Below are 139,430 nucleotides of genomic sequence, written 5' to 3' on the forward strand. Positions count from 1 at the left end.
CCCAGCAGAAGCCTCTCCTCAGTGAAAGACACATGAAAGCCTGCATACAGTTTGCAATAAAAACGCATGAAGGGCTCCCAGACTATGAGAAATAAGTCCTTTTTGGATTTGGTTCTAAGCGATTATGTGTGGAGAAAACCAGGCACTGCTCATCACCTGCCCAACACAATCCCAACAGCGAGGCATGGTGGTGTCATGCTGTGGGGGTGAATTTCAGCTGCAGACACAGGACGACTGGTTGCAATTGAAGAAAAGATGAATGCGGACAAGTACAGAGATACTCTGGACGAAAACCTTTTCCAGAGTGCTCAGGACCTCAGACTGGGCTGAAGGTTCACCCTTCAACAAGACAATGAGTGGTGGCTTCAGAACAACTCTGGCTGTTCTTGAATGTTCTGACTTAAACCCAACTGAGCATTTGCATGTGAATCACTTGCTCTGCTCACCAGAGGCCCATCATGCTCTGTGCTTACTGCTGCGCTGAAAAGAACGGGGAAATGTTCAACAATGCTCCTGATCAGTTCTTGCACAATTAAAGTTCTGTGAAAAACTTCCTGATTTTTTTTTTTTTTTTAGCAACAATGGCCTCAACATGCTTTAGGCTTGAATTTAACGAGTGTCTTTTTATCTGTTTTTATATTAGTGCATGCACACCAGGCCACCGGAGAAAATCTGTAAATTAAAGCCTCAACTAATATTCAGCATGGAGGGTGTTGACAGCATATCTCTAAGTGCAGCGTGGCCCAATAAACTGTGTGGAGAAAGGATTGAGTTGTTCAGTGCTGTGATCGTGCTGTAAAACAACGAATAACTTGTTTCGAAATAAAATAAATATAAACACACAGGTGAGCCGCTGCTCGCAGGGACACATGTATCGATCTGCAGGAAGTGACGAGTCAAACAAACTATACACGAGCCCGTCCATACTGCCTCCCCATTGGCTGACACGACGACGGGTCGGCTACGTCAGCAGCAGCCCATTGGTCGAAGGGAGGCGGCAGCAAGTTTAGCTGTCAGGGCACGTCCTTACGTCATCGCCAGTGTAACGCATCCACATTGCCACACTGACAAACACGTTCGTGGTACTTGTGGCTTGCATGCTGCTGTCATGGACCGCATCAAAGAGGGCTGGTTTACTGAGCTGGGCTCCTTATGGCCGGGCCAGGCCATGAGCCTGCAGGTGGAGGAGGTCCTCTACGATAAGAAGTCCAAATTTCAAGATGTTATGGTCTTCAAGAGGTGAGTGGGTGCCTTTCGGACGCCGCTAGCTGTTAGCTTCCAGCAGTGTGAGCAGTTTGGGGCTCATCGGGTCGAAGATGAGTTTCCTCAGGTGGTCGGTACCTCATACCTGCGGCCAACAGGCAGGCTGGCCCCGTTAGCCAAAGAGCCGGAGCTGACAGGGGAACCAAAGCCACAATGGCAGTCTTTATTTGGTTCATTTCTAATTGGCAGTCTTAGCAAACGGTCTCCCATTCATCGTTAACATAGACATTTAATGTTAGTGCTGACGTCATTCTTTGTTCCACTTCCTCTTCAGATAAAAGGCATGGTATCATTCATCCATTCATTCATTCATTCATTCATCCATCCATCCATCCATCATCTGTGGACATATAGCGTCAGTTCAGCTGCACAGTGTGACTTAAGATGGCCCTGTCAGCAGACATGTGGCTCCTGGTCAAGTTGTGTGAACATTGTGTGAACACTTTTCAGGTGTCAGATCTTTCGAATGTTATTCTCATTCTTTGCTAATGTCACTTTTCAGTAAAACCTACGGGAACGTCCTGGTGCTGGATGGAGTGATCCAGTGTACAGAGAGAGATGAGTTTGCCTACCAGGAGATGATTGCTAACCTTCCCCTGTGCAGCCATCCTTGCCCCAAGAAGGTACTAACCGATTTGTTTTCTATGGGGGAAATTCATGAGGTGTCCATTTAGGCGTTCTGTGGAGGAGTTGGCTGTTCTGTCATTACAGTTAAATGGCGTGTTTCCCCATGCTGTAGGTGCTGATTATTGGTGGTGGAGATGGTGGTGTGCTAAGAGAAGTGGTGAAGAATCCGCTGGTTGAGTCTGTGGTTCTGTGTGAGATAGATGAGGTAAGAGCAGTAAGGCTACAAGAGCTTTTCTCCAAAGCCATTTCCAGCATAAAGTCCTCTTATGTCATTGCTGATTCTGTCTCCCATACAGGATGTCATAAATGTGTCCAAGAAGTTCCTCCCCGGGATGGCCAAAGGGTTTTTCAGTCCAAAGCTCACCCTCCATGTTGGAGATGGCTTTGAATTCATGAAGCAGAACCAGGATGCCTTTGATGTCATTATAACTGATTCCTCTGACCCAGTTGGTGAGTGCTGTTTGAGAAGTGTTGCAACAACAGCATTTGCCAACTGTTTGTAGAAAACAGTCCTATCCTTTTTGTTGCAGGACCGGCTGAGAGTTTGTTCAAGGAATCTTACTTTCAGCTGATGAATGCAGCGTTGCGAAAAGGAGGAATTCTTTGCTCCCAGGGTAACTTCACGTTTCAATACAGTTTTGTTGTTCAAAAGGTGGAAAAAGGTTAATGAATAATTTTTAGTCAGGCCCTCACAGCTGTGTTTCCAGATAACAAGCTACGCTTCATTGTAGGTCTACCAAAAGTACTGATATTATTTATGGCTTTTAGTCACATCTCTTGGGCATATCCTTGCCTTTCAAATATATCAAGTTGGAAGAATGGCAGACAGGAAATTAACATGACCATTCTTTGGCTTTTGTCTATTTCACAGGAGAGTGTCAGTGGCTTCATTTGGAATTGATAAAGGAGATGTGGACGTTCTGCAAGACCCTATTCCCAGTAGTGGACTACGCCTACAGCACCATCCCAACTTATCCCAGTGGCCAAATTGGATTCATGCTCTGTGGAAAAGATCCAGTAAGTGGGTTCATCATTCTATATTTGCCATTTATCAAGCACCCGGCTTATAAAAATGCCACTGAATTAATGAAAAACCATTCCCTTGAATGATATATTGCCTGCTGTTTGTCTGCAATTGGTTATGTTTATCAAATAACTGAAGTCTCCTTCCCCTGTTTCACCAGGAAACAAATTTCAAGGAACCAGTGAAAGCTCTGGGAAAAGAAGACATTGAAAATATGAAACTTAAATATTACAACCCTGAAATTCACAAAGCAGCTTTTGTTCTCCCCGAGTTTGCAAGAAAGGTATGTTGTGTTTGACGTGTGTGTGGTAAGAACTATTTCACAATTCAGCACTCTTGACAAATCCTACTTTCTTTGCCTTCAACAGGTACTCAGTGATGCATGACAAGCAACATCAGATCACCATGATCACCCTCCACCTAGCCCTCACACCACATATAAGTAAGGAACTTCATTCTACTGTTTGTCCACCGCTGAAACAGCCACCTGAAGAATGTCGATTTGGTGGTAACTTGTATTCAGTGGGTGGAAACGTGCTGATTTACACGGAAGAAGTGTTAGTTGGTTCTGTTCTTTCCAGTCTTAGATTCACTTCTTGTTAATTTATTTTCATTTTTACTCTGTAACTGTTAGTATTTTTGTGAAGAGTAACTTGACGGGCTGGGTTGAGTGGGAAGACCATTGTCATCAAACCTGACCTCACTCTGAAACATCGTACTGTTTATTGGATACACTGCACCCACAAAATATGCAATATGTTACATACCATATAGAGTATGTACATGTACTGTTTATTAGTTTGTGCTCATAGGAAAATACACAATTGCCATCTAACATTACTGTTAATCCAGAATACTAATGTGTCCTCTATACATATCCCTATAGTGCCTGAATTTGGTTGTTGTGTTTAAAGTATTTTTTCGGTTATTATCATAGTGTACCAGGCATATAGTGCTTTAGATGAAACTCACGTAACAAATTTGGAAAAATAGTTTTACAATATCATCAATTTAAAATGAATTAAATGTAATCGATGCTGAGCTCTGACCATTGATTGACATGTAGAACATGAAGATGGTGTTACAATGCAAACTAAGTGAAATGAAGAGCATTTGAGCTGCAATGCAAGAAATGTCTTAAGATGTGAATTCATAATGCAACTGTTACTTGCAGAATTGGGTATCAACCACTGATAGTGAGGTTGTGCATTTGTAAGCCTGTATGCTCAGTCTCATTCGACAGTACTGTTTTTTTCTCTCTCAATGGAAATCTAACATCTCAGTGTCGTTTATTTGTTTCTCAAATATGATCAGTTCTTATCGGTTACTTTTAAATCCTCAAAGAACCCTTGTTGAGAAACGTGTTATTACCCATGCAAAGAATTTCTGTTTTTATAAGAATTATGTACTGTAATAAATTGATAACATAAAATGGCAGTTTGATGTGTGTTCATTCATCTATGTGCCAGTTACTTTGCATGCAATGAAAACCAGATGGGCTGCAAGAAAAAAAAAAAAAGACAGTGGAAAGGACGGGAGTTGTCCATTAGTCCAAAAATCTCTCTTCCAGTTTTAAGCTAATCACCAGTCGCTGTCATTTTTCAACCACACACAAGTGATGTGATGGGTGTTTCAGAGGCCTTTCAGTGCAGAGCAGTTTACATGTTAAAAGCACAACTTTGCTCACTAAGCATTATAAGTGCAGTTGCAGCATATAGGCACAAGATGGCGACCTTTGATCTGTGAACGTGTGAGCCAGTTTCACTCATTGGGGATAAAGTCCCTTGGCTCTGTGAAATTGCTCAGATCATTTGCTATTCTGCACTGTGAAGCGAGTCTGTTGCCCTCAGTTGCATCAATTCTAGTTATTGTTGTGTAAGGTCACTGTCACTGGTTTCCTTGTAAATGCAACCAGCCTGCAACTATGCACCACATTGTCGCACTGGCTTTATAGTGTGCTGGGCTTTTGTTCACATTCTGAAATACAGGAAGTAAAATAAAAACGTACACTAAAACCACTGAAGGGGCATCTGCTTTTATCTGTTTTCACGATGCTAATTAAGATAGTGCTGCAGTGACGCGACTTTGAGCACAGTTTAGTGAACATGCCTCAGATTGTGCTTGGCTCAGTACACCTTTGGGACTTTTGTTGAGCCAGAGTTTGAGGCCACACTTGGAGTAGATCTACTGAAACTTCCAGTCACATCATACGGGAGCACGTACACACCAGCCGTCATGCTGAAAAATGTCACAGTTTGAAGTCTCGAGCTGGCAAGGCCATTGTTGTAGATTCTTCAAACACACACTGAATGGTCAATATATCCAATTCAGCAGTCAGATAATCTTTGGATTGGCTGCGGGCCTTCTTCAGCTTAGCAATGTATGAAGGAAACATCTCAAGAAATGTTTTGAAAGCAATACAAATCAATTTGAACACAGCTAAGGCGTACTGAAATATAAGTACTGTATGTTCTCTGCCAGTAGCACTAACTTAAGACGTCACAACAGCAAACCCAGTAAACTCTCTTAATTGTGCTGTTTCACTGGTATATGCTGGAGGTTGTGGTCACCTTCTCAAACACCGAAACCCATTTCCTCTCAGACAATAATATGTTTATGCTGCAATCAGCTCTCTTCGATGAATCTGGGAGAATGCAATTCATGCAATGCAGACTGGTATAATTGGGCTTTGCAGTAGTTTAGGTGAACATAACACAAATCTTTGTTAAATACTTTGAAGTCTTATTAAGCCATACACAAAGGCCAGAATATTAAGAAATATGCCAGATAATTTAGTCCTTATGTAAGATGGAAGCTTATTATCTTAAATAACCCATCGGACAAATGTATTTGTAAGTATTTGTTGTTGTATACTAACATTCCCATGTTAGTATAGATATCACATAAACACAGTCCAGGGAAAACCTCCAGAACATGTCGCCTGGGGAAGATTTGGCTTGGAAAATAGACATATTGTAATCTCTGTTACACTGAAAGTGGATTTGTGGCCACAAATAGTTTCTTACCAGATGAATCAAACTTGAATCAGCTTAGTCTGTAGTGTCAATTTAAAGCCTGCAGTATTTATATATATTACACTGTCACTGCCAGCGCTTTACTTTCAATCCGAGGGACCAAATCCGTTTCTGCCATTTGGCTGAATTGCTTGTGTCTGTGTAGACTAAAATTAACCCACCTTTTCTTCACAACTTTTAACTTTCCCATAGATTAGTGATGTTCATTTCCTGACGGATCATGGAGCGTGTCAGACTGCTCAATTGTACCCTGCAGGCGTCAGAGATGCGCATCGGAGCACTGAGGCAGGAATCGGATGTTGACATAAGCAGAGTGCTAAACACTGGGATGTGTTGGTGATCAATGATGAGTCAGCTTGTGCTCCGTTTGTGTTTCTTTCAGATCTTCAGTGCATCTACTCGGAGAAGGTTTATCCCGACTTAGGCTACATCTGGTAGGATCCCACAGCTGATGAGTTGGTCCATGTCAAAACCTGGTTTCAGCTCAGTGACGTCATCTGCTGCAGATGTCCCCTCTGTGAGTGAGTTGTGTTAGATGAAGGTAAACTGTTCTTGTGGATCCATTTGTTGTCTCCTGACCCCTCCACCTCCCCTCCCCTTCCACATTCACGTACAGCCGCCACCCCCATCCAAAATGCTCCCACACACACACCCTCCACCCTTCCATCATACACCCACCACCAACTACGTCAGCGGCAGCCACAGGGAGAGGCGTATAAGAGAGTGAGGGACTTTGGAGGGAGAGGAGGAGAAACATCAGTTGTTTCCAAATCTTGCAACCAGCAGCTGCCTCCAACTGAACTCCACTTTCTCCATCGCTCTCCTCTGGATCTCTGGCTGCTCTGAGCTGCTCAGACCTCTGCTCTAAAACCCACACACACATACACACACACACACACACAGACACACTCCTGTGACTGTAGCTCTGGTCAGTTACCTGCACTTCTGTCACAGCATGCAGCTCCTGGTGGTGTTAGCAGCTCTCATGGGGGTTCTGTTCAGTGTTAGAGCCGCCGCCGTGCTTCCTGTGGAGGACAGAAGCTCCATCCACGTGAACAGGGTAAGGAGATTACTATCGCTCATGGGAAGATTTCTCTCAGTTGCAGCTCTTGTTATTGAAAGACTTTTTGATGACCAATTTTAAAAAGACTCTTGAACTTATGATACAAATGACTTTGAAATCAAAAAAGCAGTGTGTGTGACAGTTGCAATTTCCATTTGAAAGAACTCCCTGCTGAAACATTACCTTGAGCTCTCCCGTAGGGCAGCTCACAGTAATTGAACTGTCACATTTTGCATGATTTTTAGCCTTCTTAATAATATGGTCTCCTCTTTTCTGTCTTTTTTTGGTCAGGAGCTGAACAAAGAGCGGAAGGAGCTGATCCTGAAGCTGGTGTCTGGCTTGTTGGACGGCGCTCTGGACAGCAACATGCTGCCGGGCGAAGCGGCACCTGTGGATCTTGAGGAGCCCCTGGAGTCTCATCTCGAGGAGAGGGCTGTCTACAACAGGCTATCCCTGCCTCAGCGCGACCGCAAAGCCCCCTGTAAAAACTTCTTCTGGAAAACTTTCACCTCCTGCTAACAGAGCCCAAAATCTCCTGGCTCTTCTAGCCTCTTGTCCTCCTTCCTCCCAGCTCCACATGAACTGTAGTTGATCTCAGCTGTAAATATCATTTACACCTGTCAGACATGCAGCATCAATGGACTTCACCGAGACAGTGTGTCTGTTTGAATATTAATTATTTATGTATCTATTTATGTATGTTACTGTTCACTTCAGGGTCAAAAATAAAGCATGAATATGATATTTGAGATGAAACCAACATTTATTTCTGCAGATTGCTTAAAAAAAAAAAAAAAAAAAAAAAGTCATATTTTTCACCTGGTGAAAGATGGCTGCATTTGCATTGCGTATATTTACTGCACTAAACTGGATGAAATATTGGATGGGTATCCATTATCACAGAACTATACTTCCGCATTTCTTCAAATCTAATCAAATCAGATTTATTTATACAGCGCCAAATCATAACAAACTTACATTAAGGCACTTTACATATAGAGCAGGTCTAGACCAAACTTTGTATAAGATTATTCAAAGAGACCCAACAGATCCCCCACGAGCAAGCAATGTTGCAAGCAAAACTGCAAAAATTGTAGACATTAGCAGCCCGCAGAGAACATGGAAACAAATTTCCACCACTTTACAGAAAGTCAATAATTTTTTAATACCACTCCTCTGAGATTGTGGCTTTAATGTACATGTCACTCAAGTTGCACTCGCTCAGGCAATCATTTAATATCCCAAGAAGAGGAGGAAAGAAACATTTAAATATGATGTCCACATTAAATTAAATTTAAATCCTAATAATAAATATATATCACAAAATATTTTAAGCAAACCTGTTATTGAAAATCTACAGTGTGAAAGAAGTTTTTAGGTTTGTTTTTTTTTTTTGGTCACTGTTTCTTATTAATCCCTGGTCACAGTGTGAGGGTGTGAGGTTGTTGAAATATCACTAAGATAACACAGAAAAGACATTAAAGGATTCCCCATATTCGGACCAAGCTGACTATTGCCAGCAGTTACAGGAGTCTGACCAGGTCTTAAGATATGTTTGAATTTGACCTCACCTTTGAGAAATCGTATATGAGAATCCTGCTCCGTGTTGAAATAATGACGTGACGCACAACCAGAGAGACGCAGTCTTTAGGTCTCATAGAAAACACCCTGCTACTGGCAACTCACTTCATCAGTCATGCTGCAATTATCAGAGGCTCTTGTAGCCTTCCTGGCTTTTATAGTCACTGTTATATCTGTGATCTTTAACCACTTAGTGAGGTGCAGGACTGAGAGCACCGGCCGAAATGGAATACTTTCCAGGCAGGTTTACGGTCCCCGTTAGTTGTTATGGACTTGTACCAAATTACATGCAGGTGAAACATATCACTGTGTGAGTCACTTCAAATATGTAGTGTGTTTCTTTTCTTCTTCTTTTTTTAAGACTTTGTTGAGTTAAAAAAAAACAAAAACATGCTACCTCTGTGATACAGGGCTCCTTAATAATGGGAACACATAGTTCACACTCATAAAAGCACTTTCATTATATTTAGATTTGTGCTGTGTAATAATAAAAAAACGTTTTGGCAGGTCTGTTTTATACACTAACTACCTCACTGGCAGTGTTGAAATAAAAATTGGTATGAGTCATGTGTTTGGTGAGAAAACTGGCACAGCTGAATTTAATTAATTGCTGAGCAAGTGAAATGTGTGAAATCTTAAATAAGCTCAAATAATCATATTAATTATGGAAATGGGAAGCTCAGAGCAGTCTCCGTGGACTCCTGGCAGGTGGGTTCGTGTGTCATTGTCTTCCTGAACTTGATGAATAGCTGCTAATGACACTTCGCAGGTGCTGAAAAGATGAGTGAACTTAAATTTGCAGGTTACTTGATGCCACACCATGATGGCATATTTTCCTTTTATTGCAGTTGTGTTTGTTGGAGGGAAATCTTATTTACTGAAAAAGATAATGCAAAATCCCGAAAAGCTTCATTTGACGATGAGGTGCAGTTCTAATGTAGGTTTCAACGCTATGTGATCACATGGTTCTGCCAATCGCTGGGAACTCTGCACTAACGACGCTGAATAAATAAAGGCTGCTATGGCTTCTTCATTACAACTCTTCTTGCGTTGTCTTTCATCCGTGAGATGAATAAACCCGTATTAAAATGATATATTTCCAGGTACGATATGTGGGAGAACATCTGGACTGTGCTGCGGCCGAATAAAAGAAACCACCATTTTGAAGCATGATAAAAAGGTAAGAAATATTTATATTTCTACAAATACACCATCTAATATCAATCAGCATCTCTGGGGTGGAGATAACACAAAACAATTTGATGTCTGAGAGGCACTGTCCACTCATGACTTTGTGCCTCTGGCCTCAAATAAGCACATGCAGGGGAACAACATCAAAGCCTACGCCTGCGAGCAAGGCATTTTATTGGCTTTCCTTTTGATCTGAAGGAGGAGGAAAGGTAGTGCTCAGGCCTAACTGTGTAATTCAAATTTAAATGTGACTTCATATGTGCCGGTGGTTAAAAATAACAACTTAAGGTTTTGTTGACGCAAAAACAAATTCTTCAAAGTGAACCCACTATGGTTTAAAAAATGTGTAGAAAAGTTGTGGATGGTGGTACATCAAGATATATGGTTACTTTGGATGATTTCCACTCAGTAACTATGTATGAGTGTCTTTAAGTATTCTGAGGAATGATTACTATTGATAAAAATTTGACAAAAAAATATTTTTTCCATGTGAACACTGTCACAAGTTAGACAGGAGCTACATAGAACTGTGCTGCTTTTCAGCATAGTGTGGACGATTTCTTGCCCAACAATTCTGTTTCAGGTTCATTCCTGCCATTTTGTCAGACCACCATGTTTTCAGTAACAGCAGGCAGCTGTTTTCAGTAAAGAAGGCTCTGAATCGTTTGCAGAGTACCTGCCCAACACTAAATATCAGACATATTCACCAACCAGCTGGCAAACAAGTGAATCAAGAGCTTACGCTGATCAAAATCGAAATCACCAGCGCAAATACTGGACCAACAATTCGACTGCAGTTTGATGGTCAAGTGTTTCCTTGTGTGTTTATAATAGCAACATCCATACAAAATAATAGCGATGGATTGATGCAGCATTTAAGATCACACAACAATTCCCTAATTCATATGTAACATCCATAAAGTGATTTCCAAGGTTGCGAGGTTTGCGTGTCCAAAACTCCCATTTTGACAGCTTACTTGCATCGTCATCCTGCCATCCAATTCACGATGGCATCTGTTCTAACAATTCATCCATTCTTGTTGCACTACTGCTAAGTATTACTGACGATTCCAGTTGTGTTAGGGAATAAGCACCGACAACCAAAGAGTAATAGCACAAAGGAATGGTTATTCCAAACTGCAACTAGATTTTTTTTTTTTTTTCAAGAAGAAGAAGAACCTGTGAAGAAAAAGAAGTTGAATTTGACTTCACATAACAATATACACAACCTGGAAAGGTTTAATGGGATACAGTCAGCCACCATTTCTTTGATATCCCACTAAATCTGAATGAATTCAGTCCTTTTGTTCTCATAGTTTTTAGAAAAAATCTGAGGGGACAGTGTATACTCTGCTATGCACAAATGAAGTCGGCCCTCAGGCTTCATGAAGAGAAATAGCAAAAGCGAAATCTCTGTTTAGGTAGTAAAAGAGGATAGTCAGGCTGTGAGAAAACATGGGTTGCAGAAATAAAACCAAAAACCAAAATTACTCAAAATAAATTAAACGGGGCCAGGGAGTTACTCAGCTAAATTCCTGGCTGGCTGGGCTTTAATGCTGGTTTTCCGCTCTGTATCCCTGGATTTCCTCTATTGTCCTGACAGACCCAGATAAAATGATGAAAAAATAACTACAGTAAGCAAAAGGCATGAAATTGCTACTGTTTTCTGTTTAGTTCATAGATCAAAGTAATTGGATACTTCAATTATATTTAGATTTTTATAGTAATGGATAACACCAAATAGATTATTTCTGAGGGCGAACTGGAAACTGCACAGGCTGTAGGATTATCTGTATTCTAAAAGTTTACTCCCATCTTATTTATATAACCTGCATGTTATATTTGATTATTTAACCTTTATTGTGAGCTCTTTCAGCCTCACGAGCACATGATCACTGTGTCCTTGTATTACATAGCTGTCAAAACGTATTCTCATCCTGCACTTGCGAAAATGAAACTTGTGAAAGTTGCTTAACATCAAAAGTTTCCTTAACCTTGTCCTGAATTCATCAAGGCAGGCCAAATTAGCACCTGGTGCTTGGCCGACGCTGTTAGGAAAGGTGCTAACAGGCAGATTTTGTGGCGTCTTTAAAGAAAACCTCATCCTGGAAAAAGGACTGGAATTATCTCTTGAAATGAGATGTTTTAAAGACGCAGGGCACAGCCGCTGACGTGTACCAGAGGAAACTGGAAATATTAAACAACATAATTGCATTCATCCAAGACAGGAAAGACACTTGTCATATACTTTCAGAAATTTTTGTTTTGATATATTAAACTGCTGATGTTCATGTTTCTTTTTTTTGAAAAGCTGACAGGGAAGTTCAGTGCGGTCCGTAGACGTAAGCATACAACGTGCTTTATGAACCCAGCGACTGCATGCCTGCAGCTGCTTTATTCATCTCCGTCAGCCTGGCTCAATTTGTTGAGTTGTGGCATTTGAGATGGGTTGTATCCAGAGCACTGAACTAATGCAGTATGGTTGACTAGCTGACCAGCATTTTGAAGTCGAAAAAATATATGAGTAACCATTTTGAAAATTGTTCTAAGGATAGAAATGCCAAGTCGGAATAATTAACCTGTCTCTCTGTGTGCACGACAGGTTTGCATTTCTCTGTTGAGAGATCATTAGTACCGTTTCAGAAGCGGCTCTCCTCTTTTCAGCTGCAAGTGTTACAATTTCAAGTCCTACTGTCATTGATTACTTCCTGCTCCCCTTTTCCTCCTCTTTTTGGTAAAAATGTGCAGGTGTTACGGATGAAATAAATTAAGCTTTTCAAAGGCATCATAAAGCTCTCCATCAACAGGATGCACTCTTTGACGACTGAATGATGCCAATCATAGACAGAGCAAAGCATTTTAGTACAGACAACACACAAGCTAAAGTGTCTCTAATGTATTTCTCCCAAAGAGTTCTCCTGTTTGAGGAGCACCAATGGGAACAGAGACATTGTTGTCCCCAGCAGGGCCTAATGATGCCTGATGGCTTATTCAGCCTCCTGGTGCCAGCGCTAAAAGCTCATCATTATAGGGCCCTCTGCTCTTTCATTGCTGAAGCCGTGGCTCAGAAAATGAGCTGTCACCAGCATGAGGAGGAAATACCGCACACTGGTCACTATAGTGACCCGGTTCATTCTGGATGCCGCTACTTAGAGAAGCTGGGCAGGTCTGTGGTGTGAAAGTAACACAGCTTTTAAAGGATTTAGTTAACAAAGACATTTGGGCACTCTGGATAAAAAAACACATTTTAAATCTGTTCTTGCAAAAGAATCATCTTATCAGTTTTCTATAAGAAGTCTTGAACTGGGGTTCATTAGTGTTCTCATAACAATCACCCCTTCAGTGCAATTAGGAGAGCAGAGATGAAAACTGGAAATGCCAGCCTCCATGTTAAAACGAAACTAAATGCATAACTTTGGTATTCTGACATGATCCCGTTGTGTTGTTGGTTTAATGTCTAATAGAAACATGTTGAGGAATAATGATGATGCTAACAATGATAACACTGCTTATGTTTTCATGAGCTGGGGATGTCATTAGTTGGGTATGGTCTTAAGCCAAAATATTATGTAGAGGGCGGCACGGTGGCGCGGTGAATAGCAGTGTTGCCTTGCAGCAAGAACTTTCATTGTTCGATTCCTGAGCCTGCAGTTTTTCTGTGCGGAGTTTTCATGCTCTCTGTGGGCTCCAGAGTGCTGAATGTAACGCCTCGATGTGTTGGACCTTTCACTGGCGATCTGTCCAGGGTGCACCCCCCACTCTCCCAAATCTCCGCTGGGATTGGTTCGCCACTTCGACCCTGACAGATAAGTGGTATAGATGATACATGGATTGATTTTGGTGTGTGCTTCAATTGAGTTCAACTATATTCTAAATGTGCAAAGTCCTTGATCTTGTTGAACCTGTCAGAAAGAAAGAGTACAAATGAGAAAAACGACAGACGACAGGCTCTTTTAAGAGAGATAGAAAGACAGGCAAAGAGACAGAGAGAGTTTTGCAGGACTGCATCTTATTCCTCTAACATTTTTTTTACAGTGTGCGCTCTTTATGTCTGAATTTACTATAAATCTTGAAAAGATATTACTGCAACATAAGCTATATATTTTAAACTGTAAATAGCTCCCTTTTTCCAGGCACATTCCCAGAATTACTAATCAAAACCCTCCCAAAAAAGAGACCCTTGGACATCTGGGGAGTTAGCAGTTAAAATCAGGGTTGTTTTGAAAACTAATCAGTAACTAATCAGACTCAGGTAAAATAATCCTCCTGATACTGTTAGATCCTTGACTGTTGATACTACTGACCATAAAATACTGCTGGACAAATTAGAAATCTGCGGTGAACCCTCAGGAACACTCTGCTCACAGCTACATACATTTTCTTTCAATCATCACTCATTAATACATGAAAATCAATTGAAGGCCCCCATTTTTGTACCTCCTCTGTTCACCCTTTGCATCCTTCCACTCAGAGTAACCTTTGTGAGCCCAAGGTGGCCAATCATGGTTATGTAATGACACGCAGATTTATTTAGCTCAAGCTGTGCTTATTTTATTCGGTTAGCTAAAACATTGGTTTCAGCTCCATACCTCACATTTCTTCCGAAAACAGTAAAGCTCTTCATAGAGAGTTGCCCGTTGCGCCTGTGAAAACTAGATAAAGTAAATTATTAAGTCTAAAGTCCAGGAGGACGGAGGACAGACAGGACAACAGCAGTATCAGTGACATGTGGCTTCCTCTGCAGCAATTTTTCACAGAGTGGGCTCTAGGAAGCTCAAAGTAGGAAACAGTCTGAAACACATCAGGGCACGAGTGTCTTTAGAACGTAAGTGTTAGCAATTTACATACAATCCACAGAAAGAGTAAAATGTGCAGGTAGGGAGGCTTCTCCCAGGTTCAGAGCTAACATGCCTGAGGTAAAGCCTCCCCTCCGAAAAAGAAAAATGTGTGCAAGTAATGTTAATGAATAACTAGACAGCTCGTCTTGTCATTTCTGTCACAGTCTTTGTTTTGTGCAATTATAGTCTAAGTGGCAAATGAATAGATTTACATGCTAACTAATCAACAGCAGCTAGTCAGCATATTTTGGCGTCTGCCATACACACATAACAGTTTCTGGAGGTGAATAATTTCATCCTTTACTGACTTAAAAGGGTGGTAAATAAGAATGATGCCCAGAGGTTACAACTCCTAAAATACAAAATGCACGCCAAATGTTTGTTTAAGCCGGCTGAGGTCACAACAGACATGCATGTGTGTGCATGATCAGCATGACGCACTCAGTGTGAGCTCCAAAAAAACACAAGAGGTGATGACGAAAGAGGAGGAACAGGGGAGACAGTTATTTTAGGTTTAGAATCTAACGTTAATGTTATTCTTTTATTTCTCTTATTGTTTTTTTTTTCTATCAGGAATGACAGAAATTACTGGGCTAATGAATCTTAAAACATCCTCCGCCCGGACAGAGACATGACAGGACATAGGCAGAGGAATAAAGAAAACAGTGGACACAGACGTGGAACAGAGACATAACAAGACATGGACAAGGGAAGAAAGACAAGAGGGACAGAAAGCGAAAGCAGTGGCACAGAAACATACAGCACTTGGATGGAAGGAGTCAGCAGCAAGACCGGAAGAGACAGATTAAGACAGCACTGGCACACAATGAGACAGCAGTGAGACAGAATGAGTCAGCAGCAGGACAGAAAAAGACAGCACTGGGACAGAATGAGACAGCAGTGAGACAGAATGAGTCAGCAGCGAGACAGAAAAAGACAGCACTGGGACAGAATGAGACAGCAGTGAGACAGAATGAGTCAGCAGCGAGACAGAAAAAGACAGCACTGGGACAGAATGAGACAGCAGTGAGACAGAATAAGACAGCAGTGGGACAGAATAGACAGCAGTGAGACAGAATGAGACAGCAGTGAGACAGAATAAGACAGCACTGGGACAGAATGAGACAGCAGTGAGACAGAATGAGTCAGCAGCGAGACAGAATAAGACAGCAGTGAGACAGAATAAGTCAGCAGTGGGACAGAATGAGACAGCAGTGAGACAGAATAAGACAGCAGTGAGACAGAATAAGTCAGCAGTGAGACAGAATAAGACAGCAGTGAGACAGAATGAGACAGCAGTGAGACAGAATGAGACAGCAGTGAGACAGAATAAGACAGCAGTGGGACAGAATAGACAGCAGTGAGACAGAATAAGACAGCAGTGGGACAGAATAGACAGCAGTGAGACAGAATAAGACAGCAGTGAGACAGAATGAGACAGCAGTGAGACAGAATAAGACAGCAGTGGGACAGAATAGACAGCAGTGAGACAGAATAAGACAGCAGTGGGACAGAATAGACAGCAGTGAGACAGAATAAGACAGCAGTGGGACAGAATAAGACAGCAGTGGGACAGAATAAGACAGCAGAAGCAGCAGCCACACAGAGCACCTGCTCTCTATTGATCCAGAGGTAAAGCCAGACCTAAGCGAAGAGGTCAGTTTTCTCCTTGTATGCCTGTGGTTTACACAGCTTTAGATAATTAGTGCCCCAAGGCAAGGCCCTGAGCGCCATCGTGTTATTACTCATGTTCTTTTCTTCTTAAGCCTCTTCCATCAAAATTCAATTGCTTTTCTCAGAGTTTAGAGAAAATCCACTCAAATGCTGTATCGAAACGACTTTTCTGTACATAATAAAAAGTTTTCGGGACATAAACGGTGAATCATGGTGAAAAAATTCCATTAATTCTGGATGAGAGGAGTTAAAAAAAAGGAAAAAAAAGAAACATTTGAGGCCTTTTCAGACTTCTGTATACTTTCAGCTACAGACCCGGTTCAAACTTTAAAATGTCGTCAGAGGTCTCATCTATCCCTGAATGTATTTATCTTTTGATATCTGTTACACTTTTGGATCACTGACTGTTCAGTTGAGTTTCAAGCTCAATTTCAATCATTTTTGGAGTGGATTTTAGTGAGTGTGTGACGGTGATGATATCATCGGCTAGTGTGGGAAACTTTTTTAATTTGACATTTTTAATTCACCCTTACAGTCGCATAGTTTGAGCTAGACACACACTAATTTTTCCACGGCAGTAGAGATTTTGGTTGTATTTCAGACAATGTGTCTACTCTAAGAGCAAGACAAACAGAATTTGATCTGGGAGCCTGTGAAGGACACGTCCACCACCCCATGTCTCTTATTTGGTCCAGTCCAATTTCTCAGGAGAAAAGCACGCCAAAAGAGATAGACTGCTTCAGGAACTTACTGTAGCAAGGACCGTCCAATCGTTTTTCTTATGAGTTAGAGTTGTTTTTTTTATTTTTTTAAATAGCCCCAGATTAAGGTTTCTGCCGAGCCAAAGATCCACTCGTTTTTTAGCTGTGTGCTTCTTTTCTTGGGCCGTTGTCATGGTAAGCTCAGGGGTCACCATGGCAACCCCTGAGCTTCAGGGGAGAGGCAGAGGTGGAGCAACGACTAAAAGACAGGCTCCTCTGATATCATATGCAGTTCATCAGCCACTAAACTGACATTTCTGTCAAAGCCCGGATCACACACGCAAACAGGCAGACAAACACAGACACACACACACACACACACACACACACATAGCCCCCTGTGGCACTCGGGAAATGTACTGGTTATTAATGGAGGTTGACACTGTCAACGCACGGTGTGTGGGTTACTGTGTATTCGGTATCTCAGTAATATCTGTCTCCATATTAGAATGATGTCCCAGCAGGAGACATAAAGTGATATGTCTCAATGTCCTCTGCATCCTATGCAGTTCATGACATGCATCACTTTTAAAGTTTATAGGCTAATCTTAGTTTAGAGGGCAATAACCATTACATCTTTATTGGAGTTCAACTAGAAGATTGTGTCTCTGCAGTGCCAACAGCAAAATGTTCCATGTCAATATTTCACACAAAACCATTGAATTTTTAAGTTAAGCAGCAAGGCAGAGGAGTAATGTGCAAGCTCAGGAGCTGAGGCATTGTGGTGTAGACAGGCGTAGAGATTTTATCTCTTGTGACAATGAAAAACAGGTAAAAATTAATTGTTTTGTGCTTCATTGACCAACTGAATGATTTTCTACACCGACAACTAATCTTATTTCATCTGCTCTGACTCCTTCTGTGTGAGTGTGTTGTTCGAGTAAATTATTGTTGTCTGCATGTGTCAAGTTTTTAAATCCTTCTGGTTTGGGCGGGGGTTGGCAGGGTCGGCCCGGTTGGCGATCTGCCTCCTGACATGGTGGTTGGGCTCGGGTTGTTCTGGGGTCTTACTAGGTCTGAAGTGCCCTGGACTACATCTGCAGCTTGGCCACTGTTTGGGCGGAAGAGGATGGGGGTGTTTTTCTCTTTTTTTTTTTTTCCCTTGACAGGGAGTGGCGGGCCAAGACCTGGACGGCTTCGGCTCGTCTCATTTGCAGGCAGGGGGCTGGGTGGGCTTGGGAGGGAGCTCCCTTTTTTTCGGGTGGAGCGGTGGCCTTGAGCTCAGCCTGCTCTGGGATGAGGGGGTGTAAGGAGAACAGGTTCTGGGGGTTGCTGGCTTGGTCCTGACCTGCCTGCTATCCCAGGCCGGGGGCGTGATGTTCCGGCCCCCCACATCAGCTCCAGTCCGCAACCAACAGCATCCAATGAAAAACCGTAGCATACACATACACACACTCGCATACATACACAAGGTACACAGCTGATACATAATCCCACACTCTTCCATCCATCCATCCATCTTCTACTGCTTTTTCGTTTCAGGGTCGTGGGGGGGTGCTGGAGCCAATTCCAGCTCGCTCTGGGCGAGGGTGGGGTCACCCTGGGCAGGTCAGCAGTCCATCACAGGGCCGATGCACAGAGACCTGCAACCAATGCTCTCACTGTCTCTGTTTTTATTGTTGTTGCTGTTGTTGTGATGTTTGTGTGTTTGCCCCCCCATCTTCCCTATCCTGCCTCTGTTCTCTCTTTCTATCCACTCCTGAGCTTCAGTCCGGTAGCTAATTCACAACAAGGCACCAGGAACATTCATACTGCCTGCCCCATCTGCTAAACAGGACTGTTTTTTGTTTTTGTTTTTAAATCCTTCAGCAGCCTCGCCTCAAGACAGACATCCTCTGGAGTCATAGTGGTTGAATAACTAAACTAAAACTATACTTTATATATTCAACAGCCTTATAGCATGCAACCCACAATGAAATAAGCTGATTGGATGTAAAACACAAACTGTGCATGCTGGAAAAAATTCTCAAGTCATATGCAGTGACATAAACTCTAGCTATGATTTTTGATTGCATAGTTCTGCTGTATTATAGTCACTAAACCTCCTTCAGAGAAAATGTGATCTGTCACGATAAAGCAGTGGGGGGTTACCGTCACAGATCATTAGTTTGGGATTCATGCCTAATGTCAGACTCATGATTGGGAGCCACTCTTGCTGATGTGTGATTCACAGAACAGAATTGCAAGGACAGAAGAACGCATCTCAAGATTGATATTGACCATCTTGTTTAAGCACTGCAGAGTCCTGTATGTCAGGGTCTATAATCACAAGAAACACATTCCCGTGATTAGCAGTCCTTGTTTGGCTCAGCCTTTGCACCTGTAATAGACTTGTTGCCGTAGAGCCAGATGAGGACCTCAAGTAATGTTATTTTCTCCCAGTAGTGCTACTTATGACTATTTTCACAGACAATTGGGCTCTTGTGGGATGGCAATACACCTGATTGCAGTTGCTCTAACAACACAAAATCCTTTTATGTCAAATGGTCTGGTTACCCCTCTCTCTCATACACACACACATGCACACATCGCAAGCCATGACGGCCTAAATGTCACCACAGCATTATGGGTGACAGTGATGGTTTAGGTTTATTAACGGTATGTGAAGTCCTCGCTGCTGCAGTCCTGAGTCGTGCCATTACTCATTTTGGAAATCTATGTTTAATGTTCGGGCTGACCGTCATTTTTCTCATGTCCACCAGACCTGAAAATGTTCAATCAATTATACAAGAAATAACCCTCCATTAATATCGCCGCAATTATTGAGTCGTGGCCTGTCAGCACTATTATTTAATTTCATATCAGTGATATTAGTTGATGATGAGTGGATGTATCTTTGGCAAGGCCCTAATGACCTGGTTGATGCATTGGGGGGGCCTCCCGGTCAGCAGCAGCCTGAGGAGGCACCAATCAGAAACAGACAGCAGTGTGTCTGATCTGCTTCGCTTTGCAACTTTTATCACTTACTGGACCTGCTGCTAAGGTCTTGGGGTGGACATAGGGCACATTCAGAGGCATTATAGGTTCCATGCCACAGTGGATCCAACGTCTTCTTAGCCCCATCTGATCGCAATGTTTTAGCTCAACATCAATCGTACTTAAAATTAGTGAATCATTTTCTCAACCACTGAAGTTACACTGGGTGTCCTGTGTTTTTGTCTATAGCCAAAATGCTTTATTGACCCTAAATTTTAATTCTGTTTTTTTTTTTTTGCAAGAGAGCTGTTGAAACATAATGAATAGAAATGCACAGCGGTGTTGATGCACCATAATGAGGGAATGGATTCAGGGGCAAGAGCAGCACCTGTGTGCCATCTTTCATCATTGTGTCGTCGCTGCAGCTTCACTGACTGCTTTACTGCCTTATGGCAGTCCATTTAATTGCTAAAGCTGGGGCCTGTTTGAATTAGCAAGGAAATTACCATATTTGTTATCTGTGAAAAAGAGCCATACCAGGCCAAATTGAAAGAGTAATGGGCCTGACGTCAGGAATGAATTCCAGCACGAGACAGCTCAACATCAAGTCATCAGCAGCCATTCTTGATCATTAGTTTCAGAGGATACGGGGAACTGGCATGGATAATGAATCATATATTGAACATGTGGCTCTGGCTCTGGTACAACAATAAACAGTTATTACAATTTTCCTGACATGCAACAACCTTTATCAATATATTTTTTTGCATTGAAAATTAATGGAAAATGTTTTAAGTGCTGTAAACATTCTTAAAAAGTAAAACTTTTCCATTTTATTTTCTTTTCAGCCACATTTGTTGAAAAGCATAATGTCAATTTTTTTTTCACCCCAATCAGTGAACAGATCAAATTACTCATAATATGAGTTTTTACAATTCTAACAAAAACAAAAACAACTGGACCATAAAATTTGTACATAAGAAAATTGGAATTAGTCTTTGGCAAGAATGCACTTCCAGGTGTGTATTTGTTGTAGGCTTGTCTACTGTATCCTCTGCACCCACGCACAATGAGCAAGAACAATAGCTGTGTTAATGAGAACATTAAACCAAGCCTGCTTCTCACTCTTAGAAAAAAGAAAAGTGTTCATATATATTGACGGCATTCAATCAATTCTCTTTCTTTGGTTTGTAGATGTCTGGCCTGGAGGCTCAAATCAACACAATTGTTTGGGGTTTGAAAACAGAATGAAGCAACATTGTGTAAAACCTCTTTACGCAATTCGGTGAAATGAATGTGGTTGTTACTGCAAGCAACATTTTTACCTTCTGCATTGAAAGTTGTTGGCTATCAGCCAAAAATAGTTGATATTTTGGCCTGTGCTGCTTTTGAAGCGGCTCTTTTTTAAGCAGGCATGATGCTGTGGGAGCTGAAACTCTTATCATTTCTGAATAACCGCAGTAGACGAGCATATTACAGTGGATTAACTCTACATTGTTCATCTGAGTTGTGCTCAAGCGACACATCCCCGCTTATTCAAGTCCTTAATTACAGTTTATAGCATGTGGGTAGTTGAGACTGCTGGGAATGCAGCTGGTGGAGAGGAGAGAGAGGAAGAGAGCCAGGATGAAGATGGCAGAGGGATGCCATAGTGCAAATATCCCAGCAAATCATTTGTTTCTGGCACAAAACGATCAGAGAGACACTGATTTGCAGACATTTGGGTTGACACACAACAAGCTGAAACATCTGCATATTGTGCATATTTTGAAGAAGAAAAGAAAAAAAAAAGACTTTGCCCCCTTTTGTTACATTTCCCAGAAACAAACAGTCACTGCGACTTGAATTGATCTCAAGTGGCCTGCTCATTTTTTTTTTTTTTTAATGACGGGCTGACTTCAGAGAAGGAAGCATTTCGTTGCTTTATGGGACAGCAAGCGGAAACAATTCTCTGAGGCCAGCGTCTGTCTTGCGCACATAGACTCACACATGGATTCAATATTTGATCATGCTGAAATCAAAACAGGAGTCTGTCCAATGTGTCCATGTTCAGTCATGGCGGATCTTGTGGCTCGTTGTTACCTGTCCTGCTGCCCCCTCCTGTGTTTTTTTTAGCTGACGGGGCACACCTGCCGGTGTCACCGGCGGTCAGTCCGCTGTATACACCATCCCTGCACTTCTCTTCACTGATCTCCTGCGTACATTCCTGTTATCACCTGTTTTTTTTTATCGTGTCTCCTCTCTGTTGATGTTCAGGTTATGAGGTGTGTCTCATTCCGCCTCGCTCTTTGCTCTTCTTGTGATCTTTGATCCGGGCTTGTTTGTTCAGCGTCGCTTTTTTTTTTTTTACCTAATCGTACCTAACCTAACCATTTTCTGCATCGGGGTCCTCTTTTGTGATTCGTGACATGTTCAGCTCTGTGAGAGCACATTTTCTGTGGCACATGCACACAAACACACAACCGAGTTTAACCAGCGTCGTGCACGTGTGCTATCTCCTCGACGCAGATTTACAACAGATAACACAAGATGTGTCTACATTAATTTTCATATTCAGTTTATGGCTGTTATTATAACCCCTGCATGACAAACATGTTGAACATATTATTCAGCAGATTACGTCAGATGAAGAACACTTCAGTCAGTCTGTCTCTCTTCTGCAGTCTTGTTCAGAATTGGCTGCACAAAATTGGTTATATTGTTTCTTACAATTTAGATACAGATTTTATTTGTTTCATTTTATGCTCTGATGTGCTAATTCTTCTGTATCCATCTTATTGAATGCTGCTTCGAGTCCACTGCTAGCAGCAATAAAAGCAAAGGGGTTTAGCATCCATGAACGAAGGGTGTGAAAAGAAAGATGGTGTTAACCTTAGATTTCACACAAGCAGTATGAAATAAAGTTACAGGCAGCAAAGGCTTTAAAATAGGTGTGCTTATGAAAAATTTAAAAACTGCTTTAACTCACATTATGTAAAGTGTCATTTATTTATGAATATTGTTTTTATACAAAACTATTCAGATATTTACATCCTGTCATACTTAAAGCAGACCTGGGGTTATGCTCTTCTTAAATTAATCAAAGCAAAACCGGAAATCAGGGAAAATTAGTCAACTTTCGCAAGTGCCAAAGTAAACGTAACCCCTCTTCAGAGGGAACATGTGAAATGCATCATACAACTGTACACCCATCCAGCATAAGTGAAAATAAATTGTAGACTGCACTATTACAATTACTTTTAATACTATTTTAACTTTGACACATTTTCAAACAACGGAAAGTTTGGCTTCTTCGTGATCAATTAATTAATTAATTTGTTTATTTCTTAATTTAGGCTTCCTGTCTGCTGGTAGACGCGTATGACGTCATCATGTCGCGCTGGGCAAGTCGTCCAGGTAGGCAGTGTTTTCGGGTAATTTGTGCTTTTAAAAAAAAAATTATTTAATTATTATTGTTTTTAATTAACAGACATTGGAGAAATGGCCGATATCTGATGGGTAATTTTTAATCAGATAGCCTATCTTGCTGTCTACCATAAAACACCGCTATCAACAAATACTCATGTTCTTATATTAAAAACAGCTTATATGAAATATGAAAATACATATGCATTCCTTGAATTTTGCAATATTAATGCATTATCACTAAATTGAGTCAAATCGGGGACAGTGAATTGGAAGAGTTTTGTAGTTTGACCATGCTAAAATTAATAAATACACAAAAATATTATCCTTCACCTTAAAACCAAAATATAAAAGTTGCTGAATGCTGTTGTGTTTCTTACACATATTCAACAGGTGCAGGATATTTGAGCAAGGGGTGTAAAATACATCTCAGGACCAAAACCCCAAAACAAAACTAAAAACAAACAAACAAAAAAAAAACCCAAAAAAGTTCTGAGTGTTGATGCAGCTTATTGGTGGTTAAACCTAAATGGGAAAAGGCTAAGATCTTTCTCCATTTACAGCTTCATGCTCCCACTAAGTTTTTTGGAAATAAAATCCCAGAAGCTTAAAATTAATTTACACTCAGGGGCAAAGGAAATGAGCGACAGTTGGAGTATTAATAACAAAAAACATTATCAATTTGTTTTTTTTTTGCTTGTTTGTTTTCTTTGTGCAGTGTAAGCGAGAGTATCATTTCTGTTGTTTGCACCATGCTGAAGTATCAGACTAGCAGCTGGGCGACATCCAAGAGAACAGCTGCTGTCAGCACAGACTCCATTGTGGCTGAGCATGACAATACGGCAAAAAGGAAAAGGTTATAGTGCCATTTTTAAAGAGGACCATCAGAGAGGTCATTTGCAAAGGGGAATTAACGTTGATGTTTGTGTGGATAATTATTGTTATTCACTTCAGTCGTAGCCATTAGTGCCCCACCAGTTCTGAATAGCACCAATATCCCTATTCAATCAAAACAGACAGCATGAACTCTCCTTTGGCTCATTTGAAAGGCTTTCCAATAAAGTCTGACCTGAAAGCATTTGGCACAGAGAAGACATAGCTATATAATATATATAAATAAAAAAACAATCAATCAAAAGAAGCAATCTGGTTTCATTCACCAGGAAATGTCGCTGATATACCACTGGCTGCTTTCATCCCCGATACAGTAATTAGGTACAAACAAAATGTCTCAGCTGGTAAATACTGTTTGGTCCTGTGGATTTATTTTTGGGGGGGCTTTTATTTTACAGCCTTACAGATCAGCAATCTGTAGAGCAGGACCTGAAAAAATTACAGTCTGGTCTGATCAACATTACCGCCTAGGTACATTTCACAGGGCACTGACGTGTGATACAAGATGACAGGTGATCTTCATGTTTTATGAATATATCTTCATTTTAGGCCTCACTTTTTTAGATTAGGTCCAAAAAACATTTTGATCATGTGGACCACCAACTGCAGTGTTGATAATCTTCCTTGATGTCTTTTGTAGAATGCAATGAATTTTAAGATAAAACTTGTTTTGGGACAATAAACCAATAAGAGTGAGATTAAAGTAAGAATGAATATAAACGATTCTGGCATTCATTAGTTTACTAGATCTTTGTGGGTGTGCAAAGGAGGTGGGGGACAATTGATGACAAACTGATCATGTGTCCGTCTCACTTTGTTTGCTTAAATGTCAGCCGGCCAGGACAGCAGGGTTCATTTACCCTCAGAGCGAACCTTTTCAACACAATATATCCGGAGACTGTCAAGCCAGCATGACCAGGTGAGTGTCACTTAGCGTTCACTTGCACAAAATAATCTTTTTAACTACTGCCCACACACCTAATTTTTCCCAGTGGGTACTGTGTGTTCATCCTGCTTTCCCTCATCCACGTCTCACTGAGTGTGGAAATGACGGGGTTATATGGCAGCTTCACCTCCCCTAACTTCCCGCAGCCGTACCCCGACAACCAGTTCACAGTGTGGAACATCACTGTCCCAGACGGCCACAGAGTTAAGCTTTACTTCACCCACTTCAGCTTGGAACCCTCCAGCCAGTGTGAATATGACTACATCCAGGTAAATGCTGGAGAAACTCTTAACTCCCATTAAATTGCATTCTGTGCTGAAAGGCTTCTTACTTTGTCAAACCAGGTTTTGGCTGAGGGAAACGAAACATTAAGGTTCTGTGGCGAGGAAGAGAAGAACTACGAAAGCAGCCCAGGGAACACCATCATCCTATCAGCTGGGAACCTCATGTCAGTGGTTTTTCGGAGCGACTACTCTAACGAGGGCCGGTTCACAGGCTTCCAAGCCTTCTACACCTCAGAAGGTGATACAGAATAGTGATGTTTGTTTCTAGATGGAAGGTATGTTTATGGCTGTTGTGCTTAGACTGTGAGTGTGATAGAGTTTCTGGAGAGCTAATAGTTTAAATCACCACAAGTTTATTACGTAAGGTTTTTTTTTTTTTTAATGGCAAATACGTTTATATATCTTTATTTCACATCAACATTGCATCGAACAAAAGCTTTTTCAATTTCCCAAATCATTTTCATTTCAGAGCTAATCTTCCAGTTACTCTTAATGGTCTGCTGGAGGTGGCCCCAGAAGAGACAGTTTCTGTTTTCATGCAATTAATACTTTTCCAATTTAAAACTTGTTTTAATTGGATTTAACAATCACACCTCTGAGACTCTGCGATACCTTCATGTTGTTTCTGCACCTGGTTGCCACTTATTTTCCACTTTATGTGAGCAAACGTTGAGGAACCAGAGTCACTTATAAACGTCCTGGCTGCATACACACCCCAGAATGGTGCAAACCACCAATGCGAGCATTTTCAAGCATGGAAAAATAGACGTGATGTCGTCTTTCACTCTTTAACTTCTCTGTCTCTCACAGATATCAACGAATGTCTGTTGAAGGTGGACGGGGAGAGAATGTGTGATCATTTTTGCCACAATTACATTGGAGGATATTACTGCACGTGCAGACAGGGACATCTCCTACATGACAACAAAAGGTCCTGTACAGGTAAGAGACATGCAGGCTGGCGCTGTATAGACGCGCCCTTCACCAGAAGGTCAAAACCTATGTAGTATGGTGAGGTCTGGTATTAAAAGTTCAGCACAGTGTTATTCTGTATATTCAACCCTGTAACTACAGTGTAACTCCAACCTTCTACACAACACAGATGGCAACAAAGCAAAGCAATGTCTGTCTATCTTCACTGTCTTTTGCTTGAGAGATTAGGCTTCATCGTACTTTAATTCCAAAACATTTGTTGATAATTTAAGCATGGTATGTGTGTGGTATAATGTTTTAGTTTGCACAGTTAGTCAATGTGGTGTGGCTATCAACAACATATAAAATACCAAAGTAAATCAGTGATAAACTCATTTATTGTCAGAAAAAGCCATTTGTATTTCAAAATGATCTCAATATTCCACAGTAGGGTAGAGCTAATTATCAAAAAAACTATTTTCCAACATTTCACACCTAGCACGTACTTCATAGTGTCCTGAATTGGATTTTATTCTGTAACAGCTTGGCCTGCACTGACTGATTTCAGACTGAAAAGGCACACTGATGCATAAAGTAGTTGATCTTTGCCAGCTGGTGTAAAACAGGGTTAATTACTGTTGATTCCTGAGGGAAAAGCAACTTCAAAATGACATTAAAAATTGATACCTGTGTGCAGCACTAATAGTGTACTGACACAGGGTAATTTATCACAATTACGAGTTGATGTGCCTTAAATTATTATTCTTTGCCAGAGGAAAAAGGGTGACAAAAAATCACGCAATGAATGGGCAAAAAAAAAAAAAAAGATTATCCGTCTACAAATTGTACTAATTACATGAATTACAGCAACTAAGCTTTTGCAATTTGTTTGTATACAACAACATCTGCACACTCACCAGGGCAATAATGCCGACCTAAATGAATCCCACCATTTATATGATGCCAGAAAATATCAAAATTGAAATGAAAGAAAAAATCATTTCATATAAGCAACGTCACCACAACTCTGCAGCTCACAAAGTAGTTGTAGATAGATCACAACTACTTTGTTTGATGAAAAGATCTGTTTTCAAATGAACATTTATGGGATGCAAAGATTTACACAGTGTTGACAGGAAGACATTTCTAAAATGGGTTCAAGTGAACACTTTTACATCATCATCCTAACAAGTGTGATTCCTCCTCACAGCGCCATGCCAAAGCCAGATGATGACCTCGCCATCAGGGGTCCTGACCAGCCCAGGCTACCCAAATCCCTACCCACCTATGAGTCATTGTAATCACACTATATCCCTGCCAGAGGGCGACAGAATCATCCTGAACTTCCTGGACTTTGATGTTGAGGGACACCCACATGCCCCCTGTCCATACGACATGTTGAAGGCAAGTCATGCGAGTTCAAACCCAGGCACATACACAAACACACATGACATAATGAATAAGCAATGTATTCCTCCTCATGCTTGTGGAGGCAGTCTATCACTGACTTGTCCGCAGTGGGTGATATACCGTTCAGCCATGCGGCCTCCTGCATATCTAATTTTGGCTGGACATCAATCAGTCAGACATCAACATCCAGCGTCCATGAAACAACGTCCCTATTTCTTCTTTGCTGTTCCTCCTTGTCTAGATATCAACAGCTGGGCAAGAGTATGGACCCTTCTGTGGATCAACTGCACCAGCCCATATTGACACAGGAAGCTATCAGGTCCATGTTAGATTCACGTCTGATTCTAGTGGGAAAAACAAGGGATGGAAGATCAAGTACACTAGTACTAAGGCTAAATCCATCCCTTAGAGCCAGACTGACACAGACATTTTGTGTAGCAATAACTAACTTTTGTAACAAAACGTATTATATTGTTTTTAACTGCAGCAGAGACATCTTATTGAGTCACTGTTATATCACTCTGACAACTGTGCAACAAAGATACCCGTAAGTGTTTTAAGCAATGCAAACAATTATTCTGCTCTGTTCCAGCTGAAGATGGAACAGGCAGAAATAATAAATTAATTCAGTTTAAAGCAGTCTGGACGTGAGTCAGTCTTGTCTAAGAAGCGGTAAACACTAGTCTTTTAACGCTCATACATTATGCAGCTCGTTCTCAGCAATCCCAGACCTAATCTTCTATCAAAACAGTTGTTACAGGGTTCTTCAGTCCCGGGAAATTGCCTCTCATTTGGCACTTTTGCATTCACTCACTAACATTACCTCCATCTGGGTCCCGCAAGTGGGGTAAAAGAGCAAGCGTGATGTAAGGATAAATTACATTTGCCTGGATCTATTTTTTACAGTTCCTGTCATTACAGGGTGTTCTTTTTGTGCTCTTTGGAATTATAGTGTACGGTACTTGTCCGTCACAACCATCAGTATGTTCACGTCAACATTAATGTTAAGCTCCTATATGCTTTGCAGTTTGAAGGCCATGTCAGCTTAGTAAAGCGAGGTACGTACTGACCCATATGGTCCCTTGGTATTTGCGACTTCAGAGCATCCATGGGTCGGCAGTCATCTGACCACGTGGGATGAGACTCAGCGTGAAATGCCCAGACTGCCCTCAGGGCAATTGGGTGCTTACTGAGCAAACCTACACTTGTTACCACTGTAAGCACTCTTCATTTATAATCCAGTCCACATAGACAGTGTGACACATAGTAACACAATCGAGTGTTCCCATATTACACACACACACCTCTAACTGTTTAGCCTAGTTGGAGCCAATTCCACAGGAATTACACACACCATGAAACCCATTAACCAACTGTTAGAAAATATCTCACAGCAGCATGCAGCCAACAGGCTTATAGCTAATATCATCACTATTTTGTTGACAACGCTGCATTGAAGGCATGACTTACTCTGGTGTATGGGGAGAAAAACTAGGAGGTATTTCCGTTATTGTTTCCAATCATAAACACCCTTAACTCTTGACTTTTGGGTGTTTCATTTAATTTCACAAAGAAGTGCTTCTTGCTTTAAGCCCTTGAGTAATGCTGGATGTCACTACATGATGTAAACAATTTTTATGCACCAGGATACTCTGTGAGCACACACTCAATAAAATTGGTAAAAAAAAAACAACAAAACAACATAGTGAAACAGCACTCTCAAATGTTTTCAAGAGTAGTTTATTTTAGGACCCCTGCCCTCCCATTTAACACTTGTACAAAAGGTACCATAAGTCATACTGTGCAGACATGCACAATTACTGTTTTTTTTGTAACAATTGTCGTACGATTTTGAATACAAAATGTGAATAAAATAGAGAACTCACAAAAAAGCTTCTTATGGATTTCAGTAAAAAAAACAGCAGGCTACTTTTTAATAAAATTGCATGTTGTGCGAAGGCTAAACCTTCCAAGAAAAAGATACAGTACTGAGACTAGAGATGATCTATAAAAATTTGCAGATACGAATTTCTCTGTTATATCAAATTTGGAAGAAGGTGGCAATGACGTTTCTATCTCACAACAAAAAATATTGATCCTTACACACATTTCAAATTCAACATCATTTTGCGTTCATTGTTCAAAAGACAGATGCTGAGGTGACAGGTATGACACGGACTATCATCTGTGTACAAGATGTACACACCAACGCATATTGCACAGCTACTACACTGATAGATAACAGTGGTATATAATTGATAGTCTTGAAGAGCATTCATCCAGAAATATTAGTTTTCTGTAATTAAAATGTAGAGCTTTGTCATTGTTACCCATACTGCAAGCCATAATGTGTTCAGTGAGGCTTGCATGTACGTGACACGTCTTCTCTAACTCTGATTTTGGAATGATAAATTAGCCTGTCAGCTGAATTAGCGGTTACACATACACAGTTACAAATTTAATTGGTTGATGCCATTATTTGCACATATATATATATATAAAGTCAATTCTCTCTTTAGATTCTGTCCACAGTCTCAGTCTGCACTAATATGTCATTCTTATATGGTATTGGGTATTACTTGCTGTGTTTGTTTTGAATATCATTTCTCTCCTACAAAGATTTTGCTATTCAGGAAAGATGACATTTAACAGTAAGTTGCACATAGACAAAGGAAGTGGTTTAAAATGGAAATGAACACGCCAAATTTAGAAAAATTCTTAAGTGTTCACGTTTTTCTGAGGTTTGAAATTGCTAGAGTCAATTGCCACGTGCAAATTAATCCAACCAAAATATTTGCTAATTGTGTGCTGGAGATCACCAGGATTTCTCCAAATAGTATCAAGTATATTTCTTAATTGTATTCAGTCCAACGGTGCATAGTTGGCAGTCATTAAGTAGGAACTGAGTTTAAACAATAATACTGCAAAACTGACTGAACAGCAAAGGTTTATATAAAACCTTTAAACAAAGGTTGCACATGAGGAGACATAAACTGCTGACTGATAGATGAGAAACTCTGGTTAAGCTAAAGAAATACTACATTTTCATTTGTGATCTTGAGGGCTGCCTGCGTTTCATTCAGATGCGCCCACCCAAGTGTTGTCCTGGTCTCCACCTTTCTGTGAAGCTAAGGTGGCTGCCTGCTGCCTGCAGCTTCATATTGAACAAACAGACACGGGAGTGGTGTTGATCTCATCTAACGCCTGGGAAACACACTGTCTGTGTGTGTGTGTTGGATACACACATCCTAGTAGGGATGCTTGTGTGCATGTTTGCTGCAGTGTTGCCACGGAGAGTGGTTCTTTCTTTCTTTCTAGATGGTGTGTGCCTTAAAAAAATTTCATCAATAATCTAATGTTTCATTTCTTTTGATTGCAAACCTCACTACCCTCATTCAAGATAAACACGCATACTGAACTATTGCTAACACGCAATTTCTAAAAACACAAATTGTTTAATTATATTTGTATTTTCTCATATCTGTGTCATTCTCATATGCAGAGACACAGCAGGACAACTATATGGTTATGGCTGCTGGTATGATGTTAATATGACCAACAAATCTTTTCCATTTCTTTTTGTGCACAACTGACTTTCACATGTCAAAAATAGGCAATATGCAAAAAGTCTAGATGATGTGCTACAGGCACAAGGCTCCAGCTTTGACCTATAGCCACATCACTGCTGAAATAAAGCAAGATGTCCCACAGCTGTTGTTCACATATGAGGCAGACAGTGTGTCCAACTTACTCATAAGGAAAAAAAATACTTTTCAAAGTGTCAGACTTTTCAAATGTTCACATGGATATGTTTATAGAAATCACTTTTCCCCTTCGGGCAAAAGCATTGAAGTGTTTTGCAAATTTTCAAAAAAAGAAAAAGCTATAAACATCAACATTATTAAAATTCATATATTCCAGTATTATGGATATGATCAGTAACACAGGGTTACTGACCCAGAAGCAGGTAGAGAGAACTCTTATCAGTCTCTGCCCAGGTGAAGAATTGGCCTAGTTCTGGCTTTCAGCTGGTGTTTCCTCCTCCTCCTCGCTCTTCTCTGGAATTCTGGCTACTTTCCCGCTGTGTGCTGCTCCTTATGGACTGCATTGCCTGAACTTGCTGGAGACGTCTGGTCAGCTCTGTTTCACAGGCCTGCAACAGTGCTTCTGTCCTTGTGCTATCCCAGGCCAGTACTTGCTGCATAGCCCCAACTCCTCTGGTCACAACCATCTAAAGACACATGGAAGAGTCCGGACTTGTAGTTTTAGGTAATTCCATAACAATGTTTATGGCATCTTATTTGACTTAATATGTCAAGCATTATTCTTGTGTCAGAAGGAATGTTATAGTAATATGATGAAGTATTTGATTTCTCAGTTCTGTCTATCATCTTTTTTTTTTTTTTTTTTTTTTTTTTTAAGAAAGACTGGATTAGTAATTGTACAGAGAACATGTATGAAGGTAGAGATTCTGAGTCTGACTGCATGTGTGGAGTACCTGCAGATCCTCAGTGGAGAGCCTGGTCTCTGGGCTTGTTTTGCCTTTCAAGACCATCAGTGTTCTTGACATGAACCCAGATGTGGAGTCTACTTCCACGGAATCGACCATATCCACATCTCCAGCCCCTTAAACATTGAAACAGGTTCAGCGGCAAGGACTATTGGTTGTGTAAAGGAAGTGAGGGGATTATTTAGATAGGACAACAGTTCCACCTAGTGACTAAATATATAAGCAGACCTCTTTCATTGAGAGCCATGTAGTAAGTGGATTTGTACAAGGAATGGACTTATTACTTATTTATCTGTAAGAATTGGCAAAGAGATTTTTAAGACAAACATGGTAAAAGTAATATCTAGAGTTAATTTCACCAACTGCATGTTTCTAAATGTATTGTTTCAAGCATAACTCTTCCTGCTTCATTAAATTTGTTGTTATAACTACATTCTTTGCAAATGCAAATTCATTCTATCACATTTGATTCATTTGTTGGATGCTGTACTCATGGCAGTTGATCAGAGCTATTCATCAGAATTTTTCTTTAGATACCTTTTACATTTAAAACTCACAGGCCTATTGTTTTTCTAACAAAGATACTGTATAATTTTTTTTTTTTTTTTTACATTAAACTAATTTAAGTTCACACTTTCGCATGCACCTTCCTGGCTGGGCTGACTTGGCTCTATGGGCTGTCCTTCCTCTCTGTCCACAGCTTTAAGGTAGAGCTGGAGCAGCTCCTTGGACTGCCTCTCTTCTTCTCTTCGGTCCAAAACCCTCTGTAGTGTTTCCTGGAGGCTCTCAGCCTTTTGCTCTTTGAAGCCCAGAGCAGCAGCTAGTTGAGGACATGGGGCATCGACTAAGGTCTGCAGAAAGAGGTGACACAATTGATATCTAAGAGTAAGATTGTCAAGACAATGTCTGCAAGCTGCTTTAAAGTCATACTAAAATAATGGAACAAAAGGAGATAAAATATGGCAGTCACAGTCTTTCTATTTTTTGTAAATGTGTTAAATGGGAAGCTGGTGGTCCTAAATCGGAAATACCATCAGCCTTATCCTTATTCTTTTCCTTTAAAACTTACATTTCCAAAATTGCTGATGGCTACAGAGGAAAGTATATTTCAAGCGGTTGCACTTCTTCATGGATTACTTATATAAAATGAGTTAGTTCTACCAATGGTGTGTTGGGGATGGCAGCAGATACTGTTAATAAAATAAACGAATAATGTTGGCACCTGTAGATCTGCCTCAGACATGAGGATGACGCTTGCCATGTCCAATTTTAGCTGCTGAGCCAGGTCCCACCAGGGTGCCACAGCACTGGTAGTATCCACAACATCAGTCTCCAGCATCACAGATTCCCTTGCCATCCAGGCTGTGCCACCATCAACTACAATGAAAAGCAAAAGAGTGCAAAAAAAAAAAAAAAAAAGAACAAAAGGCAGCTCAATCAATTACTAAAATTTAGGTAGCGTCCAAATCTGCGGTAGAAGTAAACCTGCTTACGCCTGCGAACTGGAGACCAGGATTCTTTTTCGTGCAACAGCATGAACTTTGTGTTTAAAGGTAAACATAAAAAGTAGGCCTCATCCTCTACTATCGTCCCATCATTCTCCAGGACCACTGTGACCTGATCACTGGCGCTAAACCCGAGGAACTCACACCCTGTAGGAGGAAGAGAGAAATCACTTATTACATGAGTACAACACTAAACTGTGACTTGGGCATGCATGAATAAATAAATAAATGGCAGGACTCTGTATGTAAATATTATAAACTTGCAGTAACTGTCCTGGAAGACAAGACTGATAAAATGTTAAATACAGGTTCCTTAAAGAGAGCAATGATCTGGGCAACGCCTGCTGACGAGTATTCTAGGAATGAGCAGGAATGAGGGCAAGTCTTGTCGGTCTTTTCATGTTTGAACACGATAGATATGCTGCTGCACAGCACATTAGTTATAACCAAAGATAAGGAATCTGGAGTGGAAAGCAAAAGCCCCATCGGCGGACTTCTCAGTGGCTGCAAAGCACCGTGTCTACCTCACAACAAGTGTTTCCCAGTTTGACGTTACAGCAAAAAGCCATTTTAGAGGGACAAGCGATGCTAGCTCACATCACTGCTAAATGGAGCAAGCTAAATATATGGCTACATGAGAGTGGGTTTGTTTATATTGACATTTTTGGATTACTCTTATCCTTATCACACAGTTGTAAGGTCATTTACAAGTGTTTAAGCGTTAAAGCTTCTATGGACACCCACCTTTTATCTTCAGCTCATCCAGCGAGGGAACAGCCAGCCCGTATGATTTCTGTCGTGTGAAATTGCACACCTTACAGGGCTTCCTGTCCGTCATTCTAGGTTTTATTTCCAGAAAACCCCTTTATCTTCTTTCTTTAATCTGATAAACACAGACCCCAGCTCCCGACCACCACTTCAGCTCCGGCACATTCGAACGCGGAACCGCCGCTTTGCCGCTACGGATTCTGGGATGAGTAGTTTAATAGCTGTGCACTGCAAACACACGAGGAGAAAAGGCGAAATAGCACAAACTGCCAAAATAACTGTGTATTTCCACACCATCGCTTCCTAACTTGCACCCACCAGATAATAAAGCCAAGAAATATAAATTTAATATGCTATAACACTTTTGTGGCTCCAGACATAATTTTCTCTCAAGCTATTATGGTCTGTAATAGCTAATTTTACTACTTTTAATGGAACGACATTGGAGGCCCCCATGAAGACGAATATTTCATAAATAACTTATTACATCCTACAGTGATATCTCAGCCTGCCAGGAAAGGCTATGAAAAGGACAAAGTGAGTAAGTGTTTGAGGATCTTTGGCCCCACCCTGAACATTAAAAGCCTCCACATTTCTAGTAAGAGGTTAAAGAAGAATCTTTCAAAGGCCATTAAAAGGACCAATCTGACTATATAAAATACTTATAATGAAAGTCCTGCACAAGTACAACAGTATTCTCAGCTGAATATCGGGCTACTTTAAGCATAGGAGCTAAATGACATGTCTTCTGCACAGTGACCCCTGTGGCTAGTATGGTATAAGAACTAAATCCTTACATGATGATAATTTTACACAACTATAAGATGAATAACTTCTACGTATTTCTAAGTCTGTAAGATGTAAGATGAATTGTACTGTTATTAATTATTACAGACTCTTGGTCTGTAAAATACAACTCAAAAGGTAATACAAAAATACAAAACAAATGATAACAAAAGAAAATAACATTTTATACATGTGGTGAAGTTTTGTTGTTTTATTTATATATATATATATAAAGTGGATTACTCTAGTGGTCCCTATTGGAGGTCAGGATGGGTCAGGATTGATTGGATAGGAACAGATAAAAAAATAATCCGTGACCAAAAAGTTGAAGATTTTTTTTTCTTGTATTAATTTTTCATACCTTTGTATAAAAGTACTGGGGAAAAAGCCATTTTTAATTTATCTTGATTAATCCACTTATGTCTTGAAATGCACCTGCTGGAGCACAATATATTCTGAAACTGAAAAGCAGTTGTGTTGAGTTTTTATTATCATTCATCTTAAGTTGTTTAACAGTTCAGTTGACTGTCCTGTTATTTGTCAGCCCGGGGTGGGACGTGATCAAGCTGTGAACAGTGTTAGTTTTTTGTTTGTTTGTTTTTTTGTTTGTCTAATGAGCAATGACTTGTGACATTTTGTGAGTTTCGCCCTCCAGGAGCACCAATCGAGCGCCGCTCAGTCGAGCAGCCTCTCAAAGAAGCGAGGAGTAGGAAGATGGCATCCACTGAGAAATCTGACCCACCAACACAGGTCTACGTTTATACAACTACGGCATTTACCTCTCGGTGTCCACATACGTCACCGAACTCTTACGATGTGTTTCTATTTCGTGACCCCTGGGCGCCAGTGGGCTCGTTTCTTACTTTGGCTAACTACTCAGTTAGCCTGGGTTAGCTTGTTTGCTAGTTAGCATGCTCGCTAGCTCCTGTAGCGTTTGAAAAGTTGCCTCCCTGACGTGTTTGTGTTGACAAATGACCACGAAGGGCCGAGCTGACGCTGTTGTCCTTTGCCTCATGTTGCCCAAACTGGTGTGGCTTTCTGCGGCTGTCCGATAGCTGTTAACTCTGACCGAGTGTGTGTCCTTCTACCTGACCATGTCGCCCTGTCTCTGTCATCATCATGTGCACTTAATGATATGATGTGAAAAGGGTCACTGTTAGCCGGACACGCGTGCTGGTTTGTACTCACACGAGCACTCGGCTGGTTTAAGGTGCTGACGACTTATAATCAGCACCAGAAAACAAATACTACAGTAGGTTTTGACTCACAGCTTGCCAGATGCAGCCTCGTACTTTTCTGCCCACAGTCCTATCATTTCAGCATGCATATATGCAATAAGCTGGGCAAAGTTCAACTCTGACTCATTCAAAAGCGGCGCTTAGTTCTGAACAAATTAATCAGCCACTGCACGAAAAACAATTATTTCCCCCCCAAATGATCTAGACTTTATTCACACACACCCAGTTCAAGTCTCTCTAATATTCGGCATTAAAAGAAATAGTACAAGAAGTTAGACAGATGCAACTCAATTAGCTTTGGACTCTATTCCTTTCATTTGCATAATTAGATTTTGAATGCATGCAGCTAATTATCGAGACATTTTGTAATATAAGTCAAGTGTCAGTAGTTACTGTCTTCTCTTAACTGACTGTCAAGTTGTTTGAAGCTTTCGAGCATATGATGTTGAAGATGTTTGTGTCTTTATCTTGTACTTAGTCATCATCAGCATTTAGATAGATAGATATTCTCGCTATTAATGTCACTCCCATCTTGAACACTGCTGTATTCATGAGCAGCAGTACCCTCTGTGTCTCAGTAGATGGCACTCTAATACAAGTGTTTGTTTATCTTGACAGCCTGGCCTTCCACCTGGACAAAGTGTTGCGGCTCCCCCCAGAGAAACACTGGTAAGGATTTAGTATTTAATACAAATTCCTGCACTAAAGGTTTTGTGGAAAGGAATTATTTCAATATAAGTTCCACTATGTTATAAATGTTTATGAAGTAAAATGATAATCTAGGTCAACTAGGCCAATTTTTGTTTAATCCCAAAATTATATAGAAAACCTTTATTTCATTGTTCAGTCCCTCTTTGATTTTTTTTTTGCTTACCAGTAAAATCAGTGGCTGTTTCTTTGTCCTTTGAATTCACACAATTGAAGAGTATTGTTCAGGTTTTTTTTATATGATCTTGTGACTTAAAGGGATTTGTTTTCATCTTTTCATCAACAAATCACTTTTCCTTAACTAATCAGATGATATTACACATTCCCCAGTGAGATCAAGTGTTACAGCCATCCAATTAGCAGCCAGTCATTTAGCACCACGCTGATGTCCCAAGCCCATAATGAGAGAGTATTTCATGTTCCTTGTCTGTGGAGAGTAAAAAGCACGTAGAAAGTTATCTTTTAGTGGTGACAATTGTTCTGCAGTTGCTTTAATCATGTTTTGAATAAAATCTTCACCGTGTACCTTTGTTATCCTAAGTTTAGTCCATTGTTTTTCATCCAGAGTACAATAAAGGGAAAGTTTTTGAATTGCATTCCTAATATTTTTTTGTCTCCAGAGAGGACTGTTGAAGAAAAATTGCCCCAAAAAATCAGGAAAGCAAATTATTGTTATTCATACTTGCAGTGATAGTGACATTTAATAAGAATAAGAATAATAAGAAGATATGGTCCTTTATAATAATCTGTAAAGAAAAGTGTTTGTGATATGCTTGGCCCAAGTGATGACAAGATTCATAACCGGGGGTTTCTTATTGCTAAGTGGGATGGAATACATCACAGGTACATTCACTGCTCTTGTATGGACACAATATCCAGGTTAGAGGAGTGCTGTGTTCAGTCTACGTGTCTCAATGTCATTCACCACCATTCACTCTTCATCCTCCCCCCATCATCCCTTCATGCCAAGGCTAATTTAATCCTGGGGTTATTGATTGTGGGAGCATTCTCCCAGGCTTTCTTTCAATTTACTTCAATTTCATCATCCCAGTGCGCTTCAAGACTGCCTCCTCAAAAAGGGAAGAAATTCTTGTTATGAGGGTCCTGATTCAAGACTGGTTGACAAGCCCCCCCCCCCCTCACTCACACACCAGCACCACTCTCACTTCCAACCCCTTTTCTCCTTTCTCTTTTTGATGAGCTGCTCTTTCCCAGTTAAGTGGATTATTACAGTAGGGATAATTCTTGTCACATGGCATTATTTGGATGAGGTGAATAATTGAAATTTGTGTCTGAAAGGATTTTATCTGGATGAGAGGAAAGGGAGTGCTGGCAGGGCCATGAGGGCAGTGAGAGAGAAAGCACACACGTTTGTGTAACATTTATGTGCACATGTGCGTATCAGGCTGGGGACACCAGTCATGTTAACAGGTTCTGACTCACCTCGCCCACATCAGCAGGCCTTGGCACACTGCATGGCGTGGGCTCTCCTCTGTGGCAAGAGGGCTCAGCTCAGGGGCCTGAGCTCCAGCCTCTGCCACTGACCAAGCCCAAGGTCCAGGTCTAGACCTGCAGTGACTTTAGGAAGTGACTGTAAGAAGAAATGTATGGGAGCAAATGTATGAGTGAGTGCTACATGGCTGACTGGTATACCAGTCACTGCCAGCCGCTGCTGTTGCCTCTGGCGCTGCTCTTTGCTCGCCGTCACCCTGCCTTGCTTCTTCCTTGTGTATAACACCCCTCCCCCTCCCACTGATCACTGCCATTGCCATTACCCCTGCCAGTCTCTTACCGGTGTCTCTCAAGTCTTTGTGCTGTCTCGCTGTAGGGTTACCTCTAGTCTTCCCCATTCACTATGTCCATATAGTGGTAAAGTAACACAGCAACAATAATAATATGCATAAATGTGTTCTTTTAACTGCATAAGAAAGTAGTCAAAGTAGTCTCATTTCTAAACTTATTTCACTGTTACAAATGCATAGCCATCATATTCACTATACACAATTTTTCCTCAGAGACCATAGTAAAAAAAGTGATACTACAATAGTCACAACCAAGTTTCCTTGTCATTGCTGATCTGAGAGATTAATGCAGCAATTCCCAATTTATTTTCATTATCAGTTAATCTGCTGATTATGTCCTTTATTAATCTGTTAATTAATTTGGCTGTAAAATGTCAAATAGTAATAAAATATGGCTTTCACAATTTACCGAGGCAAACTATATGTAATATCTAATTTAAATTTGTGTGCTTATTGAGCCACACAAGAATCAGACAAACTTATCAATGTGTGTCCAGTTTGTCCCTGATGATATTTATTTATTTATTTATTTATTTTTTTATTAGGGTCGAGTACATAAAAAAGCTAATCTCTGCCACTCAGTAAGAAACCTTTAGTTGTGAAGTGTGTGTATGAAGGCTAATGTTAGTGTGCCACTGGCTTACATTTAGTATTGTCCTCTTGCATAATAGGATTTTTTTGTCGTTTGGACACCCCTGGTAATGTCAGACCTGTCTATTAGTTTCTGTTCACTGAAAAATCACAAGCTGGGATGAAAAGTAGGTGTTTTTAGTGTGTGAATGTAAGCATGTAGGCTGTGTGGGCAGGTAGTACATCTTTATCATTTCCCACCTCTGTTTGCAGGCATACGTAGAGTAAACATACTATGTGTATGTGTTTAGGTTTAGGGGTTTTAATACAGCAGAGGGAGGGTAGTAATGGGAGGGGGAAAAGAATTGTAAGAAGAACATCCCCGGTCTCACAGCAACTTCAAAAGCTCCCCTTCCCCAGGATATTAAGCGACTGTGATGAAAAATTTAGCAAGCGTTAAATAAGCCGCTTTGAAGTGATCTGTTTTGGCTCTGCAGTCTCTGAATTTCCGTAGCCCCTCTGCAATAGCCATCACACGACAGGGGAGAGAGGGGGAAAAGGAACAGTATGTTAAGTGAAGGAGTTGTGGGGGACCTGGCTGGCAGGCAGAGGACGTGCCAACATTAATTGGTCCAGCTGGTGACATGAAGGCACTACTGCTGCTGCTACTGTCCCCTTTTGTCTTTCTCTGGCTCTTTTTCTCCTCATTTCACCTCTCCCTTCTTGGTGGCTCTTCTGCTGAAGTCTGTAAGTCAGTCAAGCAGACAGATGTTGCTCATATGTTAGCTCTGAAAAGAGTTTTTTTTTTTTTTTTTTTTACACAAATGTGTAACACAAATGTAACAAAGCGGTGATAGCAGGAAGTCAGAGGTTACGCTCGGGTTTTGACTAACTTATTTTTGTCCATAAAAACTTTCCCCATGTGTTTATGGAAAAATGTCTTGTCATGTGTGGCTGTGTATGCGTGCATTTCTTCAGTAGATTACAAAAGAGACAATTTCCCGCAAAATAATACATTTCAAATTATTTTAATCTTTTTAGGTTTACAGCATCATAAAGCAAAAATAACAAGAAGCTAATGTCTTATTTGATAATTCATATTTCAATTCATTTCACATTCAACACTTTTAAAACCATTACTTTAATTTTTGAGGACTCCATGGTTTCAACATGCTCCAAATTAATTATTGGGGCAGAGTAAGAAATGGGAGCCAGTAATGAGTCTGCTATGGTAACTCCATTCTGTCAAGAAACTAGGCTACCATTTAGTTAGTCAAGGGAACCTTCTCTGAGATTTTCCTTTTTTCCTCTTTGCTCATTACTTTAATTGTAATTGTAATCCTTTATTGGAGCTGTCTGCAGTAAAGGAGAGTTATGGTCCGAGTGGGGGCGCGTGCCATGGAGATATTTCATGATTATTGGAGAAGACGGTCACTAGGTGGCAGCCACTAGTTTGGCCTCGCTGTAATTACTTGGTGGGAAAGATGGTGAGTAACTGTGCCTGTCTGTGTGTCTGTGCATGAATGCAAGGGTGCATGAGGGAAGATTTTTCAGATTCTATCACACTCCTTGAAAGAGAAAAGTCCAATAAATTTGATTACCTGCCAGCTCACAGTCAATAGATTCTGCATCCTGTCATGTTGACAGACAAACATGTTACATGCTCTGCAGAGGCACAGAACAATGGCGTATGTGGACGTTATCCGTCTTCATACTGATGTGGTTAATTTAAAATAACTACATTTTGAACTTTATCTGAAAACTGTATCTCACAGTGGGAACCAATGCAGAGTGCAGTAATATATGGGGATGATATGCAATCACCTGTACTTTCTTTTGTGTGCCCAAAGATTTCCATTTGCTCACCACACTTGTTTCAGTGGTCATGGTGGAAGTTTTCTCTTTGAAAAGCGCAAAAGCTCAATTCTGTTTCTCAGCACGACATTCATTGTGTATCATGCACTGTTTGTTTCGGTGGTTAATGATACAGGAAGAGCCCTCCATTTTATTGTTGCTGTGTTGCACTTTTTCCCCTCCTCGCACAACCCAGCAGCCAGCCTCCTTAGAGGACTCTGTATGAATTCACACTGTCATATCCAAGGACGAGTGGCGCAGGGTCAGCTAATTGCTTTTATGATTATGATTTCACGTCAGATTTATTGTGCATGCTCGGAGCACATCTTCCAGGTCCTGCAGACGTTGCTGGCTTGGATGGCGAAAATGAGTTTACAGCTTCTGGCTGTGACTTCTTGTTTAAGTGCAGGTCACACTTTTTGACTCATTAGAGTTGAATGCAGCGGGTGAATCACACATGCTTTTCCTGTAAAAGCTTCTGTTTTCTATGTCACTTACTGTACTTGTTTTTCTCACATTTGGCCACAAGAGAAGATTTCTTTACTTTGTCTTCAACATGTGCTAAAGTTTGGAGGTCATGAGTGAGGAATGACACAAACAAGGATTTTTGGTTTTTCTGTCGTTTGAACTTTTTATGAGCCATAAATCTCTCATCTTTGTTTCTGTTCACAGATGAAATCATTGTGCTTATTCCCCTTATAGTTTGCCAGAATTATCAGTTGACGTCTTTTTGATGTTGCTGACTTTTTTTCTGATGGTTCCACCCACTGCTTTGAAAATGATGAGCACAGATGAGTCCAACCCATTTTATAAATTTTTATTATTTTGTGGTTTCTGCTTCATGTGCTGAGCTGGACCAGATCTGCATTGCCAATCCAGACAATAGCATTTATGTCTTGGTTTTTCGATGAAGGCATTGAAAATCCTTTGCTGGGAAGTTTGTGGTAAATGAAGAAGAAGCTGTTGTCACCGTATGTCAATAATGCACATATTTTATGTAGATAGAGTTTCATGATGTGACCTGTGGCTCTTGATTTGTTGAATTATTTTGACCTCGCTCTGACCTTCTTGCTTGAGCTGCTGTGTGACTAGTGACAGATGCAGCCTGGGAATTTGGTTTGGATAGTCTTCCAATGCTCGGAGGAATGCTGAAGCTAGTTTTATGCAAAGTTCATTTTGGAGACATATGTAAAGTCTGTGATTAAGCTGAATTCAATAAACTTTAATGAATACTTAGGACTTTATTTGTAGGGTTTTCGTTAGTATATTAATGTAAACAGCGTGGTAAGAGAACAGTAATTTCCTATTCTCCCACAATTTAGTGAACTGTCATAATGTGTTTACTTAAGAAATGATAGAAATACGACACTAGTTTAATTACAGCGTAGTCATTTTGCCTCGATATACTTGGGAAAGTGGCCCTATTGAGCCGAGCTTCCTTTACACTCTGTATTCTGCTTTGTAATTACTTCAGCGTGATTTATTGTCTTTTCTTTGTGTTTATGGTTGTAAACTGCTCGAGTGAGTAACTTGGTCTGAGAGTGGCTTGTCTCCTTGCAGCGAGGCTGGAAATCTCCCGATGAATCTGAGATGTCTCCGCTGTCAAGACTGCTCACATCGCTCTCAGCCTCCAATGTCACTTTCAAGGCATAATTACACAAGTTGTGTTGATTAGTATGAGAAGCAATTACGCCGGCTTTCCGCTGCAAATGGAGAATGTGATGGTTCTTGATTGACAGGAAGCATCCTGGTTTTAATAAGTAAATGACTATGGTAATTCAGGTACTGAGACCCTTTGATTTGTCAGCATCTTTCTAATTTTTGTGCTGTCCTCTGATTTTAATGAACCTGTATTTGAATCTTCCTTCAATTCCCTCTCTGTCCGTGCACTGGTTTTTCTGTCTCTCTCCTGCACTGACCAGCAAGTGCTCTCACAAGAGTCATGTGGTTAGACTTGGAGAGCTGTTGCAGCGGATGCTGAGCCATTTCTCTGTGAATGAATCCAGTTATAAGAATTAAAAAAAAAAATAGCAACATGCAATTTTGGCACACTAAGCCAAATGCTTCTTAGGACATCATGCTTTCACAAGTGTGGGAATCAGAGGAAAAATTATTTTTAATTGACACTTTGGGGAACATTTTTTTCTCTTTTTATCTGGCTTCCCAGTAAGTTATTAGCTGTTAATTTGTCGGCAAGCTCCCCTACAGCGCCAGATATTTGTTCAAATGCTGGGATTCCCTCAGTGTATTACTACACTTGCGAAAATGCTGCCCTGTCTAATTATGTAATATAATACTGCCTTTTAGGCAAGTTTCTTTTAATTGAATAATAATATTGGTTATAGCTAAGAGTAAGCTATTGGAACACTTAAAACAGCTCTCTGTGTGGTCGCTGAATTAGCTTTTGCAGTTTACTTATTTTATGAAAACACAGTTCTTGGGGATGTAAAGCTTTTAGACTTAGATTTGTGCATTTTAGATATTTGAATTAAGGCCAAACATTTGAATAATGCTGAGATTTGATTGGCTCTACCCTCTGTGTCATATTTCTTTCTTTGTTAACCACAGTTGGCCTAATCAAGTAATTCCCTGTTTGTCTTAGTAACCCCCTATAGAGTCATACATGCATAAATATAATAAAATAATTTGCTCTTGCACTCCATAGCCCAGCTGTAATTTATATGGATTGAATGAGTGCTCCATTGTGGAAAAGCACGAGTGGACCAAATGCTCGTTTGTCACCTCTAATAAATGTTGGAATGTAAATTATGAAGTTATGCTTCAGATGTAAATGCACTTTATTCCAGTCCTTTAATGTAAACAGCCCACTTCAATACATTAAGGGAAGGGGGGGAGGGAAGGGGGGATCTGACTTGATTTTGACTGTTTTCACAATCAATAATAAACACAAAAGAGTCTAGATGGAGAACGTTATAACATATCTGAAGTTGGGTTCATAAATTATTGCATGAAAGCAGGCTTGTACACCAAAAATGTAAATACATTAATGTTATTAATAATGTAGTGACTAATAGTTCTATCAAGACTGTAATAGCAGTTTAATGGAATATGACAGCAAGAATGTATTACACTTCTTACACTTAGACGGGACCTCTCATGACATTTATCAGGGATTTCTGAAACTACTTTTTTTTTTTTTTTTTTTTTTTGGTTATTATTATTTTGCTAAGTTAATTGCTTCTTTTTCCCCCCATCATCTTCTTGGGGAGCGGGGCAAAAAACTGGTAATGGATATTAATTAATATGTGTCAGTTTTGTGGGTTTGATTAAAAATAATGAAAGAAAAATGCTAATGGGATTTCGAAGTTTCTCTGTGTGTGGCGCCCTGAGATTCTGGCTTATCTGGGGAATTGGAAAAAGGAGATAGTGTGCCACTTTTCAGGCTAAATTAAAAGTGAAATACAGAAAAAGAGACAAATTATCTTGAAAACTTGTAAAAATAAGAACTGTGTATCACACATCGAAAGATACAGCAACTACAGTTGCTGTATCTTTAGATGTGTGATACAGAAGTGTATTTACAGTAAAGTGCAAAGTTTTCAGTTGGTTATGATGAAAAGTAAATTAATCTCTTCCCCTCCAAATGACATTTCCCCTTACCAACAGCTGAAGGACTTTTTTCTGAATGAAAGAAACATGAATCATTCCTGACGAGCTGCTGTCTTTGTCAGCCTTCTTTTTGGCTACTGTGAGGTGTTGATAACGTTTGCCAGAAAGGAGATGCGTGGACTTGTTTTTCAAACGAGGTAGCAAGAATTGAATGTTTTGTTTTGTTTTTGTTTCTTATATATTTTTAGTCTTTGTGTTTAAGGATAGTTGTGCATCTTCAGAATTGTGTTGCCCTTTACTTGGCACTTATTACTGCGAGACATCTATGCCTTCATCCAAAGTCCATTACAGTCAGCATGGAGAAACCCTTGCCAAGACTTCTTTGTGTCTATATGCAGTCTTCAGCAGAAAGAGGACTTTTAAAAGCTATGATTAAGGTGGGGCGCAAGTGTAGATCAGCAGTGAAACAGAGGCTGGCACAGTAAAAAAGCAACCATAGCCACTGACACAACTGACAATTATCCAACACCTGGACTGGCTCCCCTCCCTGGCATGTGCGTCAAGACTGTCGACTTGCTGTTAATGCAGTAATTAACAGGAAGATTGCATTTGTTTTCCTGTATAGCTCTCCTGGCAGCAGTACTTTGCTTTCTTTTTGATTAAAGTAGTAGATGAGCGGATGAGTTGTAGTTTTGTCATGATCTTCAAAAGGAAGGGTCAGAGGGAGATGTTAGAAATGCAATAAACAGGGGAGAGGTACAGGCCTTTTTGTCCGGTCCATGTTATGTTTACTGTGGAATTTGGGATTTTAAGGGAGATACTCATGGCCTGCAATGCTGTGGGAAGCGTGAATAGTCGTTGGTGGTCTACAAATATGTCTCAGAATCTAAGCATCTCTCCTTTTAAGTCCCTGTTTTCCTTCCTAATAACTCCCACTGCGTGACTTGTCTTGTTTCTGTCCTGCCTCACATCTGAAGGACTGCGTCATGGTTTTCTTTGCTTCCACACTGTGTGGAGGGAAAGTGGTTTTAGGTATCATGGAGATGAGAAAGGGGGAAGCTAAGGGGCTTCAACAAACACTCTGTACTTTTGAAATGCAGAGAGTGGCATTGTCATGTGTTTTCTGTGTCAAGGTCGACAGAAAATGTCAGAACAGGTGCACGTCTGCTGCTGAGTTGCTTGCCAACTCAGCCCCTTTGTCGTAACGCACCACCCTGTGTGACATTATAGTTGTTTGTCGTTGGTTGTCTCCCCTCCTCATTCTTTTGGAGGAGCTGGGTAAAAATTTATTTTTGCTCATCACTACATGAGTTGATTTGGAGTTTACATTGGTGGTGACACCTAAAGTTTGACCATCGCCTCTGATTGACATGCAGTGACAAAAACAATGGGTGCTGTGCAGCAGGGATATGCAACATTCCTCTCTGATTACTGCTTTTTTTGTATCTGCCTTAATCTGATTAAATCTTTCCATTTTGCAAGGTACAGCTCTGATTAAACAGGAAGCCTGTTTCTTGAAATAAAATTTTAATAATGATGATTTTCGGACGGTCACACAGTAACAGAAACAATCTAAGAGAGAAACAAATATTTTTTTTTAAACATTAAACAATTTGAGATCTAAGGCAAGAGCACAAATATAGATGTGTATAATTAAAGTGACCTTCATGGACCTTTAAGGGAGTGAACTTGATTTATCGTCATGTTGCACGTCTACTGCCACTTTGCATTGGACAAACATGTTGCAAAACCTGATATTCTGTCTCAGCTTCTCAGGCCAGGAGAAAAAGAGAATATTTATGTGAGTTCTATGTATAAAGCAAATGCCACACATGCTTTTGTTGTGTTATAACATTGAACAACGAGTGAAATCTGCTGTATGTAACTTGACTGGTTGAGAAAGGTTGAAATGAAGAATTATTATTCGATCTGATGAGCTGTCATGTTTTTATCCTCTCTGGCATCAGGCTAAATGAGAAGAAAGAGAACTCTACTTCTCTGACCCTGGTGATTGTTTTCTGACGCTGTCAGCACTGCACTGTTTTTATGCTCATCTTAGTATTGAGGTTAGATTCTTACTGGCAGTTGGAGGCCTCCAGGAAAGGAGATTTAGCCAGCATTTTTCTTTGTCACTTAGTCTGATCAGAAACAGACTCTGTTTGGTCTTTCTCCAAACCCAAAAGAAGACCTACTGCTATGAGTTCCCTCTTCATTTGAGGGTGATTTCAGTCTGCCTTATCTTTGGTTGTAGATGTGTGGCCTATTGTCTTGGCAAGTGTGTCTAAATGCTTCTGACAGGTCTCTGTGAAAGACAGGCCACAAGGGTAAACTGCCAGGTTTTCCACCCCCCTTTGACTCAATTTGCATCACCCCTGACCAGTAGATGGCGATGTTAATCTTCTCTGGTTCCATTCCTCCTTCAATGCATCTCCCTTTACAACATCCTTCTCTGCTTCTCTCTGTGGCACTCGCTGAGGAAAGAGGGGTCTCACCCCGTGTGGGGGGTCATGCCACCAATTCCTGCCCCCCTTTGAAGACCATGAAATTGCTGATCCAAGACGCACGATTAGTGCATTCAGCCTATTGACTGGAGAAGGGTTGACGTGTGATTATAATGTCACTGGAATGTCACAATCTGTCTGGCTGTCTTTGTGAGCGTAGCCTCATTCGGTGGCACAGTATACCCAAGAAGGGAATAATTTGATCAATAAAAGGACACCTCGCTCTATATTGTCACTGGCCTCTCTGTTCTACTTTTATTAGTCAATTTGGCAGGCTGGCAGGACTGCATACAAAACTGATGCCAACTTGCTGCATCTTCACCGCAGCTCCCTGCTTTATTTGCCTATCGTAATGGCTCACTTCAAGTTTCTTTGCTGTGTGTACATTGTGTTTGTGTGTTTGTGTCTGTCGGTGGGGGCTGCCTCAGTGGGAAGAGCAGTTTGGATCAACTGACGAGGATAGGCTTGTCACTGTAAGTTGTTTGTGACGGAGTCGGTTCCTCTCCTGACACCACAACACAACTTCTGTGGTGTGTCGCTTGGACACAAGCTTCACTTGTTTGCTGCTGGTGCCGCTTGCATTTTGCCTCAATCAGCTAATTGAACGTGAAAGGCCAGCGGGCCTTGATGATATGAAGGACAACACATACAGCAGTGGCACTTTCAAGAAAAGCCAGTGTGTTTGACAGCATGCAGTTGCTTCTCCACTTTATAGGATGTTTAAGAAATTCATGCAGATCAGTTTATTACGGCCAATAACACAGTATTTTAAAATCTACATTTTTATTATTTTATTTTATATTTTTTATTGCCTTCAATTGAGCTTTTGTTTTTAAAATTGTACACTAGTATCTCCACCAGTAAGATAAAAGTGTGTGATTTGTGTTGTTTAAATTGTTATGTTTTTGTAAAAGTCAGCTAAGCTTATCAGTAAATCTTGTCATTAATTTCAACAAAAAGTTTTTTAAATAATCATCTTTAAAGCCACACATTTAGTACCTTCCACTCTGAATGTCGCTTTTACAAAATTTTACATTGTTGTAATCCCATTTTGCAAAACAGTGTGTATAATATCATACAATACATTAGTCATTTTGCAGTTATGGAACAAAGTTTGTATCCAGTTTTTAATATCTTATCGTAAACTTTTTATTGGTGTTGTCTTGTTTTCAAACTTAAATTTTCCTATTCGGTGAAGTCATATTTTAGCCACATTTTAAGGTACATTCTACTGAACCAAAGTGAGCCCTCCTGTGTATGGTAATGCCCCCTCTACTGAAAAGCTTGTCACAGAATGTCATCATTGACTGTAATAGAGAAAAAAGAAAAAGAAAAGATTCGAATTACAGGAAAGAGGCACTGCATTAAAGAACAAAGGAGATCGATGGCAGTACATTAAATTTTATGCGAATGAAAAAAAATCAACTAATTAAAATTGATTACTCCTGCTTTGTAAATGTGTTTCAGAATTAAATTATTGTATGAAAACATTTTGACCAATCGAGGAGCTGAGGAAGTATCCATTACTGGATTGCAGCTGAGAAGGGGCTGGAATGTTTTGTGGTGGCTAAGTAGTTTGTTGTGCTCTACTGTGACTCCCCTCTTGCTCCCCCACTGCTAAAGTGCCATGGGTTAATCTCTGATGACCCTCATCTCTCAGAGCAGCTCCGGACTCATGGTTTGGGCCTTTTACCTGAATTAGAAGGCATTTGTGGGCTATATAAGTATTTTTACCCAAAGTAAGTGAAAGTGAGGTGTCACTGACAGAGTCGCTGCTCTTTAGTCATCAAGACTCTCGGGGCTCTGAGTGCCCCGCTGGGGATGTCTTTATCTAAACAGTCATCTGTCTCGCTAGTTTAGCAAGGGCAACCCCAGGCAGCACGACTGACAGTTGCACATTAAGAAATGTCAGACTTGGCTTTATACCATATCTCTCATGCTAGTTTTGAATTGGCTGAATGCCACGCATTTCTCTGCAGATTTCAGAAGACTGAGTGATGCTTTGATGTTGATTCATCTTATTTTAAAACATGTGGCTGGTACTATGTTTGCTCATGCTGGACTAATATATTTTTGTTTCTCTATCATATAAGCAGATCCTGAATGCATTAATAATATTTTTGCAAATTACACATAAGACCTAGTGACTTTAGTTTTTACTTTTTCCTTAAATTTACATTACAAAGAAAGTGAAGCAGGCCTATGACTGGATCATGCATAGCCAGAAAACTGAATCATAAAATATGTGATTACAGTTTACACACCACAGTAAGAATTTCTGTCTGTAGCTGCTAATGAGAAGGGACTAAGGAAAAAGTCAATTTTTCCTGATAGCCTTAGCATGACTCCCAAGGCTCTATTATCTGTGTTATCTGTACTCTGCACAGTTTTTACAGTTTGATGGTGACTTCATTGGATCAAATGTACTTTAGCCCCCAGTGATTCTTACCGCTGAACCTACTCAACCTTTCCATGTTTGTGATGATAGAGTTCTGAATGGGAAATGCTGCTGAATGGAAAGTTTGGTCTGTACACGCAGCGGTCTTGAAAAAAGCTTGATTTCCGTCCACCAGCAACCCCCCCTTTGCAAAAATTGCATAATGCACTTTTGATGTCATGACTATAGCCTTGCCCATGGCTCTGACACTGATACACTGCTGTATGTTATTTTTAAACCTTTGCAATGCAAATGTCAATGAAGTTTTCCATGACCCATCTGTTATAAAGTTGGCTTTGACCTTTACATTTCAAAAGTTGGGATTATTTAATTAAGTCTGACCACATTTAGAGAATGAGTGACAAAAAAACTACTTGCTTTTCTGATGTCTTTACTGACAGTGACATTAACATAAAGACGTGAGTCTCTAAGGGGGGGGGACAGAAACGGACCATGTTTCACCAGTATTCATTTATCAGATTTTACTGATTTAGAAGTTCAGTTTCAGTAATGGTTCATTATTTTTCAAGTGTTGCGGCTTCTCTGGGAAACACTAGCCAAAAGTGTTGAAGACAATCAATTTTTTTTTGTACTGTCATTCTCAGAACAGTTCAACTCAAGAAGTGCCATTGATGTAGCCTGGAGTGTCTGAAAGTGTAGATATATAGCTTTGGTAAATGGTTGAGCCTGCGCCTCACTTCCTGATGTCTCCCAGAGTCAATAATTTCTATAGCAGCTCCCACGAGGCCTTGCTTCCTTCAGTGAAGGTCACATTAAGGCAGAAAGATGTCACAATTAGAACGGCATTTAAAGCTATTCTTTTAAATACATTAAAAAGCACTGTTGGCTACATCAAGCAGTCAGTTGAATAAAGGAAATATAGTAATTGCATTAAAACTTAATTCCTTTCTGGCAGGGCTCTGGTATCAGAAAGGTATTGGGTTAAGTCATGTAAGACAGCTGCCCCTGATAGCAAATCATCCATGAAAGCACCAAATTAATATAGAGCTTCATTTTTCGCCGTCTCTTACTTTCTTTCGCTTTTGGTCCTCCAAACGTGTGTTTGCGGGGGCGAAATTTGAGACTAGCTTAACACAATTTTTGTTCATGTCTATCAGTGTATTATTATATCAGGGGCACTTCTCCACAAATGTACAGGCTGGGGCAATTTGGAATGAATTGATTCACACTGAGACTGAATCCCATACTTCATAATGATTTCCTTTTAGCCCCTCCATTGCACCCCCACGCCCAAGTTTTAGTTCCATCATACCCTCCAAATATCTTCACTGTGGCAGATAAAAATGTGTGCACACCTTTTAGTGGAACAGATGACATGGATAAAATTATGTGACAATTTAATGACAAAGAGAACAAAAATGTGACTCACTGCTTTTGAAAAATCTCTTGCCTTTTGGATGATTTTTTTTTAAATTTAGATAAATCCTGGGTTACTAAAATGTGGAGTATTTTGATTAAAAGGTACGCAAGTTTTTGCCCCAGGTGTCAACAGGAATCTGTGAATTTTAAAGATTAGAAAGTCACAGTTACAAACAAATTCCCTTGTACTCTATAGCACTGTCATTTCTGAATAATTGTCAGATAATTGGTGGTTTTAGGTGGCCTGAATTGTTAAGACTGAAAACAAGAAACTTGAATCCTTTTTGTGAGGCATTTCTTGTCTGTTTTTTCAGTTTATTTCACATATTGAAACCAGCTAAGAAAAAGAAAACAGACGCATTGCTGTTTCAGTGCAGTCTGGATTATTCTACCACTCACATCCCAGAACTTTGCGATGTACACTGGCCAAATAATCCATAGATTTTACTGTATATTATGTTAAAGTGATGTTACTAGTTAGAGCAAAAATATACAGCTGGTTACATGCATTTCCTCAGAACTCCAACCCATGCAGTTCGACCATAATTAGATTTTGTCCTCATTTCTCACAATTCAAGGGATCACAGTTGTAATTTTCAGACAAGTGCAGTGGAAAGTCTTGTCCAATTCAAACTCAATAACACTGCTCTAATCTTGTCCTTTCATCAACTTTACTGTCTTTAAGTGTGTTGGTTAATGTTATCTGTTCCTATGATTGAGTTTTCGCCTCTTTTTCAGCTTTACCTGACACTTTATTGGTTATCTGGTTTACAAAGATTATTGCTGCTAACATGGAGCACTTCGGTGCATTCGCAGTCAGAGCTTCACAAGTAGTCTACTCTACTTGCTTAATTGTTGTTTCAAGCAAAAATATTGTTTTCAGTTTGGTGAAAGGAAGGAAAATCACCCCATATGTATGATTAGTTATTTATTTTGTCAACCTAAATGTCCATTGTACTGTCATCCATCTTACCCCCCTAAAAGCCCAGTTGTGTGCTACCCAACACTATAACTGGGGTGATCCATAAGTCAATAACAAGACAAGACTGAAATCTGTGCAATGTGGTTATAATTGATTGAGTTGTCTGGGTGGAACTTGTGCAAAGCATCTATGTCATCTGCTAAGAAGTGCACTTTTCCTCTCCCTGAAGATCTACCACTACAGTTTTAACCAAATGGACATTTACCTCATTAGTTTGCTTTTGAGCTGGCTGTGGTCCTTACTAAGATGTCATACTTATGCCTATTAACATTGACACAATTTTCTTGTCAATATTTGGCTACTGAAATTTTAAGGGAATGTAAACAAGGTGTGCTCATTCAGCATATTCCTCCTCTATTAGGTCATTTTCCTCTCACGGGACCTACATCACTCTGTTATTTACTGGAATAAATATTAGAATATTAGATTTTAGTTGTTCATTATCTCTGCCCTTTACCTTTACCACAAATAGCCTTGTTGGCGCACTTACTTTAACAGAGGAGCTTTGCCAAGCGTGGGGTGATTTTGATATTTGCTTTGCTTTTTGACAGTATCTTTGAGCCCAGAACATCAGTTTGGGATTCATCATGCAAATGGTTTAATCGGTTTGTCACAATGAAGATTCGAGGTGACTGACTTTAATAAGCCATCAGCATGTAGAGATCTAAGAAATTTCATACCCCCTTATGTAACACTTGCATATATGAAGGTCATGGTAGTGTCACTGTGAAATGGTAGATTAGTGCCTAAATGAATTGTGGAAGTATCTCTCGGGATGAATCTGCTACATTTTGATAAAATTCACTATTGAAGTTTCATTACCGTGAATTCGGTATACTGCAGCACGTCTGCAGGCACCTTGCGGTATTTTCACATGTGTGCTTGATGAGAAGAGAAGTCTTTTCTTCTGATTAAGCTTCTCAGAAAACGAAAGGAATGTTAGTTGTATTCATAAGAAAACTGCACTGTACTGTTTGTTTGTCACAGAAATGCAGCTCTTTACACAGCGTGCCTGCCACACTTATCCTGTGGACAAGTTTAAACTGCAATTCTTTTGGATTGAAACGGGTTCATAGTGTATGCAATGCATTATCCAAAACGAATTACCACTGGCAGGGCGCTCAATCACTTTGTATCTTTCAACACTAAAAGAAAAGAAGAGTAATCAAAACCTTTCAACCTATTAGAGGGATGACTTTTACAATTGAATCATGGGGACCACAGGTGCGATAATAAGTCATCTAAACCTCCCCTCCAGTGTGTTTCCTCTTTCTCTGTGTTCTTACATATTTATCTATTTTAGGAGGCGCCACTTCACGGCGCCCACTTCAAATTTATGTTTTAATGCCATTTGAGGAAGTTTTTTTTTTTTTTTTTCCTCCCTCCAATTCTTGGAAATGCATACTGGGGTGGAAAATTAAGGTGCATCTCGAAGGAAAACATAATAGAATCGATGAACGCAGTGCACTTAAAACTACTGATGTTCTGATGCTATTTAACGTTCTAGTGCATTAACGTTTCAAGTCATTACAACATTCAGGCCAGGTGATTTGATCATGGCAGGTTTTTAACTGGAAGAATTACAGAAGTTTTCAGCCTAGGATTCTGAAGTTATTAGATACAAATGATCACCTCTGCATTAAGTATAGATTTTCTTCCACTGCGCACTTAAGAATGGAAGTTTGTCTTTAAGAGGGTAATAGCAAATTAAGCTCCATACTCCATTTGTCCAGCACTCTTGATGGGCTAATTTTATAACTGCTGATTTGGTCATTCTCCACATTTAGCTGGAAAGTGGTCAGGTGGGCTCTCTCCTCACCGCTGGGTGTTGGGGCTTAGAAGCAACTATCAAATGGATTCCATTTATACTTTTTTTTTTTTTTTTCTTTTTTGGGGGCGGGGGGATGTCTGCATTTGTAACTAACCTTTTTTCTTAAACACTGTTGCTTGTAGTGTTTAAAGCATCACTTTCCTGTGCGCCTTATCTTCTCCTTCTCACAATATCTCATTGTGAGGAATTAAATCATATTTGTCTCTTCCCAGATTACCACTGCGGTAAAATTCTTACAGAACCCAAAAGTACGTCAGAGTCCCTTGGCCACTAGAAAAGCTTTCCTGAAGAAGAAAGGTAAGAGAATTCTGATTTGCTTCTGATGTCTGTGGGATGCAGCTCTGAAAGCCTTAAAAACCATATGTGGCCCGAGATGAGTTACTCTTTTTTATTTATTTATTTGGTAAAATTAGTCTGCAAGGGTCAAAGGTTGTGGCCATGGCTCTTTGCCCTGGGGGGGTCTAATAGGGGTCGATTTTAACTTCAGAGTGCATGATTCAGGCCCTGTGAATAAATGACACATGAGTTGGGATGCTCCTTTGGGTTCAGGAAAATTAATATTGACAAACTCTCTCTGCATTTTCAATGGAATTATCAATATTGCCTTCCAGCATTTTAACCCTTTTACTTAATTTAACTGTTATCGTAAATTTGAGGGATGACACAGGGAGGTTTCTAAGCAGGGATGGTGGAAATGTTTGCTGGCTCTTCAATTTCTTTGCAATTCATTGAAATTATTTCTGACACATGGTAGAATATTGTTTGTGCAATAAAACTTGCAAATAGTTTTATTACTCTGAACTCATTTAAGTCGGTTCAATATAATGCGGCAGTGGAAATATGCAGTGTTATTCTGTGTGTTTGTTACAGTCGGCCTATGGCTGAATAGTGACAGTTTGCACAGAGTATGTGACTTTACCCAAGATAAACTCTTTGTGGTTTGTATCTTCATATCAGTTCTTCGTAAAAACAGTTCAGTACTTAAGGGACTGCAGCTCTGCAGTGCTGGGGGACTTTGCCTCCAGCATTAGAGTAGCCAAACAATGAAAAGTGAGCCTAAAAGCTCCATGACTGGGGAGGGTAACCTGAAACCAAATCCATGGTTGCCGGCTGCTACTACACACATCTCATCTGGCTCTAATGACTCTCGGTATCTTTTGAAATTTCTTTGTCTTTGTGTCTCATTATTGACAACTAAAGCATGTTCACAATCTACTGTTGGTTATCTCAAATGCACTAAGGCCCCATCAATACTAAATGATGTCACGCTACACCTCATTTTCGTCTTCCTGCTTTGTTGTAAACTCCACAGACCTCCGCTATCCAAAATGGTTTGCTCTTACTGCACTTTAAGTCCATGAAATATGTATGACACTTTAATGCCAATTTATTTCGCAGCGTCTGTTCCACTGTACATCTAAACAAGAACTCAGGATTTGCATAAGGACATTGATCTCAGAAAGAGAGAGAGAGAGGGTAAAGATGAGAGAAAACAGAGTAATGTAACACTGAGCACAAAGTATACTAGAGTACCACAAATTTGTATCACAGGAGAACTCTTTACTTGCTTAATGTAGTCGTACATGAGAGAACTAGAAAATCTTGTATATTCATACTTCAGGAAAGTACAGGACTATAAGCTCAGTGTAAAAATCACGTCCTTGAATGAATCAAAAGTCAAATTTTGATCATTTTGCACCATTCCTTATATAATCAAGCCCTTTCTATGTCAGGATAAATGATTTGATATATTTCAATGTCTTTATTTACGATGTTGCAGCACTCATCAATATGAGTTGTACTTCTCGATTACATTCAGAGTAAATTATATATAATGTATATGATGCGTTAGGCATTACATTAGAAGATACATTTCATTGCTGGTACATGTTTTTCAAGTTTACATGCCGTAAATCTGGTCTAAATGTTGATGAGAGTTCCTCTTTGAAGTATCACTCATCCATCCATTAAAAAAAATATAGAATTTGTTGACAAAGATTTTTAATAGAATATGATTGTGATACTTCAGGATCAGTTATTTCATTTTCTGTCTTACATTAATCATAGTAAGATAGTGAGCACGGTTAACTTTTACTTAAACCTAACAGGCCAATACTCAAATACTCAATTTCTGTGCACAGCTCGTATTGTCCTCTCAACCTTTTGACCTAGAAACTCAATCAGCCTCCTCCTCCCATAGTCGACCACAGCAAATGTGTCAGTCTTAATTTCTAATACAGTTTAATGTCATATTTATGTAAATACTTCTGGATTTTACTCTATATTAACAGCCAGAAATGTCAAAGCACACATAAAATGAAACAATACCATCTCCTGGTAGAGTGGAATTTAAATTGGATTCCTCTTGCTGCCAGTACTTACGCTGGACAGCTGATGAAGGGGAAAATAGGGTCCGCTTTGATTACATGTTGCAGAATCTTTACACAATAATCTCGCTCGTGCATATTATTTCTCCGCACATTTGTGCCTTAATCTACATTGAAGGATGCCTCTCTGGTTACTTTTCCTTTTTTTCCGAAGAGATCCTAATAGTCTGGTTTATTTCAATATTCATTGAAAAATATAATTTTCTGTCTTCCTTCAACTGTCAATTTCAGGGTATGAATTGGCAATTATGCAGTCCAATATTTCTAGCTGCCCCTCTTGAGTCCTTGTTGAATAAACTGGCTGAAATATTGAAACTTTGTCACTAAAACGGGTTATAAATCAAGTTTTAAGCCCACTGATGTTTTCTCTTTTTTGCAGAGGAGTCAGGGAAATGAATTGCATTTAAACTGTCTTGCAACCATCTTGAAGCAATTTTGCTTTAGTTGTTCCTCGCCAAGATTGAGTAAATTTTATTGTTTGAGTGAAATATAATGGGCTACACTATCATTTAGTGAATTGTGTCATCTATGTCCTCTACAATTAACAGATGTAACAACTAAAGTGCACTGGGACCCATTTTGGAGCCACCATTTAGCCCAGACAATTAGCAGTTCCACACATAATTACCAAAAAATTCTAATTCTCGAGACAAAGTCAAGAACATTTTCGAGCTTTCAGCATGTCACTTTGACTTTGGCCCCCAAAATGACATCTCACAGCTACCAGTCACCAGACTGAGAGCAGTTTAGGAGAGTTTGTAGTAGACAGACATACATTGTTGCATTACAGGTAAATTCAGCAAGTGAATCAGCAGCAGTGCATCCTCTGTCAGTGAGACATAAATGATGGCTTGAGTTATTTCCTTTTTATGCCATCCCAGTTGTTATTGACTTGAATAAATAATCCTAATAGATTTCACCCTGAGTAGAGGGCCAGTGATCGAGGGTCACAGGGAACACAGGTAGGCTGTTGGTCTATTACCTTACCTGGTATGAAGGTAAGGGTAAGGTTCATCATTCCAGATATTAATAGGATCCTCTTTGTAAGTGGGGTTATGTGACTCACCTCTCGGACAAAAATGACAATGACCAAGGCCTGCATAGAAGGTAAAGGGATTGATGTGGTTATAAATTACTCCACGGCGCCACCTAGCCTAGGCCTTGCCTACTTTGTCATCAGTACAGGGCGATAAAGCAAGGAAATGAGAGCAGAGTCCGCTTTTTTAATACATAAATGAATACTCTATGAGAGTGGTCATTATTTAGGACATACCGTTTTCAAGCAGTTGTACACAACCAAATGACATGTAGAATGTAGAATCTCCCTCACCAGCATGGCATGAGAAGCAGGTTGAATTTGTGCTCGACTTCTTAATAACCCATTGACCTCCATCTATTTATGACCTCTGCCATGCATTTTTTTTTCTAAATATGTTATTCAAAATCTAAGTAATTTTCACTCAAGGGCAACTTCATAATTCAGACCTTGGAGGACAGCAGAGAAGGCATTCACCTTTTACCACCCAAAATATTTCAGTAAGCAATTTTTATAATTGGCTGTCCGGCCTGGGTCTTGACCCATAAAGTCCAGAAGTGCCAGAATTGGAGAAAGGGATTTAATGTAGGAGCCTTGCTGCCTCTTTGCCCTTAAAAAATACCCAGAGAATATGAGCCACTGAAAATAGAGCTGTAAATAACCTGACGAGCAATGGGTTTTCCTTTAAATAAATACCGATCAGGTTTATGTTGAAAGACAATAGAAAACGTAGCCCAGATATGCAGTTTACAGTATTTATAGCTGTAATATCGAGGTGCCAGCACCGTAATTTCATGCCCCAATGAGAATGGCAAGGTCAAAGCAAATGCTTTGGCTGAGCATCTGCTAATACGGTGACTCATAAACAGGCACTGTGTGTATCAGGTGCACCAAATAATACAGTATAATGAAATACAGAATAGCTTTCCATTATTGTTCTTTTTTATGGTGTCGTCATTAGGTGTAATTTATGTCTTAAAAAATTCATCTCCCCACAGATCGATCTGAAATGGAGGTCCAGGGGTCATTCCACAGGTTTTGGAACCAATAATAAATTTCACAATCCCTTTTTTGTTTTTTCCTTTTATATGTAAAACTCACTTTCACCTTGTTCTTTCTTTTGGATCTAAGGGCCCTTTCATTTGGTGTTGTCTTCCCCTCAACAATAAATAGATCAGAGCTGACAACACAACTTAGCAAGGTGTAATTTAACTAGAAAACAGCTTTAGGAATTTCCATGTATTTTATTTTGATGCAAGGCAAAAAAAAAAAAAAAAAACCTGAACAAAACCCTTTCTGCATTTGCTGCAAACACAACATCAAAGATGTCAACATCTGTTAAGATGTACATATATTAAGCTCAGTAGCATCCTAAATGTGGAATTTTAAAAGGCTTATACCTTTCAAGGTGAAAGGAAAGACCTGAAGCATGTTTTTATTTCTTCTCATTCGGTGAAACTGAGATCCTTGCAAGTCGCACTCAATAGTCTGCCACCATGTAGTCTGCTGTGGTCAGATGAATCAGGAGTCCAGGGACACATTATTGCTTATTTGACAGTGCAGTCTGACTGCACGGGCTCAGCACATGGAGTTTACCACTTCCTGGCACTCAGGACCTGCTGTAGACTGCAGGCTGGCCAATATTTGCCTTCAATTATTCAACAATTTTCATGGCCATTTGAAGTCCTCAGTGCATTTAAATAGGTGACTGGAGGGACCTCCGCTAGGCATAAGCTGTGTGGTAGGGTATCAAAAGATTTCTTTATGCTTTAGGGCTGCTGATACATGGATAGGTCAAAGTGGGATTTCTGATCAAGGTTCAGCTGACCATTCACATTGCCTCACAATTAGGCTACTTAAAAAGATTCACAGTCGAATGGGAAGGAACCATTTAATGAAGAGGTTTTGGTGCAATTAGAGATCTTTCTTTGCATTGTTTTTAATAAAAACTAAGAGCCAGCTGGTGAAACACTGCAACCGAAAACCTTTCCAGTTCTCCCTGTTTTGCTCAAAGCTGAGGGAAGCTGATTCGGTGCTTGTGCAAATGCTCTGTAATGAGACGGGTTTTCTGTCAGCAAGTGAGGGGAAATGGTTTTCAGAAATAATTCTAAAATGTTTAGGGGGGGCATTTTTAAGATAAAATAAGTAGTATACTGTGCTATAATATGGAATGTGCAGATTTTTTTCTCATAAGGAAACTCACGCTAAGCAATATTTAAGAACTACAGCATGGATCTGATGTCTTTGATTCTTTGTTTTCAGCCTTCTCTTTATTGTTTTGCTCTAAATAAACAGGTTATTGTGTATTTTATTTTTGTTCATCAAAAGTTGTAATGGTTTTCCTTTGTTTAGACTAAGACGCTCATTAAAAGATGAGACCCACAGCAATGGCAGCATATGGCGCCTGAAATAAAATCCTTTCTTGCCACAAAAGGAGATGTTCATATTAGATTTTTCTTTCCTCCTCCCCTCTGATTCTCCATCAGGGAGCCCTTTGCAATTTAATCATCACTAAAATCATTAAAAAGATCTGAAGATTAAATTATATTGGCATTTGCAAAATTATGTAATACATTTACATTACAATGAAGAAATTAAAATAATGCATTTTCACTGTCTGGGGTGTATGAAATCTCCACATGGGAAATATAACTTGAGAAGTGGACAGACTCTTATTTTCTTTGCCTTTGGTGGCAGTTAATAGGCTAGCAGAGTTTCAGATTTCATTGTGTGAATCTTTCCAGACTATCTTTCTTTGATAGATGTCCCTGAAACAGAAACTCTCAATGGAGAATTCCATTGAGAATCTTGAAATGAAAATGCATTTTTTAGAGGAGGGTTGGTAAAATTGAACGACATTTTGACGTTCTTTCTCTAAATTGTGCTTAAAAGATTTGTGGTTCGCTTGGGAGGTATTTAAGTATATATAATGACAGCTAAGGAACCATTTGGTGTTTTCCATTAACACAGAGTCACTGCAGTTCTTTCAAATTTCAAAGGTGTGTGTCTTGATTTCAGGGCTGACAGATGAGGAGGTAGAGTTGGCCATCCAGCGCTCTGGCAGCACAGAGGAAGTCCTGCCTTTGAGCCCTGTGTGGAATCCACATCCCCTCCATGCAACTCAACTAGCTCCTGCAATTCAAAGTAAGTGCAAACTGTCTTTCTCTCCTTTGTTACCAGCAGAATATATGATGTACCAGTGTTCATGTGCACAGTCTCACCTCAAAAACAAGCGCATAGTAATGTTTAATTCATAGCTTGGATCCTTAGGCAGTTCAAGTTTTCTATCAGTCTTTCCTCTTGTTTTTTATTAATAGAAACCCACTAAACAGGATTATCCTTAGCTCAACAAATACCAGGATCTTTACAAGGATGACAGAATGTTTTGCCATGCAACATTTCTCTTGACTGTGAATTCAGACATATGCAGTACAATGTTGCAGAGCATAAGCTCATGAAGTCTCCCTTGCCATTGAGTTTCAAGGGGTTCCACCCTGGCAAGACCCCACAATGCAACCTGTATCTTTATTACCTCAAGAGGTTATGAGTGCTGTCCACTGATTTACCAATGCAGAATGAAGTCCACGTAATGCTTAACCCATATGACAATGATTCCAGATGTATTCCACCCTCATTTATTACCCCACTGTCCTTGACTCCCCTGGCATCTCATGTTTTGTAATGAAAGTGATGTTGATGGGATGGCCATGTAGTTAGGAGACTCGCGGCTCTCCGTCCATAGTGGGGGGTTTTATATCAAAACGGCTATAAGGGAGCTGCATAATGAGGTGAGAGTCGGGAGTCTTGGATGGGGGGTCATGCCGAAAAGAGGGGGCTACCTCCCTTTGATGTCCTTGTTATGGGGACGGTGCACGGGGACCCGCATCCATCTCTGTCGAAGTAATGGATACTCTGATCTCTATTTCCACGGGGTAGAAGGACAGGAAGGCCTCCACTGAACCCAATAAATTTGAGAGGAGATTGGAAAAACGGGGGATGGAGACCACAGTTCCACAGCTTAAGTGACCAAATAAAAAAAGGAAGATGGCAGAGTGGAAGTGGTAGAGAAAAAGGGAGAGACAGAAAAAATGAAAGGTCCTAAGGGGAGGGGGAGCAAGTGAAGACCCTTGGTGATGCAGTGAGGCTTTTTCAGGGTCAACCGCCTATCCCAAGGACTCAGAGGCCTTTCAGAAGCACGGTATTCTGGGATAGGTGACAGACTATTGCAGTTATAATGTTGATGAAGACCCAAATTTATGTGGTTACCATATGGATGTTGGAGAATGATTCAAAATTTTCGATGGGAAAGGTTAGAGGTCCATACCTGAATGCTGCAGAAGCGATGAAACTTGCCCTTGAATAAGGCAAGTAAAATACCATTCACCTTGAAGATATTTCATATAGTCCAGTGTGATTGTGGGTCTCTCATTTTATTTGCATGTCAAATCACACAAGTGGCAAGACAGGAGATCAATCTGGTTTACTTGCATTGAGCCAGCAAACATGTACCACATAACCCATTAAGGGAAATCAGACCTGTAATAGAATATCAATTTTGTACTTCAGTGGCTTTGCCTCTAATAATTTCCTATTCATTTGGGCACCACCAGAGTATATAAAAGAAAAAAGTCATATGTTTCCTCCAAACCTGTTTGTTGTTTAGTGACATTTTCAGTTGAATGCTTCTCTTATGTGGGGAATTTCCACTTTGACAGACTGTCAGCCAACCCAGATGACGGCTTGCACAATGACACACTTTCACATTATCTGTCACTCAGCTAGACAGTTCAATTCTAAACACACTCACATACCTTTTGGTTCATTCCGGTTGTTTCAAAGGTGATATGCACACAACGTATTTGGCTCCACCACCTAACAAGTGGAGCAGTGGAGTGTTTTCTGGAAGAGCAGGGCACAGAGTACCTCTTTCCTTTACAGACTTAACTAACTTTATTGTTCAGAGGCTTGGTGTATCTGCATTTATATGTACCACAAATAGATAGATTGTATTAGACTGTCTTTATGAAATTTAGAAGTAAATTACTGAAGCTGTCTGAATGAACTGTACATGTTGTTTTGCTTGTTCTAGCCCATTTAGTACAGGTTCTGTGTACTTAGCAGCTCATCTGACCAATTACAGTCAATATTTAGATTCTTGCAAGAATGGAAAAAAAAATTCATAAAAAATTGTTCAACAAAAATATTTTGTATATGATTTCTGTTAATAACTAAAGCTCAAAAGACTTGAGTTCTATGTCACAGTTTGTTCACATGTTTTTGTACAGACCTATAAGTCAATGGCAGCAGCTGTGTCTCAGGCAAGCACTTCAACTGCTCAGCCTTTCAATCTGTATCTTACCATCTTTTCTTCAGCTCCACCAGGCTACAGATGGAGAGACTATGGTGCCTTCACCATAATTATGGTCGGCATCGCCTTTGGCTTTCATCACCTTTACAAGGCAAGTTCCACATTGCTTTTCCTGCTCTTTGACAATGTTTCCTCTGTGACTTTGTTTTTGCAGTTAATGTTTCAGTGAAATTTGTTACACATTTTATGCTTTGCATCCTAAGATCTGTCAACACTACCTCTCCCTGATATTACATTTGAATTTGTGGGCTTTGCAAGTACATCAGTTTATGATGAATTATGGTGCTGGAATAGAAGGCGCCTCTGACGTATGTAACATCACTCTGCTCTTGTTATTAAAGCTACCCTGCTTTACGTCAAAGAATGATCTCATTTGAACCCCTTCTTTTAACTTCCCCTTCCCTCCTCCTCACAGATATATTTTTTTATTCCCCCAAAAAATATAGTTGCTAACACAGCACACAACCTTTTTTTTTGGCCATCCTACCATCTAAAAATAATCACCCTGGTTTTTATCGGGCTTAGCAGCCCTTGAACATGAGCTCATGAGGCCCCTTGTCCCCAATGACATTAATCCCATAGTGGTAGTTAGTAGTAGTCTGAGTGGCATGTGGAAGCCATTACTCTCATTTTAGAGGAGGACAGGAGCTCTTGCAGTAGCTCTTGGCCAAGATGACAGGACATTCTCCTTTCTGTCTGTAAGAGAAAGGGAGCGCGCACGCATACATGAACATACCCACCTGACCCTGTCAGACATATTGGCTTCTCTTTAGATCCTGTTATATCCTATTATTTTATACTTCTTTACAGAGCCTCTCATTATGCTGCACATTGTAGGTCTTCTGTCTCTTATTCCTCTATCCCAGCGGTCTCTCGCTGATGAAAACACGCTGTACCAGTCCACTACATGCAGCAGGGTTTGCCAGCCACTGGTCGCCTGGGAGGTGGGATTCCCTGGCGGGATGGCACAGGTTGCTGTCATGTCACTGGAGCGTAGCGCCAGTCGCACCATATGTCCAGGCTTCTGCCCATACTTTATTTATGTTATGGTGTACCTTGTAAACACCACACTCCCAGCAACCCACTTATTAATTACCACGTGTTGACACTCATTTAATCTTTTTCTCTAAAAAGTGTTTATTACTTGCACTGGTGTGTCTGTTTGCCACCTGAGCTGGAGAGAAAACCTGGCTTGGGCAGTAACAAGCTGCAAGGTATTAAGTGATTCTTATTCAGCCTTAAAACCAAGAAATAATTTATTTTTGAATGCATTTCAGTGGGGTTCACTGAGGATAAATGAACATGATTTATTTGGTGAGCTTGGCTCTGCATAAAAACATGTACAGAATGCAGTGAGATGCACTCAGTTGTTCATCTGGGTAACACTCACACTGGATTACAAGCACTCTCATTTGGCTGTCAGACATACATATGATTTGGTAGAGTTCTGTTTATTCAGTGGCAGAGACATAATAAACAACATGACATTGTATTTGGTTTTGGAGGACTATTGTCAGTCTTCCCCAAGTTTTTCACTGTTGGCCTGTTTCTGGGTTTCACCATCACTTTCTGGGATTCTTTCTGGATATTACTGGAAATGTGTTTGTAGGGCTGTGGCTAACACTTGACTTTTTGGATTTACAATTTAATTGTTTAGTTTGTAGACAGAAAATTGTTCTCAGAAAGATATTTCATATGCTATATTTGATAAACAAGATAAACGACTAATTGGCTGTCAAACTTCATTTTTTAGTTTTTCTAGATTCTTTTTCTTATTGACCAATGGTCAAAGACTGATTCGCACATGTTTGTATCAGTTGCTTGGGAACTGGTTCAGTCATACATGCACCTAATCATGCAAGTTAAACAATTAGGCATCAGTCCAATAAAACAATGCTTTTGACCCTCCACAGCCAAGTATATGTGTCCCTGTCTTTTCCTCATTCTCTGTCCCTTCCCACTGGAGAGAAGTGTAATTTTGTGCCATGCTTTTAATTGCAGAAATATATCCTACCCCTCATTATGGGCAGCCGAGAGGACAAGAAGCATCTGCAGAGGATGGAAAGCAACATTGCGGCAATGAGTGGCACGCTGACACAGACAGGTGAAGATTAATATCTTCATCACTTTCTCCCTCCTTAACATTTTCCCTCATTTATCTGTCGCCAAAATCGGGGGGCCCCACACGTTTTTAACAAATGACGCCGCTGTCATTTCGCTTTAATTTGAAATTGCTTGTTTACTGTCAGGCTCGGGCTCAATTAATTACGTTTCGCTGAAAAGCTCTTAACCTCGGAATATTAATGAGGAGTAGGGAAATGACAACTTTTCTTCCCCCTCCCATCCTCTCTCACTCCCCCCTTCCATCCGTCTCCCCCTGCACCAACCTCAGCCCCATCCAAACCTCCACCGCCATCATCATCATCCACCCTCTTCCCCGTAGGTGGCGAGAAAGTTCATTTTAATTTTGTGTGTGTGTGTGTGTGTGTGTGTGTGTGTGTGTGTGTGTGTGTGTGAAAGACATGCATGCAGCATGGCACTGTGTGGCATCTGGGCTCAGCAATGGCCCTAGTGTGATTAAGTGCATGGTGACAGGTGCGGCTCCCATGTTGGACAGGTGAGGAATCTCAACCTGGCTGTCAGACATGGAGAGAGAGAAAAGCAAGGAGAGAGATGCTTTCCTAGCTCGTTGTCAGTATAATTAAATATCCAGGGAGGCGTAAATGAAGGAGGCACTCTGAGAAAGTTTGGTCTTGTTAGCAGTAGTGTTGAACTGGAGTGTTTCCACCTGAAAGGTACCAAAGCCTGTTTGAGATAAGTGGCCTGGCAGAGAAATAGGCTACAGTGTAAAAATGGTTCTAGTTACATATTTGATATTACATCAAGTTAAATAAAAAAACCTAGAGGACTGAAGCATAATTAAGGCTCAACATAAAATCCAATGGTTATGCTTCACATAATAAAAAGCAATGTTTGACTTTTTGATTTCAAACATGTTGTTATATCCAATTGTGCATTTTAATCAAGTTTTTTTATTCCAAATTATTTTGTGTGTAAAGCCAATACCTCTAATTTGCCAAATTATTGAAATTATTATTATAGCAGTAAAACTGTTTGAACTAGCATTAGACCCATTTTTATCAAGGTTTTGAACAGCAGTGAGGGGGGAAAAAAAGGAACTGTACCAGAATCATAAATGTGATACTCTAACTTCAACTTACACAGGTGTTCTTTGTTTGATTTTCCCATCATTCCCAAATTAAATAAAGTTGTTTGAGTTTACAGCTCCTGTTGTAGGCCAGTGTGGTGTAGATTAAAATATTGCTGTTATCATTTTGTCCAGTCACACCCATTCTATTGTTTTCTGGTCTGGTTATGTAGGTGGGGACCAGCAGTTGTGGGAAATTGCGTGCAAGGTGTTTCATCCCAAATCTGATTAACAAATATATGTTCTTTTATGGTCATTTTTTCCCAACTATGCAAACACATTACCTCTGGCTATTTCACTACCCATTCTTGCTCTACTTATCACTTTTTGGAGATTTGCCAACTTACAAGCCTTCTTTTGTTTGTCAGTAAAGACAGGATTTCACAGGATGGGTCCTCCTCTGTTTCACAGCGAGTAGGTGAGCCTCCAGTTGGGGTGGGGGGGGGGAAACCCCCACAGGTCTTTTTTCAATCTAGCCAGTGTGGGGAACTAATTTGCTATGACTGCAGTAGCCAAGCTGCTATTGTAGTTAATGACTGTTGTAGTTAACAGTTGGGGAGAGGGGTTGCAATTACATTGAGTTTTCTACCCCTGCTTTCCCTTTGTCTTTCTCTCCTTCTCGCTCCCTCTCTTCTCGCTCCCTCTCTTCTCGCTGCACTGAGTAATAGCGGCCGACTGCCTCACTGCTGCCAATTGCTTGAACCCTCTTTTGTTAAAGTTCATGTATTTCTCTAGTGCTGGGCGCAATGAGGTGATGTATCCTTTTGAATGGGGACTACATTAGTCTCTCTCACCAGCCTCAGCTCGAGAGTAGGGGCCTTGACTCCCATTATGATTTGCCTACAACTTCCCACAGACAATTAATGAATGGATCTTGGAACTCCTTCAGCGTACCCAGACTGTAATGGAATTGTGCGGCTGTTTGGGCACTCTCAGTTGGTAGGAGCCATATTGGTGACCAGCTGGCCATTAAAGACAGACACAGGCCTGGACATATGTAGTGTACATTATATCGAGGTATTTACTGAATAATTTACTGAATACACAGTGTGCACTGTCCTCACAGCAGCTGCAGGCCTCACACATCATCGTGTCTTATTATCACATGCACACTCACACTTTCTTTCTGATTCATGCCTGGCCAAAGTCATTGACTTCATATCTGTGATAACTGAGAATATGAAGTTGTGCATTTTTGTGTTTTGAGCCGTACAGTGGAGTCAACTTCATGGCGAGACATGAAAAGTGTTTGTCTGGGAACTGTTTGGCTGAAGTGGCTGAAAAAGCGGTGCCAATGGTAATTCAGGAGGTACAGTATTACAGGCTGGCAGACTAACCCACACATCTGGATAAGCTGTTTTGTGGCAGAATCAGAGACTAATAGGCCAGCTCTTGGCTTAACGTGCATACCCTGTCACACTAACACCTTTTAAAGCAGGGATAGCTGCAGTATTTTAGTTTTATTGCCATCTTCTGAAAGCGCGGTCACACTCTGGATCACAAACCAAGCAACAAACACAAATTGTTTGCACATTGGTTTTCGACCCAAACCAACGATCCTGCTCAAACTCGTATTCCATAAGATTCTACGAGCATCAAAAGATCAAACGTTTCAGCACCCCACCTATATTGATACTACTCCACCCTTTAAACACAGGTGTTACTACAAGATATTAGCGTCTTTGAAAGATCAAATATTTTGTCTGTGTTGGTATTTCAAAAGAAACACAGCCTCCAAGCCTGACTCTTTCTTTTGTCCTGGCCAGGGTTAATGTGAAGGAGGGTTCTTTACATCCCGTCCAGCCGGCTGCAGCTCAGGCTTTTAACCATTGGCCTGACAACCTCAGCAGTGGACCGCCACAATATCTGTTGATGTTAATCCTATTAGGCTTGATTTAACACTTAACACGCCCATGATTTATATGAATGTTTATTGGTTTTCTGTAATATAATCAGCTCAGGGAAACTTAATGCATTGTTTGGTAATACACGCGTGACTGGAAGCAGGGGGCAACAAACTGTGCCCAGTGTTATTTGAAATCATACACCCTCATCCAACACCAACACTTGAACTAATTCAATCTTCAAAGTCAATGTAAAAAGAACAATATTTATTAGGATTAGGGGGGACATTTTGTCTGGCAGCCTCCTCCCAAATGAGAGCCTTGTTTTTTCCTTTGTTGATCGTTTGAGGATTTAAGATGCATTAGAAGGCAGTGTCTGGGTGGGTAATGGAAGGTTAGAGACTGTTATTTGATTTAAGTTCAGACACTAGAGATTAATATCTCCATCCTATGTGGCCCCCTCTACCCACCCTCTGCCTCAGTGCCTTGGACCGAAAAGCTGCAACTAAAGTTACGGGGTATTAGCTTTGATTACAATCCTTAGAGGACAGCTTTGATCAGTGACATGAGTTGAGTCTCATTGGCTCTGTCATCGTTTCTAGAAAGAAAATGTTCAGTTTCGTGGCACCAAAACAACCTTATCACTCAATCTTGCTTCCCCTTTTTTTTAATGTGTTTTCAAGTTTACACAATTTACCGTCTGTTATTCGTCTCATTTCCACAGTAACGCAGCTGCAGCAGACCCTGGTCTCCGTCCAGGAGCTCCTGATCCAGCAGCAACAGAAAATCCAGGAGCTCTCTCAGGAACTGGCTGCAGCTGAGGTAGCAACTCATCAGCAGCTCAGCATCATTCACTTACTATCCAATGTACTTTCCAAATGTCCAATTTGTTAGAATAGCAGTGGTTTCAGTTAAAACTATCTGATATTTTTAGCTTTTCTTTTGTACACCACATTCTCCTTCTGGTGGTTTCATGGATTAAAGTTTTAAACAGCACTGTAATGTTATTCAAGCAGATATCAACACACTGACTACAGTTGGAGACTGCCTTCATAATAATCCATAATCCATCTAAAAAACTTAAGTCCAAATGAAAACAACAGTAACATCTAATGTAGTGACTTCATTATCAATATTTTTTGTAATTCTGTCTTCCTACAAACCAGCAAGGAGATGTCGCAATACTAAGCTTTTCTGTATTTTGAGCATGAACGTTTACAGACTGCACCTTTTTAAGGTCTGTTATGTTGAGATTTATGATTTTGAGGAAAGCTAGACAGGCAGTAACTCTGTACTCAGTAATTACAGAAGAGCTCAGTAAACAATAAAGTTGCATTTTCAAATCTCTAGATTGATGAGGGGAGAGAAAAGGTTTCTCAAGGCATATGTGTACTAAAATCTTTTGCGCTGTCCCGAGTCATAACTACCTAAGACAGACAGCCTTATTATACTGTATATCATCAGAACACAAGCTGCAAAATCGTATGGTGCATCTCATCACTGGCCCATAATCTTTAACCGTATGGTCATTTCTCTTTTCCTTGATTTTTATAGACATTGTTCATAATCTACTCAGAATTTTAAGTGTTTGGGTGAATCGGACAGAGTGACTGTTTTAAAAACTTATGTGCAGGGATGAAATGTTTCTTGCTTTTTATAACAATGCCCATAAATTGCTTTAGGATCTCTGGGCTCTTAAAAAGTGCCTTGGAAGAAATGATCTTAGACAATGTTTTATGTCCACAGCTGTTAAGCACAAGGTTGTTTTGCTGTAGCATCTGGATGCCACAGGAAAACATATGCGAGCACATCTGCTTCGTCACAAACGAGGAAGAAAAATACAAATCCCTTCCCGGACAAGGTTGATAGAAAACTGACAACTTTTACCTAATTTTGTGCTGTGTCAAGGTCTCAGCCACTCTGCTGTGAAGGGCGTTGGTGGGCAGACATGGGAGCTGATTTAACCTCACACAGGCCAGAAGCAGCCTTAGCTGAAGTGATACTGTCAGTCCACTTTAAACAATGCGGTCCTTCCATAACAAAAAGGGACAAGGGATGCTATTGCTTTTCATTTGTCATCTTCAAATCTTAGATTGGATTAAAAAGTGTCTAGTTCATTTGCCATGAGTGCCTAGTTGGACAGCAGTAGTGTATAAAAAGTATATTTCACATCAAAACACCCATTAAACAAATCATAAACTCTGCTTTATAGCTATAGTGTTGATCTTAAATTTTCCCCGTGAGTCGGCACGAGGCCCTCTGTTGTCTCAGGCCATGAGGGAAATTGGGAAATTGTTTTCAGGTCCGGGATATTTGATGAGAAACACATGTTAGTGCTGGTGAGCTACTTATCATTCGCCATTTGCGGCTTTCGGGGTTTGCCTCACCATGCTGCTCAAAGTGCACCACGCTTAGCAATTATACCTCTCAACACGGAAATATGCCTTTAACCCGAAACACATGGAGACTTCTGTTTCCTCAGCTGTTAAGTAAACATTTCTCGTAGTTTGGAAACCGCTCAATTGCGGAGTGTGTTTACTGTCCCTAAACTGGGGACCTCATTATGGAGTTGAGTTGAGACATACTGACTCATGTCCTCTCATACGCGCGCACACACACACACACACACACACAGAGCATGTGCCAATGCTGTCCCGGGACAGCTCCACTCTTCTTGACTATTTTCTCAGGTTTCTGTTTTGTTTCATTTTGTTTACTATATTTTGACTGTTTTAAGACATGCTGTTGTATTCTACTGCAGGTGTTAGGACCAGACTTGCCTCAGGATGATTCATCCCTTATGTTAAACAGCCCAGTCTATTTCTGCACCATTATCATTACAAATGTAACTGTTAACTGTGTTTGCCCTGCTGTCTCAACTCACTGATCGTTCTCTTTATTAGTGGATACTACATAGAAGATTAGAAACCGCCTCCTTGCTTGTGCGAGACACACTGCCAGTGGGAAAGTGCATAAATAGAGCAATTGGACTGTACCAGTGTTTCTACTCAAAAACACTCCTCTGGGGACTTCCTTTTGAAACTAATTCCATCATAAATATACATGCGTTACACGAAAACACACTGTCTGCCGGTGGAGCAACTGTGAATTAATTTGCCTTCAGACACTCTTAAACAAGGCTTGTTAAAGATCTTATCTTGTTGCAAATGGTCCACAGGCATTTATCTTCATTTAACCAGATGCGTTGCCGTCCTTGGGAGCTGCTAGAGCTGATAATCTTTTTTTCTTTGCTTTTATTTTATGTATATATACACACATATGCTTTTTTTTTTCTGAAGCACTTAGTAAGAAAAAGATCTATAACATCCAGGCACACACTCGAGATATATTAGTTACACAATTTTTTAATATTAATATCAACAGAATGTATAAAGTTAAAAACCCACAGTAAGTGTTGGTGAGAGGTGTGACTGGAGGCCTTCTTCATCTTTTAGTTTTGGTTGTCCATCTATGTCCATCCATTTATTTATCTGTTATTCCTGTCAGTGCGATATCTTCCGAATGCTTTCATGGAATTTCTTCAAATTTGACAAAAACTTTCTCTTGGACTTGAGACTGATCTGACTAGAAATAGCCATCAGCAAGAACTCCACTTTGTTTCACTTGTGTTTCAGAGTGGGTTTTATTCAGCAAGCATGTGAATGATAATGAACAACATGACCCTAAATAATGAATTTGACAGTTTTAGCTGCTCTCACATATAAAGAAACAAGAGTAACAAAGCTTTACAAAGTCAAGTCAACTCAATTTGATTTACTGTATATGCCCATATATCAGAGTTTCACCTTTAGTTCGTCTCCCAGGATGACAAGCTGGACAGGAGGTCTCTGGCTCTTGTTGTTACACAATGTGACAAAGCTCGTAAGAAATCTTTCAGCGAAGAGCAATTGTTCATCTGAATTGTACATGTTTATATCAGGGCAACTTTCATTTCACCAAAAAAATAGTCTATGTTAATCACTTAATAAGGTCTGCAATACTTCAGACTGTAAAGGCAAGGACGTAAACCTGATTGGCTAACAAAGGCATACAACTGCAAGGCAGCATCTCAAGTTCATTGATTGTTTTTTCGTGCCTGATGCTATGTGTGGTGCCTTATAAGGGATTATGGCCTCTGCTGTCTGGGCCACATAGGTCACATACGGCTTGTACAGCTGTATAGCAGTCAAATATTACAAAGCTCATTCATAATTTTGAATTTTTTTTAATTCTAAACAACATATGTTAGTACACATAACCTGACAGTGTCACTTCAGCTAAGGCTGCTTCTGGCCTGGCCTTAAATCAACTCCCATGTCTTCAGACTTGCTAATTTTGCCGACCAACACTCTTCAGTATGACGCTCATGGGACAGTGATGTCACAGCAGACAGCATGAATATACGATGTAGAATTTATAAATGTAGGAGCAAAATCTAGGTTTTAACAGTAATTTAAATAAGTAAAAAATAAAGAAAAAAGGAAAAAACTCTGGTGCATGATATTATTTAGAGTAAATAAGATTGTTAAAAATTACACTGTGGCATGTAAGGAAAAATAGCATAAATAATAAGCAAGTAATTTCCAAGTACATGCAGTGGCCAAAAAACTAAAATCTATAACTGATACAGCACCAATAAGATAATTATAATAATACGGAAGTCCAACTCTGCATTATAATAACACATGCGGAAGTATCCCTTAAATTATACTTTGGTAATCGAAGCTGCAAAATCAGTTCAGAGGATCAATATTTTGATCAGCAGGCTGACAAAACATCACAACTTACTCACTTGTGCGGTCCATTGAATATGTGTCAGCACTTAAGGTGGAGCTTTTAAAGTCGGCAGTGTACTTTCAATCTCTCCAGTCACTGATACCCCACCACTCAGCCTCACCTAGTGCACTTAACACAAGATTCTTACTCAATGTGTGTGTATAAACACTGACTTAATGTATCTCAAAGCTGAAATTCAGTCCTTGCCCAACATTTAATTAGGTTTCCTCAGACTTAATTAGACATATGTCAGAGGTGGTGTTGTGTGACAGGCCTTGATGTGACATATTATATTGTGCTGCTCTGTAGATAATGCACATTATGGATGTAGCTCACAGCTCACAAGTCTCCTATGCACTTTGTCTTGTGCGAAATTATTTAAGTAAATCGAAATCGTCCCATTTCAAAGTTTTGGACAAATCAGTGGTTTTCTTAAGATGATTTTGTGCCATGGAAGGATTTTAACTCGGCCCATGCGGTAATTAATTTTTTCGATGTAAAGGAGAGAGAAGCAGAATCCAGTGCTATTATACAGTTACCTTGGGGAAGCAAGGGATTAAGATGATTCTAATGAGGTGACGGCTATAATAAGAGTGTCTTCAGATGGCCTCCAATGCACCACCTCTAAAATGACTGCTCCTTATCAGTGAGGTTTAGGAGCCGATAACAGCCCAAAAAACCCTCCTTCCCTTCCTCTCCCCTCACTTCTCCTCCTTTGCCTACCTCCTTCCACTGTAAATGAGCCTGATCCCTTTCAGATGTGATTCAGTTAATTTCTCTTAGATTTAATTACAAGCGAAAGAGTCCAAGTTATCCCTCTACCCCCGATAGGGGGTCCATGCATCCTAACAAGCTTCCTCTGGTGAGTCAGGAGAGTCTTAATTACAGTTTTTACTTTTCTTTTATCCCATCTTTTCCCTTGTCTTCTCCCTCTCCTCCCTCTGGTCTCATCAGTCTATCCTCATGCTCTTGCACATGTTTGTATTCTTTATTCAGGAATAGATTAAGAATGGTGAGCAATTAACTACATCACTGGTTCCCAACCACTTTGGCTCTACAGCCAAACAATGCCAAGCCATGATGCCTTGTCGCCAGTTTCAGTATGAGTATTTTAACGAGTGATTGTTTTATTTTAATAGTTGCAAGTGTCATGAAGCGGTAAAACCAGTATTTTAGAGGAAATTGTAAAAAAAAAAAAGAAAAAGTAATTTGTCTGCTTAAATGTCTCTTAGGTTTATTAGTATACAAGACTTTGCTACAGTTACAGCTCATTTTTATCGTTGAATTCGACTGTTGCCATCTGATGTTTTCTCTAGAACTCTATCAAAATTTGGCATTTTATAGCTTTCTCTGTCAAAGTCCTGCCTATCCCTAAAAAAGTGCAGCAGAGACAGATTTTCAGCAGTACTTTGCCATTCAAATACTTTGCTATTATTCCCTGTAGCATTTCAAGCTGCACCAGTGTGTGTGTGTGATAACACATGCCTTTGATAAAAGACAAAAAGAACAATACAAACTGCTAAGCTATGGTCTGCTCTCATGAATGTGGCTATTGTTCAAGATAAAGTCATTATCCAAAACACTGAACAGTGACCTAATCTTTTCTAGATAGTATGGAAAATTATGTAAAAAAAAGCATGATTCATACTCACTGGACTTTTTGAGCAGTCGACGTGGCTGAAGTGTGTTTCTTTGTCTTTCTTTCTGTCAACACCAGTAGTCAGCAGTTGTGAGGTTGTTATGGTGATGGATAACCTAACTACATAAAAACAGGTGCCTTTAAGCATTTGCATTCACCATATTTATTTACTCTGCAGGCTATGACCTTTTTTTGGAAACCAGCTTTTTAAAAATAATACCATGTCGTCGAGACTGAGCGTAGAGGGTTTGTTGAAAGATGCATATTGACTTTGTGCTTTGCCCTTGCATGTGACCTGACCAGTGCTTGTGCGTGTCACTTGTGTTTTTCCTATAGGCATCATCTTCAACCAACCGTGTCCTGGACAACCAAACAATTGGAGAGCTGAAGCAAGAGATTGCCTCTTTGAAAGGCCTACTGCTCAGCAGGTAACAGTTATCCAGACCCAGTAAAATTAAACAATACGGTTAGAAAAAAGCAGCAGGCTACAGGTGTGGCTGTGTGTACTTTTTCCATTCTGCTTCAGAATCTGGATGCACTTTATTTGAACCATTTAATCATATTTGACAGAAAAAAAGAGTTCATTAATATGAAACACATCAAGTTTTCATTTATTTATTTTTCTCCTTGGATAAAATGCTGTTCCTCATATGAAACGTTTACATACATTTATTTGCATACACTTCAATGCCCAATTAAATCTAGTCAATGAAGAGCTGAGGCAGCCTTTGTGATTAAAAGTTTCAGGCCTCAAAGACGATACACAAATAGATACCACAGACCAAGGACAATGCAATCATCTTGTGTGTATTTACCTGTACAGTCCAGAATCATTGTAGATGGTCTGAAAGTTTGTGCATGAATAAATTAAATAAATGAATACATAATGTCACATTGCTCCTCCAAATAGTGCACTTAAAGCATAATCATTAATCTCAAATATGGTTAATTTCAGTGGCACTAGAGGTTATAATACTGATTGCACCATTTCTTTTACTTCACAACTTGGCTGAACCAATTAACATACTGCAGGCATCAGCTGCTCTTCTGTGTTTTACTGCTTTTATTGGTAAGCAAGATAACACATGCTTAATTGCATCTGTTCAACTTTCAGTTAATTTATGACCGCAAAATGAACGACAAGAGAAATTATAACGGTGAACTGACAAATCAACTTGGTCCTGATCAAATATAAATACTTTTGTGGATAATTTAATTTACTTATGTGTTATTACAAGACATAAAGGCTTTTTGTGTCCCTGTTTTAAAAAAAAAAATTATAATAATAACATCTCACTGTTGACTGCTGGGTGTCCCCTCATCCAGCTTCGTCCTTCAGTCTGGTCAGGTGTAGCCTTGCTCACTCAGGTCCATCAGCATGCATGACTATGTATCAGTGTATATAATGAAGCCTGAAGTAAGAGTGTACATCAGAAAACCGGCAAGGACGAAAATTGCCTCAGAACTGTCTAGTTGAACATGTTTTGTTCCCCTGCTACATTCTAATCAGTAATAATCCCTTTGTCATTTGCTTTCTTGACTTCATCCTGGCTCCCACAATGAGTTCCCTGGCAAAGGCTTGAATCACAAAATAAAGTGTCTGTATCACCATCTGTCTCCAGACTTGTTCCCTTCCTGTTCAAATGATTCAAATTATCTCCAAACTGTTTTTTTAAACCACCAAGTAGTGCTGATCCTGTTACAATTCAACAATGTCTTTTTGATCTTAAAAGCTGCAGTGGATGTAATTAAAAAAAAATCTTAGAGCATCTTTACCAGGTGTGATGAACATCTGGCTGTTTCAGGGGGAAAGTCATTTTCTCTGCGGTAATTATGAGAATTACATAGGGTGCTTTGTGTGTTGTTTTGTTCAAGTGTTATATATGTAGTTCTAGTATGACTGATTAGATCATGGGAAAGCTCTTTTCACAAATGTTGATTACTCTGAGATTTTTGATGAGGTCATGATCAGGTCTACTCATCTTCTTCTCTCTCGTCTCTCCCTCTCCCCACAGGAGACAATTCCCCTCCACTCCCACTATTCCTAAGATCCCCTCATGGCAAATTCCCCTTAAGCCTCCTTCAGCATCCACCTCGCCGTCTGTTAACCACACAAACAGCAGCAGTGACATCTCCCCTGTCAGTAATGAGTCAGCCAACACCTCCCCGGTCAAAGATGGACACCACAGCCCTCAGGATTCACTGGGGGGGCCTGATGGAGCTCATGGTATCAATGGAGATGCCAGCACCATGACCCTTGGCACAACACTACCCCTTAACCTGAAGGACCAGGTCCGCATGGAAGTGCAGGGGGAGGAGGAGAGGAAAGAGGAAGAGGAGGAGGAGGAGGAGGAAGAGGAGGAGGATATTGGCCATGTGGAAGAGGAGGAGCAAGAGGAGGGTCTAAGTATGCAAACAGAGGATCGACGAGGAGGAGATGGACAGATTAATGAACAGGTGGACAAACTGCGGCGGCCCGAGGGTGCCAGCAATGAGAGTGAGGTGGATTAGACAACAGCAGAAAGCACAAAAACACTCACCAAACACAACTTTTCTCATCTGTGCTGATGGCTTTGTTTCAATCTGCTGCTTTCCGCTTGTTTTTTATTTTTTAAATCTATCCTCTGTGTCTGTTTCCACTTGTTTCTATAACATCTTAATCTTAAACAAAATGAGGAGAAGATGCTAAACTGACAAATATTGTCTAGTTGACACATGGCTTACTTCAATTTACTTTTCATCATGCAAACTAAATGACTGCATGTCGAGCCAAATACCATATTGTGATGTCACTTTGAAATGAGAAATGATGGGCAGTAGTCAAATCAGAATGACTTTAAAAGGCTGTTTGCAGAACTAACCTTGTGTGACTTACTGCTTGTAATTTTCATGATTTGATCAGATAATTCACAGCTTTGCCTTGGTGTCCTTGTAATTGTACTAAGGCTCGTATATAGACCAAAGAGAGGTGGTGCTACACACTATATTTGTGCTGTAGAGTGCAGCTGTAGGTCGGGAGTCATATGTTGGTACCTCTGTCTCAAAAGTTACTGTGAGCTTCCAGAGAAGCATTAACACAGTTTGTCTCCCTGTTGATGGCAATAGGAGAGGACAAGCTCTTCCAGGGCTGGAGCTTTTAGCCTCTTTTATGTGTCCTTTCGCATTGGTGTCAGTCTGTCAATAATTCACAAGGCCAGCAGGGTGGCATTTGGGTGAAATAAAAGCCCTGAAATTCGAGATTAGAATGTGATGACGGGCTTTGTTCCATGCCGGTGTCAGAGTGCTCATACGCTCAAAGGAGGGGAAGATAAATGTTTTTTCCCCCGCTTTCCTTTTTCACCGAGGGCTGAATTGCGCATCTTTGCGAGCGTGTTTGTGTGTGGCAGGCGAGAAAACCCAGACTGTCTGCTGAGCTGTATCTGTGTCTCCAGCAGGGCAGCTGATTTGGTTTGTGAAGTATGTTAATAATCAAATGATCAACAAATAACAGATGTATTAGTTCATGCAGCTTGAAATGTCAAGGAGGCTAAAAGAGGAAATCTAATACAGAAAGCCCAGTTGCATTGTATTATTTTCCGTGACAAACCCTCCGGTCCAAATTATGTAGGGCCTCCTACAGTGAGTAATCTTTACAGAAAACGGCGCCAATATTTTGTAATTAAGCCGCGGTAAGGCAACAAGAGCCGCCACAGATGGAAGTTGCAGAACTTGTATCACTTTTTTTTTTTTTTTCTTTTTATCTTTTTTTTTTTTTTCCAGTGTGGAGGTGGATGGGGGAAGTTAAAAAAAAAATTGCCCCATGATTGAAAAGGAAAGCAAAAAATGAATACTTGACTTATTGAATTAACCGTTCTGTCTCCAGCAAACAAGAAGAGTCCATGAGTGAGAAGGAGGGATATCAGCGCTCGTGCCATTTCCACCTCCATCACATGGCCCTCATAGGAACACAGAAGGTAGAGAGACGCTGAACATTTCTGTGTAACAGCAGTCCCAATCTACACATACTCTTTATCTATGTAGATTGAATTTAGGTTAAGTGTCAAATGATGGCAACGATACTGCAGTATACTGTAAATTCTATTTTTTGATTTATTAGAAATGGTGTGAATGAATAACGGTGGTTAAAAGTACTGATTCAAATGGTGTTACTTGGGCCTGTTAGCACTGGTGTTTCAGTGATCAGTCATCCATGTAAGCTGCTGATAACTATGTGAGTGTAAGCCAGATGTGTACATAACTGTAATAAATTTAGTTCATTTCAACAAGAAGCTGCTTTATATTTATTTTAAACCAGCTGGACACAAAATGCACGCTACTGTATGTTGCTATATAAGGACCCAGCTAGTATTACTAAGGTTTCCTTGTTTATATTTTACTTTTGCTCACATTCGGATATGTTTCTACGTGTGTCCTTTTCTGCAGTTGCGATTACATTGCTGACTGTAAATCCTAACAGAGTGAAATGTACCTAATTTGTATTTTCATCCAGTCAGTTAAGATTAAAGGAAAGCAAAATGCACAATAACAAAGAAATACTCAAATTACACTGAAGTTGTCAGTTGTGAGTTATGTGTTTCTTTGTTTGCATTCTGCGGTACTTGTTTTCTTCAGACAATGCAAGACTTTCCATTATATGAGACAACTTAGAGGTTTATGCATCAAGCAGTAGTGTAAATTACCGTCAATTTTTAACTTCTGGGAAATTCACCAGACACCATATAGGACCATCATGTGAGCCACTTTCAAAGGCCACTTTTAGGTCAGATTTACCTCTGTCTCACCTCGTATACAGCTGTAACCTATAAGAGCAGATACAGATGAGAATGCTATCATACATATGTACAACCATGAATCATCCAATAGTGAATTTTCAAAGCATGACAAGGCAGGGACTTTCAGGCTTTTCTCATGTTTCTCTCTGGAAATGAGTAAGTATTAGTTATACATTAAAACTGTTAAGTTTTGTTTATTTCTGTAGGTGGATTGTCGGTTCCTGTCACTTAGTTTCTGTTGTGGTGAAACCAAGTCCTGCCGTCTCTAGTTGGATTTCTTATTCTGGGTTGAATACAAAAATATGTTAAAGGTAGCACGTTATTGCAGACTTATTATAGTTTTCTTAATTGCAAATGTTTTTGAGAAATTATTTTTGTTCAATACAACAGGAAATCATTGCTGAGGCAGGGTGGATTGGGCAGAAATTAGAAGAATGAGGGAGGAGGGGTATTTAATAATTAGAGAAACAGATTATTACTATAAGGCCGACAATGAAAAGTCACTGTTGTCTGAAGTTTAACTTATTTACGATATACATTTTGTTATACACCAGTGTCAGTGATTTATGCTCAGCTTTACATTGTTATTCTTTCAGCAGTTTGTGCTCCTCTTTAGTTTTCCGAGCTAAATTAAACTGTTGCTGTTATTATAAATGTCCCTAATATGCAGTAAGTGATCTGTGATAATGTGACGTATGTTAGATTATTATTCAATATAGTAGTATGTATTTATGTTGCCATCTACCAATGTACAAAATATTAGGAAAATTTCAATGTATTAGCTGTTGCCATGGTAGTGCAAATTTTTACTTTGATTTAGCATTGTGCCGCACATGACAGACAGTAGCTGTAGCAAACCCAAAATATTCCCATAGTGCATCGTGCTGTTGTAGCCCTGAGCTACCAGCCTATTAAGAGATTTTTCGCAGCCACAATTGTGTTGTCAAAATTTAACAAGACTTTTAAACAGACTTTAAAAATTTGCCCTTTAACGGGAATCCAGACTCTTCAGCTGACTGACCAGCAGACTGAAGTTGATGAAACCGGCTGTTGTGTCATATCGAAACAATTCTCAGAATCTCAGCTTCAGTCACTTTTTTACTGACTCATACAGGTTGGGTTACTGATGATTCAAGTCCCACAATTTAGTTTCTTAAAAGTGAGACGTTGTCTTAATATATGTCCCATTTCAGTTCCTGATCCCCCAAAAAACCCTTTTCCTCGTATTTTTCTCCATAAAGGGCATTCTGAATATATATTATCAACTGTATGAATTAAATTTATCAAGGTCTCAATGATCAATAGCATTTCACATATTGATGAGGTGTATAAACTTCTCTGAGGTTCGATACCACATGCCTTTGTAATCCATTAACCTCTCCCTGGAGTTCAGGCCAACCTTAGATTTATAGGGACCTACTGTAATAAATCCACTTGTACATCATTTAGTGTCTTAGGGGATTTGCACTGCATTCCTGTTCAGAAAGCTGTGCCTATCCTCCCCTCATATTCTCATCCACATTTTAATACCAACAGCCTCCACTGCTGCTTGCATACCTTTTCAGAAACATAGTTTCTGCATAAATACCCCCAAAAGCTGCTGTGCTGGCCAGTAACTAATGCCTCTCAGTGTGGTAACGTAGTGAAGGATTGTTTGTCCAAAGCAACACCTTGGTTTTGACACCATTTGGCTCCCCGGTTGGGAGCCATAACCTCATCAATCTTGCTGCTAAACGGAGAGCACTCACTAGGATAGTGTATCGACGAGTTCTGAACTCCATTGTTCACTGGAACTGAGCACTCAGCAGGTTAGAGAGCTGAGTGTCTCCTTGGATCAATGCAGGGGTTGTTAGCCTATAGCAGCCAGTCAGAGGGCTAGCAGGGCTCTGTCTGCTGCGCTCTACACACATCATCTTTACTCATTTAAGACTCCTCATTGAGTCCTTGAGCGTTGATCCCGATCCAGCTTTTGTTTTCAGGGTGATTTACGACCTACCAATACAGGTCCACTTCTTGAATCTTCGAACTCCACCCAACATGGATTTCAGACATCTCAATCCAAGGGGAAGTGTTCTGAAAAATTTGCATAGGAAAGGTCATGGACGACACAGAAAGAGGAGGCCTGAGGATGAAATGCTTCTCTTTCCGCTTCCCTGTGAGATAAAATTCATGGGGCATCTGATGCAATAGTTCATAGGCGCATGTAGAGCACGAGCGGTTGCTTTAACCCTGTGGAAATGTCCTTTTAGCCCCAGGAATCAGTGTGAGTTGATGATATCACCATCCGTAGTGAAACTCTTGTCAACCACCTTTCAAAATGTGCTCATAAATGTCTTGAGCTTTAATTTCTATAGTCTGTTTGTGGAGACCGTGCAGTTTTCAGCCATGCCAGCCGCGTTGATCTTTGTTTGGCACTATTGGACAGTTGCTCCACCCCCTGGCACCACCTGACGGAGATATCCTGAGATCCATTAGATGCAGCGCTGTAAGGTTTTGTACAGAGGTGCTACCAAGTGGATAACGTGGGAACATTTCAGTTCTTGCCTACATCCATCAAAGCAGTTGATCAAACATTTTGTAGTCATATTCATAGTGTTCACATGATGGATTCATGCATTTCTTGTGATCGCTGCAACTATAAGATGCATTAATCTGAAACTCCACAAAGACATCCATCTTCTCCTTTGGATGAATTATATCAACCACCACCATCAAGTCAAAATTTGGATGCACCAATGCTTTGGTTTAAAAACTTTTTAAAAACAAATAACATTGGCATCGGTTGAATTTATACTTATGCTAATACTTAATTCTAATGTTAGCATTAAGCTCAAAGAGCTGCTGTGCGTGTGATTGTTGTTGAAACATGGATGGTTTTATATAATTCAGTGGTTTCTCTAACTGATGCTTTTTCTCAGTAGTGTTTTCAGCAGTTTAAAGAAGCATGGGTCACCTCCAAAAGCTTTCCACGCCTGTCGCTCTAAAAGCAGCTCAGCAGCTCTGAGTCGCCACTGAACACTGGCTCCTTCCTGGTGAAAATGAGAGCATTTGACAAGCCAAGGTCAGCAGGGAGACTTTGCCTGTATAAGGCTTCAATCGCAGGGCCCAGCAAATACTGCAAAGTCATAAAGCACTTTGTCATCACTCGCTATATAAACTCTCAACAATCAAGTGGGATCACATTCCCTCCCTCCTGCTCTGTGTGGCCTGTGTCACTTGATTTTCTCCTGGCTCTGTTTCAAATCCAAATGGAGTATGTGGATACTGAAAGGCTGCCGGGGCCTCTTTTGAACGTGAAGCAAAGGGTTGGCAGAGAAAGGAAGGCACGTGAAGAAAGCAGGCAGGTTGTTTAAAGAAACAAAAGCAAACAAACAAAAATCAGGGTGGTGAGTTCTGGCTGGCAGTACTTATGAATGGTCAAATAATGAGGCATCGGGAGAGAAGTGGCCATGGGAACATGAAGGGGGACGACAATAAGTTGAAAAAAATAAATGCCCTTGTCCGGTGCTAGTGGAGAGCAGCTACGCCATTGTGAGGATATTGGATTATCTGAGGGAAGGCCTGTCAGCCGACTGAGGAACCGCGGCTGCAGGCGGCGGAGGGGCAACAGGTGCAGCACTCGCCAGCATTTGTGCAAATTACACTAATCACAGGACCTGACTGTGAAACACCTGAAGCATGCTAGCATTCAGGTGGGCAGGGGAGGGGGGGGGGCACTATCTTATTCATAGGTGTTTGCATTCATATCACTACACTCAGTCAGGCTTTTTAAGTTAAGACTATAGTTTGCTTCCAAAACCTAAACAAAACTTAGTCCACAGTCTGTCAATAGAGCTGTCAGCTAAATGCTAATTCACAACGATTGCTCTAATATGCTGCTGATTAGCAAGTCTAGTGTGTAAACCCAGCTCTAGCATGCAAACTGTTAATTGGCACTGAATATAGCATGCAGCTAAAGGTATAACTTATTTCCAGTTTATCTGCTAGAAAACAATAATATCGAACCGTCAAGGCAATCTGAGAGAGAGTAGACAGGAGAGAGTATGAACAAAGTCACAAAAATCATCCTGAAACCCAGACACGTCTGCACCACATTTTGTGGCAAGGAATTTAATAGTTGTTGAGATTTTATTCAGAAAAAAATGGAGTGACTGCCCCATACTGACATTTCTGAAGTCACATTACCAGCATGGCAGAAAGAAAAGCCTTGAGCCTATGTACTGCTGATAAGACAGTTATTTCATTTGCATTTCAACAAGTTTGAGCTCCGGATATCCACCAAAACCGAAATAGACAAATGAGGAAAAGCAATTAAAACTCGCAGCCTTATACTACAACTTTACCTTTACTGTCACAGCAACCAAAATTGATTGGAACTTATGTTTAAGAACTTTTAGATCATGAAATATGAAGCAAACGTATAAGTAACATTGCAAATGCAAAAGTAAAAAGTTTGTTGTTTTCAACAAAAGCGTCTACTTCAGCCATGCCTGGTAGCTTTTCAGTTTTTGTTCCTTTCCTGAAACTAATATAGACGATATTGTTAGTCAGTTCAGCTATTCAACGTGCAAAACCAGAGAACATTTTGACATGAATCAATTGTGGCGCTTTCATCTCAATACTAACTAACTTATAACTCTAGGAAACAGTCCAGTTTTGGTTTTAAGCTTTGGTTTTTAATAGCCCATGAAACTAAACAGAATACTTAAACGTTTATTTGGAGGTGTTCACTACCCAGAGTGCCGTCGTTCAAAAACAGGCTTTCTCTAGCTGTTTTTAGCTTCAGCCCTGGCCGTCTAAAGGTCCAAGCTTTACCCACCATAGCGCCACGTGAGGGTTGATGGGTTAAGTAGGATGGTTTGTCAAAAGCGGGGAAGGCTCCACATTCACCGACCTTGTCCTCCAAAGTTGGCATTGGATTCTCACACTGAAATACAATACACATTTTCACGTCCATAGCGAGGAGGAGAGTGCGTGAAAAAAAAGTAATCCCAAAATCCCTCAGTGGACACACCAATGTCTTGTTTTGGAGGGTCTGTGGTACTCACAGAATTCTTTTGGTAACAGAAACCCATCACGAATGGTGGATATTTTCTATTATTAGCATCAGCAGAATCTTCCCAACCTTTGCTTCTTCCATGCTACAAATATCACATTGCTGATGTCTTCCATATTAAATTACTGAGTTTTAAGTCAGCGGGGCTGTGCAGTGTCTGTTATCAACAACCATAATGTGGAAGATTAGCACACACATGATGCCCACCTGTTGCTCAGCGCTGTTTTATGAAGGTCACAGCTGTGATACTGAAACCGGCCTTTTTAAAGGCTCTCGTGATGTTCATGGGGGTGATATTCAAGAGTCATTCAACAGAAATAAAAGCCATTGTAATGCTTTTATTTTAAATGTATTGCAGCGGTTCCACAGTATTCTAAGCAAAAAACAGTCAACTCCCAAACTTTGTTCTACTGCAACCCACAGAGAGTATTTTTAAGAAGTCTTAAAAACAGACCTCCACCACATGCTGTCTTGCAAATACCACAGTTGTCACATTTCTGCTCAGCCCACGCTATTTCAAGTTTAACCTTATTCCCACCCAGCTAGTGTCATCCACTGGGGCATACAATATATATATATATATATATATATATATGTATATATTTATTTATTTATTGAATTTATTTACTATCTGTGCAGTTATTTTATCACTCATTACTCATAATTTAAATTAAAAAAAACCTGGGAGCATCTGCAAGATTTTAAAACACAATTAATGTTTTTTTGTTGTTGTTTTCTTTTGGGTTTTTTTTGTTTTTTTTATGTACAGGTACCACAAGTCCTCAGTTCGGCGCTGATGCGTGAGTTTTGACTATGAGGTTTGGATTTTGTGCATATTTGATATTTGAATGAGTCAGCATTACAACACTGACTTGTTCCCATAAAAAGAAGAATTCTCTGTTTTACTTCCACAAATGTGACCAAAAACTGCATCTTGTTTGACTGTAGCTGTGACTGCTGCCAGACAGAAAATCTGAAATGAATGACACTTCCTGCATTTTGTCACCATGAGTTTCAGCTGTTGCTCCACATGTTTATGCACAATCATGATGGCTCAGAATAAGAGGAATTTATCAAGGCAGATTAATACGGCTGTGTGTGACTTGACCGTACCGCATTCAGTAAATGGTAACTTCCTTTTAAATAAAAACACACACACACACCACTTTGAACTACTCAATTAAAGAAAATGTTTTTTTTTTTTTTCCCAACACAAATTATAGTTGAAAGGCTTTCACAGCATTAACATAAGAATGAGTCACATGTCGCTGGTGCCAGAGTCAAATGTTTTTACAGCTCTGTCAAACACTACCCGTTGTGTGTTCAAGTCGTCATTGCAGCGCAGAAACACCATGTTGGACCATTCCAGCTTATTGTTAGCTAATATGCCAGGCTTTTCCCTGAAAGAAAATGATGCCATTCCCCTCAGACTCATGTCAAATTAAGCAAATTTACAGCTTAGCACTTAAGAACTTCTGTGTTTGCCAAGAAAGCAGCAGCAGTGGCGGCGGCGGCGGCGGCAGGCTTCACTTGCCAGTTAGCTGTGCCGCGCTGTGGCAACTGAAGTGGAATGAGAATTACACTGGCTTCTGTAAGAACGTTTGGCACATTAGATTTTCTTTTTCTATTTTTTTTTTCTTTTTTTTGCTCCAAGCTCTCTCCATTTGGATAAGTCTTATAAAATTATGAAACGATAAACTCCAGTTTATCTTTGGTCCATTTCTGAAGCAAACTACTTGAAGGGTAATGGCCACGCAGTCATGAGCCAGCCTGGATCAGCCGTTTCGTGAACTTGCCTCTGGTTTATCATCTGCTGCTAGTTGTTTGTTCTGTTGGCAGATTCATGTTTAACTCTGGGGATGACTAATCTACGGCGATGGGAAAACTTGAGGCGAAGTCAAAGAAATAGAACACAGTGTCTGGTATTTCTTAGAAAACATTTATGCAACAGGGTTGACGGGAGACTCGTTTTTCACAAGCTGTTATCTTTCCACTGGATTCTGTTTGTGTTTGTAAGATGACAACTGCATGTTTACTAAATGGCGTCTCTCGTGTGATATTACACCCCCTCCCCTCCTTTTAAAAACTGTGCTGACTTCAAACAGCTCACAGAAATACAGGAACTGTGTTTGTTCTTAACTCAGCAGTTACCGCATTTAATTTTGAGCGGGACAGCAACATCTTAAACTGTGGTGAAGGTCACACTGACTTAAAAAAAAAAAGTTTATTTCATCAGGTGTTCACTGTCTCTGAGAGGTCTGAGGGATATCTATTCAGGTTTGTTGAAAAAGAGTTTTGATTTAGTGGTTTTGGCGCCTGCCATCTTTCAAACCCATTGAGTGATGAGAGACAAGAAAACAAACAGGATTTAGAAAAAATATATAAAATGGTAGGAAACAAAAGAAGTTTTGTTACCATGACAAGCAGATCAGCCGTTTCTGGACGGTTAGCTCGAATTCTGCGTGAACCGGCCAAAGTTCAATCAAGTTTTTCAGGCTTTTGACGTTAATAGCTACACTGCCATTGTTTGTTTTCAGTAACTGAACATCCCAGCAAAAGTGTGAGAAGAATGCTTTGTTATCTTTATTCCTCAACAGAAGAAAAATGTGTTGAAAGATGAAGATTTCTAGATACACTGTGAATGCAAGAATGTGAGGTGTGTTTATGGAAAAAGGAGGGGGGGGGAGTCACCCGACCAGAAACAAAACACAGGTGTTACACAAGAGAGTAATATCTGATTAAAACCTGCTGAGAATGTATAGACGCAGATCTGTGGTTCACAAAGAAAAGGATCTTTAAAAGATAATTATATATTCGTTAATGTATGAAATCATGGAGGAAGATGAAGCCAATACTCGTTTGACCAGCGGTTGCTATGTTGAAAAGCTTAACAACAACCTAGTTCTCTTGGTGTGGTTGGATTTAAAAGTGGAAAATTTAAAACGGATGGAAATCTCTCGTTTTTGCAGATCTTTGTAGACCAGTTTCAGTGTTTGATGTTTGAAACTATCTCATGTTACAACTCAGACTTTCCTATGCATGGTTTTAATAGTGATTCTTCCGCTGACATGGAAATTCGTGCTATTTTAGTTACTGTTGTGCACTTTTCTCTTCCCTTAGGTTTTACTCTTAAATGCAACAGTTTCCATGTTGCTGTAAAGTGAAGGGCTTTTATTGTAATCATTTCTTTGTTCTTTGTACAGTTCTCATATGTAACAGCACAAAGGCTGAGCGCCTGCTAACAGACTTGAGATTACTGTGCACGTCACACTTTGATCAGTTACGCACATCGAAGAAGAACAGCAGCTGATCTAAACAGAGCCACATAAGGCAAAGCTGCATGTTACTATGGCCCTGCATCCAATAAGGTCTTGTTAATGGTAAATTGGATGAGTGTGTCTCCAATTCTCCATTTCCTCAGAGGTGTCTCAGCAGCAACAGCTGCTACCAATGGCAAAGCCGCTTTTTTCACACAGCCCCCTTTTCTGCTGGGTGACTGAGGTCTTTCCAAAATAAACCCATACACATGCAAAAATAGATAAATGAGCATCTCTTTCAAAGGGCAGTGGATTTAAAAGGAGGTCCGCGCAGGGCAGAGTGCTGAAAGAGCCAAGAAAAACATCTCATTCTGAAAACATGAACTATAAATGGGTCAATGAAGCAGTAAAATGAGCGGTGCAGCGATGTCACGTATATCTATGACACATGATATACTGTGTACCTGTAGGGCCGCCTATCAGCAGCCAGATACTCTGATGACAGTGATGTGATACAGGACAGGTGGCTCATTTTATGCAAAAAGCTTTTTTGTTTGTGGCTAGTGCCTCATTTTGATACAGTTAAGATGGGCTTGGATATAAAAACTTGCTTTTTTTCAGCATTTCAGGCAGAAATGACGGAATGAGTTAATCATAAACTGCCAAAAGTAAAGAATTCTAAATCAAAATGGCTGTTTTAAGACCACATTTGTCATAAATGTTCATTTTCAGGGAAGAAAATAATAATGTCAGGACCAATTTTTTTATTTATTTTTTTATTTTTTGAGGATTTTTCCATGCACCCAATATTAATATGTCACATTAATAGAAAATCGGGCATGCTAATTTGAAAGGTGTGACTCATATTCAGGGCTAAGCTAACTACAAATCTGCATGACCGGCTTTCTCTGTTATTGGCCGCGTCGGGGGGCAGTGGAAACAAGATGCAAAGAAACATTGTATCACCTTTTTGTGTGGGGAGTTGACGTGGGAAGTTCATTTGTTTGCTTATTTACTCAGCTGAAACGGTTACATACAGAAGCCAATACGGCAATGCAAAAAAAAAGAAAAAGAAAAAAGAATAATAAACTGCAGTTCTTCCAATGACCACTTGAGACAGGCTCCGAAAATCAAGAGTTTGTCCCCAATTTGACTGCAGAAATAAACATCTTCATAGCCTGATACGAAAAGCAATTTTACTCTCTGCAGCTAATTCATCAACTCATCCATTTAAATTCTATTAAGGCTTCAGGTTTTGTATAATTGAAGGCGTGCAGACATCAGTAGCATGTGTGCGTATGCTTTCCATAAACTGGCTCTACATGTGTCCGCTCCACACTCTGTGCCCGCTTTTGGATTAGCCAGGAGTCGAGGGCAGGGAAGGGTATTGGGGTGGGGGGGTAAGGTGGTGAAGACTTCAAAACCACCATTAGCATTCGATTCGAGCTGTTTATGATGAAGCAGATTTAAACGCTCACTCTCTTTCCGGCCTGTTTTGGTCTCTACCAGCCTGAACGACATCTGACTGCTTTGCTGATAAATGCTCCATTATGTTCAGTAGCTGGTTGTTGATGTTGGCGGCCTGTAGTTTAGGGCGTGTTGTTTATCAGAAGGGCTAACTTATGTGGCCAATAAAACAACAGAATGAGAGCTGCAGGAGTCAGCCAAAGCAGCACAACTGCAGCGGAGAGATGAAAGATGCTAAATTAATTTGTAGTGTTCAGGGGAGCAGCAGTCAGGTGATCAGAAGAGACCCCTTTCGCCAAAGGAATCATGTGACCCATTCTTTATATATAGTAGCGATGAAAATGTGCTTGTCAGCTTTAAAAAAAAACAACAAAAATGCATATTTAGGCATTGTCAGTTGAATAATCTCTGTTTTAGGGACAATTTCACCTCCAAATATAAATCATGTGTGCGAAGCATCAGGAGGACAGAATAGTTTCAGTGCTGTCAGTGCATAGAGACGTGGACCAGAGTTGCTGCACAGGACCAATCAAACCATGTTCATAATATAAAGATAGTAATATATAATATTTCTTTACACAGCCGACATTTTTTTTTCATGTCTTTCATTACTAGTACACTGATTTCACAAAATGTGCACTCATTTAGTCACCTGTTTATGCTAAACTGCAACCTTTCATCTTAATTCTTTTACTTCTAGTGACTGACTGCTTTCACAGGTATCATTATAGTTTCATCTCATCTCATCTCATATGATAGGTCTCCGGTTTCATGACTGCCACATTTTTCTCTCCGAGTTTTTCCAGTTCTCCCTCTCTGGCTATTAGCGCAGGATTCGGGAAGAGGCAGGCAGCAAGTCCAGGGCGGGCAAATCTCCATAAATCCTTCCACAGTGGCTACCCTCTTCAGACTCCACTGTACAATATCTGTCTTCATCTAGGAGTGCACAGGCCCAGCCACCTGCTTTTCCTCTGTTCGCCCCCTCCCTCCACGCTTTGTGAACTTAATAAAAGCTGCCATTAAGCAGCGCTTCATCTGTTTGGGCCCTAATCTGCCTTATAGGCATCATGTGACCACATGTGCAGTGCACACCTGTCGTATGTGCTCCCAGCCCTGACTGTTGCCTCTCCACGCTGCTCACATTCTCACTCAACCTGTTCTTGGCACATCAACCGGCTGCATGTCAGCCATGAGCGGCACACATGAACCCCCATCGCACACACCGCTGGCACTTTTACACAAACATACACATGTTTAGAGGAAAGGTAGAAAGTGTGAGCCTGTCTACAGATGCATCGTTGCCGCTCGTTGACATTGAAAGACACACTGACACCGAAAACAGACCTAAAGTCATTCAGTATGTTTTTATTTCACTGAGTGAAAAGCTCAATCTTTGCATAAGACATGCAGAAACAGAAGAAAACATAAATATAGCACAATGAAGATGAACAGCACTGTATCCAAGTAGAAGTAAGCAATAGGACTAGAATGAATAGTAGTGCTGAGGGCAACAAATTCAAGTAGAGACTTTTAAAAAATTGCTTCATTGTCTACTTCTCATATAAAATGTCTCATGAATCTAGCCAAATTGAATGCTAACGGGAGATGGCTTTTAGTCCAAAAGTGCAATATATTTTACAAAGTCTAAAATGTTGCTCTGTTTATGCCACTACTCCGCAGTAAGCAGGCAGCTTTCATATTACATTTTTCCAGCAGTGGAAATACATCTCAGTTTATATCCCCACCACTTTTTTATACCATCCTTTTTACTCTGTTAATTAAAACAGTAAAATGATCTGTTGTTTCAGCAGCAGCCTATGCGAGGTTTGGAGGTCGTTTCCGTCTGGTTTTTGTGTAATATAATTTTCATTTTTACTCTTTTTTTTTTTTCTTCTGGTAGATTATATACAGGATGCCAGCTGGCTGACAGATGGTGATGCCTTTACCCGTGTTTTTTTTCTCCTTTTTTTTATTGAAAAAAAACAAAAAAAAAAAAACAACCAAAAACATCACAAGGAAGAGAAGGAGGAAGGACAGTAACAGCTGTACGCGAGGGGACAGACAGAACCAGCACATTGACCACTTGGTGATACGAGGGAGTGGGAGGGAAACCCAGCACATGGCTGAAGGCAAGGGGGAAAAGAGATCTTAAAAAAAAGAAAAAAGATAAATAAATGCATAAATGTGCCATGTTAACACTGAACAAGACAACGAGAGCTATCTTGTTTAACAGTAGCAGGCCTCTAAATCTCCCTAATGGTCCTCAGCTCAGATCTCGTTCTTGCACCAGAAAGTCAAGTGTGAACAACGGCCGACAACAAATATTGTTGAATTCTCTACCTGCATGGATGCAGATGTTTTTTGTTTGTTTTTTTTTTTCTTAAAATTCTGTGACCCAAAAAAAGTGTCCCAGTTGAATTTATAGCAGAACAAAGCAGGGAAAAGTCGACCGAGGTCATGAAATATGAATCGAAGCTCTGAGCAGCTGGGGCAGAGCCACAGTGTGTGTTCTTTAAAGTTGCAGCTTATCTGTCTCTTGGGACACACACACACGCCCACACACACCCTTCAGGGGTGTCACCTACAGATAGAAAAAGAGACAGGGGCTGCTGTTGTGACCTTTAGCCCCAATCTACAGGTCCTCAGGCTGAAGCACTATCAAGAACTACATGTATTATTATAATAATTAAATTTTCTTTATTTTCAACTTTTTACAAATCCTGCTACTTTACACCATCACACACGTACACACACGCGCACGCACACACACACACAAACTAAATTCAAGTGCACAGTGTCTCCCAGCCCCTACAGTTATCTCAGCAAATGATGAGAAAAAAACAAAAAACAAAAAAACAAATGTAGTAATGTCTGCTTTGCAACAGAGTCCCAGGAGACAATTCAGTCTGTGAACGAGACATGCCCACAGCAAAGTAAATATAAACCAAGAATTTCAATTAATGAGGAGAAAAAAAAAAAAAAAAAAAAAAAAAACCCAACACGCACAGAAAAATGACAATGAGTAAAGCGAGTCATTAAATAAAACAGAAACATCAATGAATGAATTCAAATCAGTGTATTTTAGTTTGAGCTTCTGACATAGTTTGGAAAAAGAAAAAAATATACTGCAAATATCATAACGGACTCTGCCAATGTTATAGTATCAACAACTTTTTCCAAAAGTCTGGGGTAATTAAAAAAGGTCACACACACAAGCAAACTATAATGAGGCTATTTGAATTTCTAGCTTTTTATTATTCATTTCTTCTTTTTATGGTTTTCTTTTTAAAGGAAGCTGTTCATCAAAGAGCATTTTGTTCATATATATTTTTTTACAGAGGAAAATACTGTACAACCTTTTTTTCTTTTCAAAACAATATTTTGAGGAATATCATTTACACACATGATTATTCCCTATATAATGATCATTTATTTCCGATGCCAAGCTCAGGAGATAATTCATGATCAGTGTGTCCACTCCTCGGTTGCACATATGTGCTCAATAAAAACCAGGGTGGCTTTGACAGAATTATAATTTAGTACTACAGTAAGTGAGCATTGCCATGAACTTCTTAAGAATTAATTTAAATCACAGTCCGTATTAGTGTTTCTTGTCAGGGCACTGTTTTTCTGCCGCACCCGTTTCCTTTTTTTTCTTTTTCTTTTTTTTTTGTTTTTTCAAACTGTCAAATCACAGAAGCAACATAAAACCCAGTCTTAAATAAATCACAGAACAACAGTTCTTTGTCACACTAACATCTATTTGTGCATTAAAGCAAAAGTGAACTAAAACAACATTTTTAAAGCAAAATCCCTGTTAAAAGATATATAATTATTTTTTTTTTTTAGACGATAAAAATGAACCTAAAAAGTGCAATAACACCCTAAAATTTCTCATTGGAAGGTCACATAAATATTAAATAAAAACCGCTACAACATGAGCTCAACCACAGCCATAGTGAATGGAAAACAAAATGCTGTTGAGACATTTTCTCGGCCTGTACATTTTTGACATAAAACACACTCCCTGACGCTTCTCTTGTCACCCCCTCCAAACCCCCCCGTTGCTGCATCTGAGTGACTCAATGCTTCCTCTGGTCAATCTGGATCCCCTCGTCCCTTTCCCCCCCTCCCTGCCCTCCCTCCCCTCCCCCCCGCCCCCCCGAATGGACAGCCGTTCATCACGACCTCGCCCGCTAACAGATCGATATGCTTCCAACTAACAACACAACAAAATGACATTATAATGCAAAGATGCAAATGGTAACAAAAATATTTTTTAAATATGCTTATGAGTTATCCATCATCGTCATCATCATCTGTATCATTGTGGTCAGCTATTATAAAAGTGCACTATCCACACACAAACTTGATTCCTCCACAGGGGGTGAAAAATTACAAGGGCTGAGCTTGGTTTTTGGCGCTAGCAGAACGTTTCTAGCAGAATGTCAGAGAGAACTGTTGAGACTGTGGCGACCTTCTGGACACCCAACTGCAGCTGAGATCGACCAAACGGTTACTGGTCAATTACACGTCATTGAGAACAAGGAAAAACACCTGAGACAGAGGGAACAGAGCAAAAAGTATCCCCCTTTGTCTCTCTGTCAAATAATAATAATTAGAATTAATAGTATAATATCAATACAGAAAAAAGGATCAAAGATCAAATGTTTTGAACGCGTCATGTTTCCCCTTAGTGATTCACGTCCCTTTTTCTGTCTGTCCACGGGCCTGCAGTTCATGTCGTCGGTGCCAGCAATTTCCTTTTTGAATATCATCGTTCACACACACACACACACACACACACACACACACACACACTTACATATATAGTTATATAGAGAGATTTGTTTTTGTATTTCTAACTTTTTTTTCCACACACTAAAAAGTGAAAAAAAAAAAAAAATAATAATAAAATAAATTAAACTCAAACATGCACGCACACAAAAAGACTGATGTGTAGTAAAATGCTTTACATTGCTGCCCCATGTGTAAAACGGGGCCTAATTCTGTGTCTCCGTTCATATTTTTTAATGCATAATTGAATTAATAATGTTGGTCATCTTGTAAACATCATAATAAATCATTTGGGCCGTCATTTTCTCCACGCTGTTGTTGTTTTTTGTTGTCATTTGAAGTCTCTAAACATGATAAATGAGGCCACTTTCAATTTTGTTTTGTTCATAGTACACAGAGTTTGTTTTTTTAGTTCCTACAGTCACTGTTAGTTTTTTTTTTTTTTTTTTCATGGGTCAGTGTCTTGCTTTTCCAGTTGGGAAGTATCAGTGTGGTTAATGGAAGCATCAAAATTCTCATCATTGTCCTTTTCACCGTCAGGCTCTGCAATCGAATCATCATTTGAATCAGTGTTGAGATCCTCCTCTCCTTCTTCCTCCTCCTCTTCCTCGTCTTCTTCCTCCTCCTCTGCGTGCACCTCCTCCTCTGGCGACAGGTCATCTTCAGCTTCTCCAGATGTTCCTGTGGTGTCGTCCTGAGTTGCCGGCAGACCTAGCTGGGGTGTGGTGTTGCGGCCTGATCGCGCTACGTCGTGGTGAATCTTCTTGCTGAGGTCCAGTGAGTCGCTGAGGCCCAGACCGGCTGCGTTCTTCAGGAAGAACAGGGAGCTGCTGGTGTCGGTGCCCAGGTTGAGGGAGCCATCCAGGCTGATGGAGGACGGTGGATACGGGTGGCTGTAGTTGGATGCCATGTCGCTGGTTGGGTAAAGCATGGAGGGAGTACTGCTGTTAATGTTGTGGGATAACACGTGGAGGCCGCCAGCTGAGGAAGTAGAAAGGCCCATGGAGGCTGGAGGGACCGCTGACACGCTTCCTCCCAGGTGGTGCACTCCTTCTTGTTTGGGTGACACAGATGGCAGTTCGCCTCGCTCCTGCTTCTCATGCTTTCTCTTGTGGGAGTCCATCTGGGACATGCCCACCACCGTGTGCTTACACTCGGGGAAGGTGCAGTGGAAGTGTGAGCACTTGAGCTTATATTTGCAGTCAGGAACCTCGCAGTCGGCGCTGGAGCTGAACTGGCAGAAACCGGCGGCGCTGATTACATCTTGCTTGCCGTGGTGCTTGCGGTGGGCCGTCACCTTGGTGCTGTCGGTGCAGCGGAAGCCGCAGCGAAGACAATGGAAGTGGGTGCTGTTGCCTGAAAACTGGCAGTCGGGGAAGTTGCAGCTGAGTGAGGATTTGAAGCGTTTGAAGTCATCCAGGACCAGATTGTCCACGCGATCGTGGTGCTGTGCATGCTTGTACATGTGAGTGCGACCACAGAACTTGTAGCCGCAGTTTTCTCGTGTGCAGTGGTAGTGGGTCACCTTCAGGGAAAACTGGCAACTTGAGTCTTTGCAGTTCTCATAGAGGTCATACCGCCGGAAGCCCTCCAGCATCATCCCCTCATCCAACATCTTACGTGACGACGCAGTCTTGCGGCGCTTGCCGAATGGTGACATGTCCTCAATGATCCAGAAGCGCTTTTTTGCACCGGTGGCCGTGGGAATGGAGATGGTGTTGCCTGAAAGAAAGAGGGGAGGCCCATTAAAGATCAATCAGCTGGTTCAGGAAGTAAAACCCACAAACTACAAGTAAATTAGACTACGAAGCCCTCCTGGTTGAAAGTCTAATGTTCAACCTTACTCAGCCCGAAGTGGTTTACAGCTGAGTAAGCACAAATAGCAACATATTTTTTATGCCTAACTCCCATAATGATTAAAGGAGAGAGAAAATGATAGATTGACTTTGGAACATGACACTTTTACAGGGTGTCTCCAGCCTCCAAACAGAGGCGGAGTTGTGGGTCTTAACCGACCCTCTTATCTCCATGTTGTTTTATGAGGGGGCACCCACCTTTTGCAACACCCTTGGGTCACCACTAATGATGTGATCCCTGTTCTGCAAGACAGGAAGCAATGGGCCTCGATAAAACTTAAAGCGTGATTAAAATGCTGCTGATGCAGCCTTGTTAATGTAAGCTAAGCAAGGCCCAGGCTTCATACTACAAGTTCCAAATTTACTGCTCTGTCTCTAAATCCTTGTAATACTGAAAGTGAAAGCACACACAAAGGTGTAAGTGAAATAATTATACACTTTTGTCGTGTTACTGTCCAAACTCAGTAAACATGCACGTTTCATCATCTTTACATCAACATGCTCTGCTGGAAACCACCTTTCACTGTCTCATCTTTCTATAACAGTTCTGCAGAGAAAGGATCTGGATCACACAGTTAATGCTGCACAGGACTCAATTCAGAGTGACAGCTGCAGTGTTGGTTTGCGCCGGGGATAAGTACCTGCAGCATCCTGTACTATAGGGACGTCATTTTTAACCGGAGACGGAGTGGCAATGATGGGGCTGAAAGCTGGTGTGTTGGTTGGCATGACAACACTCCGAGTGGCTCCCAGAGAGGCGCTGAGCAGAGAGTATGACAGACAGGATGGAGAGAGGAGGTATGGGAGTGAGGGGAGAGGAGGTCGGAGGAGAGCAGGAGAGAGGGATGGGGCCTGGGACTGGAGACCAGGCTGAGGAGCGGAGGGAGGAGGAGGAGGTGGTGGTAGTGGAGGAGGGGAAGAAGGAAGTGCATTTTGGGTAGCGCTAGTGTCAGCAGGGGTGGTAGGAGCAGAAGTGGTGGCGGGGTAGCCTTGTCCTGGAGAGACAGGTTGACCAGAGAGAGTGAAGGACAGACGAGAGAGGGGGGGGCACACGCAGGGGAACACACACACACACACACAAAGAGAAGGGCCATATCGCACACATATGTACATACGCACACACACACACACACACACACACACACAGGGATGGGAGGTAAAAAGGGAAAGATAAAAGATAAGAGAATGATACAAAATGAGGCCCATTCAAGACAAGTAACCCAAACACCAGCCAAAACAACAATGATGAGTGTTGTGAACAATATTGGCAACACATGGAAAAAAGTGAAAATCACAGGCAGGCTCAGACTTAGAAAAAGCAGAGGAGAAATCATTTATTCAATAAGTTTGAGGAAAAAAGAGGCTCTTGCCTTCCTGCCCTTTCACCCACAATTCAGCCCTCTAAAAGTGCTAAAGTAGACATAAAGCCACAAGGATGAGGTCTGGCCAAAGGAAAATGTAATAAGCTACATACATTGCAATAACTCAAACCACTGATGTACAAAATGGATGTTTTATGAGGATGAGCACGCAAACTGCAAAAATTTTTTTCCACGTATCATAACAATACAGCAATGTCATCAACCTCATAAAGTCATTTCGTCAAACTACTAAAGCATGACTTGAGAATGCCTGAAATTCTTAGTTGCTGGTTTTCTGTTTAAGGTGAATGAATGTGGACTGAGCGAAGCATTATGTACAATGCTGAATGTAAAAGAAGAAACTGTTCACCTCTTAGTCTGAACTGTAATTAAAATACTGCATTTTGCCACGCCTGTTTTTTTTTTTTTTTTTTTTACATTTTCTTTCCATTGTCTCACCTGCTGGAGAGCTATCATTGCCCACTGGTGTGCTGGTGCAGCTTCGGTCCTGGTTGGAGGACTCGGAGGAGAGGCCCAGGGGGCTGCCTCCTCCGCCCATGTAGTCCATATAATCATCAGTCTCGTCCATGGTGGTGGAAGAGAAGGTGGAGTTGATACCAGGCGTTGGAGTCGTTAAGGACCCAGACACCATACCAGACGCATGTTGCATCTCATCTGCCCTCTGGCCAAGCGGCATTGCCTGGAAAAAACATGCACAATCTTTTTCTCAGAACTGATCTTTCTTCCTGAAACTGACTAGTATCTAATTATTGCAGGTGATGGCTCTTGGCTGACAACCAAACATTTCTCATAACATGAAAAGCGTTTTGAAAGAATGAAGCTATCACTTAAAGGAGGACTTCCAAATGAGAAAAGAGCCACCTGAACTAGACGAGCCACATATTTGTGTTGTATGGTACAGGATGTCGTGCAGAGGTTAAGTTGGTGAGTTGAGGACACTCCAGTGTGAATAATGTAATCAAAAGAAAGTCATGAGTGATTTGTTAGTGACTGGTTTGACAGGCTCTCATCAGCACAGAATGTGCTGTGAAAATATTTACTTTTTTAAGGCAAAAATGTTTAAAACTGAAAATCTGGGTGAAAAACTCAAAAATGTTCCCTTTGAAATGAAGGCGGAGGTGAAATGGTGAAATGAAGGTGTTTTGGGAAAACAGATTCCATGGCTTCATTAAAACGCATAGAACAGGTCAAAGAGTACCCAATCTGTCAGTTAAAGGGTGTGTGAGCCGCTTGGCTTTGTCAGAATACATGTCAATAAACTATTCAGCACTTGTTTTCGTTGAGCTGTTGAGCCCATATTTTCAGATAATTACCTGTTTAAGAATGGTGTGTGTCATATGTGACGGTTTGTGTGTTTGTACCTGGGATGGGACTCTGTCAAAGTTTTTCCCCAGCATCCGCCTCATATGTTTGCGCGCATGTGAGGTCATCTGGTGCTTGAGCAAGAAGGAGAACTGGCAGCCCTCACGGATGCAGTGGAAGTGGCTGTTGACCTGGTTATACTTACAACCTGCGAAGAGAAAACGGCAACAGTTGCAATCTCTCCGCTCGCACATTAATTTGTCTTGGGCTCATTGTGAGGCGTCTGAGAGCAGCTACGGCGGCAAATGCAATATTATCAGTGTGACTGTGTTATGATTAGATCAAACACAAAGTGAAATATTTTTAGGTTTTTTTAATTTCATGATATATCTCTGACAAAAGAGGGATCAGTTTTCAAAGTGTTTGGAAGTGCACATGTAGGACGAATATTAGATCACTGGGGTGTCACACTGAGCAAGTCAAGGCTTCTGTGCACTAAACCCGTGGAGCTCTTTTATTACACTGACATGCTTTATTCAATTAGGAATTTACATAAATAAATTCTCATTTTCTGTGGGGCCAACAATGCACACACCCCTGCAAACCAAAGTAAATATAAAATTATTACCATATTAAATTCATTTTTCAAAGTATCTCCATTGTCATTTTCCCTTTTGTTCTCAATTGTACTCTTGCCTGCTTCATACTCTTCTGTTCTTTTCTCATGTTTTAACCGGTCTAGGTCTAATTGCTTTATGATTTCAAATTAAATGAATGTTCTGTTTTGTGCCTGTTAATCAAATACCATTATATAAAAGCAGGCAGAAATAATTGAAAGAGTAACATGCTGGGCAGGTGCTAGCATGACAGTAACCATGGCACCCAGTTTAAGAGCACAACATGGCTGTGTCATCAAATAGCTTTCATGCACACAATACTTTAAATACGCAAAGTTGAGCAAATAGCAGTAACCCCCCGCTGACATGAAGAGCCTTTGTGAGACAGAAACCAGGTAACATCATCAGCTGTGTTCAGTTTAATGTTGCTGCCATGGATACTGGCAACCCATCAATTCTTTATGACTGGAGAGCTGGTGATGGTAATCCTCTCTGTTTTCCCCCAGCCCGAACAATACAGTTGGCAGATCAGGCTGGGGACAAAAAACAGCTGTTTGGGGCCTGTTTTTGTTTGCTTTGTTTCTGCGATCTGAAAAGCTTGTGTAACCGCCTGAAAAAAACAGATCACTTTTAATTCATTTCTGTGCGATGGCAGCGGTGGCTGTGAGGCGAAGCTTCAGAACACAAACAGGCTAAACCAGACAAGCCGGATAATTAACAAACACAAACCTAATTGCTCATTTCTGACAGGGGCAAAAGGAAGAAGAAAACAACCTGGATGTGATTGCCCCCTTTGACGTTATTGCTCATATAGTACAGGCAAGGCTACCTTTGGGACTTGAGGTGCCATTGTGAATATGCAAAACACAGCAACAAAACCTGTGAGGCAGGCCTGTTTCATGCCTCTTAAACCGCTCAAATAGCACGACACTGTTTGCCAACACTGGACTCTCTCCCTTTGTATACGCAGGGAATATCCTCTTGCAACAGCTGCCAAAAATCAATCTACATCTTTTTCAATTTAACACCTATAATCTGCACATCTCTCCTGGCAAAATATTATGAAACGCTGCGTTCATGTTGACATGGAGGTTGATTTAGCGAACAACAGGCAAAGACAAAAAGGTAAAGGAGACAGACGACAGGCCAAAACCGATGTATCAGGGGGATATTTTTTTTTCTCTCTCTTACCCAGCCTTCCACATTCCTCTCTCTTAGTGAAATACTTGAAGCCATTGGCGGCACGGCGTTCTGCCTTCTCGTGCTTCTTGATGTGCCACGGCAGCTTGGTGGTGATGTTAGTGACAAAGAAGCAGCCAGGCCGCAGACAGTGATAGTGGCCTCTCATTCTGAACTCGCAGTGCTGCAGCGGAGACACACAAAGTCCAATTTCATGAGTCGAATGGGTTGAATGGTCCAAAGCCAAAAGTGAGGATTAATATGATTTGATCTTTACAGTGAACTGTACTAGTTTCTCCAAATACACAATCAACACCTCACAGTTCTCTCCTCTGTGGCCATTTGGAACAATCCACATTTCTAAGCATGATTACATTTTTTTTTTCCCCAGACTTGCCACAAACACCCCTCCTTTCTAACATGTCTGTACACCACCATCTGTTTGTGAGGCCCAGATCCCAAAGGACTGGGCCAAATAAGATCTGCTCAGTTCAGGAGATGGAGACTAAAGGGAGGAAGAGGGCGAGGAGGGGGAGGAGGAAGAGGAGGTGGGGGGGGGCTTTTTGTGAGAGGGGTGATTTTCGACACATTAATGAATTCATTTAAACGGTTTTCCAAATACGGGCTCATGAGAGCAGGCAGGGGCTGCCATTTAGGTTTCATTTGCGAAGCATTCGCCTGATTTTTGCCCTATTCCAGACAGCCTTGTTTACTGAGCAAGTGACAATGATTTATTGGGTAATATCAGCTAAATTGGCCTTTTCTGAGAGGAGAATGCGGCAGTCAAAATGACATCATTGACATATAAACAGGCATTACTGGGGTGAGTCGACTGTCTTTTTCAGCAGAGATGGAAGACGGGGAGCAGCAGTTGTGAAAGCCTTGAGTCAAATAACCTCAAATACTGGTCTAATAGATAGCATACTTCATGCTTAGAAAGCTCTAGGAGATGACAGTAGGTGATTCAGCTGCTGCCTCAGTTATCAAGTCCCACTCACCTGGTTGGGACAGAGACACTGGAGAGAGTAGTAAGAAAATTGATCGCGGATGTTGACCAGGTTATTGTTGGGGTTGATGTGGTCCAAACAGTGGGACTCGGCCTTGCCAGAGGTCTTGCACACATACTTGCAATTCCCAAACAAGCAGTGGAAGTGGAACTTGTTTGAGTATTTACAGTCTGTAGCCAAGCAGGGATCGCTGGATGGACGAAAACGGGAAATACAATTACAACTTGACGAAAGAGGAAAAGGAGAGTAAGTCCGCATTTCTAAGCATGATTACATTTGTAATTTGCGTTTACATTTGCGTTGTATTGCTATGCAGTGAGTCACAAAGTCACATACTTTTCCTGGAACTGCAGGAAACCAGGTTTGACTTGCGGCTTAGCATTCTCCAAAGAAGTGGTGGCCAGTGGTGAGTTGGCTGGCAGGTTGGGCATGGAGGCCGGCATCTGAGGGATGCTGCCGGCCAGCTGCTTCCAGGCAAGCAGCGATGCAGGAGGGGAGCTGTAGCTGCCGGAGGAAGTGAGGTGTGTCACGTCCATGGAGGGATTGTTGGCCATAGAGACCGGGGCAGCGGGCTGCAGTGGCGCTCCCTCACCAGACTCCTTGCCCTCGCCGAACTGAGGCTCTGACTTCACTTTCAATGTGGCCCGGAGGTGGAAGCTAAACAAGAGATGGAGGCAAATTTTTATGTTGATCAAGTAAGCTGAACACTATGGGTGTATTTTCTGATCATGAACCAGTGTGACACTCACTTAGCATGCTTAATGGCCCCATCCACGGTGCTGAAGAGCGCACCACAGTCTTCTACCAAGCAGTGAAAGTGCACTTTCTGGAGGAAGTCGCACTGAGCCTCGCAGAAGTCATCTGTGTCAAACCTTGACATTCACAGATAAAAAACACTTTGAATTCACTCCCCTCTTCATCACAACTAACACTAAGAGCAGAAGTGGTTAAACTCCTCATCTCAAGATAAATGGTTCAACGCTTGTTTTACTGCAAGTAAATTCAAATTCCTGAAAACTGGATTCTTTGCGTTTCAGGGGGTTTCCAGTGAAACAGCACGTGAGGGATGGTTCTCGTAGAAAACAGTTTTGCAAGTAAAGTATTTTTGAACACAAACTGTTTTCTCACTCTCACAATGAATGAGTTTGGTTTAACTTGCTTTAAATACAGTCATGATGCACTTCCTGTGTGTTTCATATACCTGCGGAGATATGTCCTCCATATCTCGGTTGGTTTTTCTGCCAGAGGCCTCTTCAGCACTCTGTTCAGATATTGTGCTGCCTCGGAGGTGTCGCTGCCATGCCCTGCCTCCAGCTCCGTCTTCAGGTTCATAGCGTTGAAGAGGACAGGGTTCACCTGGGACATCTGCAAAAAAACACAAAGTGCACACGGCAGCAGCCACTGGGTTATCTTAAGAAACATGCCACTTGCATTTGCTAGTGAGAGAGCGAGAGTTAAACGCGCACACAAATGATTTGGCAACACAAAAAAAGCACAGCCAGATTTGCAAACATCCAGGATTGTGCTTGAGAGCAGGCCAAGCCTGTTTCCCAAGAGTCCTCTGGGAGCAATGCTAATGCTTTTATGTGATGAGGTGGCTTCAATCAAACCTCTAAAAAATATGACATGACATGAAGAGCTGATGGACCACAGATCTTCAAGCTCCTAAATTGTCTGGGTTCAGTGTGCGCCCTGAGGAGAACAGCTCTGAAGTCAACCTCTCCTGCTGAGAGGCTAGAAAAGACGACGTGTGGAGGGGAAGCCTGAGGGAGGAGGGGGCTTCCTGACCGGTTGGCGAGAGTAAAACAGTGAAGATTGATCTGTCATTACATCATCAATGTAATGGAAAGCACCTGTCACATTTGTATCAGTCACATAGGATAAATGATTAAAACAATGTCCATTTTAATCTTCACACCGACACACACACACAAAAAAAAGACACATTTAAATTTCCACACGCTCACATTTAAACTTGATAAAAAATGGGGGCAGCTCCTTCCTGTTTTTTTTTTTCTTTCTTTTTTTTTTTTTCTCCCATGACTTTTTAATCAAATAATTTACAAACTCTATAAATAAATGTGAGCATTGCGGGCGAAGAAAACAGCATAAAGGGGGAGAAAAAATGGACGGTGAGTTCAAAACAGCTCATCAAAAAACAAACATCTCTATATATCTGGCATGGCACCCAGCTACTGCTTCATTATATTAATTTGTGAGAGGTGCAGTGAAAATTACACCGTATGAAAAATGGCTGGAAAATTTAAATGATACAAACTCATCTTATTAGCGGTGAAACATTAAAAAACAAACAGGCCCCTCCGTGTCCCGCTAATTTGTCTTGGGATGAAAGGCGTTTGATGGATGGATCTTACCTTATTCATAAGCGAGGATAAAAGAGATGTATTCCCTGGTACGGGGTGTCCGTTTGATTCATTACTGGAACAAGGAAAATGAACAATGTTTAGTCAAGATTTGCATGAGAACAGTAAATATTACTATTTATCACACAAGGTGTGCCTGTATAATGAAGAAGAAAAATGCTGTCTTCTTAAGAAATAAGATCTACTGTGAGTTTGAGGGAATATCGGAGATGAAGGTTTATGTAAAGATCCTTCTCACAAAAATTGAGACGCATGTTCAGGGTTTTATCATTTTATGCATATGCATATAAATTAAGTATATTTGATAAATAATTAAAATAAGCAGGGCTCTCGGTGCCAAGACTGTAGAAAACATCTATCAGTCAGAGAAACATGATTTCGGTGATGATTTATTTTGTCATTACATTTAACATTTAACCTTCTATGCACCAAACTGCCGTGTACCTGTGGTCTTTCTTGCTCAGGTCCAGGCTGTGCTCCTGAGCGGAGTCTTGGGAGGCCCCAGAATTGCTGTCCGCTGGCTCCTGCTTCACTTGAACCAGATTGAACTGGCTGGCTGAAGCCGGCTGCCCGTTCCCTGAGGATCAAGCCGGAGATGCAGAGGAGAGAAGAGAAAACAAAGTTATTGTTGGTCAGCATTATTACCCCATGATGAGATCCAATCTGACTTCTGTCCTGGCCCGAAAAGAATTCTCCGAGTGATAATTATTGCAAAATTATGTCAGGCCGTCAAGCCTTTTAAACAGTGATTGAGAGGCGGGAGATATGAGGGAAAAAGACTCCTTTTTCTGCAGCACTTGTCACAATTCATTTGCCAGGCTGCCTCTTAGCTGGTCATTAAGTGAGATGCTAATGCTGAGGGAAAGTGGCAGTCTCAGATTGGCCACCCCCCTCCATTCCCACCTTCCCGGCCTCCTCGTTGGCCTGACAACGGACGGCGGCCAATGCCACTGAGCATACCCACAAGGAACAGGGGTGCTATGTCGGTCAGATTGGAGCTGACAGCCAATCAGATTGGTTCAAATACTGTGACCTCTCGATCACATTCTCCTCCAAATAGGTATTCGGTGGATGCTGTGAGCGAGGACAGGAATGAAATAAATAAAGAACAGCGGACGACATTGAGGAAAAAACGCTGACAGGAAGTTGATTCTGCCCCACCCCCAATCCCCAAGGGATTGAAATATTAATTTGTCCTGGGGCTATACAGAGAAAGCTGGGGTTTTGGTAGACAATAAGTGGTGTTTTATTAAAAAAAGAAAAAAAAAGTGGGCAGGAGGGGCGAGGGCCTGGTGTAGGCTCTCAGACAGCGTGAGACTGGAGCGCACCAGCTGCCGTGATTGGTTTGGTGAGGAATCTGTTGTTTAGGAGTCGGAGCTGGTACTGAGGAATTGTGACAGGCAAGGTCATGGGCAACCAAGTGTGTGCCCTTGGCCCTCAGCCTGGTGAGGCCCCTTTCCTTTTTCTTGCTGGGGAGAAAACAAGACTAGTCTACGTAAGGGGGAAACTGAGCGGAGTTCCCCCCCCGGATACAAGATGACCCAGAGACATATCAGGCAGAATAGGAGTGGAAAAGCCAGTCTTGGGCCTTGTCAGCTGAAAGCCAGGAGATGGGGAAGTGTCAGTGTCAGTTCAGTTTGACAATGGCTGAGGTTGGAGGGTCTGGGGAGGGGCTAAAGGAAAACAGCAGTCAAACAATTTTGCATCTGGTTTGAGGTCAATGAATGCTTACCAAGTCCCCATGCTGCACCCCTTCCCCTCCCCCGACTAGATACGAGTACACCCAAAATTAACTAGCCAGACAGCTCCTGCCTTGTCATTGGCAATCACATCAACTCTCAGACCAAATGAGAGCACATTATATGAAGAGCAGCCTCTCACTAGATGATCCGCAAATGATTGCCAGGCAAAGAAAAGCAATCCTTCACTCTATCAGTGGAGGGTTGACTGTTTAAAGTGGATTTAGAGCAAAAGTCTCTAACTCTGTTGCACATCATGAAGTTATTTATTTTTTTATCCACTTCGCAAAAGAGGGAGAACAAATGAGTTTGACTCAAAGCAGCTTCTTTCTGGAAATTATCCAGGAATAATGTACCACCATGTAATTACTCCGGATAAGATACAGAGCTTGTGAAAGATCATTTGTACTGTGTGTCTAATTAGTAAACCCTTCAGATGCTCGAATCTCTGGGAAAAAACACTTATGGGCAAATTAGAGCAGAACATTAATAGAAAAAAAAAATCCTGAAAGCAAAAACAGGAAAAATTAACAACTCACATTCAAGATGAAGTTTTGCATCTGTGCAAACAATTGTCATGAAATACACACCGTGAAAAATGGCTGAAACACTGTGACTCTACTCACACCTTTTTCAGAGAGGCACAAACCACTTCCTCCTTTTTTTATCCCCAAATGTCCTGTTCTCATGTTTTATGAAGCAAATATGAGAAACAAAACCACAGCTGGCCTTCCATCCTGTATCTGCACCAAACCTTTAAAGTGAATTATATTATTGAGGTAGGAGTTTATTTTTAACCAGCACTGTTAACCATCAGCAAGCTCTGAGCCGCAGCCATTCGCTAGACCGGTGAGAGGGCTGGTAAATGCACCATCTGTGGAGGGCTCCACCCTCAGCGGGGGCCCTCCCAGTGTTCAGACTACCTGCTGGAAGCCCAGAGGTGGAGCTCACACTGACAGCCTGGGCTGAGCTCGGCTCCCTGGAGCAGCTGCCCCGGCTCTCTCCGAGGGCCTGTCCTGCTCTGGGAACACCACCAGGAATTGTAATCCTTCCCAGTCCCAACATCCGGAGAAGCTCCCGCTCACAGCCCCATTTCCAATCCACACCCCACCTGCTCAGGCTCAACACAGGAGGCCCCGCTGCTACTTGAATGCAAGACAGTGCTCTGCAATGCATTATCAATTTAATACTTTAACTTCATTTTCAGAGTCTTTGTTTAGAGGAATATGATAAACAGAGACAAGGCAATTACCCCCAAAAATTATGTGAATTGTGTTTATGCTAAACAGATATTGACATGTTCTCTGTGAACAGAAGGATTTGAGAAATTCAAAAAGTGTGTCTTTGCTGATGCGTGGAAGTGTGTCTGAGTTGTTGTATCAATGAAGGAAAAAAAAAAAAGCTTTCACCTCAGCCCTGGTGCATCAAGTCTTTTCTGCCTGAACGATTTCAGGTTTGTTTGTTTTTTTTGTTTTTTTTGTTTTGTTTTTTTTTATCAGTTTGAATTGAGGATACGAAAAAAACCAAAACAAAACCCAAAACATTATTTTTTGTTCTCGCAATTTCTGAAGTTAATTTCATTCCACCTCCATTTGCTTGGAACAGGCGCAGACATAGATAAGAGACGAATGATGAGGAAACATGTTCGACACAAGCCCCGGGAGCCCCCACTCTCAACATCATAAGAGACTTTTACAGGCCCTACTCTCCCCTGTCAGCGCATTTATCTCCAAATGGATTGTGGGTATCTAAGAAACGATCAACACAATAAGCCCGGAGCAGAGGACCATGCCTCTGGTATGTCCCTTTAAGCCTGAAAGTGGCAGTTTTTCTGCCTTTCTCTCCAATGTGGGATAGTGATAGAAGTGACCTCTGAGCGCACTCTTTCTGCTCTGGCTGTAGTGGAGTGAGCTCCACACACAGGAAGAAAGCTGCTTTTATTACAGCAGGCATATGTGATTTTAACAGCATAGGGATTGACCCTATACTGATTGTATACAGTCAATCTGCGCTTTTTTTTTTCTTTTTTTTTAACCAGATTTTTTTTGGGGTAAGAAAAAAAAAATGCATTAAACTGGTTTGATTACTGCTTGATACATTTTGATGATCAATTAGTTGTTAAGAAAAGATATCAGTACTGGCACGTACGTGCACAAATGCGTGCTGATAAATGATAAAGGCTATTTGGGACTGACCTGTATCTGGGTTGTTGGAGGGCTTCAGGGCGGCAGCTGCCAGTCTGGCCATCATGGGCGATATCAGGCCTTTGCTCGCTGAGATCTTTTCCATGATGGAGGAGGTGGCAAAGGAGGTTGGGGTAGACGCCATGACTCCGTCGGTCCCTGCTTGGGCCAGTGAGTCGGTGGGCATGGAGTGAGCCCCAGAGGATGCAGCCGATATGAGGCTGGCGGCTGGCGGGGGTGGTTGGAGAGGCAGCCGGGGCATGAGGGGGAAAAAAGGGTTGGTGGCCAAGGCGCTGTTGGAAAGAGCAAGAGCTACCGGCATGTTGCTGGGCAGGGTCTGAGACAGCAGGTTGGACATACGCTGGCCCGCACTGGACAGTGAGGGTGTAGGCTTGAGGGTGTGGCCTGTTGTAGAGGAAGAGGAGACAGCAGTGGTGGGCGTGGCCAACAGGTGTGGTACAGTGGTGGACTGCTGGGTCGTAGGCGAGGCACTCAGGCTTGAGTTCTTGCTGCTGATGGCGGAGAAATCCATCAGATCATCGTTGCTCGATTCTTCTGGCTCGTCCTTTGGCGGCAGGAAGGTGGAAGAAAGGCCCATGACACCTGAGGATCGAATGTGCCGACGCTCGTGTTTGCGTTTGTGGGAGGTCATCTGGCTGGTGGAGGTAAAGGTGAAGCCGCAGCCTGAACGGATGCAGTGGAAGTGGTTGGTAGCTTTGCTGTACACGCAGCCTTCGTATTTGCACTCCTCATACTTGTAGAACTTCTTGAAGCCATCTTTGGCATAGGCATCATCCTTGATGTGGTAGCTCTTGTGCTTCTCAATGTCACACTTATTCTTGAAAGTGAATGTGCAGCCTGGGCGCCTTGAAAAATAAAGAGAAAACTTGATTAGAAATGATGCCCCACTGCAAACCCTCCTCAGTTCCCTGGTACAGTTTTGAGTCAGAGAAAGGATCCACATGATTCGAGCACTGGACAATAGAGGAATGAAAGGTGAGGCTGTTCATCGACACAAAAGCAGCTCATTGACACGTCATTGTCTGTAACGTTTTCCAGAGGGATCCATTACAAGGAGGGGATTTGATGAACCAACTAAGTGATCAGCTATGTCTATCAATAACAATTACAGCTGCGGTTCATGGCTGTAAAAATAATTTAGTATTAAAGTATAAAAAAAATTTGTGAACTCAAGTTAGTCCACTTAAATAAAAATATATTTGTAATCATATTGTATACATTGATTTGTGTATAAATCACAGTCACACTAAATGAGGATGGATTTTTTTTTTTTATGTACTTATGCATTTATTTATGTAGCCCGTTAAACGTATTCACCTGCAGTGGAAGTGTGTAGTCTTCTGTCCATAAAACTGACAGCTGACAGTGCCGCAGTCCTCGGTGGCACGAAATCTCTGGAAGCCATCATTGATCAGCTGGGCATTCTTTTTATGGAAGTTTTCATGGGTCATGACATCTGAGGTGCTGGTGTACACCTTACTGCAGCCCACCTACGAGCAGAGGCAGATGATGGTAGTCGAAAACAAGATGTGGGCCCACAGCAGGCGTGAGAGTTTCAGTTTGCAAGAATGCTTTCAAAAAAGCCAGCTTCTAAAGCACAATGCATTTAAGAGATCTGATATACTGTACAAGTCATAAAGAAAGCAGCTCAGTGTGGTTGAGAAAATGCTAGTGGCCTAGAAATGGGTACAAGAAGCTTGTTTTCTCACATTCACAATTTTATGTGTTAACAGAACACATCCGGGCAATGCATTTTACAACTGAAACTTCTGCAAATTGGAAACAATTATCGTTTTGGCAACTGGAAAAAAAAAAAAAAAAAAAAGCAGTGGCCACAGAAGGCAACCGAAACTACAGAAATTTTTTATTTGGAGTATGAAAGTGAAGTCGCCACACACTTTCTGTAACTCTGAGAACAAATTTCACAGGTGGAGGGGGCAGAGGAAAGCAGACACGAGAAAGATGACTGTCTTTGTCTTTAGTTTAAAATGTTCTGGTACTTGAGAGCCCTCAGAGCCAACAGAGGGGGGAAAAAAACAGGTAATGTTTGAATTAAAAGCAGCAATTGTATATCATCCCTGGCACTTTTCATCCGCACAAACCAGGCAACTTCTCCATATTGAGTCAAACAATGAAAAAAATGCCACTCTGTTTTTTTCCCCCCTAAATCACAGAGCCGATGCCAACATCTGCAGGTTCTCAGGGACTGTTAAAACAAGGGCTGAAATGTCCTTATAACAATTACGCAGTTAGAGGGGTTTAAAAAAGAATATATCTCAAGACATCCTTTGCTGCACTGCTGCCCTGCCGGTGAGAAAGCTCTCGGCACAATGACACTTTGAAAATAAGCAGATGTAAAAAATTAAACAAATCCAGAGGGGGGAACAATCTTCAACTGGCTGCTTGGTACTAAAAGATGAAAAATGTGTAGTTTATATAAACACCTTACTGAATTTTATCCATGCCAATTAAGGAGCGAGAGAGTGAAGAGGTGGGGGAAAGCAGAAGTAGCCACACGTGTATTCACTCTTTTTCAATTTTCTTTTATTTACTCTAGGACATGTTTGGCCAAACTGCGCTTTGAAGACACTTTGGTGTAAATGGAAAAAGTGTGGAGCTATAATTCCATTTCACAGATGCACTTAATCTGTGTGACTGCCTGAAGTTGTGTGTGTGTGTGTGTGTGTGTGTGTGTGTGTGTGTGTTTTCCAGTTTGGCCATCATTTGTGTCTTTATGCTCTGATATTCATACTACCTGATAACTGGCTCTGATCTGGTATATTGATTACCTGTTTTTTTTTTTTTTGGTTGTTGTTGTTCTGGAATGTAAACTGAATGATTATTGCTCAATTTAAAATATTATATTTATAACAATCACCATTTGAAGGAACGTGGGTCGTGGGTTCTGTACATGTGACCATAATTGTAGATACGTAGGCCTATTTTTCTGTTTCCGGGTATGCACATGTGTCTGCATGCATACTTACTGTACGTGTTTGTGGGTTTATTGTGGGTATGTGTGTGGGCGTAGGAGGAGATGTGAGTCTGTATATTGTACCTGCATGCAGTGGTAATGGGTGCTTTTTCCATTGAGGTGGCAGCCATGGTAGTAGACACTGCAGTCGTCCAAAGGGCTGAAGCGCATGAATCCATGCTGTAGGGAGTTGTCCCTCTTCTTGTGCATGTTGTAGTGCCTGATTACATCCTGCTTACTGGTAAATCTCTGCAAAAGTGGAGGGGGAAAAATGTACAGCAACAGGTTGGTGTTTATCTAAACCAGTCACAGAATCAGCAGCAAATCACTTTATCTCTGTGGAGGCATCAGGTGCAACATTTAGGAGCCAATTGGCAGCTGGGGAGGGCTGTGCACGCTGCAATGGAGAGGGCCAGGATGTCTTTAAATATGATGCCCTCTGTGGTTATTGATTTACTTTGCATATTGTCAAGTTGCGTCCTATCCAGATACCGCACCAAAGGCTCTGGGACCTCCCCAGTACAGGAGAATGTTGAAATGAAACGTGAAGTATGTTCCCCATACACCGCCTGTCTTTACATTTTTTTTTTCTTCCGCAGGAATAATTTTTTTTAATTAAGATGAATCAATTGGCATGCAAGATCACAGTTCTGATGTTTCTGACTCTGGAAAAATTATGTTCCATGCAGATGGTTTCTCAGACGTGCACAGGGGAAAACAGAAGACAACAGAAACAAACAAACAAACAAGCCAACCAAAAAACATTTTCCCTTTCAATTCGCTGAGATATGATTCCATTTTTAATTAAAGCATTAACACTCGCTTTTGGTGCAGGCTTCGCCTGTAATGATGAGTGAATATGCTAAGAGGCCCGCCTTCGAAAATTACAACATAAATAAATATATAAATAAAAAAACCCCTCCCACACCCACGAGTCGAGAAGGGAAAATAGAAAAGTCACTCCACAGAGACCTGCAGCAACCAAATCTGCTGTAATTGAACTTAAGCTGCTGTTACAGAAACTGTAATGGTAGAAGCCCGAATCAATGAAACAGTTCTTCAATCCATATTTATCTCCAGTTGGAGAAAACATCAGAAAGAACTATTCTAAAATGCAACTAATTGCTGTACAAAGTAGGGTAATTGCTTTGTGTCATGTGTTCCACTAGCGCACAAGTAAAAAGCTAAAGTCTCACACAACTGTTCCCTTCCTCTTGGCCTGGTTCCCACTACATATTTCTGATATGTTTGACTCCTGTAGGAGTGAACAGTTCATTAGGTTTTTAATCTTATTGATGAATGCTTTAAATTCAGAAACTTTCCAAAAAAACAACGACCAAAGCGCTGGACTTTGTGCTTGTATCTCAAGTTCAATGATGACCAAAAGATAAGTTGAACTGTGGTCATGGTACATTCGATCCATCAAGCTGTCCAAAATAGGCCATGGAGAGAGCTGACTGGGAAAAAGATCTCATTTTCAGTTGAGTGGTGATGAAGGTTGGGAGCCACTTGCTACATTTATTTTAGGATTCCCACTAGTGTGGCAAGATGCACACTCTCGCTCATGTACAAGCCCATGAAAGGAGAATGCTAAGACTCAGCCAATCACCCAGAGGCTGGCAGTGGGATAATATTCCAGGAGTGTGTGTCATGTAACATTTCATGAGTTATCGCTTCGAAAGGGACTGCTCATCACTGCCTGCCTGTTTTTTTTCAGCGTATTGACATCCCGAGAGCTGGCTTCTAAAGCATATCTGTGTTTCCACACAATGCAAAAGCTGCAAAGAAATGCAGACCTGACCGTGGAAATTGCAGTGATAACCTGAACCAACGCGCTAAATAATGACATGAAATGATTTTCCTTTGTATTCCTCCAAGATTGTGTCTCATCAGACTGTGAAGTTGGATTCATGCAGAAAATGAAAGCCAAGATACATAATGCTCCTCACCACATACACAGTATTTATTGAGCGGTAATCTCTCTTGATCAGGAGCAGACAAAGGAGATTACAGATGACGATGGCTTAATTCGGAAAATTGTAAAGAAAGGAAGGAAAACGCACACAGCACTAGCTGTGCATGGATTTTTGACATCTTTGACAAATCTACCCATGTTTATCCGTCTCTCTCAGGCCATATGCCGCAGCAAACACAGGGTCTGTAATATGATCTGCTTTGTGTTTCTCCCCTTCCTCTGCCACACATGACAACTCCGGGGACCAGGATGAGATTAATAACGTAAAAGGGGATTAAAGACAGGCCCCCATTCATTGGCAGATGACTTCAGAAAAAATAAGAAGAAGAACCATATTTTTTATAATTTACCCTTTTGATAAAAGAGATAAAACTGTCAAAGACCAAATGTGTCTGTTCAGCTGGCCAAAGGCCAACACGCCTCTCATCTTTGCAAACTTTGGCTGGGTGTGTCCACTAATGGAAAGTTGACAAATTCTCTTGTTTATTTAGGGATGTCCTGAAAAATGAAACTTTTAAGTCACCTAACTTGACCTTGTTAAGAATAACTAATAAAAGGCAAGTGCTAACTAATTCTCACTGGTTTTGGCCAGTGAATGTGGCACACGTTTTAGTTTTCTCATTGTGTGCGAGTGAGGCACAATTTGCATCATTGTGTGTGTATTTAGGTAATGCTCAAAAAAGTCATAAAGTACTCACGCTCACCTGGTAGTTACACTCAGGGTCCATGCAGTGGTAATGCTCTCTGTACTGGTAGGCACAGTGCACGTGTCCACAGTGCTGGCTTCCAGAGAACCTGAAAACCAGTTTACACAATACAATTGTTACACATTTTACCAGCCTCACGGAGCTTTGCAAATAACGACTGTAAATAAAACTGGTTCAAAACCTGGGGATGCTTGCGTGTTTACCACACAGAAAACAACAATTAACAGAAAAGAAAGCGTGATTAGGAAGGAAATGATTTGAAATTCAAGGAAGAGTAAAAATAAAACAGGTGAAGGAGTTTTCAAAGGCACTGAATGAGTGTCTCACCTTCAAAGTAAAACAACTTACCCCCTTAAACTGACTTCTGCTTTCCAGACTGCTGCAACAATTTACCCGTCTGTCACACCAATTTCAGCCAAATTAGCTCCATTTATTTCCAAAACAGCCGTAAGAGACACTTATTACACTGAAACCTTTTCCCTTGACACACATTCACACGCCTCATAACTACTTTATTTCTCAACGCTGTGAAAACCCTTGTCAAATCAATGCACAGTTCTTTTGGTTAACCACAGTCTCACTATGTGAGGAAAAGGGTCAGATATCCTGAGATGTTTACGTTTCACCCCAAACCCTTTCATCCTCTAATCCTCAATCCAAAAACCAGATTTTGGCCTAGTGTTAAATAAAAAAAAAAAAAGAAAAAGAAAAAGGAAAAAAAAAGGGGGGGGGGGTCGCTGCTTGTTGCAGTGAAACCACTTTTACGGTGGTGATTATAAGCCTGACGATGATGACTGTTAAAATCCTCCAATTACCAGTGAAAACACACAAATAAACATTTGCACTGCGGCTGCCAAGAACTCCATCTGCAAGTGGAGAGGAGAGGGGGAAAAGGGGGCTAAGTAATATTTTTTCCATCTCTCTTTCTGTTTTTCCTTGTTAGGATTATCCCAGAGCTGCATTTACAGATCACTTTGCTGAGTTCATTAAGCTAATTGAACGGTATATCCACTACACTTTTTAAGTTGGCTGTGTGAGTGTATGTGTGAGTCTGTAAATGGTGATTGGGGGGGAGGGGGGGCTGGTTTAGAAAGGTTTGATGGGTCTTTTAGAAAAGACCAAACCAGTCAAAACGAGTTGAAATACGTCTACACAATAAAACCAACATATGGCCCACACATTAGTGTTCTCCACACTTTTTTCAGAAATATGTACACATGGACATCCACACATTTACACTTAGGAACACACAAAGTCCCCCTCCCCTCTCTCGTCCTCCTGAGACCATGGCCCACCCCTCTGCTCATTGCCCAGCTGTATCACTTTGCCTCTGGACAATTCCCACTTGCCGCGTCAGGGGGCCTAATGGGCCGCTGCTATTCAGAAGCAGATTAAATATTAATATCGCCACGATACAGAGATTGCAGCGCATCTCCAGTTACAATAGAGATACACAGATCAAAGTGCCGTGGCAATAGTGGGTGCATGAAAGCATTTAAAGAGTGAAAACTGCAAGTAAACACTACCAGGGAAGCTCTTTAAAACATCAAACTGTCATGTGGTGAGGAGATGAAGAACTTTTTTTTCCCGCTTTTCACAAGGATTGGGAACGAACACGTTTACAAAGCTGGGTTTTAGTATTAATGTGCACTCATTAGCCCTCGCTCCAAGGAGGACCATCCCCCGCTTCTACCTCCCCTCTCTGCGCTACATTTGCCCTTTTTATGAGCCCTCCTTTTCCATTTTTTTCCTCCCTCCTCTTCTTTCCTCTCTCTTTTTTTTCCCAACCTCAACACGGAAATTGAAACTGTATCTGGGCTTATCTGCAGCCTCCCCGTGCATCAACTGCCGAGATGTTTAGACAAATTTTATGCATTATGCAGTGCAAATATCAAAACAGTTCTTGGCAGTGCCAGCAGAAGCCTCATTAAAAATTCCTTAATTAAATCTTCTTGCAAAATGTAATCAGTCCAAGGAAGGGGTTTTGTGTGTGTGTGTGTGTGTTTGTGTGCGTGGAGAAGAGGATGTGTGTCTGTCAGTGCCAAGGCTTTGATTTGTGCCCTTCATGTTATGGCTTGGAGAAGTAATCATTAATGCCAAAGCCACTTTGGCTTTTCAAATGCTGTTTTTCTTTCTTTTTAAACGGAATAAACAAACAAGTGATAATCACCTTTCTAGTGTCGGCTCAAAATTAATCCAGAATGGGGGACATTGTTCTGTGTCCATTGAAACGAGAGACACCTCCCCTCCCCTGATGTTTTTGTCTCTGTTGGTGTGAATGACTGACTTTTTTTGATCAGTCAGTTCCTCGTGTGTTCAACAATAAAAATCAGAACTAAAGAAGAACCCGGCCTGAGCTCATATCCTCTCTGTGTCAGTCAGAGCTAATACCACAGAATTATGCTCTGCTCGATGTTTTAGTGCTATACACACTGTGAGCATTTATTCAACCAGTTACAGTAAGCCTCCATCAAACCATTTCTCATTCATTAAATCCCCATCCTTCTACTTCCTCTCAGCACATAAATTCTTTTCTTAATTAATTTACTGTGCACAGAACATTTTCATATCAGTCTATGATTTAGAAACATCACTGAATAAAACACAACGTCAGTACATAAAAAAAGGTCCATCTCTTTTTTGGGTATATTTCTTCATTGGCGTAGCACTTTGAGGGATTTGCATACCTGGCAATATATTTCTGGTAGAGGTTGATGTCGTCACCGGCGGGTTTATCTGTTGGCAGGCCATTCCTAAGGCAACAGCAAACACAAAGGAGACAGGATTAATGGCGAGGTTGGGTTGCCTGTTGTTAATAAAAACAAACTGACACAATATTTACTTACAAGCCGCTCCCAAACTCCTAGCTATCAATATACATTTTCTTGTGGCATAACAGGGATTTCATGTGCTGCGCAAACGTAAGACGCACATTTTGATGCATGGTCTCCCAATCCAGCGAGAGGCAAAACGCAGGAGCAAAGGGACATTAATCTTTTATGGGGGTACTTTGGTGAGTGCTCATATGCAAAACTGGATAATGGGGATGTGGAAGAAAACCTCTGAAAAGGTCTTTTCTGATAATCTCTGAGGGCCCTTGGCTCTTATGCTGATGTCAAGTTGTCTCCATTTAGTCTGGACTCAGTTCAAACAAAGATGTAAGACAACACTGTGGCTTCAAATGGATGTAGATCAAGCTTATTGACTTTGTACCAAATTCAACTCAATCACATTCACTTGTAATTGAGTTACAGGGCCATGCTGAGGAATGCTGTGTGCCTCTTTGTCACCTGTGATGTGACTCCCTTCATAAAGCTGTTTCAGTACTGTCTGTAGATGTCATAATACAGTTATTGGTTCTGCTGCTCCCTCTCAGGAATGGCATTTAGCTCCATGTGAGCAACTCCACACGGGGGATGACCTGAGGTTAATCTGACCCAGAGGGGAGGATGTGCTGCCAGATATTTTCCTTAGCGCCCCTCTCCTCCCTGTGTAAAAGGACCAGACTGGGTCAGTTAGCCAGGCTTGCAGCTCCACTGAGCCCTAACCTGACAAAGGCCAGAGCCTGAGGTACAGGTGCCTGAGGGCTCTTGAACAGTGTCTTTGATAGGTCCTGACTAACTAGAGACAAGGTCAAAACCAATCAAACAGACTCATGGTAGTGCGCACAACGGTAGGCTAGCTCCCCAAACCCCTCGTTTGCCTCCTTTAAAGTGCACTCGTCAGGCAGTGTTTAGTCGGCCCCTGTGACTCGCCGGGAGGTTAGTCATGGCTCCAAAGTAATTAAAGGGAGAGTTGTTACACCCTAGCCAAACGAAAGAAGTCAGTCACTTTGCGATGACTGTGCTAAATCAGTCTCCACGGAGTGCTACAGCAAGTAAACACTTCATGTGCCTTCGCAACTCATCATGTCGTGGATCTATTGGGCGCTATGCGCTATTTCACACTACATTCCTGTTGGCTGCTGTGGAGGTAGCAATTACCTTTGCATTAGGCTAACTGACTCACAGTAGCAGTTAAGTGTACTGTATGCGGGCTTCACATTAGCTCCAAGGTGTTCCACTGAGAGAGCGGATCAGTGTGAAGAAGTCAGGCCACTGGAATCTCTTCAACCACCCGCAAGTATATTTTAAAGAGGAATCTTACTGACTGTTTGCATGGCTTATGATCAGATTTCAGAGATATACTGTTTTGATGCAAACAACTGAAGGCATGTATACCATGCATGTTAACACCTTATTGCTAACTCCAGGTCATGCTTCTTTCACTTGCTTTTACTTTACCACACGGGCTTCAATCACATTCAGTGTGTTGTCAAATCACGGGCCACGACTAGTAGCTCATGTAACTGTTGCAAGCACTAAGGCCATATGATAGTAATATTCACTTGTTTGCACAATTACAACACTTTAGATTTAGGTGAAAATATATAGCTTATAAAATGTATACATTTTCTACGAAAAATGCTTAAACCTTCGTCTATCCTTTCCAGTGACGATGTTTGAGCAGACTTACTTCACAGAGGATACAGTGCCCGTAGTGATGGAGTCAGTCTTGGAAAAGCTGGACTTCAGGTAGTCGGAGGTGTTGAAGCTTATGTGTCCGCTCTGGTCCAATGAGATGCTCGACCCAGCTGCACCTACAGTCGGGTCACCAGGAGCTCCGGGGTTACCCGGTGCTGAGGCGAGGACATTGGGCATCATCGGGGCCTCTGGGTTTCCTGGAATCAGTTTCTGAATTGTTCTGATGTCATATTTCGAAGGGCGGCCCACTTTGCCAGTCTTAAAGGCGATGGCGCCGCCCATGTCAGGGTTGCCCTCACCAGGCTTGAAAAGGTGCAGGAACTTCACGTTCTCCAGGTCGTACTTGGAGGGCCGCTTGTAGGCATTACCGTTCTGCTGCTGTAGACTTTCACCCATCTTCAGCTTCTGAATAAAGAAGTCATACTTGGAGGCTCGGGATGCCATGCTCTGCATGTGAGATGGGTTGGGTGGCTGAGATGCGCCCAGCTGAGGTCCTCCTGGCTGTTTGTGGTCCAGGCTGGAGGGGTAGATCTGTGCCTCTGCCCCCGGGGGGCACCCAGAGGACTGGAGGATGGTAGCACTCTTTTCTTGGGCCAGTTTTGAGTTGAGGTCATCTGGTTTGGGTGGTGAAACATGCATGGGCCAAGGTAGGGTCTCGCCAGCTTTTAGCTTGCGAATGTACTCTTCATACTTGGAGAAGCGGGCGCGCCGTGAGGCCTCCTCACTGCTGAGGGATGAGGGGTCTGAGGTAGCGGCTTTGAGCTTCTCAAAGCTGATCTTCTTGGTCAGCTCATCCCTTACCTGCTGGTCATCATAACCAAACATTCCCAAAAACTCATTCATGGTGTTTGCTGCATAGTCTCGCAAGGCAGATGCTTCTCCTGCAGAGAAAAACACAACAGGGCTCTTCTGTAAGATACTTTTTCATTTTGAAGCTGCAACTAGTACATTAATCTACACAAACTTAATCTAGATTTTTTGCAATAAAGTCTTTACTTACTAAAACAGCAAATAAAATGGAAATGCGTTTTTTTTTTTTTTTTTTTTTGGTGGAGTGGAGAAACTGAAACCAGCTTGAAGCCAAAGCTCAATCAGTGGTGAAATTCAGGTTACTAAATCAGTCAGCAAATGGCTCCAAACTCACTCATCTTAAATCTTGAAAACTGTGTTGCTGGCAATGGGCCTTTTGGCTGAAGTGGATAATCTGTATATGACAAACAATTTCTTGTATTTGTCATCAAATATGTTTGTTCGAAACAGATAAAGCTTGGTGTCAAAAGCGAAGAGCATATTACAATTAATAACACAATGCTATCTCACCACTATTTTGGCGAACACGCTGCAACATTTAGATAGTGGAAGAACTATATCTGCTACATGACACCGTACCCATTTTTCTGAAGGATGAATCTATGATTGATGTACGTCATTATCCTCACAACTTCAGAATTGCAGCAAATTTGATCACAGGAAAGTGATTCTCCACTGCAAGCTACACCAACATCTGTATATGCTGTGTATTTATGATTCTACAAAACAAGCAGTCTGAGGCAATGCTCTTCCTGTTTTGGTTGCACCGTAAGTCAGTTTTGCAGAATTTGCGGGTGATTCGACCAAAGGGTACAAAAACAAACTTCTAATTGTCTGTGCTCGTTGTGTTATGTAAGCAGATTTAATGTGAATTTTTTTGAAGTTCAGTTAAAAAAAAAAAAAACCTCTTCATGACAACAGCCATGTTGGAAATAGTGAATATAAACACTACCAGCACAACAAAGTGATACACTTAACATAACTGTAAATTCTTATGACTGATGCTGAACATTATTAAAAATGACAGATAGCAACTATCTGCGGAGAAATTATGGCATGTTAAGTGCATTGCATATCCCCTGTGAGTGAGTGTAAAGTCTTAAAAATAACAAGATCCTGGTGTCACCTTCAAAAGTGAACAGAAAGAATCCTTTCCTCTTTTTACACATTTGTGAACTGAAACACCACTTTCATTTTCAGAGTCCATTAAATTGGACAACTTCCCCAAGGACATGGCAAAATATAGTCAATGTATAGCTTAATTGCATTATGTGGAGATTAATTCTGGCCCATTAACTTTCATCCAGGTTAGTGCATGGGGTCAGAGAGTGGGGAAAAGGGAAAAATGATTTGGCCTGGAACCAGTGGAGGCACAAATCTCTGTGTAAAGAAGAAGGGCATAAGGTGAAAGACACAGAGAAAGGGTAAAACAGGAGGGACCGATGAGGGAGCCTTTCCTCAAACTGTTTTTTATTTTTTTGCTGATCCGTCTCATTTCCAAATATCTATTTATTGTGTCAGCTTGCATGTTGCACATAGGATACCACCCACATGCTAGTCATGTACCAGCCGATAATTTAATAAGGCCATTTAAAACCTTTGGCAATCCTAACTCGTCTTTTTTTTCAACGTTTTATTACTTTTTTCATGATCAGCACATGATCAAAGTACACATGAGCTGGCAAGAGGTAATATCAGCTACCATCCAGGTAATTAATACACAAATATCTCTGCTCTTGTCTCAGATTTCTCAGTTATTGCTAAATCAGTCGCTGTGCCCTGCTTTTCACATCTCCTGCGCAGCATGTAAAATAATCTCCAAATTTCCATTCACTGCAACAGGGTTGCTCCTCTGCACGGTGGATCAGTATGAAAGAGTATCTGGTGGATCGAAAGGGCATGAAAAATTTAAGAGAAATGGATCAAGTATTTGAGAGGAAATACCTACATGTTTGCCACAGATATATTTAATGAAATCTATGATGTTTTCAAGTGTACTGGAACCACAGAGTGACATACTGTAGTTGCATGTAATGTCAAAGCATTTACTTCAATAGGTTTTCATTAAGATAGTTCACTGATAAGACTACACCAACAATTGTTTTATATATTAAAACATTAAACATCATTTGGTTAAACATTCCTCCTCTTTGATTTCGGTTTTGACAACCTTAGTGCTCTGTTGGATTTAACTGCAACTGTATTTACAAGGGCATGTCAGGTCACAGTATATCATATAGCTCTAAAGTTAGGGCCAACCCACCCACGCCGGTATGATACAGACAGTTGAAGTCTGCTTGACTAAGTGAAGAGTGATACTGAAAAAGAGCTTGGCAGAGTAATCTGTGGACGGGAATCATAAAAAAAAAAAAAAAAAAAAAAAAAAAAGACAAATAATTCTCTCTCAGCACCAATATAAAAATGATCACAGTTGATTCTGTATTGACTGAGAATAGTCAGGGTTGTTGACTGTTGCTTTGCAGTAGGTATCAAATTAAAGAAAACGCGTATAATTTTAGCTGCAGAGTCAATTGATAATTATTGCACAGAGACTTGTGAGTTCTGTCATGGGAACACAGATATCCCCTTTTTCATATTCTATTTGCTGAGGGTATTATCATCACCTTCTCTGAAAAATTAGCCGAGTCTCTTTATTCCTTCATGTGCTGTGATATCAATGAAAGGCAAATGATTGGACTTGAAGGGATTATGACTGGGACCGACAGGAGATAACCTTTCTAAAACACCATGTAAATGAGTTTTCAACTCGAGCCCTATTTGACTGGCTCTTAATGATGATGTGGCACGAACTGGGAAAATGTGTGTGTTGAACGGGTTAAGGTGGGACCATAACCATGAATACATAAATAAATAAATCAGTGTTTTTCCTTTTTACTCTCATTATTTCCTCTCATATTTGTTAACACGTGACAGTTCCCTTTGCACCGTCTCTGGTGCCACTGGAAAATCTAGGAAGAAGTGGTTCCTAATCTTGACACTTCAGGCGAGCAAAATCTACCACATGGCTGGGTCCTGCCTTGGCTATATTTGTTGCAATTAGGCCACATTTTCCCGCCCAGATATGATAACAGATGGGCATTATATCTCGTTTTGGCTGACCAAACATGGACATCAGTGTGGCATAGCTTCTGTACTCACAGGACTGAGAGGCAGAGGTGTTGCTGCTGATAAAGGTGCATGCTAGTGGCTATATATGGACTAATCTCAAGTTTGAATACTCTCTAACAGGTGACACTTTTGAAACACATATGCACAATGTAAACTGAAAATGTTTCAGCACAGTGCTGGATTGAGAGATGAGTTCGGTCTGGGAAAGTTTTCAATAGCCAGATTCTTTTTATGGTACAATCATTTAAATTATAGAGTTTTAAAAAGCAATTTGTCTCCATGTAAGTGAATTAGCTTAAGTGTGTTTTGTTTAAATGGACAGTGGTATCCTAATAAAGACTTGGTTTGAATAAATGACATTATGTGCATTTGTTTGAAGTAATTTGACACACACAAAACTGTACGGAGCTTCAAACTTCCTTGCTGTATGGTTAGTTAATTAACAGGCGGTAAATAGAGAGGGCTTTGAAACAGCTTGAAATGAACAATAACCTTTTACAGTGAACCCAGAATTGCAAATGGAAGTCATGGTCAAGCCTGTTTGATCCATCGCTATAAGCATCTCTGTCATTGCTTTCATAGTTTTTATTCATTGGTTTTTCCATCGACTGGCTTATGAGGGCTCTAATGCGACATCTAAATTATCTAGGAAAAGTATTCTGGGGTTTTGCACTGATAGGAAATCCGCACGATGCCTCAATGTGAGGAGTTAAATGTTTTGAAGGTCGCAGTTTCTCTCATTGATCTTGCAATGTTTGTTAATTACATTGTCACTGATGTTGTGAGAGATAATTAAGCCACTATGTTTATATGCATAATTATGTGCACTCCGCATCAGCCTTTGAAAGACAGCGGCGAGAGAGAGAGTGAGAGAGAGTGAGAGAGAGAGAGAGGGAGGAAAAAAAATGTTTTAATTGTGAGCTGAGCAGAAACATGGCAATATAGATGCCCTAGTTACAATCAACAAAGAGCAACTCCCCCCCAAAAAAAGAACACACACACACGCACACACGCAGACTAAAGACACAATTTAAAACTGATGCAGTGTGCTCTCCTTGCAATCTTCAAACACTCTGGCTTTGTTGTAAAGTTGTAAGGGAGCGAGTGGAAGGAAAGGTGCAGGCCTGCTACACAACAGTAATTCATATTTACAGACAGGCTTTTCTTTATACACACAAAATGACTAATTTAAACCACAAAGCCATTTTCATTTGCCTCTTAAATGAAACCTGCTTCATTTTCTCAGAAGCCCCTGCCCCCAATTCTGTGTGGCCAAAGCTACTGCTGTACAGTTTGTGAAACAAAGAAAAGAAAAGAAATGAAGGAAAAAAGTGCATGTGCACATGACTCTGAGGTAGATACCTAAACCTAGATGAAAGACTGAAAAACAGTTAAACAGATGTGAACAAGCACAAAACAAAACTTGTTTTTACACCACAACAACCGGTCTCGCCTGCAAATTGGTGTTTTTTTTTTCTCTCTCTGGTTGTCTCTCAGGCTTTATCTATTCATATAACTGAGCTATGTTCATTTTTTTTTCTCCTTTTTACAGCTCTGTGTTCTTGCTTCTGCTATACAAAGGCCAATCTCTCCTCAAGGGTCACAAAGTGTGTAACTGTAAAGGGCACTTTCTTAAAAGACTGTTTGTGCTGTTAGCACGCTCTCTTGCTACTTTAGTGTGACTGTTGGAAGTCTCCACCAGCTTTATCTATTTGATAATCAGTAAATTATACCGAGGGAACATCATGTAACAATTAAACAGAGGTTATTATGAGTCACTTACAAGAGCACATAGTATAAAGGAATTTATTAAAATATGTTCATGTCTGCTCACAACTCTTTGTGAGGAGACAATAAAACACTAAACCATGATGTGTGTCTGCATTATAAATTCCCCTATTTCTGACTTCATTTGACAATTGATCTCTTGGATTCTACAACTGTGAAAAAACACCAAATTCCTCCCAGGGAGACTACAACTCCATGTAATAGAGGAGCTTCGGGCGGTGGCTAAGTTTAGTGAGCTTAGGGAAAAATCAAAGACTCAATATGTAATCCTGGGCGTAATATGAAGCTTAGTCTGGCCCTGCCATGCGCTGTTGGCCCACAGCTGCTGGGAGAGTGCATAAACGGCCTCACATCGTCAGCCTACTCCATTTATGAATTTCTTTGTACAGTTAACCACGCACTGACATCTCGCTCTTTTCGCCTCTGGCCTGCCACACAAATCTGTCTTTAGAGTGACAGTGTCACTGGCTATTCATAATGTAACCCTAGAGTGTGTCTTTCCAATAATGGGCACACTCATGTAGATGTGGGAGCGTCCCTTGCCCTTTATTTAAGCCTTTGCCTCCTAATACTATGGGGTGGAATATTTTGAAGGCCAAAGGTAGTGTTGGTATAAGATGTATAAAAAGAGACAGTGTAGTATGACAGGAAAGTCTCAAGGAGGACACACAGTCGTAATGTACCTGGAGAGGAGAAAGGTGCTTGGCGACTCTGGGCCTCGCTTGGTGGTATGCAGGTGTCATCTTTTGAAGGCCTGTCATCAGCGTCTTTGTCGTCATGGTAACTGCCATCGTGAGACCCTGCCGTAGGATCGGCCTCCTCTGCATTGTCTTCTTCATCGCTGCAGCCTTTGGGCTGTACCATGTACACGCCCTCAGGAGGGCCGTCTTCGTCATTGCTGACTTTGAGTTCATGCTCGTGCTCATCGTCAGGAGCTTGCAGCTCATCGCTGTACTCGCCATTGACCCACTTCTCAATGGCCTCGCGTCTCTTCTGGTCCTCCTCTAGGCTCTGATTTAGGCTCAGGCCCTCAGGGAAGTTGGTCTCATTGTCATCGTAGTGGGAACTGCCACGCTCACTGTTTTCCGCTACACTCTGGTCTCCCTCAGCATTCTGGGAGCTGCTGTCGAACACCACCTGGCGGCTAAGCTTGGCACAGATAGCATTGAGTTTTAGGCCACCTTTCCTTTTGGCAGCCATCTTGGATTTTCCTGAGGTCGTTTCAGTGCATAAACTCCTTTCAGCTGAGAAAAACAAGAACAACACAAAAAAGGGCATGAGTCAAAAGAATCACAAAACTCAGCCGACAGTTCAGAAACGTTTCAAGGAGCACAACTCGTTCCAAATGGGGTCAAGGCGAGTTTCTAGTGTGGCCCGAAACAAATATGAAGTGAATTCTACTGATTTTGAAAAACAGAATGGAAAAACAAAACTGATATGGAACAAATGGTGACTGCTGCTATTATTAACATCCAAAAGCACTTAACAATAACAGCGCAAGACTAGAAGGACACACAGAGATACTGTACATATCTTTCTAAGTCACACCTCTTCGGTCAGCTCAGAATTTAACACTGCGGTGGAAAAAAAAAAAAAATAAAAAGGCAGAAAAAAAGCACAGGCAGCTGAAACCACAGGCAGATAGGTATCAGACCCCCTACGGTACTACAAGCAGCAAATACTCGGCTACATAATCCTTCACATGACAGCGCTATAGAGACACTGTGAAATGTTATCTTCACTCTCACCTCAAGAGGCTGTGGTCTTGCTACTGAGTGGGGGGGCTGCTCAGTATTAAAGCTGTCAGGACGTGGAGTGAAAATGCTGAGCACTTTTGGGCATTTTGGAGCTGCATTCTCATGTTGGCTATTCAGTGGAATTAGACTCAGTAACTGTTTCCGTAGATGCTGCTAATTTAACTTTATTAACAGGAATGTAATGTCCTGTGTAGATGAGCTCTTTCAACTTTTACTGTTCATCCAGCCAAGAGGGTGGCATGGTCACATTATGCAAAAAAAAAAAAAAAAAAAGTTGTAGTTCCTGTGTTTTACATATCTTTACTTAACAAGATATACTATGAAGACTTCACTTTTTCCCCCCATTTTTTCCCTCATCCTGGCCTCCCTGAACAATAGGGTGTGATAGAGCATGCATTGGGGCAGGAATGGGTGGCATTATTTCAACCCAAGTGGGGCTATCTTTATAACATGTCCTCTGATGAGGCAGGAACAGCTGCCTGTGGCATTCCATATCCAGAGCTGCCTTTTTAGGGCAGAAACCGCACACTGTTACCTTTCACTTGATTTCCACAGCCACCAAAGTTCACCTTCCAACAACGTTTCAGACTCAAAATCAAGGCCAGATCTTTATCACGTTGTAAATAAGTAAAAAAAAAAAAAAGAAGAAGAAAAAAAAGAAGGAGGAGGCGACTGAGTGGAAGAGTGTGCTTATGATATCAAAAATAGTTGAAGATATACCCGACACCAACCAACCACGAGAACTTTTTTTTTTTTTTTATTAGTAGTCGCAGGTAAAGCTTTGTCAGTCAAGGCTGTGTGAAAACTGTTAAACACAGCAAGAGATATTTCTACTTATGTGAAGTCGTATTTAATCCTAACTCAGCAACACTGTGAGTAAGATAATAGACTATACGGGGCTACGGACACACCATTTCAGCAGAGGAAAATGTGTGATATCAGAGGTAACAAAGTTCTATCTTAAAGACTCAATTCACTTTCTACAACAATGAGTACGAGACTCTTCATTTCCCTTCAGCCATAAAGCCAAGCACAATCATGTGTGAGCCATTGCCAGCATTATGTAAATGACATCGGTGCAACATAAAAGCCTGTTTTCATTTTCTTTTGCAAAGCTGTGGCATCATTAGAGGATATACAATTTGAAGGAGTTTACAGATCAGCCCAACACCAGACAATACACCGCATGCTCCCCACACATGCCTTCTCAGTTACTGTATTTACATTGCAGGCTTCCTCTCTGAAACAATGACTTCAGGAATTATGTAGTTTTGAGGAGGCCATATATCAGCGGCGGATTACTGTACAATTTAGTGTTAGACAATTGCTGGCAGAGGTGAAAGGGTCACCTTTTAGAAGACAGCAATTTTGAAAGAAAAAAAAAATCTGCTGGAAAAACTATTAGGGAGTAAAAGACATAAATTTCCACCTTTTTTTTTTTTTTTTAGATATATTCTCCAAAGGAAGATTGAGGACATTTGGGTGTTGCACTGGAGGTGATTTTTTTCTGTTTACTGTGTTCAGTAATTCATGCTTTAACTACTGATTTCCTTTCTGTTGCAATCTCAAGCTACTTGTAGGAAATGACCCCTACGCAGTTGTTTCTTTCCATTACTGCCTATTTATGTATGATTTTCTGTTAACAATAAGGAGCGTGAGTAGAGGACCAAGTGCTACTGGTTGATGCCTCTAACTGAACTAACAGACATCTTAAGAACATATTCAGAGTTTCCTTTCAGAAGGTGAAGCATGCTTTAGAACAAATTTAATATTGTAAGCTCCCCCCGAGGACAAACATGCTATGGTTCGATGGTTTATGGAAGCTGTCTAAACTATTATTTATGCTGAGGGCTTCTGTCCACAGCAGCTTTTTTGCCATTGCTTACAATAGGGATTGCTATGGTAACACTAAGCTGTTTACCTCAAGTCGTTTGTGTGCATGATAGCGTACAATGAGATAAAATCTGTGGGGACCTACATGAAAGAACAACTTTTCCCTCTGGGACCAACTCCCCCACCTCCCTGAGAGTCCAGTAAGCATTCTGCCTTATTAATGAATATCAGAAAGAAAAACAACACTGTCACATGCATTGGACATTATTTACAGTTCTGTTTTAGCATGGTGTGCTAATTGTCAAGGAGGAGACACCTCAGTAAGCACTGGGAGGTGGAAAATGGGCAGTTTTCAATTTGAACACAACAGCTGAAACTAATTTTTCCAACTGCTTATATTAACTGTGACACTATTTTTACTGGAAACAGAGCAGGAGCACAAAGGAGTGCCATATACTGTCTGTATAAGGCCAAAACCTGAGGAAAAAGTAAAGAAACTATTTTGAATACATTTGGACTCGGTCGGGCTCTTTTTCATCTTCAGTCAAAAATAAGTGCATCATCAAGTTCTTTTGGGCCCTGTTTCTTGTCAGCGGTGAATAACACAGCTTGTGTTCAAGTCTAGCCTGCCGCACTGACAAACTTACTCTTCCACAGCTCTGAGCCCCACAGGTCTTGTTGGTTTTTTGATGCAGAGTCTCTGTTTGTGTGCCAGAATGATATCATGCCCAATCAAGTGGTGTTTCAAATCCTAATAACGCTGTTGGAAGTGCATTATTTGTGTGAACGTGTGCAGACTATAATCAAGACAGCTACGGGTAAGGGATTTGGGAGTTAACGATAGTTGTGACTGGTGGGTCCGTGGCTTTACCTCTTTCTGAAACACGAGACAAGGTGGCTTACGTCTTAAATACTTGTGTAATTATCTTATGGAAAACGTAAAATCACATATGCAGCACACTGAATATGAAACAACCTGGCGTTATTTCTTATTCTAAGTGCAGTGCTGCACCACAAACACACCCACCTCATGCAGAGTTGTCAGTCTGTATGGAGTGAGCACACAGGAGGGTCTGTATATAAGAGAGGTAGATATTACTTGTTTAAACTGAAGCTAATCTCGTCGCCTAATCAAACACAGGTACAGGGCTTGTTGTAGATTCCTGCTGAGTTTCAACATGACTGACACAGGGACAACCCCCACCCCCCCACCCACCCCTCAATATCAGGAGTTAATTAATACAAACAGGGTCTGGGAGATGTCTGCTCAGCTCAGGATTATTTTACAATACACAACCGAGAGTTGCTCTAGCTCTTAAAAAAAGGCAGTTATAACTTTATGAACCTTTGGCAGATTAATCGACAAGGCTGCAGCTCCTGGTGTGTAGCTCAGTGAACCTTTTGTGTCTCTGGCTCTCAAGGGAGATGTATGTATGAGAGAGTAAGCGTGCATGTGTGTTTGAGGAAAATCACTGAGCCACACAGGCAAACATGCACAGGGACAGTTGAAAATTACCATGTTTTTATTTTTGTAAATTTAGCACTTGCAGGAAGAGAGTGTTTTCCTCTTCCTCACCCTCCCTCCACTCCCCCCACAGTAGAGAGGTTGCGGCAACCGCAAGGAAGTCAAGCGGAAAGCCACTGATGGACAACTACGGCACGACACCCAGACCCCAGCATCTGGCCCCTCTCTCATTTTTATTACACAAGAATAACAATAAGCGGGTCGCCGACCCCGCCGTGAGATTTTGCCACAGTTTTCCAACAGTCAGTGCAGCCGATGCTGAGAAATTTCCATTTTTCCGCATGCATATTTAATTGAGTTTTGTCCCAGTGGTGCGGAAATGATTTGTTTTTTGCTCTCTGTTCACTTGACTCCTCTTCGGAGTCGCTAACCCTGATTAAGACGTTCCCGTTAATTTCCCAGCGCACACCTTTTTTTTGTGCATTAATGGTTCTGATCGTCTAATTAAAACTTCTCAGCTCGGCTGCTGATCACCGCTCGTTGTGCCTCTGACCTGAAGTTTTAATTGCCGCATCAGAAGCGATAATAATAATTTTGAGGTTCTGATGATTAAAAACAATGCCATTGCCAACTAGTTGATAGATGGGGGTTTGGGGGTGGGCACATCTGAGGAGAAGTTTATGGAGAGAGGGGACTTAGAAAAGGGGCTGTAAAGGTAGGTATACTCTACGAAGGAGCAAGAGGAGTGGGGGGGAGACCAGCATTGGTGAATACTGAAGCAAAGGGGGTGGTGGAGCATATGGAAATCTTCCAGCCCTCCTGTCCTTCAGAGTCTTTCTGATGAGACAGGTTTGGCTGGGACTGGGACTTAGCTTTCCCCACCTCAAATTTAAACCCGCTACCGACTGATCTACTTTGGAGCTTTACTCACTTAGCAGCTTGCCACAAAAAAAAAAAAAAAAAAAAAAGAGGGAGAGAGAGCGCGCAAGAGAAAGAATGATAAAGGCACATAAAAGATGACGACAGTCCAATACCCTTTGCTTATTTTCATAAAAAGATAATAGCAGAGTAGGTGCAGTACAAAAGGCACATTGTTCATAAAGTGACTGAATGGAAAAAAGGAACCTACAGTGACTGCTGTCTCTGTCATAAAACATGATACTGATGAGATATGATACGCAGATTACTGTCAAAACAGGAGAAGTGAGATTGCTTGTGATCTTCTTTTTAACAGTACTTTCACACTGTACTTTGCAGATCACACAAAGTGCGGTGATGATAGGAAACGATTCAGGCATGAAGAGCGTCTGTGCACCCAGTAAACCCGCCACCAGCACCAATCTGTCACATTTTGTTCTTTTTTTTTTTTTAACCACTAGAGTTCCAATGGATTTTTTTTTTTATAGTTTGCACTACAGGATCAATGCTTTGCTGCACAGAATACTGTACATGCATACATGCAGGCACACACATACAGACATACAGTACACAGACACATGGACATAAAGTCAGGAGGAGATAGTTGTCTTCTCCTGCCTGCCCCTCTCTCTCACAAATCTATTTTATTATTAATCAGTTGGTTGCACATCTGTCTGCTTGTTGTGGTTTTTTTTTTTGGTTGTTGTTTTTTTTATATCAATAAAGCACTTATCTCTTTTCGTCTAGAATGTGACCTTGCTCATTGTGTCCCGTCTTTCCGGGGGTGCTGACCTTAAAGGACCCGTTTGGTCTATTTCATTTCGGCTCCATCCACGGGCTGTTATCAAACACAAGCCCTCAGCCAAGTGCCACGCTACCGTCACACTGCCGCAAAACACAAACAAGATGCTGCAGGACAAAAGCAGGCATGAACTGCCTCAGTAACATACACACCGACTGCACAGGACAATGGCTGAAGAAAACAATGTATATTTCAAGTGCAGACGGAAGAGGAAAGACGCTGAACTTGAGGGCAATCAGGCAGGAAAGTAGAAATCTAAGGACAAATACGCCCTTTGCCTTCATCACAAACAGGGTAATTATGGTATTTTCCACAGCAGAGGAAAAGCAAACTAAGATGGTCCAAGTGAGAAAAAAAAATAATAATCTGACATGAGTGAGAGCTATTCTGACAACCACGTACCAAAACAGCTAACTTTTATTCAGTTTGCTGCTTAGAGTAATTCATGGGACACATGGCTAACTTGTTAAAATTGTACAGCAAATCTGGACTCACAGCTGGCACCAGATGAAAGCTTCATTTATAAGTGTTTGTGTCGTAGGAGGCAGAGGCTTTGCTTTAAAAAAATAAAATAAAACACACAATTGCACACAGTCCTGTGCTTCTACAGAAGGAAACAAGGAGAATTTATTCCTGCAGCTTTTGTTTAGGAGCTCAGTTCCCATGATCAGTTTTTAAGACACCAAGGGTGCAATTTGATAAGCCAACCGCCATGGTAAATGAGCAGACGACCCCTGTGTCTCTCCCTCATGGATGCTGTGTTTGGTGCGGCAGCAAGGCAGTGTGGGTAGTACAGTGGAGAGGGGGCTCAGTGGTGCACCTCTCAAGGGCCCTCGAGCTAATATCTGTACAGATTAACTGCTTCAGTTGTATTTTGGTCACGGGGATCTCTCTTCGCCTCTGTGGCTTATTGGGAGGGAGAAGGGGAGGTGTGTGTCTTTGTGTGTGTATGGGGCTCACTAGGGTTAGTTACACACTTTGTTCTGTAGCAAAGCAAATGGCCCACTTGTCTGAGCGGTCAGGAGCCTCCGGACTGGTGTGTGTCACTCCATGTCATTATCTGCGGGACCATATTTAACTTACCAGAATCTGGAGCCACATTGCTGAGTAAGTCATGCCCATCTTCTTACCACCACGTACCCTCTCTGTCTCTCCACAGGACACACAGACGCACAAACACACACTGTGTCAATCCTCCAGGGTAAACTCAGCACACGCCGCTCCATTAGTTATCAATTAAGTCTGGAAATCTCCACCTGGCTTAGACACACAGATGAAGCTGGCGCACATTCGTAACAAGAAGTTGAGGAGAGCGTGTCTTATTTGACTACGAGTGCGTTTGTGTGTCCGTGCGGGTGGCACTTTTGTCCATGAGGTTAACCTTGATATGAGGCCCTGTCATGCCAGATAATGTCAATCAATGACAAGCCCTCACAGATAACCCCTAATGTGAAGCCTAAAAAGCAAAGCTGTTTAGATCTTTAGACATGCCCCCTTTCACCAGCATATGAATTGCATTACAAGGAAATGAGCTGTGGCATTTCTTTAATAAGACTCTTAAGACATTTTGACAGCATATAAGGCACTCTGCTGTTAAAAAAAAAAAAAAAAATTAAATAAAGCCCCTGCTGACAAAGCCTCCTCACACAGTGCACCGTTCTGATGGGCAGCTCCAAGTCCCCGTTAAGTGGAGGGGAGAAAACGACATGTCGGGAGGGGGGTAAAGAAAAAAAGAGGGCTGGACCTTTCTTTTCTTTTTTCCCAAGCTCCCAGGGACTCCTTAATTGATTTCCAAGGTTATGTTTCAAATTTGTTTTTCACATACGGGAGCCTGGTGAATGAGAGTGCGAGTCAATGTTTTTCAGGCAATTTCCCTAAATTCTGCCGAGTTCTCCGCTTAGATCTCACTGGCCTCCCTCTCCCGCTCCCACCTTTGCTCTTTTTCTTCTCTCCCTCTCCTTGAAAAGAAAGACGGAGGTGACATTAACCCAAAAAAAGCATGCATTTCCAGACAGGATGCCTGTGCTGACAACATCGATCCCTGGCTACCATTAAAACATTTGCTCTGCCTGACAGACTTTTCCTCTTTTGGACTTTATATGCGGTAGAATGAATCACAGGTGCCTGTTAAAATGTCATCCTGGGTAGGCTGTCTACCTGTTCAAAAACGGCCTACGAGGCTCGAAGTTTTTCGTTTTTTTTTTAATCATCTTCTACACTTCCAATGTTCAGTGCATCAGTGCAATTAAATTTTGATCAAAATACATTCTTTGTGGGGCTAAGAGAGGAAATGATGACAATGAGTCTTCCTGCTTGTGGGATTTGCATTTTTTAAAGCCTGTGGTTATGATTCCCCTGCCAGAACTTAGTTTGTTATCTTTTACTTTTCTGATAAGCAGGATGGAAGTGACAACATTGTTGCAATGATATACAACATTTTCAGAAAGTATCTGTCTGTGTGTTGCTGGGGAAGTGTGGGCATATGCACAATCCACTGTTAACACATGTGCTAAGTGGATGGAACTAATATTATGTGTGTGTGTGTTGGTGTGTTGCACGCCTGCTTGCAGGGGTGTAGACAGCAGGGCATTGCGCTCCATGCACTCCTTCTGCTCCTCTCTGTCTCATGGCTACAGGTCACGTCATTTGCTCTGAGACACACACTGTCAAGTACGCACACTAACATTTCTACACACTCGGGAAAATCTGATCCACAGTAAGGGTAAACACGCCCCTGTGCCCGTGACAGCACTAAAATAGTGTGCTTTATCAAAAAGTTCAACGTGAACTCGAGGTGGAACTGAATGTGGCAGTTTTCACCTAAAACAGGAACACACTCTTGTTTTCGGGAGTTAAACAGAAAGAGGAATGTGCACAACTGAATTTGAGGTGTGATAAAAACAACACTCACAATAAGGGAGGAAAAAGGAAAAAAAAAATGTATGTGAAAGGATGAAACAAGCAAAACTGCTTGCAGGAAAAAAGAATGCTGTCTATTTTGGGTCTCAGTATACAAAAGGAAGTGCTGCTAAGTTGACTCAAACAAATAAATTTGCTTTTGATAAAACCACAGCAACTACTTTTGCATTCTACACCAAACCCACTTTGTTTCCTGCAGCTTTATCTTCATGACTTGCCACATTTGTGAGAAGCCACTCACCAAATTTTCAAGCACAAAACAGCTGAAGGTTTTGAAATGGTGCAGTGTGGAAAGCTTAAACTGTAATTTTATTTTAAAAGTGACACGTTAAAGGAAAGCCTCAGAAGTAAAGGGAGCGCTTGCCTATTTGCGTTGGATCCAGCTGCCCGTTTTACATTTCTGCAACATTAATATTCCTCTTATTATTATTTTAAAGTGAAAACGGATACTCTGTTGAAGTGCAAATCTGATGAATTACGGGAGCAGATTGCTGCTATTAATTATTAAAACCTATTTTATAAATATTCAGGTCTGTCATGCATCTAATAATGAACGCTTTAGAGGAGGTTACTTCCCGTGCGCATCCTAATGTGTCAGAAATATCACTTTTAATCACGCTTGTGTCAGTGAGTGCTGGATTTGAACCTGCTGAAAAATCTACTAAATCAAGGAAACTCAGCCAGCCCACTACTGTGCTTGTCACAGCTCTTCCGTTCCTGCTGTTTCGCAGGATCCAGTTTCTTCTCTTGCCCCGTCTAAAGACGTGGTGAACACCTCTCAGCTTCCCGCTGCATTCTTTCTGTGGTAATTTGAATGGAGAATAATGCATCGGTAGCACTCTACCTTCTGGACACACCTAGTCCCAGCGCTACTGCTGCCATATGCTGTGTTGATACATATTCATAACACTTTCTCGTGTGTTGAGTGTCGGTGTGCAATGAGGCTTAAATGAGTGTCTCACAACTTCAAATGGGAAGAGGGAAAGAGAAAAGAAAAAGGCACACACAAAGAAAGTTGGACTGCTCTTCTTCCTCCCACAAGTGAAAAGACAAGTTTGGGTGCTGATGTGATCTCAGTGATTTTCTGGAGATGAGCAAGACGCTGTGGAGTATCAGGACTGGCTTGAAGAAGCTGTGAGAGGCGGCGACTGTCAACGTGGTTAGATAAACTGTGCTGTCAAGGGGTCTCAGTGGTGGGGTGAGAGCCCGTGGCACTGTACCACGACCCCATACACTCCGCCAGTATATATACATATGCTGCACAGAGCATACGCACAACCTGATAGTGATACACACACGCACACACACACACACCGACGAGCACTCTAAGATTAACGCTGTCAGAGCTACAGTGATACCCCTTCATTATCTGCACACAGGGCCTCCTTCGTGAGCTTGCTTGCCTCACTGTCCTCTCTGCTGCTCCTCTATGGAGGTAGTAATTACTAAAGCTAACATTTCTTGCTCTCTGTGCCTACTACCCTCCACTTCCCCATTATTTCTTTCTCTTTTTGCACTCTTCTTGCCAGGCTTTTGCCCACTAGTGACACAGCTGAAGGTACGCCAGTGCTACTGGCAGCACCTGTGTGACTCACTGTGTTTGTGCGAGTGCTGTATTATGACATTATTCTGTGCCCAGCTGATGTGCAATAAAGGAACAGCACGTTACCCCAGATTCAGATCAGTCCTCCGGGTCAAACACTCACTGCGGTACAACAACAGAGAAGTGCTTGATGTTCCAGTGCAGAATCTGTTGTACTATACATTGTTGGTTTAACAGGCCGGGATCAGAGACTCTCCCTCTTGCATGGCATTTTTCATTACTAACAACGCTCATATGCTTGGGCTTTTTTCTTCATCTCCCACTGGAACTATGGCTTTATCAAAGGTGATAGCTTGCTCAGGCGCATTTTCTCAAACGTCTTCTTCAGCCAACCATTTCCCAAGATGCTCTTGGGTAAACGTCACTCATAAAAACCGGGGAAGATTTGATGGTGAGATCAAAAAGAAAGGAAGGACAGCAAAGCAGATCAGGGAGATAGGGGGTAAAAAGAGGAACGGTACCCTCCTCCCCCATCCGACACCAACGAGTGATGAGGGTAATTCCTCCAAGCAGCGCCTGTGTTTTCAGAAGCAAATACAACTAAATGCCGGGTACTGCCATGAGACATCAAAATGGGCGATTCTGACTTCAGAGGGTCTTCAGATGCTTGAGGAGTTGTCAGTGTTGGGCCAGTGGGACTGAACAGAGAGAACAGAAGGTACCAGAAGGCTGTTAACAGCCAATACGGGAACCATGCCAGAAAGACCGTCTCCTCCCCAAATGCCATTCGGCACCAGATCAGTAAAGGCTTCCACCATACTGTAATATCCCACCTGAGCACTTTCATCTACTCAAAGTGAGATCGCTTGAGTTTCTCATCTGCTGTACGCCTGTTAGTAACTGCACCGCTGGGATAACACGGTAGAAAGTAAAAAAATCCACAGGTAGGTGGCATAAAGGAGGAAAGACAAAAATACATGCCGCATATATAAACACTCAGGACTTCAACAGGTGCCCTGAAAGTAGGAATTTTTATGTGCTTTGCCTTACAGAGAGATTTTCATCAGCAAATCAAAGACTTGGAGACCCAAGTTGTGTCGTGACATGTCGAGAGGGATGTCCGCATTTTCTCCGGTGTTGTTCTTGCTCATTCTTGGAGCATTAGGCTCACTCTAAATAGCCTCAAGGAGATTAGGCTGGCTCATATTCAAATGCACATTTCTGCTAAAACCTACTCCATGAGTGGGCCAAGCAGATCAGCACAGGAGCGTGGTGAGACGGTAGTCAGAGAAGATTCTGTCATGTATAAATCAGCTGAGAGGAAGAAAAGAGACAGAGAGGAAAAGAGAGAGAGAAAGGCTGAGGTAAAAGACAAACAAGTGTTGGCTCTGCTATATGAGTTTAGTTAGCTAGAGAGTTAGTGCATGAGTTATGGCTAGCGAAGGGCCGAGGGACGCTGTATTTATGAGGGGACTGAGTGAGTGTTAAATCCCTGGTAAGAAATAAAGTTGTCCTTGAGCGAACAGGGGAAACATTTCACTCAGTCTAAGAGGTGCCTTGAAAAAAATGAAAGCCATCCCTCTTCGAGGGGAAGCACTGCTTCATATTCCCTAAAATTGCTTTATTCCTTAAAATCGCAATAGATCACTTCCAAGTGGATTGAATTTCATATTTGAATAGAGAGGAGGATTCTCCGTGTAGATGATATCAAGGGAGTTCATGAGCCAAGTAAAGGGAAAGAATCTGATTCTTCTAAAATTGCTTGAGGATTTTCTGAGGGATCTTTGGCTGAGGGGGTCTGCCAAAACACACAGTGCACTTGTTGCTGTGCAAGGGTTCATCCAAGAACAGTTTTCCATTGAGGTTTACACAGGAAAAAAAGAGTTGTCTTTCCCCAGTTCAAATATTTTTAATCAGCTATCTAACTGTCTGTGTATCCAAATGTGCAAATGTTTTATTTCAAATCTTTTCATTGAAAAAACTAAATCAAAAACAACTTGACTGGTGTTGAATGGAGTTGAAGTTAAAAACCTGAGAAACAAAGGGAGGCACATGGCCAACGGAAAAGGAAAAGCTTCACATTGCACTTTGTGCACATCTAACTCTAACTCAGACCTCTGTCCAAACCCCTGCAGTAGTAATAACAATTATTACTTAAAAAGGCTATATTTTTACATTAACTTAAAAGGCTATATCTTTTTCTTCCCCTCCAGCCTGTGCGGCCTCACTTACCCTAAGTATCTTCATAAATCACCAGTTACTGTTAACATGTACTCCACAATTCAGTCATCAATCTCCTACCAGGTCAGAGTGAAAACAGAGGGGGAAATGTCTGCTTAGTAAAATGTCTCTCTCGTGAATGCTGCTACCATCACCCACTACTCCAACACACACACACACACACACACACACACACACAGACACGCGTACAAATGTAGTGCAGTATCTTACACACACACACACACCAGTTAAATAACAAACACACGCGCCCAGCGCACAGCAACCAGTCCTATGGGACACCGGAGCGGTTGCCAGATCGCCACGGTAACGCAAGCCAAATTCAATTCTGACTTCACCTTTCACTCGGGAAGCTGGTTCCATTTGTTATAAAAACAAATAAACAGCAAGTGTGAAGTTTCAGCTGGCCAACTTCCGCTTCATCTCTCTTTTCTTTTCCTTTTTTTTTTTCCTGTGGGCCTCAACAAGAAATACCAGGCCCAGGCTGTAGCTGCTGGAGAGCCTGACACCCACTGGGCCGCATGTAAATCCGTGTTTATGTTCACAGACGCAGTATTTATTTAACCAAAAGGAGAAAATCTAATTGTACATGGGAAGGATTATTCCCTTCAGAACTGTGTCTCAAGATGGCAGGAAAGGACTCTTTAGCCTTTCTTAAACAGACACTGTTTACATCAGCAGAGTGGAAAATCCCTCAGATGACAAACCTCTCCATCACATCTGTCTCTAAACAGCCAAATCAATCTCAACCAACACCGCAAATTACGTCATATCAGATAAAAAAAGATCTGTACCTGACATCAGAGTGGAGGGATTTTAGGTGCTTTTTATTAATATTTTTCATAGTTTTAGTTTTATGAGAAGCACATTTCTATCTATTTCCCCTATAAAGTCACTAAATTAAATAGGTACGTCCTTCTGATAACTAGTCAGTACGATGCAATAATAATAAATAATAATTAATAAGGATAAAAGTATAAAAGGATAAATTATTCAGATCCTTTGCTAAATTAAAGGATCTAAATGGGTAAAGAATGGGTAAAAAATACCACAGAGTAAATAAATACTCAATTACAAGTAATTACAAGTCCTGCAAAAAAAAAAAAAAAACATCTAAAGGTATTGTCATTAAAATGAACTGAAGGAATAAAATGTCTTAATTTATATTTGCTGTGTTAAAGTCTAACATGCAATCAATTAGTGTGGTAGCTGGTCGAAGTTGAGATATTTAAAACTACTTTATTTACTGCTGGGTGCTTTCATCTATTTTCAAGTTATTGAATGTCATTGGCCTGTTTATATTCTATTTGTAAAATACTCATCTGTAAAGTAACTAGTGAATAAATATCAAATAAAAAAAATATCTCTCTCAAAATATAAAGTACAAAATAAAGAAATAAATAAAGTGGCAAACGTGATAGAAAAAGTCAGAGGTGGAGCACTATAAGGTGCAAAAAGTCAACAACAAAACTTTTTCAGAAGCAACACAGCATTAAAACTAATTAAACACCTCACTGACATTCAGTGCACTATAGGTGCAAATGTGCATCTGTAATTAAAAGCTACAAATTTTTTCCAAAAAACAAATATTACACCTGCTCTGTTTCCTCTCTCTCTCTCTCACTCTCTCTTACTCTCACACACACACACTCTTTGACACCACCCACCACATCACTACACATGCGTGCCTGACTCATGCCAACTGCAACTAGTAGCAGACCCGCTCACCTCGATGTAGCACTCAACTCCAGTTTGTGTTTGTGCACGCGTGTGTGTGTGTGTGTGTGTGTGTGTGAGTGAGTGGGCGCGTGCGTGTGTGTGTGCGTGTGCGTGTGTGAGGTGGGAGAGGGGAGAGGGGGAGGAAGGTGTATGTGAGTCTTACCTGGCAGCAGACCGCCCTCTGCGCTCTGTCTCACCTCTCCCTCCTGCCCTGGAAGAATTCTCTCCACAAAGCAAGGCATTTTCTCGTCAACTGCTCTCTGTCAAGGCTCTGCTCTCTCTCCCTCTCTCTCTCCCCCTCTCCTTCTGTGTCTCGCTCTCCCTCCCTCTCTCCTTCTCACTCCTTTCCTTGTTCCCACTCTGTCCTCTTCTTTCGCTGTCTATCTCTCCTCCCTCCTTACCCTCCCCCTCTCTCCTTCTCTCTCTCCACACCCCCCTCGCCCCCCCCCCCCCCCCCCCCACCCCTCCTTCCCCGAGCACAGATGTCGAGGCTGTGCAAGTTTACCCACTTTACCAGTAGGGGTCCTTCATCGCCCTTATCCACCCCACAGCCACATGGGGGAACAAAACACACACACATGCACACAGGCCCCAGGAAGAGAGAGCCACTTAACGGGCGCCCTCCTGTCACTGCTACAATGAGAGCCCTGTGCCGAGTAGCACGGCTGCATGAGCCGTGTGCGTGTGTTTACGTGTGTGTGTGTGTGTGTGTGCATGTTTGTGAGGAAGAGAGGGAGAGGAAGAGGGACAGGTGTGAAGTGGGAGGTGTGCACAGGGAGCTGGCCCT

At 41.1% G+C, this 139,430-nt stretch overlaps 6 protein-coding genes across 14 annotated transcripts in view; 4 read left to right on the plus strand and 2 right to left on the minus strand.

Annotated features, from left to right (window-relative positions):
• The first annotated feature begins 1,055 nt into the window (after positions 1–1,055).
• srm (spermidine synthase) lies at positions 1,056–4,338 on the plus strand. Its single transcript, XM_029506979.1, has 8 exons — positions 1,056–1,239; positions 1,766–1,886; positions 2,003–2,095; positions 2,187–2,340; positions 2,421–2,504; positions 2,762–2,907; positions 3,075–3,197; positions 3,283–4,338. Exons 1-8 carry the CDS (start codon positions 1,109–1,111, stop codon positions 3,298–3,300), a joined length of 870 nt encoding a protein of 289 aa, XP_029362839.1. The 5' UTR covers positions 1,056–1,108; the 3' UTR covers positions 3,301–4,338.
• Positions 4,339–6,880: 2,542 nt separating this feature from the next.
• On the plus strand, positions 6,881–7,534 carry LOC115046612 (somatostatin-1B-like). Its single transcript, XM_029507101.1, has 2 exons — positions 6,881–7,009; positions 7,304–7,534. The coding sequence occupies exons 1-2, from the start codon at positions 6,905–6,907 to the stop codon at positions 7,529–7,531; spliced, it is 333 nt and encodes a 110-aa protein (XP_029362961.1). The 5' UTR covers positions 6,881–6,904; the 3' UTR covers positions 7,532–7,534.
• Positions 7,535–25,183: 17,649 nt separating this feature from the next.
• Positions 25,184–28,365, plus strand: masp2 (MBL associated serine protease 2). The gene is made up of 6 exons (XM_029505418.1): positions 25,184–25,191; positions 25,265–25,487; positions 25,563–25,740; positions 26,313–26,444; positions 27,625–27,818; positions 28,066–28,365. The coding sequence occupies exons 1-6, from the start codon at positions 25,184–25,186 to the stop codon at positions 28,231–28,233; spliced, it is 903 nt and encodes a 300-aa protein (XP_029361278.1). The 3' UTR covers positions 28,234–28,365.
• Positions 28,366–29,548: 1,183 nt separating this feature from the next.
• Positions 29,549–34,777, minus strand: dffa (DNA fragmentation factor, alpha polypeptide). Its single transcript, XM_029507388.1, has 6 exons — positions 34,584–34,777; positions 33,828–33,986; positions 33,557–33,711; positions 32,981–33,185; positions 32,323–32,450; positions 29,549–32,055 (listed from the first exon to the last, which is right to left on the minus strand). The coding sequence occupies exons 1-6, from the start codon at positions 34,675–34,677 to the stop codon at positions 31,849–31,851; spliced, it is 948 nt and encodes a 315-aa protein (XP_029363248.1). The 5' UTR covers positions 34,678–34,777; the 3' UTR covers positions 29,549–31,848.
• Positions 34,778–36,060: 1,283 nt separating this feature from the next.
• pex14 (peroxisomal biogenesis factor 14) lies at positions 36,061–79,246 on the plus strand. 3 transcript variants are annotated; one of them, XM_029506513.1, is made up of 10 exons: positions 36,061–36,143; positions 37,250–37,300; positions 54,479–54,563; positions 60,708–60,833; positions 63,063–63,148; positions 65,059–65,161; positions 68,834–68,931; positions 74,861–74,952; positions 76,540–77,026; positions 78,387–79,246. In XM_029506513.1, the coding sequence occupies exons 1-10, from the start codon at positions 36,108–36,110 to the stop codon at positions 78,408–78,410; spliced, it is 1,188 nt and encodes a 395-aa protein (XP_029362373.1). In that variant the 5' UTR covers positions 36,061–36,107; the 3' UTR covers positions 78,411–79,246. The 3 variants fall into 3 exon arrangements, with proteins under 3 accessions (XP_029362373.1, XP_029362374.1, XP_029362375.1); XM_029506514.1 differs by having other exon boundaries at positions 76,540–77,021; XM_029506515.1 differs by having other exon boundaries at positions 76,540–79,242.
• A 15,017-nt stretch (positions 79,247–94,263) lies between these two features.
• casz1 (castor zinc finger 1) overlaps positions 94,264–139,430 on the minus strand; it is a 158,746-nt gene continuing 113,579 nt past the window's right edge. For 4 of the 7 annotated variants that reach the window (XM_029507266.1, XM_029507264.1, XM_029507265.1 and 1 more), the window contains 18 exons: positions 124,133–124,693; positions 117,715–118,603; positions 115,887–115,952; positions 113,191–113,287; positions 110,602–110,766; positions 108,861–109,033; positions 107,535–108,388; positions 104,045–104,177; positions 103,592–103,655; positions 102,418–102,581; positions 101,966–102,088; positions 101,553–101,873; positions 101,208–101,406; positions 100,222–100,393; positions 98,473–98,621; positions 97,550–97,790; positions 96,371–96,724; positions 94,264–95,595 (listed from right to left, as the gene is read on the minus strand). In XM_029507266.1, the coding sequence (XP_029363126.1) occupies positions 94,322–95,595; positions 96,371–96,724; positions 97,550–97,790; positions 98,473–98,621; positions 100,222–100,393; positions 101,208–101,406; positions 101,553–101,873; positions 101,966–102,088; positions 102,418–102,581; positions 103,592–103,655; positions 104,045–104,177; positions 107,535–108,388; positions 108,861–109,033; positions 110,602–110,766; positions 113,191–113,287; positions 115,887–115,952; positions 117,715–118,603; positions 124,133–124,649 (5,955 nt within the window). In that variant the 5' untranslated portion in view covers positions 124,650–124,693 and the 3' untranslated portion in view covers positions 94,264–94,321. Of the gene's footprint in view, positions 95,596–96,370; positions 96,725–97,549; positions 97,791–98,472; positions 98,622–100,221; positions 100,394–101,207; positions 101,407–101,552; positions 101,874–101,965; positions 102,089–102,417; positions 102,582–103,591; positions 103,656–104,044; positions 104,178–107,534; positions 108,389–108,860; positions 109,034–110,601; positions 110,767–113,190; positions 113,288–115,886; positions 115,953–117,714; positions 118,604–124,132; positions 124,694–138,806; positions 138,946–139,430 lie in introns of those variants that run through there. The other 3 variants (XM_029507262.1, XM_029507261.1, XM_029507267.1) reach the window with 3 other exon arrangements.

The sequence above is a fragment of the Echeneis naucrates genome, chromosome 7 (assembly GCF_900963305.1).
Source record: "Echeneis naucrates chromosome 7, fEcheNa1.1, whole genome shotgun sequence".
NCBI classification, from domain to species: domain Eukaryota; kingdom Metazoa; phylum Chordata; class Actinopteri; order Carangiformes; family Echeneidae; genus Echeneis; species Echeneis naucrates.

What these genes read in the sequence shown, in the direction of transcription:
- srm (XM_029506979.1), top strand. Translation starts at nt 1,109, where the DNA reads ATGGACCGCATCAAAGAGGGCTGGTTTACTGAGCTGGGCTCCTTATGG. An exon ending in GCCATCCTTGCCCCAAGAAG is followed by an intron (nt 1,887 to 2,002) that starts GTACTAACCGAT and finishes CCCATGCTGTAG; the next exon opens with GTGCTGATTATTGGTGGTGG. An exon ending in TGCTCTGTGGAAAAGATCCA is followed by an intron (nt 2,908 to 3,074) that starts GTAAGTGGGTTC and finishes CTGTTTCACCAG; the next exon opens with GAAACAAATTTCAAGGAACC.
- LOC115046612 (XM_029507101.1), top strand. Translation starts at nt 6,905, where the DNA reads ATGCAGCTCCTGGTGGTGTTAGCAGCTCTCATGGGGGTTCTGTTCAGT. An exon ending in GCTCCATCCACGTGAACAGG is followed by an intron (nt 7,010 to 7,303) that starts GTAAGGAGATTA and finishes TTTTTTGGTCAG; the next exon opens with GAGCTGAACAAAGAGCGGAA.
- masp2 (XM_029505418.1), top strand. An exon ending in GTGAATATGACTACATCCAG is followed by an intron (nt 25,488 to 25,562) that starts GTAAATGCTGGA and finishes TTGTCAAACCAG; the next exon opens with GTTTTGGCTGAGGGAAACGA. An exon ending in AGCCTTCTACACCTCAGAAG is followed by an intron (nt 25,741 to 26,312) that starts GTGATACAGAAT and finishes TGTCTCTCACAG; the next exon opens with ATATCAACGAATGTCTGTTG.
- dffa (XM_029507388.1), bottom strand. Translation starts at nt 34,677, where the DNA reads ATGACGGACAGGAAGCCCTGTAAGGTGTGCAATTTCACACGACAGAAA. An exon ending in GGATGAGCTGAAGATAAAAG is followed by an intron (nt 33,987 to 34,583) that starts GTGGGTGTCCAT and finishes TTCCTCCTACAG; the next exon opens with GGTGTGAGTTCCTCGGGTTT. An exon ending in CTGGTCTCCAGTTCGCAGGC is followed by an intron (nt 33,712 to 33,827) that starts GTAAGCAGGTTT and finishes TTTTCATTGTAG; the next exon opens with TTGATGGTGGCACAGCCTGG.
- pex14 (XM_029506513.1), top strand. Translation starts at nt 36,108, where the DNA reads ATGGCATCCACTGAGAAATCTGACCCACCAACACAG. An exon ending in AAAGGCCTACTGCTCAGCAG is followed by an intron (nt 74,953 to 76,539) that starts GTAACAGTTATC and finishes CTCTCCCCACAG; the next exon opens with GAGACAATTCCCCTCCACTC. An exon ending in GTGCCAGCAATGAGAGTGAG is followed by an intron (nt 77,027 to 78,386) that starts GTGGATTAGACA and finishes TTCTGTCTCCAG; the next exon opens with CAAACAAGAAGAGTCCATGA.